This window comes from Conger conger, chromosome 15 (genome assembly GCF_963514075.1).
Source record: "Conger conger chromosome 15, fConCon1.1, whole genome shotgun sequence".
NCBI lineage: Eukaryota > Metazoa > Chordata > Actinopteri > Anguilliformes > Congridae > Conger > Conger conger.
In genome coordinates this window covers 26197950-26306582 of record NC_083774.1, presented here as the reverse complement: position 1 = coordinate 26306582, position 108633 = coordinate 26197950, and the positions used below count along the sequence as shown (strand labels likewise).

Genomic DNA, 108633 nt, shown 5'->3' with positions numbered 1-108633 from the left:
TCATGCAGGGGCGACATTGGCTAAGGTGGTAAGGTCAGTCGTCTGGTTGCTGGTTCGATTCCACCCTGGGTGAGTCAGAGTGTCCCTGAGCAAGACACCTAACCCCCAAATGCTCCTGACAAGCTGGTTGGTGCCTTGCATGGTGCCTTGCATTGCCGTTGTTGTGTGTGATTGTGTGTATGAATGGGAGAATGAGAAGCATCAATTGTACAGCGCTTTGGATAAAGGTGCTATATAAATTCCAACCATTTACATTTGATGACAACATTGAGTCCCAGATGGAAGGACATCACAAGGTTCACAATGTGATCTTTTGAGGTGCTCTTCATCCTCTGCCTGTTTCAGTTGATGTGTGTTTTCTCAGGTCTCAGAATTCAGTTTCCTTTTGAGCAAGTGAACAGCATGTTCAATTTGGTTTAGTTTTAGTGACCGACTAGGCCACATGAAAGACTTCCATTTTTTCTGCCTGATAAGCTCCTTGGTTAAGTGTAGCTCATACAGGCATAAGCAAGAGCTGTAATTTCTGAAAAAACCTAGCTACAAATGATTCACTCTGGGGTAGAGGTGGCCTGTCCAACATTGAGCCCTTTTTGTCATTTCTGCAAAAGAAAACTGTAGAATAACAATATTTTCTATGGGGGTGGGAGGAGGTTGGTGATGAATACTTTCTGCAGCAATGCAGCATGTGTATTTATGCATGTGTGCGTGTCTGTGTGTGTGTATATATGTATATATAGATATACACACACATACACACACACACAGTCTCCCATCAGGTGGGTAGTGCTGCACCCTATCATACTATTCTTGATACATTTGCTTTGTGGGAGGTCATATGTTCAGATTGTTTTATTTATTTTTGTCATCTTCAAACTGTATGCTGTAATCACCCCAGGGAACCATGACAGTGATTAAAGCTGGTTGCTGAAGGGTTTACTTTTTAGGTACCTTTTTTCATACTGATCCATCTGAGCATGATGGGTGCCGTTGATTATAAAATCATTTTAGTTTGAACTCTGTCACATATACAGACAGCACTTTTCGTTTCATTGTCCATTACCTGGTTCCATGCACCTTTAGTAAGAACTTAACTTTACAATCTTGACTGAGCGCAACACTTTCTTTGTGGGCTTTTGAACATTTTCTCTTAAAAAGTCTTACAATTCAGCAAACCACCACTAATGGCAGCGATGCTAGCTAGATGTGTACAGTGCTGTAACAAAAAGTGCCCACACAAATGTGCTTTACCTGCAAATCGTGAGCCGAGAATGATAACTGACATTTTTGAAAAAAACCCCCAAAAAAACAAGTTAGTGTCAGAAATATGTTGCTTATACTGAATAATGCATGTGTGAAGTCTTATGCAAAAATGCTATTTCAAAGTATGAAAAAATGCAAAATTTAAAAGTCAAATCTGTTTGGAGGCCATTCACTTTGGAATCTTTGAAGCTCAATATCTCAGTTTGCATAAAGGGTGATGTGATAAGTACATAACACCCACATTTGATATCTCTGCAAGGACAAGAAAGCCATGTAGCGTGGGTCCAGCAATGCCACCTGTGGGACATCAAATGGAACTCATTCTTGTCTGTAACAACCAACAGTGAAATGTGTCAATGTCAATTTCTTAAAATACATTTTAAAACATCCATGTATAAAAAAAGGCATTCAAATTAACAGTAGATTAGCAGTACAATGTAATTTACCCTGAAATAACATGATAGGACCTCCAATGGGACACATACAGGTAGTGACTTTTTGTTTCTGATGTCTTTGTGCAGAATAAACATTTAACGATGTAAATATACAGCATTTATTGTTTATTCCCCCCCCCTTTCCTCAAACATAGAAAAACAAAAACAAACATTTATAAAAATGGTGATAATGAACAATACCCCAATGTAAATCAGAGGGACATTAAAGTAATCATCCAGATTAACCTAAAGATTGATTTCACAGCTTTTACAAAGATAACATTTCTTAAAAAGTATTCAAAAGAACTTTAAAGTTCCTCTTAAAGTCAGTGTAATCTGCTATTAGCCGAATGTACTTTTAAAGAGAAGCCACATAAATGGAAGTGCTCATTAAATCACAAAGGGGAGGAGTCTGTATTTCTGCCTGACAAATCAGCAAGGGAGACATCCACAGGTTTGCTAAAAAATAAAGTCTCACTTTTACTTTCAACACTTTCAAGTGTTCATTTAATCCAAATGGGCATCTGTATCAAAATAAAAAGGTGAATATCTTCTTGCCAGACAGGCCTATGGGAAATTTCCAAGGGAAGCTGATGCCTGCCTTTTAAAACTCTGAGTGACCCATATTCCCAATTCCTTCTTCTGACGCCTTCGGCAGGACTGAGAAGAAGGAATTGGGAATATAGGTCTAAACTTCCTTAGAAGAAGTTTAGTTAGCTTTGCTGCTAACGTGCTAACTCACCAACAGACCTCACCATCAGTATCAGCACATTCTTGGGACAGTGCCCTGATCAGCTGAATGAAAGCAGTTGTAAAAACACAATGCAATTAAATGTAACCAGTCCTCCCAAGTCATTTTGCTTTACTTGAGTAAAAAAAAAAAAAACAGATTGTTGCCGGTTCTAGCTGAGCCTGCAGTGTTTTGGCACATTTCAGACAGTACAATGGCGACAAACAATTCTAATTCTACTGAGGTCTGGCAACCAGAACCTAATAGAATTTCCCCAAAACAAGAAGATGCAACTGAAAGACCGCAAGAAAACATTGTTCTGTATTCCCGAGGCATTCATAGCAACACACGTTTTGAGGTGTCAAAATACACACAGTGATCACTTTATTAGGTATGCTATCGGGGGCTTAGGGCAGATATGTTCTATTCACTCTGTAAAGCGTCTTTGTGACAGTTTTCTGTGAAAAGCACTGTACAAAATAAATTGAATTGAATAAACCTGTACAGCAGCTTGTTAATGCAAATGTTTAAATCAGTCAATCATGTGGCAGCAACTAAATTCATAAAAGCATACAGACGTGGTCAAGAGATTCAGCTGTTTTTCAGACCAAATGTCAGAATGGGGAAGAAATGTGTCCTAAGTGACTTTGACCGTGGAATGATTGTTGGTGCCAGACAGGGTGGTTTGAGTATTTCAGAATCTCCTGGGATTTTCACACACAGTCTCTAGGGTTTGCAGAGAATGGTGTGAAAAACCAAAAACATCCGGTGAGCAGCAGGTATGCCGGCAAATATGCCTTGTTAATGAGAGAGGTCAGAGGAGAAAAGTCAGACTGGTCGAAGGTGACAGTAACACAAATAACCACACATTACACTGTGGTATGCAGAAGAGCATCTCGGAACACACAATGCGTCAAACCTCCAAGTAGATAGGCGACAGCAGCATAAGACTTAATAAGTGTAATACAAAAAGTCTAATAAATACCTAATAAAGTGCTCACTGAGTGTATATCGATAGGGTTGATTCAGTGTGAAAACATGGCAAGAGGAAAAAGAAAAAAAAACTTTTCTAGAGTTGCAGGAGAACTGTAAAACGGTTCTGAGCTTACTGTGCACTACAAACAAGTCCAGCAACATGCAATGTGAAGGTCGAGTGCCATGGCCGACAAAACCCGTACATTTGATGCTCACCGCTTCTCAAAATTAAATTTTACGCTACTCTATTTTTTTTATGATCTAACCTAAATATTTCATTAATTCTGTACATCAGCTTGAGGGAGTTCAGGTGGGAAGAGACCAAGGATATAACATCTTTTGTACATTTTATTATATGTTTTGTATATGCTTGCTTTCATCTGAAACACTAACTCCCAGTTTACCCCACTCACAAAAGATCACCATCACGCACAGCTCACACAAAAAAAAGGGGCAAAAACCTGGTAGAGCAAAAAGTATTTCCGTCCGTGTCTGCAGCAATGCCACAAGAGACAGACATAAAACAGAAGGCAACGTCCTGTGCCAAACACTCTTTTCTAAAGCTTTTTTTGCTCCCCGATGCTCAGATTCTGAGAAAACAGCATTCAGAAATATTTCAAAAGAGCACCATTTAACTTTCCAGCATGTTGTGTGGACTCCAATAAACACAGCCAGTAATTCACGACATGATCACTCATCTCAGGGGATTTCAAACTTGGTCCTGGGGACCACCGTTAAGGCTTGTTTGTATTACAGCCAGTCTCTTGATCAATGAAATTTGCTGAAAACGCACGTTTGAATTCATACACAATTATTTTTTAACGTAAAGCTTCTACTAACACAATGCAGGTGTGTCCTGTTGTTCTGTTGTTAAACTTTATTTTTTGTCCCAAAAAAATGGTTTAGCTTTAGTGGCCACTTTCATCAGTTGGCCCCACCGAGGTTGTAATGGCAGCTAGGAAGAAAACCAGCGTACACAGTGGGTGGGTTTGAAAACCCCTGATTTGGATCATCAGTTATAATAGAAAAAGACTTTGTGCTCAAGGGTAAACTCTCATTCCAAATAAACCTTGCAACCTTTCATTTTTTAAATCCTACTTAAAATTTGGAATATACACAGTCAATGCAAGCGGACCTCAGGTCATCCAATCAAAACCAGAGGTGGACCAGAGTGCGAGTAAACCATGTGGTGGGGAATACCTCGCTCTCCTCATGGACGATACTATAGGCAGTTATGAAATGCCTTTTGTAGTGGGACTCCCAGCCACATCTGGAACCGGCACGGTCCAAAATTGATCCGAGGGGGCCACCGCTATCCAAAAAAAAGTGCTCCGCCTAAAATTTATATTAGGGGCCCTCAATGGCTTTCTCAAAAACTAAAAAATAAAAGAAAAAGAGATTGCGACTGGGACAGAATGAGGTACAACACCAACTCTGCTGTGGTTTGCACAAGGGGTAGGCTTCTCACCTGAAAGCAAAGACCCGTTGAGAAAATAAACCATAGAAGAAGAAAAAACAAAAACAAAACAAACAAACCAAGCTGCTAGATTTTAAAACCCCACCCGCTCCCGTGTCCCATTGAGCTGGGAAGCCCGGCGATAGAAAAGTCTGTTAGATGTGGCGCGGACAGCGGCCACTTGGGGCGGGGATGTTCAGGCCGTGGTGCTCGCCCTCGTCGTAGTCGTCCGTGTCCGAAGAGTTCTCATTAAACGGTGTGCCGGTGACATCATTCGCTGAGCCCTGCTGGGGAACGGAACAACGGAGGTCATGTGACTGGGGCCAGATTGAAGGGAGGGTCATGTGACCAGGGTTGGACTGAGGGGGAGGCCATGGCTTCCTCTGAAATCGCATAGTATGTACTACACACTATATATGTATACTATCATTCAGCGTACACAAGGCGGTTTTGGTATACGAGTAAAAATACATACTACACGACACGTGACTTACATATTACATACGACTTCATGTAAGAAAAACAAAAAAAAACATTTCAAATGTAAATACTGATTTGAACTACTTTCTGCTAAGCATAATGAAAGGTATTACATATCAATTGTTCAACTGTTTTGGCGCTTTGGTTTGAACAGCGGCCGCTTGGGTCGTGACCTGTTGCAGTGCATTATGGGATACCCAGTGTCCACATCCTATGATATTGTAGTAGTATGACATCCGAGTAGTTTTAGTAAACTATTTTAGACAAATTGAACAACTATGGTTTTGGAAATATGAATACTATCTTTAGATACTAAACAGTAAGCTAGTATAAGATTTTAGACCCGTGTAACTGGGACCAGCCTTAGGGGAGGGTCATGTGACTTTGGCTGTTCTGAGGGGAAGGTCATGTGACTGGGGCCACTCGCCAGCTGTTTTTAAACCTCCAACAACCTGATAGATCTGGCATTTCTGCCACAAAGGCACACCCATGAGACAGTCCCCATTTTACGATCCCTAGTGTCATAGGGACCGTGCTGCACATATCACACTGTGACCAGGGCCCATCAAAGCCTATAATAATACGACAACAATAATAATATGACCATCTGTATCAGTATTATGTCATCTTTTACATTACATTACATTATTGGCATTTTGGCAGACGCTCTTATCCAGAGCGACGTACAGTTGATTAGACTAAGCAGGAGACAATCCTCCCCTGGAGCAATGCAGGGTTAAGGGCCTTGCTCAAGGGCCCAACGGCTGTGCGGATCTTATTGTTGCTACACCGGGATTAGAACCACCAACCTTGCGTGTCCCAGTCATTTACCTTAACCACTACGCTACAGGCCGCCCTTATCTTGCAGAATAAACCGGCAATGTGTTCATACAGTCACCTAAGTCTAAGTGATTTTAAATGCTCTGGAGGCATCTCAAACAGGAGAATCGAACTGCTCATGGTGACCCCCGGGGTACTCACAGCCCGCACGGCCGACACGCGGAAGGGGGGGCAGACCATATGGAATCGGGGAATGGAGACGTTGAAGACCTCCTCCTTCTTCAGGCGATGGAAGGAGTAGTGGCCCTCCATCTGCTCAGAGGTGGTGGAGAAGGTGGTGCAGCTGGCGTACTCATGCACCTTCCCGGGTGACATCACCGGGAACTCCCCTAGCGACAGAAACCACAGGGACGGCTCAGTCTGCATTTCACTTAGATAAGAAGTTGCGGGTTCAAATATCAGGCAGGAACAGGTGAACTACAGGCAGGTGAACTACCGGCAGGTCATCATTTTATAAATGAGCTTATTCAACTCTAGGGAAAAGGAATCCCAGAAAGACTAATTCAAGGGAAAGTAGTCAGAGTACACTTAAAGACAAAAGGCAAAGAATTTACATTTTGATGTTACCCGACGTGATGTAGAAACCGCAAATGAAAAGACCAAGTCTGTTCTCAGCCTTTTGTCTTTAAGCATGCTCCTTACGACTTACTCTCGTTTCGAAACCACAGCCTAATGGTTTTTGGACAGAATTATTCTAGCATTGGCATTTCAAGGCCCAACTGACAGTCCTGGAGCCAAATGAGCACTGGCCCAATTTGTTTCCCCTACCACCTTCCCTCAACAGGCTTTGCCTTTTGCCCGGCCGTCATTGTAAATAAGAATTTGTTCTTAATGACTTACCTCATTAAATAAAATAAAAAAATAATTTAAAAATAAATTGTGAAAATGATGTTGTCATTTTCTCTTGCTCACTGTAAGTGCACCCATTGTAAAAATGGTATGTTACACACCCATCAGTAACTAATGAGATAACCAACGGCACATTTATGAATGTATTATGCTGCTGATTGGGTAGCCATGGGTGGTTAGCTTTAGCATGGCGTTATTTGTTAGCCATGGTTAGCTAGCGTGGTTATAGGGCGTATGAGTTGCCATAGTCGGCTAGCTTTGTCGTGAGCCTGCTGATTTGCTTTGTTATCAGGAGGCTGATGAGTTTGACTTGTTATGGGATCTAGATCAAAGAGGATGCGGGTCGTCCCTCACCTACAACGCCAGGGCCCCGTACTTCCTCCACGTTTCCGTTGGCGTTGGTGATCTTCCAGTATCTGCTGTCCAGCTGGCAGGCATTCTCTGGCAGAGCGTCCTTTGACATCTCAATCCTGCGGAGATCACAAGCCAGGGATGAACGCAAATGATAAAATTAGTTGTTTTTCAATCCTGGATGCTGATTGGCTGAGTACCGAAGAGATTTGATGCAGGTTTAAATATGTGAAGGCTGGTCACAACAAATATTGAAATTGAATTATTTAACAGTTTACTGCTCTTTCAATTTCTCAATATTTAGAACTTCATTACTTTTAAAAGCATCTTTGCTTTACATATTTTGTAGTGCCTAAGGCTTTTGCACAGTGCTGTATATGCACTCTTAATAAAAAATTAAGAACAAAACTTGCCAATAATAAACACATGTAATTCATGTGTTGTGTTCAAATGTTCAAACATATGGGACAACTATATATTCCTATTACAGTACATTTCCTTTCAATGTTTTTTTGTATGTAGCAATCTATTTGTTTCTGAAAAACATAGGTGTCAATAATGTTGGCACCCCTAACAATTATTGTAAATAAAATCAAACAAAGTGAAATTGTCAATAAAATAGTACTTAATTTAGTTCATCTCAGTATGAAGGGACTATAGTATGCCATTTCATCACTTCCTGTTTCATTAGAATATAAAATGAAGTCCCTTTATCATCCATAAGCATGGGAAAAGCCAAATATCTGTCAATTCAGAAGAGACAGAGAAGTCCAAACAGAAATGGATCGGGGACAACAAAATCGATATTTTGCAATGGCCATCTCATTCGCCTCATCAAAAACCTGTGGGCTGAACTGAAGAGGGCAGTCGATAAGTCCAAACCAAAGAATATGAAGGATCTTGCAAGGACCTGCATTGAGGAAAGATCCAAAATCCTCCAAACCTTAACCTTGTCAAGCATTGCAGGAAAAGACTCCATGAGTTGGATGCACCAAATACTAAACCAGGGGATCTAATTATTATGAGACCTTGATTTTGGTGGTATTTTCACCATTCTCCTCATTTTAGGGGACCAAAAGTAAGTAATGAACAGGCTTGGTGGGCGGTACCTGATCCGATATGTAAAGAAGAAATGCGGAGGATGGACAGAGCTCAGCTCAGGGAGGAAGGAGGTAGACACAGACACTTTGATGTCCCCAGTGGTGGCTACGCATTCCTTGTCATGGACATACCTTGAGGAGTGAAATTGAGAGTGAGAACATGACAAAGTGACAACCTGAGATGTTTTGAGCACCTGACACTTTATTCTTGTTTTGCACTGGACTTTCCTCTTAAGACTTTCAACATCTTACATCTACGGATACATGAAATGGTCTATGGGGTGGGGTTATGCGTTTTGTGATTGTTTGTCATTCTGGCATGAGCACGACAAGACATTCAACAACAGTAAGTTGTATGGCAATAAAGTATTGAATCTTGAATCTTGATAAGGGTGACATTTGCACAATTGTGTGGGCAAGCTATACACCAAATATTTTAAAACTTTAACAAAAACAACAACAATAACAACAACAACAAGAAATGCTAAAACCATCCAACCATGTATTTGTCCCCGCAATTCAACATATTATCATACAGAAAATTCACGCTGTACTCGCATATATTTAGCAGAGCTAATGAGCTAAGAGCTCAAAGGCCTAAGCACTCATGTCCTGTGCTGGCAGAAGTCATACCTGAAGATCTGGTCCCGGATTATGGGATACTCGCCCGTCACCACATTGTAGACATATGAGGTAAACCACTCCGTAAAGCTAGAGCCTGGAAGAAAGATTTGGCACAAACACAAGGGGATTCAAATGCACAACAGCAAGACAACCAATTGGTTCTGATGCAGAATCGGTGAAACAGACAGCATCGCCAAAACCAGCTGTCCTTATAACGACTGTAAAGAAATACGTCTAATAATACGGAAAGGTGTTTTTTTTTGCTATTTTTCTGAAATCTCACAGCATTCAAGATCTGAACTGTAGCTTCTATCTTTGGAATCCATTCTTTACAATGGCGCAGAAGAATGGAGATAAACTGACGTGACTGCATTGTTAGGAGTGCGATTCAATTTCCTTTTTTCCAGGCTAACATATTATATACTGGGCTCCAAAATGATTGGCACCCTTGACAAAAAGTGCTCTAAACTCCATCCATCCATCATCACCCGCTTATCCGGAGTCGGGTCGCGGTGGCAGTAGGCAAAGCCGGGTATTCCAGGCGTCCCTCTCCCCAACAACTCATTCCAGCTCCTCCTGGGGGATCCCGAGGCGTTCCCAGGCCATGAGAGATGAATGATCTCTCCAGCGGGCTCTGGGTCTACCTTGGGGTCTCCGCCCAGTTGGACAAGCCCGGAAAACCTCCAAAGGGAGGCGCCCAGGAGGCATCCTGATCAGATGCCCAAACCACCTCAATTGGCTCCTTACGACGCGAAGGAGCAGCGGCTCTACTCCGAGCTCCCTCCGGATGTCCGAGCTCCTCACCCTATCTCTAAGGCTGAGCCCGGCCACCCTACGGAGGAAGCTCATTTCAGCAGCTTGTATACACGATCTCGTTCTTTCGGTCACTACCCAAAGCTTGTGACCATAGGTGAGGGTTGGGACGTAGATCGACCGGTAAATCGAGAGCTTCGCCTTCTGGCTCAGCTCCCTCTTCACCACGACGGTCCGGTGCAACGCCTGCATTACTGCTGACGCTGCACCGATCCGCCTGTCGATCTCACGCTCCCTTCTACCCTCACTCGTGAACAAGACCCCGAGATACTTGAACTCCTTCACTCTTTCACTTTGATTTTATTCACAATAATTGCTCGGGGTGCCAATAATATTGGTTTAATAGTGAAAAAAAAAATAGATTACTGAATACATGAGAGTAAATCTACTGAGATACAAATATATAGTTGTCCCATATGTTTGAACATAATGCATAAATGATCCATATTGTTTATTATATGCTACATTTTTATTAAGGGTGCCAATAATTCTGGAGTGCACAGCATATGACACATTAGAAATGAGACAATTTTATATGATTTTTTTTGCTTCTAAAGGCTTAACAAATTCTTACTGATAATGATAATTGTGTCCTATGACTGTGTATTGTAATTGTAATTTTGCCATATTCAGTAGCAGAAATTAATAATCAAACATACACACCAACCTGTAATGAACATGTCAATTGCGGAGGGGTCTTGTGCCATCTGATCCTATGATTTAAGAAAAGGAAATACAGAAGTTAACTTTAAGACAGTGCTGAAGAGGAGCTAGCGTAAGAATGAAAAACAAATCACCATGACTTTTCAGCTCCCACTGACACAGTTCTCCCTCTGGAAAATGGTAGAGAGAAACAGCTAGACATACAGAGCGCCTTGAATTCTATACTCTCATGAATCCCATAGTATACTGTAAGGCAGACCTTTTCTACAGAGCAGCTGCCTCATAGAATAATGTCCCTTTGCATGTTTGGGCTTCTCAAAAAACGTTTCTGCCAGCTCAAAACTCTTCTCTTTTTTTTTTTTGACAATCCTAAAGTTGCCTTTTGAGCTGAGCTGACATTACTGTCGCCCTATCACTCCATAAATACACTCTGGTTTACGGTGGACCTCAGACGGCATCTCAGGAAAACGACCGTGAGTTCATGGACCTCAGGTGGACATGGGCCTCTATTGATGGAAAACATCCGTGGGTGTATGGAAAACAGTCCTCTGATCTATAAAAAAAGGCCCTCGGTCTATGGAAAATGGCCTGGACCCATTTGAAGTGACGTTACATTCAGTAAAAAAGTTGATTCTGATAGATGTATCCTTTTGTTGAGTAGGTTACGTTAATGTTGAACGTTTTGCTAAAGCGGAATTTTTTTTTGGGTTGAGACATTTAAGCACCCTGTTTGTAAAAAGCTGTTAAATTGTTCTTTTTACTCAAATTTATTCAGATTGTTTTTAATTTAAATTTATTTTAAGGGAGTAACATGGTGGTTGAATGTGACAGTAGCCTACTCGACAAAAGGATAAATCTCTCAGGATTGTCCATGTTTACTTAATGTAACGTGACTTCAAATTGTTGGATACTTTTGGTTCCAAGTCATGCTCAAGCGAATGTCTCTTTACATTACATTAGATTATTGGCATTTTGGCAGACGCTCTTATGTAGAGCGACGTACAGTTGATTAGTCTAAGCAGGAGACAATCCTGCCCAGGAGCAATGCAGGGTTAAGCGCCTTGCTCAAGGGCCCAACGGCTGTGCGGATCTTATTGTGGCTACACCGGGATTAGAACCACCAACCGTGCGTCTCCCAGTCATTTACCTCTCTGAAATGTAAACAAACATGGTGGTGCCCACAAAGATAATGGTGGCTAGCTAACTAGCCACTGAATAGCAGCAGCTATACTACTGAACTCGCACACAACAGCCACCGCTACAATAACATTAAAGTGCCTAATGTTAGCTAGCTAGCTTCCCAACAGGGTTACTGTTGTCGTCGGCAGCTGGTGAAATTAGATTTTTAAAAATTTCAACAGTAGCATGCTACAGCGAACACAGTACATTGGAGATCGAAGGACGTGTTTTATAGACCGAGGGGACTCTTTCCATAGATCAAGGGATATTTCAACTGAGGGCTGTTTTCCATTCACCCATGGACATTTTCCATAGAGGTCCATGAACTAAAGATCGTGAGATGTTGTCTGAGGCCCACCACACTGGTTTGCTGTTGTGTACCGTGTTGGGGTGCTGTCCAGGATCACTCTCATAGTTGACTACTTTTAATACAATTATGACTCTCTTTTAGCCTAAAAGATGGCTATAAAGCACACTTTTGACTCTTAATTGAAAGACTTTTGTGTCCGGGTGAAAGGAGGTTGGGCAGGATGGGCAAAGCAGGGCAGGGGGAGGTTGGGCAGGGCAGTTCGGGGCAGGATGGCGCTTTCTCACGGGGCAGTGGTAGAAGATCTCGCTGCAGGCCCGCCCCTCCAGGCTCTCCAGGGCCATGTACTGGCTGAGGCCGGTGTGGAAGCAGAAGGTGAGGGGCAGGCACTGCTTCATGCCCTTCCGGTGCTGGAAGCCCCCTGCCGCTGTCTCGATGTCCAGCAGGTCTTCAGAGCGGTAGTGATTGGACAGGGCCATGCTGCCCATTAACCTGCAGGAAGAGAGGTGCCACACACTATAAGTGACTGGAGAGGGCCATGAAGAGGTAAATAAGGACAGAAAATCATAGTGATGCATCGAATGACTTAGTCGTTAATTACGGTTTAGGATTCAACTTGAATTCTGATTGTTTAAATATATCAATGTAAAGGTTTAACGTACTGCAGTGTAATTTTTTGTAATCGTTACTTGTCATTATTCCTTATTTTTTAACAATTTAAAATGTATGTTACTGGACTTTCCAAACAACCCATAATGAGGTGCTACAGTCTGTAGTCCTAAAACCCAGAAGAGAGTTCAAATTTTGATCCACGGCTTCCCTCGGCAGATTACCCATGCTTTTTTCCCATAAGGATTCCCCGGTAATTAGCATACTGAGGGAACCCATGGCCAAAGAAACTGTCGGGTTGGCCTACAAAAAGACATCACCAATGTAACACTCTATTGCTGAAGGCTGCATATATTTGAGGTTCTCCTGCACAGAGTAGGTATTCTCATACCCTGGCACCACCAGCTTCTGGCCGTTGTGTATCCGGAAAGAGCAGCGGTAGTCATTGGGCAGCCTGCAGCCAATCTGGGCTTCAATGGCATTCAGGTCATCCTCCTTTGCTCCTTCTGTTCCAAAAGAAAGATTAATATGTAAAAATAAATAAATAAATACAGAACAATGAAGAAAAATATACACTACTGCGCAAAAGACTTAGGCACATGTAAAAAAAATCCATAAAGCAAAGATGCATTCAAAAATAATGAAATTAACTGAAGGAAGATGAAAAGAGGAATCGTGCATGAACACAGCGATGAACTGTAATTGGATATACTCAGCCCCACGTTGGACACAAAACTGAAAAAAATACAAATAAGAATGACCAGCTTTGCAAAGCTCATGAGTCATGACATACAGAGATAATGGTTCAATTCTGTGGTCATTTTTGATGCAATAGTTTTGGTACAATTGATTTGTCCCTGTTGGTGAGCTTCCGAATACGGTTCCTCTTTGGCAACGTAGTTTGCCTGTGTTTGGCACATATTGTCATAATTTTCAACACTGTTCCCCTAGCAACATAAAATAATTTCAGTTTTTGTGAGCAGTGCACATGCAATTTGGCATCAGCACTGACTATTCGGCGCCTTTTGGTTAGTTACCTTATGTTGCCTTGGAAATTTGCACATCAAAGTGCAGACTGTTATCAGAGCTACTTCATAGCGTACACATACAGCAAATTGGCATTCAACTTTAGTAACTCTAGTAGGTCTACTCAGGGAGAAGTCCTACTTTACATGTCATTTCCGGTATTTTGCCTAACCCCTGTACCTACACACATTCTGATATCTGCGATCCATACTACACTGTTACATTCACAAGCCTTAACCCATAAACCTGAAGGCACCGAGGCAGCAGAACATGGTACTGACCTTTCAAAGAGGCAATCATCCTGGGACATTTTTGATCAAGGTATCTCTTCAGGTCATCCCAGGCCTTCTTCAGTGTACTGTAGTGATCGATGTAACGGCCCATGTCGGCGTAATATTCCAGAAACAGATCTTTCCATGTCTGTCCCCTCTCGGATTTATCTGACCTGATCAAAAAAGACACCTCATCACCATAGACGTCATTGTGAGGCTTCCTGATCTCAGGCAGGGTGTACAATAGGTAGAAAAAGCTATGACTTCACCTTACACATAGAAAACAAAATATATACCGTGAAGTCTGTAAGTATTAAGACAGCGGTAAAATGTCTGTTATTTTGGCTCTACACTCCAGCACATTCATTTAAATGAAATAATATCATGTTACAGTACAGACTGTCACATTTAATTTGAGAATATTTATGGTGAAAAAAATTTGATTTGATTTACGTCCAAATCGGGTGATCCATGTAGGAATTTTATACAGTCTCCCCATTTTAAGGGGCCAAAAGTAATTGGACAGTTGGCTTCTCAGCTGTTTCTGATTAGTCAGGGGTACTCAATCGCTTCCATAGTGCAGGGTGAGTTCGGCGAGAAGAACGAGGGGGCATAAATAGAAATTGATAAAGGATAAATACTCATGACCTCCCAGACCTATTTGTGCAATGTTGGGACGAACTAGGTTCAACTTCTGAAGAAAGGGCTTAATTCATCAGTTGATGAACGACAGTTATGACACACAATGTAGAACCTTGGGTACTGTCATATGCCTTAAGAAGAGAAAACACTGCCATAAGTTAACACCCTGGTATGATGACAAAACAAGCTTAACGTCAACTTGAACGTGAATAACGTTCTACTTAATTGGAAGTAATCATCCATGCATGGAAATATATATATATATTTATTTATTTATTTTAATGCTCTCTGTGGCACCATTTTCATATCCCTCTTAATAAAGGAATAGAGGAACTTAATAAAGAAAACACAAACAATCCAAATGTCATGTTCAATGCTATGGCATTTTTTGCAGCAAATACTGCAAAAAATGCATTATGTTATATTACATATAAAAGAATATAAACTCATGACAAGGTGTTTTTGCATGAAGTATCATTACTTGGAAAGCCGGCACATAGGCTAGCTAGAGATAGCATTGGCATAGCCATTCTCAAATTCAAACGTCATGGTGAATCAGTGTTATGACACCAATTTCCTCGTGACGTTTATCTGCGGGTTACATCAGTTATGTCGTAACAGAATAGCGTTTGATTTCTGAGGATGAAATTATACAAATAATTGATGCGTTTAAAGAAATAGCCTATTGTGTAACTTGCATGCATACATAATCATGACACAAGAAGAAAAAAATACTTCTAACACTAGCCCATTCTGCACAAATGTATCACACAAATAAAGTACGGGTATAATTACAAAAGAAATGACAAAATAACATTTCATTATTAGAAAGCTACGTACTCAGATAAAAGCCAGTATTTTTGGCAGAGTCCCTTCCAGAGTGGGTTGTGATTGCACAGCTCATGAAGTCGACGGCTCACGTAACTGCAGCTGAAAAAGTAGTCTTAGTTAGCAAAGCCATTTGCTAACTAACAACATAAACAATAGCTTGGTGGCAGGAGTATTCACAAACTACGACTACTGATCAATAATCAGACTGACACGTAACTAGCCTAGATAAAATGGAAATAAAATAACTTGCACAAGATGTTTAATGCAGCCTCATTAACAGACTCTCCACAGTACTGTCAGCAATTACGCATTAAAGTATAAAATTAAAGTAAACATGAAAAAAGCAATAAGACAAGGCAAACAACATAATGTGACATTAAAGCTAGCTAGTTAGCAACGCAGCAATGAATTGTGTCTAGCCGTAAGCTGTTATAACAGTGAAACCGCCGCTGTAACCCCTGACATTCTGTAACATAATCCGCTGATGATATAGCCAGCCGATGTCATACACTTCGTCCAATTTGTTAACTTTGTTTACAATTCAGTTCGCCAACTGGCAAAATAACTGCTGATCATATCGACCAACATTATCTTACAATTAGCTTGGCAGCTAACTATAAGCAGCTAATTCCACTGGGAGAAATAACACTGTGAACTGTTTATGTATAAATTGTTTACTGATACAGCCAAGTAAAATAAGAACACAAGTCGTTAAGTAATATGTCTCGAACAACTTGAAACACTCTAAACCGTGCCTCAGCAACAAACAACTTAACTACCAGGTAGGTAGCTAACATCACAACGAACGAAACAATGATGGAAGCTGGCAAGCTAATGCTACTTCTTTGGTGTTTTCTTCCTTTCTTTCGCTACCTTGCTAGATCAGTTGCGCAGCGTGAGAGTATGTGTCGACAGCAAAACTAGGTAAAGTTACCTGACAAAATCTCTGAAATCAAGGAAAGACAAAATCAACAGCAACGGATCCGAAGGTAATAACTCCAAGTTAAGCTCCATGGACGCCGCCATCTTGGAACCTGTCGATTAGAGTAGGATCCCTCCTCCTCCCGAGGTGACAAGCGGGCGGGGCCGCATGCTGCTTTGTTATCAAATAGCCCGCACATGGGGTAAAGCCACAGAACTGTAAAACAGATAGGGGACTAAGCAACCCGTGTAGCCTACTACAGAGATCAGGTGACCCACACTCCCCGTCACGTAAACTACAGTTTTGTTGACGAAAAGGGGGACCAGTAGGCAAAATATCTATTTAGCATTTTCTATGGATCATAAACGTATTCAGACACCATTGCTTTGATAGGTGCATTGCCTTCAGCCACACCTTACAATTTCCAGGACACACCACAAGAACCTACATTCAAAATACAATGTGAATTGTTAACATATAAACAAATGCAGTTATCCATTCATTTTTGCTCCTTCTCCAAGACACACTCAATTTGTTTGAGATATAAGTTGGCTCAAAATTCTGCAAAGCTGTTTTGCATCAGATATTGATTGTGGAAAAGCTAAGAAAATATAATATATAGCATTTCAGGTAAGGCTGACCATTTTTATGAATATTTAAGTAAATTATTTATTTTAGGTTTGGTGCTGTATGGATTTGCTTCAGGTACTACAGTGCACACACCAGCATGCCCTACCCTATCTAAACAGGGAGCACAATACATCTCTACTAAACAGGAGGAGTACCAGAAACCCCCTAGTATCTAGAAGCAGACTCAAACAACAGGTGGTAGCTGGGTGAGCACAATTTGTGCAGAAGCAAACAAGCAACCAGAGGCAGCGCAGGCAATGAGTACCAGAATCATCCCATTGCCAAATCCCAACACTGTGAGTACCCTCCTGTCTGAGCGGCCTGAAAGTTCAGGACAACCATACCGATATCCACCAACACAGACGGAACATGACTGTGATCCTGGATCAGATGCTAGTCATGCTAACATTATGTGACAGTGACAGAAACTGTAGACAGCAGAGCACCTGCTGCTTCCTGATAGATCAGGACGACCATACTGATAACCCCCAAATCCCCCAACATGGAGATGGAACACAACTATGATCCTAAATCAGACATTGGTAATGCTAATGCTATGTGACAGTGATAGAAACTATATGTACAGCAGAGCATCAGCTGTGGTAGAGCTCCCTGACCATATTTTCTCTGTGTATTCCATGCGTGCTGTTCATAAAATCAATAAAAGAACTGTCAGCCATTGCAAAAATAAGCTGTTAACTACCTGGGATAGTGTCTCTTTTGGTTCTGGTTGGTTTTGCTGCTTACAGTCTTTTTTCTACACTTTTACAATTGATACCTTTCTTGGCAGAAATGCTGATTGTCATTCTGACATATTATAATAGGTATTAAATGAGAGCTGTCATAAATCGTTAATGGCACATGTTTTATTGTTCCATTTTCATAACACTTTTTTACATTGCAAAACATGTCATCTGACACTCAAAAATATATATGACATACCGCTGATTTGTCAGTTCCTATGACAGTTTATGACTCATGACTCATCATGAAGCATTATGGAGTGCTGTCATGAAGGCATTATATGCACAGCATCAAATTAAGTGTTACTGAAACTTTTGGTAGCAGCATCAGCTTATTTAACCATAAGCTACAAGCCAATGCTCTAAAACCTTTATTTACTCATGCATTTATAACATGCATCCTGTTATGTTCAAATTTAGGGAACAGCAATAATGTTCCCGGGTCAAACTGACCCGGTGCATGTTTCACCATCTGAAAGTAGTATAAAAAGATATTTTTCTTCATAAACATTATCCATCCATCCATCCATTATCTGAACCCGCTTATCCTGAACAGGGTCGCAGGGGGGCTGGAGCCTATCCCAGCATACATTGGGCGAAAGGCAGGAATACACCCTGGACAGGTCGCCAGTCCATCGCAGGGCACACACACCATTCACTCACACCATTCACTCACACCATTCACTCACACACTCATACCTACGGGCAATTTAGACTCTCCAATCAGCCTAACCTGCATGTCTTTGGACTGTGGGAGGAAACCGGAGTACCCGGAGGAAACCCACGCAGACACGGGGAGAACATGCAAACTCCGCACAGAGAGGCCCCGGCCGACAGGGATTCGAACCCAGGACCTCCTTGCTGTGAGGCGGCAGTGCTACCCACTGCGCCATCCGTGCCGCCATAAACATTATCTTTAGGTCAATTAATATGAATTTAATTAATATTTAGTGGAATCAAGTTTTTCACCTCTTACAGATCCTGGTTTACTGATGAGAATCAATTCGTTTTCCATAAAAAAATTCTTTTCAAACTGTATTTCAAACTTTTTTCCTGTACACTGGCAAAAATATGTCATTCACCACATTTGCCTCAACACATTCTTATTTTACTTTTTTTTTTTTCCATCATTTTTGAAATAGTTTCTGTTATGGGGGCATGTTGATTAATTCAAACAACACATCTCTTCTGTTAGGTGTCAAACTGTCCCTTTAAATTCAAATATACATGTTGAAACTACATACTACATTGAATTTTTGACAATGTTTACAATGTTTACAACAGGAAACCTGAACATGAAGGAGAGATCAATTTGTTTGTGTGTGTGTTTGTGTGTGTGTGTGTGTGTGTGTGTGTGTCTATGAAGCACGTAAGTGGCAGTAGGTCACCACATGTTTTGGGCAAATACATTTTTTGCACTTGAAGCATGGTGCTCCTCCAATAGGCTTACCAGTGTATGCATATTCAATGCATAGCTTGAACAAGCTGCCCAGCTCTTTATGCCATATTTTGCTGGCATTGAAGGCATGTATTGCCTTCGACCTCTGAATGCCACCAGGCTTTCATCCACAATGACATTAGGACCTGGGTTGTAGAGTAGTGGCAGCCGCTCTACCCACTTGTCCCACACTGTCCTAATAGCTGCCAGTTTATCTCTCTCCCATCTGCCAGCTCTTTTCTCCCGATTATCAAACCTGATGACCCTTGAGAAAATATGTAAGATCTCCAAAGACATGGTGGCTCAGAATATGGCCCTGCCTGTCTCTGCATCCCACAGGCTGGCTGTCGATTCACCTTTGGACTTATAAACCCCAGCCAGGATGAGAAGCCCCAAATAAGCATGTAAGTGCTTATTGTCCAGTTCTCTCCACTCCTGCCCAAAAACATGCCTCCCTTCTGAATTAGTCATTTCTGGAACAACTTTCCGGATTGAATCAGGAATGACCAACTCAAAAGCAGATTTTATATCCGTGAAGTCACTGCCATCCTAGTGGGCCCTGGTGCTGCCTTTATTATGTTTGCAGCTGATGTTGTTCCCCGACGCCTGTTTGGGGGTGAGAACCATTCTATTTGACCATTTTTTTTCACCAAATTATGTGTGTGTGTGTGTGTGTTTGTCTGTCTCTCTGTCTGTCTGTGTGTCTGTCTGTATATGTATGCGCACTTCTGTGTGTGTGCGTGTGCAGGTGTGTGTGTGTTGGTGTGTGTGTGCATGTGTTTGTGTGTGTGGTTGGGTTGTCTCTGATATTGGAAAAGAAAAGAAATCAGTTTTGGTCTAAATTTGATAATTTTAGCCTTTGTATCCTCCATTATCACTGCCGGGTCAAATTGACCCGAACAGTATGTGTGTTATAACATAAACATGCAGGGGGGGTTGCAAACACGTAAAATTTGTAATTTTTCATTTACATGTTCATTACAGTAATTAAGCCCAGCAGAAAAGGTTTCATGCTCCAAACATTTTTTTTCTATTTTTCCTGGATTTTTCAACTTTGAAACGGGTCAATTTGACCCGCAACATAACAGGAGGGTTTTAAAATGCTTATAGACAAATAAATGCCTTACAGGCCTAAATAAGTAAGTGTCACAAGTTACTTAAAAGTTTAAAGTTACACCAAGCATCCCGGACATTATTCAAACCCCACCACCCACTCAAACCACCGCAACACCCCCAAAGGACCAAAAAAGAAAAAACTATTCAATCATTTTTCGAGACGTAGTGCATTATATTTCTCACTGTATTGCTGTTTTGATAGATTTTTCCTGGTCAGTTAAATTCCAGGCTGCTATAGTTAAAACATTTCTGGGAATTATGTGCATTCTTCTCCTGCTATGACAGAGGGTTTCAGTTGATGGACAGTAGACTGAACAGATGTCGCAACTTCCAAAATTCCCTCTGATGTTACCCTATTTTAGGAGGGCAAAGAACATCAACCTTCAATGCAAATATTGGGAAATAATATTTACACTTTGACAGTTCAGGGTAAAGTTCAGGTTAGGATTGCTATTTAATAGAACAGAAGTTTTTCCAATACCAAAAAATACAACTGGTAGACACATAGGTCTTCATAGCTTGTACATTCATGAAGATCCCTTTCTCATAGTTATCTTTAATAATTGTCCTGGAAAATATGCACATTTATGGAAGATTAAGGTAAGTTTTCTTTGCAGTAAGGTTAATCTTTTTCTTTTAGAATTTGGCATAGTTATATTGAATCAATGCTAAAACTTACATTCTAAATTCAGGAGAGACCGGAAACGTCTTGTGCTTTCCATATAAACATGATATGAGCTGCTACCTCATGCTGAAGTCCACAATTCAGGCTCACATGAACACAATATTGAGGGTTGAGACTTGGCTGTAGGTGGTCTTTCCAGCAAGACAATGACCCAAAGCATACTTTAAAATCCATTTCTGTGTGGACATTTTGCGCTGCAAGCTTCATGTACGTAAATCTGGCCCTGAGAGTATTTTTGTACAGGAATGACATAGAAGCATGGGAAAGGTTCCAAGAAGGGCAACTAGATTGATTCCATGTATAAAAGATCAAATTTGTGAGGAAAGACATAAGAAGATCCTTATTCTCTTCAAGCTCAGTTAAAGGAGACTCGTGATTTTATTGAGGCAGGAAATTCAGTAAAGGGATTAACAAAGTGAACTACAGGTGATTTGTCAGGGTGAGCTTGATTAGCAGAACTAGGGGGCATAAATGGAAATTAATAAAGGATAAATTCCACACAAGACATTAAGAAGTATTTTCTCAAGAGTGGTCACTATGGATTGGCTTCCCAGGACATGTAGTGGAGACAGAAATACTTATGGTTTTCAAAACCAGACTTGATACAGTGCTAGATACTATTTAACTAAGCAAACTGTATGTACACTTTGTGGTAGGAAATTCTTAGCATTATGTTATGTGATTAAACAAGTGAATGCGCATGTATGATAGTAAAGATGTCCATTCTTCTGTTCAAGGATGACAGGGGTGACAATAATTCTCCTAACTGGAATTCTAGCATTGGGACAATGTGTGGACCATGAACATGTTCTAGGTAACTGGCTATCAGGGAGGGGAAGTATTTCATATTCCTGTCCTGATTGGTACCATGAAGAGTTCAGACAAACACATTTTATGCTGAGGTTTTCACTTACTGATCAAAAATCTAAATCTTTGCATTGTTGTGTGCTTAACTTTTACTGTTAATGGATAAACTTTCTGAATTTTAATTCCTTTCACTTTCTGGTTAGCACTGAGGGCTTTAAAAAAGCGCATTCTTTTTAATTAATTGATAAACTGCTTTCTGCCCTAGACATCACTGTCATATTTGTGAGATATTACTGTATTTTCATTGGCTAGACTAGAGTAGTGTGAACCATAGAATTCTTCCCATCGAAACCTTGTGCATGGAGTGCACAGATTTTAGTCAGTCAGATTTTAGCAAATGTGTCGTGGCAGGTCAAATGCGATGATCAACACTGTCAGACACAGAAACATATGATTCAGGAAGCTGACATATTGCTCTTACATATTTCAGGGTTAAACAAAATACAGTAACAGGCAGCAATGTAGATGTATGTTTGGCTATATACAGTATTTTACACTTTTTGATTATTCCTTCAGAGAATGTGGCCTTGAGAGGAAAGGCAGTTCAATCTTCGACATATGGTACTGGTCATCCCCAGAGGGCTGTTGATGGAAACCGCAATGCTGCGTATCCAGATGGAACCTGCAGCCACACTCAAGGGGAAACTAACCCCTGGTGGAGAGTGGACCTGCTGGGTGTGTTCAGAGTGTCCTCAGTGATCATCACAAACAGAGGGGATTTCTTGTCTGAGAGCATCAATGAGAGAATCAAAGGAGCTGAGATTCACATTGGGAACTCACTGAAGGACAATGGCAATGACAACCCGATGTATGTCATTCAGATTATTCCCACTTTGCTTTGGTTTTTATGGTATTATGGTGTTACTTTTATGGCAAAAGTTGAGCAAGCAAAAAATTATTTTGAGAGCAGAATTGCTCGCACATGGATTTACTTACAAATTTACATAAGCATTTGCCATTGCTTGTCTCCCCCCTCAAACTCCGTTTCAGGTGTGCCATGATCTCAGCCATTCCAGCATGGGAACCCATACGTTTTAATTGCAGTGGGATGGTGGGTCGTTACATCAATGTTTTTCTCCAAGGATACAACCAATTCCTGACTCTCTGTGAAGTGGAAGTGTATGCGAGTCCCGTTCCTGTAGGTATGGACCAGGATATAATATGAGGGCATAATGTTGTTTATTTCATTTTTTTTATGTGCTCCAGCAATACTGTAAAGTTTACTTATTGTATTCCATTAACAAGGACTTGAAGCAACAGCAACAGAGAATGGGTGTTTGCCAGCTAATAAAAAAGTGTTTGTGCAACTGCAGAAATGGATCTCAGAGATAGAGCACTCAACTTTCCAGCTTGGGTTTTACATTGAAAGAAGGCAGAAAGCTTGTTTGCACTCAGCAGACATACAGTGGGCTCCAAAATTATTGGCACCCTCGTTAAATATGCACGAAAATCTCCAAAGCATCAATGACCCACTGCCATATTTGACAGTAGGTATAAGGTACTTGTCCTTGTATGCATTTTGTTATGCTGCCAAACATGTTGATGGTGTGTATGGCCAAAACATTCAATTTTGGTCTCATCTGACCATAGCACTCTCTTCCAGTCATAATTCCAATGAGGTTTGGCAAACTCCAGATGCTCGGTTTTGTATATTTTCTTAGACTTGCAACTAAATAAAAAACATTGAAACATGAGAGTAAATGTATATACACTCACTGAGCACTATATTAGGGGGACATTTGCACAGCTTGTTAATGCAAATATTTAATCAGCCAATTATGCATTAAATGCATAAAAGCATGGAGACATGGTCAAGAGGTTCAGCTATTTTTCAGGCCAAATGTCAGAATGTGGAAGAAAAGTAATCAAAGTGACTTGGAATGATTATTGGTGCCAGACAGGGCAGATTGAGTATCTCAGAAACTGCTGATCTCCTGGGATGTTTACACACAACAGTATCTAGAGTTTGCAGAAAATGGTGCGAAAAACAAAAAACATCCAGTGAGCAGCAGTCCTGTGGGCAAAAACATGCTGTTAATGAGAGAGGTCAGAGGAGAAGGGCAGACTGGTTAAAGCTGACAGGAAGGTGACAGTAATGCAAATAACCACACATTACAACAGTGGTATGCAGAAGTGCATCTCTGAACACACAACACGTCAAACCTCTAAGTGGATAGGCTACAAAAAAATAAGTCTCATAAATACCTAATAAAGTGCTTACTGAGTGTAGTTTTCCCGTATGTTTGAACATAAAATATATATCATTATCCATGTTGTTTATTATATGCAACCTTATTTCTAAATTTTTATTAAGGGTGCCAATAATTCTGGAGCTCACAGTACTTCCGGGCGCTTTCCCTATTTAGGTTGGGCTCTGGGGTGCCCGGGGGTGGGGGGCACCCCAGAGCCGTCTTAAGCAGGCTTCATGTCTTCTCTGCGTAATTATCCATAGATGCATCTCCCGGGCAGAGGATGGTATAATCTGTGTATATCTAGATGTGCAATAAGTTTGCACAATCAAAGCATTTACAGTGAATTTCTTTTTTAGAAGACATCAAACTAACTTCCACCTTGGGACCCAGTACAACTACTACCCCAACAGGTACAGTTTATGCATCTTCTTCTATCTGGTTTCATGAATTTTCTATCATGGAATATTTGGTATTGGTCATTTGTTCCTTTTGCTCCCACTTTTAAATGCCAACTGTATTTGTTTGCCATCAAAGGGCATTCAGCAGTGCCACTTCTTTTTAGTCCCCTGTCCACTAATCAGGTATAAATGCTGTTTAGTTTTTTTTTTGTTTTTGTTTGGCCAGGCCAGGCTTGAAGTGTGGTTGAGGAATGAAATTCAGCAGGTAGATCCACTGATGGCTTTCAGGGGGTTTGTGGAAGCACGACTGTGTGGAGTATGCCCATGCACAGCTGTGAATGCCCAGCTAGGCAATCACCTATATTGCCTTTGCCCAAAACCGCCACTGACAATTATTAAACACAATTTAAACACCAAGGAGTACAGTAATGCTGCTGTCATCTGTATTTCCCATATGAAATTGAATTGTATTGTTAAATACCTTCTGGAGGTAGACACCCCATTGGCACTAATGAGCACCAGGTGAAAATAATAAACAACCGGCCACAACCGGTACTACCTCCCAACCCTGACAATAAAGTGTCAGTTACTTATTTTAAGCAATGAGAGTGTGGGCTTTCATAATTCGTAATGTGGGTGGAATTATAATTAATAATCAGACACTGACATATGCTAATTATTATTAAAATATTTTTCTTTATATTCTTCATATTTATATTGTTCAGCTCTGTGTTCATAGTTGTATATTGTACATGTGTACACAAGGTAGTATACTATGATACTAGGCAGTATGTACTATACCCAATTTCAGTTGCCAAAATATGCATTTTCTATGCCTAATTCAGAAATGGAATCATTCCTCAAAAATGTTTATAGAAAAATAATTATTTAATCACCGGCAATGCTTAGTCATCCAAATTTTCCTGAGGTATTGTGGCCTGCACCTCAACTTTTCTTCTTCCTTAAGAAAACGTTGCTTTGGGGAAAAAGGCAAGCCAATCGTCAACCAGCTTCTCGGGCCAGGCCAACAGAGCCATTGATGGGAAACACAGTTCTTGGTTTCATATGGGATCTTGCAGTCAGACCCATACTGAAGCTGACCCCTGGTGGAGAGTGGACTTGCTGGAATCCCATAATGTCACCTCTATAACCATCACCAACAGAGATGACTGCTGTGCGGAGATGATCGATGGAGCTGAGCTCCGCATCGGCACCTCCCTAGAAAACAACGGCAACAACAATCCACTGTAAGGCAGCAGACCACAGCCACAGTACAGCTTTTTACTTGCTTTTTTTATGCAACTTAATGTTGCCACTCAATGTGTAATGGGCTTCGTATTCTTCAAAATTTCCTTAGTATTTGTGCATTTATTAAATGCCAATATTAATATGTTAATAATGTTATAAGTGCTCAACATCAATTACAGTAACCTGGACGTGCCCTTCTTGCAAATTCGCATGTCATGATCGGTGAGAAAACCTACTGTATTGTAGTGCAACGACATAGCAGATCACCGTGAGTGTAGATTTCTCACGTAAAATTCAGCAAAAAAAATCTTTTTAAAACATATACAATGAGTATATCACTTTACATTATGAAGAAAAGGCTTGCATCCTGCTAAAACAGAGAAAATCTCACTTTCTTTACTTGGTTAGATTGTGCCTCTTTATATGATCATTTTGGCTCCCTTTGCCTAAACTCTCAAGATTCCTCCCACAGATGCGCTGTGGTTTCCTCTTTCCCCGCATGGGACATCCTCACCTTTCAGTGTCATGAGATGGAGGGACGTTACGTCAACATCTTCCTCCCAGGCTGCCATAAATACCTGACGCTGTGTGAAGTGGAAGTCAATGCAGTACCTGTTCCTGGTTCGTATAGTAAATGAAACAATGATTTACTGTTAAATAAGAAGGAAAACAGGCATAACATTCTTTACTCATGTCTTGTGCCAAGAATCCTTTTCATATTCATATTATGAAGAGTAGGATTGAATGAGAATATTTAAATAATCATGTGCATGTGCTCAGTTCAATTCCTTGTCTGATATCATCAGTTTTATTCAATCATCTATGTTTTAAATTGAAGTAATAATGTTATATTGATAATAATATTGAAAGTGTTGCTTAAAGAAGCAAAGACACTGGATCCTATTTTAACAGTCATGGAGCAACTGTCAAATGCTGTAACTCAAGGTGCTAGCACATTTGGGCATGTCCAACTCCACAACACCAAGGTGTGACTCCATTGATTCACATCAGTCTTTTTTCTTTCTTTTTTTTGCAAAAAAGAACAATGTTAGTATGGGGGTTTTATTCTTCATGGAATGCATGGCTATATCAAATATAGTGTGATTTAAGAGTGTAAATACAATAATCCTTCAAATCATGAGAAGTATAAGTAAGAAATAAATTACAGCTTGTTGAAAGTCTGGGATTGCAGTTGTGATTGGAATGAAAACCACCATATACAGTGGTGTCCCAGGACTGAGTTTGAGAACTGCTAATGTGTTCAATTTGACTGCAGTGACAAAAATTAAGTGCACTTGCACACATTTAATAAATTCGAATATTTCTAATCTGTGAAAAAGAGATATTTCACTTCATGGCATTTTTAAAATATAATTTCAGTGTATGGTCTCAATGCCCAGGCAATGTTTTGATAAAGGTTCTGAGGAGCTTCACAAGGGACATTTAGGCAATATTTTAAGGTCTAAAGATCTCTTGAGGTCTTATCAAATGGTTGAAAGTAATCAAGGGTCCTAGGTATCCTGAATATTTTTTCCATTGACTTCAACAGGAACATTTGCCCACATATTAATTGTTTGATTGCAAACAAAGAAAATGAAATATTAAATCAGAAAAAGACAAGATGACCCCAAACCTTTGAATGGAAGTGTAACTAGTTTTTTTTAAATGAGCTTATTCCAATTCAACAAATCACACAAATTAAGAAGATTTTTTATTTTATTTTACAGTATACGCTACAGCTCGCAAAACCGGAGAGTTAATTAGATGTTCCAGATTTAGAACTATATTACTCACACAAGGATTTTACTCATATCATGTAGTAAAGAACTCTAAACAAGAACACTGGATTGAGGTGGAAAGTTTATCACAACAATTTATTTGGTAGTAGTCTAGTTTAAAAAAAGAAAGTGAAAATCACTAATAATTTTCTAATAAATACACCAATATGGAAAAAATTTTTATCTCAAAGTAGCCAATTCTGATCCCAAAAAAAGAATAAATAAATAACTGTATTTCTTTCCCTTTACAGTAATTAAATCAACTTCCCAACCTGAAATTACAACTGAAAATCCAGACTCTGGTAAGCACAAGATATGCCTGTGGTAATTATAAAACTAATACTAATACTGGTAGGGCCTTCCTCAAAACAGCTTCAATTCTTCATGGCGTGGATTCCACAAGATATAATAATTATTTGAGATTCTGTTCCATGTTGACATGATTGCATTATGCAATTTCTGCATATTAGTCAGCTGCATATTCATGCTATGAATTCTAGACTAGTGTGAGGAGACATGCACCCTCTACCTCCTTAGCATAGAGGAGTAAAGCTCAAAAAACAATCCTGCTATTCATTGTGTAGCAGTAATTCACTGGGACCTGTCAACAAACTGATGTCGTGGTAAGCAGAATACTCGTGGCCCTGCGAAGAAACTCCTACATGTCAGCGGAGGGGCACACCTCAAGTCAGCTGAGCACCATTGCTGTATGTAGTCTTGGCAAATCGCATAGATAACACAATTGCAAACGAAAAGAACAACTCGACCACTGCTATGGAAACCTTCAAAAAGCAGGAGGTTGAACTACCCTGCCATTATCTGCCGTGATACTGGCATTGACAGGGAGGACTTGTAAACAAAGGTGGCTGACCGTGACTGCTGGAGGAAAGTTGTGCTTAAACTGATGGACTGGGAAAGCCACTGAAAAACATTGTCATGTTCTTAAAACCAGTTCGTTTTTTGCTATGTGACATGGTGCATTATCATGCTGGAAGTAGCCATTAGAAGATGGGTACATTGTGGCCATGAAGGGATGCACATGGTCAGCAAAAATACTCAAATAGGCTGTGGCATTGAAGTGATGATTGATTGGTATTAACGGACCCAATGTATGCCAAGAAAACCAGTACACCTCCGCCACCAGCCTGGACTCTTGACACAAGGCAGGTTGAGTCCATGGATTCATGCTTTTGCCACCAAATTCTGACCCTACCATCTGTATGCCTCAGCATGAATCGAGATTAATCAGACTAGGCCACTAGGCTACCAGGTTTTCCAGTCTTCAGTTTTGGTGAGCCTGTGCCCACTGCAGCCTCAGCTTTCTGTTCTTGGCTGACAGTAGTGGAATCCAAAGTGGTCTTCTGCTGCTGTCTCAAGGTTCGACGTGTTGTGCATTCTGAGATGCTTTTCTGCTCACCACAATTGTACAGAGTGACATACTCTGTGTCTGTTTTTCTGTTTCGTGTTCTGTGCTCATGTTTATTGTCCATCCCAGCTTCCCGTACTCCCTGTCAAATTAATTAATTTTAAGTAATTCCACTTTGTTATGTGCCTCAGCCATACTTACCAGCGTTTTTCTGTCTGCTTTGCCTGTGCTTCGACTCGTTTTGTGTACCTCTACCACTGTCTTTTGGATTGACCTCTTGATGGTCTACTGAACTGCTGTTATCGGACCCAGCCTGGACTTTCTTTCGTTTCACTAAATTTGGATCACATATTGTACCTCTGCCTGTGTTGACTGTTCTGCCTGTTTATTTGACCACAAGCTTGCTTACCCATGCCATTCCTGTTTGCCAGTGTTGGATCCTTGCCTGTCTGACTTGCTTCCTATTTAATAAAGAGTCGCATTTGGATTATTTCCTGGTCGCTGTTGGTTCTTATGTTCTGAAGCCTGACACAGAGTGGTTATTTGTTCCATTCCATTCCATGCTCGGACAGGGTGCTGTTTGTGCCACACCCTGGCCAGCACCACAGTGGATATGTACTCATAGCCCAAACTTCAAAAAAACACCATGATGAAAATTGGAAAATCTATTGCAAAATGAAAAAGGAAACGGCCTAGATTTCTAGTTATTCTGCAAAAGAAAGGTTGTGAAAGGTGATTACATAGTCATAGTCACAAACTCTCTCTGGGCCAAAGTGAATATTTCAACATAATAATATCATGTTATGGATTCAACATCAATAATATACTAATAATTATATAGTAATAATATCATAATAATTATGTAAAAGCAACATAAATATAGGCTTTGTGCCATTGATGAAAGGTCACATTTCATTTGAACATTTCTGGAATTCACCTTCAAAAATATCCAAATATATTTTGTCAGCTCTGATCGAACACCACAAGAGTAAGAGATTCATAAATATATAAAATGTATATATTAGACAGCAGCATGGATGGTGCAGGGGGTAGTACTGCCGCCTCACAGCAAGGAGGTTCGAATCCCCGTCGACCGGGGGCTCTCTGCGTGGAGTTTGCATGTTCTCCCCGTGTCTGCGTGGGTTTCCTCCGGGTACTCCAGTTTCCTCCCACAGTCCAAAGACATGCAGGTTAGGCTGATTGGAGAGTCTAAATTGAGTCTAAAAGGTATGCGTGTGTGAGTGAATGATGTGTGTGCCCTGCGATGGACTGGCGACCTGCCCCCTATCAGAGGGGCTTGCATATTTTACAATTTGTGTAATTTCTTTGCAATTACTTTTTTCCCACACTATACATTCAATATAAAGGTAATATATAATCTAATGTCAAGCTAAATAAAATGTGTTCTGGTGAAATTATGTGGACCTCACTGCACCATATTCTTATATTTCTTTCTTTTCCCCCAGAGATGACTGAGGAAGATCCACTCACAGAACCCAGAGGTGGAAACAGGGGCATGAATTGTTCTGATAAAGATACAGCTCCGAGTAAGAAAGCTCAATTCAGCTCAAGACTAAGGCCTCAGCTCTTTGAATTATGAAAATAAGCAACTGGGATGGTTTGACAGAGGATGATGTGGTGGTTTATAAGTACAACTGTGGATCCCAGACTGAGTAATGTAATGTAATGTAATGTAATGAGTGAAAAACTCAGAACTAGCAAGATGGAAGTACATAATGTAATTCCAAAGCAAAATTGAAGGTATCGAAAAGATACAGTTGCCAGAATAATATCTATAAAATATTTGTTTTACTTTTTTTTCATCCTTTCTTGAAGAAAATGCTGCTGCTGGTGGGAGGGCCACCCAGTCAACGCAGTGGGACCGTTTTGGGGATGCAAACAATGCCATTGACAGGAAGCGCAAAGCAGTGTATTTAAAGGGATCCTGCAGCCACACAAAAGCTGAAACAAACCCCTGGTGGAGAGTGGATCTGCTGGAATCTCACAAGATCACATCTGTGGCCATTACTAATAGAGAGGACTGCTGTTCTGAGAGGATCAATGGAGCTGAGATCCACATCGGGAACTCCCTGAAAAACCATGGCAACAATAATCCAGTGTACGCCTCATCCACCACACATACAAACAAACTTTCAGAGACATATTCAAGATAGTTATACCTCCTTATCTTTCTACAGTAACTGAATACCTGAACCACATACCTCTATGTAATTTGCTATTATTTTTTAGGTGTGCTGTGATTCCCTACATCCCAGCAGGGCAAACCAGGACCTATCAGTGCGATGGGATGGAGGGACGCTATGTCAGCATTGTTCTCCCTGGGAAAGAGAAACAGCTGACTCTCTGTGAGGTGGAGTTGAACACCAATGTGACTTATACTGGTAATGACTCATAGAAAAAAAATATAAAGATACTTTCAATAAACCTTAACATGTGCAAGATCCATTGCACATGTCCTCTAAAATGAATCATCCTGATTAGGAGTAATAAGGAAGTATGCCATAGTTAATTAAGAAAGTAATTCTACAATATTATATGATGATGAATATGATTAATAATGAGAAAATAATTGTGAAATTGCTGTTACTTGATGCTTAGAACTTGAAATTTGTTCTCTGTCTGTCCTGAAGAGAATGTGGCTTTGAAGGGAAAGGCTTCTCAGTCATCACAGTATAGTTGTATATCTGAAGCCCAGAATGCTATTGACGGCAGTCGTGACTCAGCATATGTCTCTAAGTCCTGCACACACACTACAATCGAGGCTGATCCCTGGTGGAGCGTAGACCTGCTCAGTGTGTACAGAGTGTCGTCAGTGACTATCACTAACAGAGGAGACTGTTGTCCTGACAGGATCAATGGAGCTCAAATACGCATTGGGAACTCAAACAAAAACAAGGGAAACAACAACCCAGTGTAAGTAATCAAGGTGTTACCGATATTTCTGAAAATGCATAACCCATATTATGGAATTAAACTCACCCTTTAACTAATTCCAGGTGTGCCGTGGTGTCCACCATCCCAGCAGGAGAGTCCATCACCTTTCAGTGTCATGGGATGGTGGGACGCTATGTAAATGTCATCCAGCCAGGCTGCTTTAAAACCCTTACTCTGTGTGAGGTGGAAGTTTATGCAAGCCCTATTCCTGGTTGGTATGATTAATTGGCCTGAATGCAAACACACACACACAATCAATGCTGGTGCCACTGCTAGTCCGTCCTCAATTAGTGGGTTGGGGTGCCAGTCCCCATATACTGAGATACTGTATATCCATATACTGAGATACTGTATATCCATATACTGAGACACTGTATATCCATATACTGAGATACTGTATATCCATATACTGAGACACTGTATATCCATATACTGAGACACTGTATATCCATATACTGAGATACTGTATATCCATATACTGAGATACTGTATATCCATATACTGAGATACTGTATATCAATATACTGAGATACTGTATATCCATATACTGAGATATTGTATATCCATATACTGAGACACTGTATATCCATATACTGAGACACTGTATATCCATATACTGAGATACTGTATATCAATATACTGAGATACTGTATATCCATATACTGAGATATTGTATATCCATATAAAGAGATACTGTATATCCATATACTGAGACACTGTATATCCATATACTGAGACACTGTATATCCATATACTGAGATACTGTATATCCATATACTGAGACACTGTATATCCATATACTGAGACACTGTATATCCATATACTGAGATACTGTATATCCATATACTGAGACACTATATATCCATATACTGAGACACTGTATATCCATATACTGAGATACTGTATATCCATATACTGAGATGCTGTATATCCATATACTGAGACGCTGTATATCCATATACTGAGACGCTGTATATCCATATACTGAGACACTGTATATCCATATACTGAGACACTGTATATCCATATACTGAGACACTATATATCCATATACTGAGACACTGTATATCCATATCCTGAGATACTGTATATCCATATACTGAGATACTGTATATCCATATACTGAGACACTGTATATCCATGTACTGAGATACTGTATATCCATATACTGAGACACTGTATATCCATGTACTGAGATACTGTATATCCATATACTGAGATACTGTATATCCATATACTGAGATACTGTACATCCATATAAAGAGACATGGTCCGCTACTCTAAAAAGAGCCACTACCCAAATTATTTTGTAATTTTGTAAAACGTTGAGCTGGTTGAGCTTCAACCAGCCAAATCATAACAACTTTATTTATTGTGCAGTGTAATAACTACAATTATATGAAAAAGAAAGCATTTCCCTTTCCCTTTCTTCTTTACAATCCCAAACTGATTTTATTTTTCTTTCTCTGCACAGAGAACATAGTGATGGATCCAGTGACCAATGATGGAGATAACCTGAGGAAGTCACAATGTTCACTCAAAGTACCAGGTAAGGTTTCACAGTCACTACAAGTGTTTTTGTAGCACATACAGTGAGTTCCAACTGACTTAATATTGGATGGCAACATTAAATAAAAAAAAGATTTTTAATTTATTTGCCAGAAATTTTGTCTCTCCTGTTTCTACCATAGATAATGCGGCAACCAGAGGAAATGCAGCTCAGTCTTCAACTGGAAATGACGGTGGTGCAGAGAAGGCCATTGACGGAAACCGCAGCCCATTCTATCAAAATAAATCGTGTACTCACACTTTAGCTGAAAGAAACCCCTGGTGGAGAGTGGATCTCCTTAGAGAACACAGAGTCACCTCAGTCACTATCACAAACAGAGTGGACTGCTGTGCTTACAGGCTCGATGGAGCACAGATCCATGTAGGGAACTCTCGGAAAAACAATGGCAATGACAACCCAATGTAAGGCATCAATTCCTGTCTTTACTTTAGAAATTCTTTGCATTTGTCCAGGTAATTTTGCTTATTGAACATAAATGGCACTACTTTATATTTTCTGTTGGTCCTCTCTGTCTGATCTTTACAGCTGTGCTGTGATTTCCCACATAGAAGGAGATTCCATCACCTTCAAGTGCCATGAGATGCAGGGACGTTATGTAAATGTGTTCCTCCCTGGGAACGATAAGGTCTTGACTCTTTGTGAGGTAGAGGTAAATGGAAACGCAATTCCCAATGGTATGTACTCACACACTGTGGTCGAATTGTAAAACATGTTAATGAGGGGGGTGACCTACGTCAGGGGTAGAGTTGTAAAGTTACTGGAAAAATAAATTCTTTGAGGAATTTTGAGGGAATTTGGGGAATTTATACTTTTAACAATATTTTTCATTAATCATAAGTATGTCTTTTGTTTTTTATGTACTGGACATATTTGAAAAGCCACTGAAAATACTTGACACACATTGTTAGGTAGAAAACCATGAATTTTAAGAAATGTCAATGAACATGACATTAGTTTCAGACAATGTGAACACATTTTTGTCCACATGGGAAACTGTGACACAAACTGACTTAATATTGGATGGCAACATTAAATTGATAGAATTGAATATTTTTAATTGACTTTGCCAGCAATTTTGTCTCTCCTGTTTCTACCATAGATACTGCAGAAACCAGAGGAAAAGCAACTCAGTCTTCAACTAGATGGGACGGTGGTGCAGAGAAGGCCATTGACGGAAACCGCAGCCCATTCTATCAAAATAAATCGTGTACTCACACTTTAGCTGAAAGAAACCCCTGGTGGAGAGTGGATCTCCTTAGAGAACACAGAGTCACCTCAGTCACTATCACAAACAGAATGGACTGTTGTGCTTATAGGCTCGATGGAGCACAGATCCATGTAGGGAACTCTCGGGAAAACAATGGCAATGACAACCCAATGTAAGGCATCAATTCCTGTCTTTACTTTAGAAATTCTTTGCATTTGTCCAGGTAATTTTGCTTATTGAACATAAATGGCACTACTTTATATTTTCTGTTGGTCCTCTCTGTCTGATCTTTACAGCTGTGCTGTGATTTCCCACATAGAAGGAGAATCCGTCACCTTCAAGTGCCATGAGATGCAGGGACGTTATGTAAATGTGTTCCTCCCTGGGAACGATAAGTACTTGACTCTTTGTGAGGTAGAGGTAAATGGAAGTGCAATTCCCAATGGTATGTACTCACACACTGTGGTCGAATTGTAAAACATGTTAATGAGGGGGGTGACCTACGTCAGGGGTAGAGTTGTAAAGTTACTGGAAAAATTAAATTTTTGAGGAATTTTGAGGGAATTTGGGGAATTTATACTTTTAACAATATTTTTCATTAATCATAAGTATGTCTTTTGTTTTTTATGTACTGGACATATTTGAAGAGCCACTGAAAATACTTGACACACATTGTTAGGTGGAAAACCATGAGTTTTAAGAAAGGTCAATGAACATGACATTAGTTTCAGACAATGTGAACACATTTTTGTCCACACGGGAAACTGTGACACAAACTGACTTAATATTGGATGGCAACATTAAATTGATAGAACTGAATATTTTTAATTGACTTTGCCAGCAATTTTGTCTCTCCAGTTCATACCTTACATAATGCAGCAACCAGAGGAAAAGCAACTCAGTCTTCAACTGGATGGGACGGTGGTGCAGAGAAGGCTATTGACAGAAACCGCAGCCCATTTTATGATGATAAATCGTGTACTCACACTTTAGCTGAAAGAAACCCCTGGTGGAGAGTGGATCTCCTTAGAGAACACAGAGTCACCTCAGTCACTATCACAAACAGAGTGGACTGCTGTGCTTACAGGCTCGATGGAGCACAGATCCATATAGGGAACTCTGAGGAAAACAATGGCAATGACAACCCAGTGTAAGGCACCAATTCCTGTCTTTACTTTAGAAATTCTTTGCATTTGTCCAGGTAATTTTGCTTATTGAACATAAATGGCACTACTTTATATTTTCTGTTGGTCCTCTCTGTCTGATCTTTACAGCTGTGCTGTGATTTCCCACATAGAAGGAGAATCCGTCACCTTCAAGTGCCATGAGATGCAGGGACGTTATGTAAATGTGTTCCTCCCTGGGAATGATAAGTACTTGACTCTTTGTGAGGTAGAGGTAAATGGAAGTGCAATTCCCAATGGTATGTACTCACACACTGTGGTCGAATTGTAAAACATGTTAATGAGGGGGGTGACCTACGTCAGGGGTAGAGTTGTAAAGTTACTGGAAAAATTAAATTTTTGAGGAATTTTGAGGGAATTTGGGGAATTTATACTTTTAACAATATTTTTCATTAATCATAAGTATGTCTTTTGTTTTTTATGTACTGTACATATTTGAAGAGCCACTGAAAATACTTGACACACATTGTTAGGTAGAAAACCATGAGTTTCAAGAAATGTCAATGAACATGACATTAGTTTCAGACAATGTGAACACATTTTTGTCCACATGGGAAACTGTGACACAAACTGACTTAATATTGGATGGCAACATTAAATTGATAGAACTGAATATTTTTAATTGACTTTGCCAGCAATTTTGTCTCTCCTGTTTCTACCATAGATATTGCAGCAACCAGAGGAAAAGCAACTCAGTCTTCAACTGGATGGGACGGTGGTGCAGAGAAGGCCATTGACGGAAACCGCAGCCCATTCTATCAAAATAAATCGTGTACTCACACTTTAGCTGAAAGAAACCCCTGGTGGAGAGTGGATCTCCTTAGAGAACACAGAGTCACCTCAGTCACTATCACAAACAGAGTGGACTGCTGTGCTTACAGGCTCGATGGAGCACAGATCCATGTAGGGAACTCTCGGAAAAACAATGGCAATGACAACCCAATGTAAGGCATCAATTCCTGTCTTTACTTTAGAAATTCTTTGCATTTGTCCAGGTAATTTTGCTTATTGAACATAAATGGCACTACTTTATATTTTCTGTTGGTCCTCTCTGTCTGATCTTTACAGCTGTGCTGTGATTTCCCACATAGAAGGAGAATCCGTCACCTTCAAGTGCCATGAGATGCAGGGACGTTATGTAAATGTGTTCCTCCCTGGGAACGATAAGTACTTGACTCTTTGTGAGGTAGAGGTAAATGGAAGTGCAATTCCCAATGGTATGTACTCACACACTGTGGTCGAATTGTAAAACATGTTAATGAGGGGGGTGACCTACGTCAGGGGTAGAGTTGTAAAGTTACTGGGAAAATTAAATTTTTGAGGAATTTTGAGGGAATTTGGGGAATTTATACTTTTAACAATATTTTTCATTAATGATAAGTATGTCTTTTGTTTTTTATGTACTGGACATATTTGAAGAGCCACTGAAAATACTTGACACACATTGTTAGGTAGAAAACCATGAGTTTTAAGAAATGTCAATGAACATGACATTAGTTTCAGACAATGTGAACACATTTTTGTCCACACGGGAAACTGTGACACAAACTGACTTAATATTGGATGGCAACATTAAATTGATAGAACTGAATATTTTTAATTGACTTTGCCAGCAATTTTGTCTCTCCAGTTCATACCTTACATAATGCAGCAACCAGAGGAAAAGCAACTCAGTCTTCAACTGGATGGGACGGTGGTGCAGAGAAGGCCATTGACAGAAACCGCAGCCCATTTTATGATGATAAATCGTGTACTCACACTTTAGCTGAAAGAAACCCCTGGTGGAGAGTGGACCTCCTTAGAGAACACAGAGTCACCTCAGTCACTATCACAAACAGAGTGGACTGCTGTGCTTACAGGCTCGATGGAGCACAGATCCATATAGGGAACTCTGAGGAAAACAATGGCAATGACAACCCAGTGTAAGGCACCAATTCCTGTCTTTACTTTAGAAATTCTTTGCATTTGACAAGGTAATTTTGCTTATTGAACACCGAATCTTAGTGGCACTACTTTATATTTTCTGTTGGTCCTCTCTGTCTGTTCTTTACAGCTGTGCTGTGATTTCCCACATAGAAGGAGAATCCGTCACCTTCAAGTGCCATGAGATGCAGGGACGTTATGTAAATGTGTTCCTCCCTGGGAACGATAAGTACTTGACTCTTTGTGAGGTAGAGGTAAATGGAAGTGCAATTCCCAATGGTATGTACTCACACACTGTGGTCGAATTGTAAAACATGTTAATGAGGGGGGTGACCTACGTCAGGGGTAGAGTTGTAAAGTTACTGGAAAAATTTAATTTTTGAGGAATTTTGAGGGAATTTGGGGAATTTATACTTTTAACAATATTTTTCATTAATCATAAGTATGTCTTTTGTTTTTTATGTACTGGACATATTTGAAGAGCCACTGAAAATACTTGACACACATTGTTAGGTAGAAAACCATGAGTTTTAAGAAATGTCAATGAACATGACGTTAGTTTCAGACAATGTGAACACATTTTTGTCCACACGGGAAACTGTGACACAAACTGACTTAATATTGGATGGCAACATTAAATTGATAGAACTGAATATTTTTAATTGACTTTGCCAGCAATTTTGTCTCTCCAGTTCATACCTTACATAATGCAGCAACCAGAGGAAAAGCAACTCAGTCTTCAACTGGATGGGACGGTGGTGCAGAGAAGGCCATTGACGGAAACCGCAGCCCATTTTATGATGATAAATCGTGCACTCACACTTTAGCTGGAAGAAACCCCTGGTGGAGAGTGGATCTCCTTAGAGAACACAGAGTCACCTCAGTCACTATCACAAACAGAATGGACTGTTGTGCTTACAGGCTCGATGGAGCACAGATCCATGTAGGGAACTCTGAGGAAAACAATGGCAATGACAACCCAGTGTAAGGCATCAATTCCTGTCTTTACTTTAGAAATTCTTTGCATTTGACAAGGTAATTTTGCTCATTGAACACCGAATCTTAGTGGCATTACTTAATATTTTCTGTTGGTCCTCTCTGTCTGATCTTTACAGCTGTGCTGTGATTTCCCACATAGAAGGAGATTCCGTCACCTTCAAGTGCCATGAGATGCAGGGACGTTATGTAAATGTGTTCCTCCCTGGGAACGATAAGTACTTGACTCTTTGTGAGGTAGAGGTAAATGGAAGTGCAATTCCCAATGGTATGTACTCACACACTGTGGTCGAATTGTAAAACATGTTAATGAGGGGGGTGACCTACGTCAGGGGTAGAGTTGTAAAGTTACTGGAAAAATTAAATTTTTGAGGAATTTTGAGGGAATTTGGGGAATTTATACTTTTAACAATATTTTTCATTAATCATAAGTATGTCTTTTGTTTTTTATGTACTGGACATATTTGAAGAGCCACTGAAAATACTTGACACACATTGTTAGGTAGAAAACCATGAGTTTTAAGAAATGTCAATGAACATGACATTAGTTTCAGACAATGTGAACACATTTTTGTCCACACGGGAAACTGTGACACAAACTGACTTAATATTGGATGGCAACATTAAATTGATAGAACTGAATATTTTTAATTGACTTTGCCAGCAATTTTGTCTCTCCAGTTCATACCTTACATAATGCAGCAACCAGAGGAAAAGCAACTCAGTCTTCAACTGGATGGGACGGTGGTGCAGAGAAGGCCATTGACAGAAACCGCAGCCCATTTTATGATGATAAATCGTGTACTCACACTTTAGCTGAAAGAAACCCCTGGTGGAGAGTGGACCTCCTTAGAGAACACAGAGTCACCTCAGTCACTATCACAAACAGAGTGGACTGCTGTGCTTACAGGCTCGATGGAGCACAGATCCATATAGGGAACTCTGAGGAAAACAATGGCAATGACAACCCAGTGTAAGGCATCAATTCCTGTCTTTACTTTAGAAATTCTTTGCATTTGACAAGGTAATTTTGCTTATTGAACACCAAATCTTAGTGGCACTACTTTATATTTTCTGTTGGTCCTCTCTGTCTGTTCTTTACAGCTGTGCTGTGATTTCCCACATAGAAGGAGAATCCGTCACCTTCAAGTGCCATGAGATGCAGGGACGTTATGTAAATGTGTTCCTCCCTGGGAACGATAAGTACTTGACTCTTTGTGAGGTAGAGGTAAATGGAAGTGCAATTCCCAATGGTATGTACTCACACACTGTGGTCGAATTGTAAAACATGTTAATGAGGGGGGTGACCTACGTCAGGGGTAGAGTTGTAAAGTTACTGGAAAAATTAAATTTTTGAGGAATTTTGAGGGAATTTGGGGAATTTATACTTTTAACAATATTTTTCATTAATCATAAGTATGTCTTTTGTTTTTTATGTACTGTACATATTTGAAGAGCCACTGAAAATACTTGACACACATTGTTAGGTAGAAAACCATGAGTTTTAAGAAATGTCAATGAACATGACATTAGTTTCAGACAATGTGAACACATTTTTTTCCACACAGGAAACTGTGACACAAACTGACTTAATATTGGATGGCAACATTAAATTGATAGAATTGAATATTTTTAAGTGACTTTGCCAGCAATTTTGTCTCTCCAGTTCATACCTTACATAATGCAGCAACCAGAGGAAAAGCAACTCAGTCTTCAACTGGATGGGACGGTGGTGCAGAGAAGGCCATTGACGGAAACCGCAGCCCATTTTATGATGATAAATCGTGTACTCACACTTTAGCTGAAAGAAACCCCTGGTGGAGAGTGGACCTCCTTAGAGAACACAGAGTCACCTCAGTCACTATCACAAACAGAGTGGACTGCTGTGCTTACAGGCTCGATGGAGCACAGATCCATATAGGGAACTCTGAGGAAAACAATGGCAATGACAACCCAATGTAAGGCATCAATTCCTGTCTTTACTTTAGAAATTCTTTGCATTTGACAAGGTAATTTTGCTTATTGAACATAAATGGCACTACTTTATATTTTCTGTTGGTCCTCTCTGTCTGATCTTTACAGCTGTGCTGTGATTTCCCACATAGAAGGAGATTCCGTCACCTTCAAGTGCCATGAGATGCAGGGACGTTATGTAAATGTGTTCCTCCCTGGGAACGATAAGTACTTGACTCTTTGTGAGGTAGAGGTAAATGGAAGTGCAATTCCCAATGGTATGTACTCACACACTATGGTCGAATTGTAAATGGTAAATGGCAAATGGTTGGCATTTATATAGCGCCTTTATCCAAAGCGCTGTACAATTGATGCTTCTCATTCACCCATTCATACACACACTCACACACTGACAGCGATTGGCTGCCATGCAAGGCACCGACCAGCTCGTCAGGAGCATTTGGGGGTTAGGTGTCTTGCTCAGGGACACTTCGACACAGCCCAGGTGGGGGATCAAACCGGCAACCCTCCAACTGCCAGACGACTGCTCTTACTGCCTGAGCCATGTCGCCCCTGAATTGTAAAACATGTTAATGAGGGGGTAGAGTTGTAAACTTTCTGGAAAATATCTTTTCAGAATATTTTTCGGAAATTGTAAGTATGTCTTTGGTTTATTATATACTGGACCTATTTGAAGAGTCACTGAAGATTTAGGAGCTTGGTGTGGCCTAGTTCAGAAAGAGCATATCTTCAAAGGCCAAGCTGATGTCTTTAGTTAGGCTCACGAAAAAAACAACAAACACTAACTGCAAGTTCAAGTTACACCTGCAAACATCATGGTATAGGAGTGGTATGCCATGCAGTTATTGAGCTTCATTTGTTCACGAGTTTAGTTTTTTTGCCTTGCGTTTAATGTCAGAGGTATGATGTGAACTGTTTTTCCCAGTCGGAAGGTAGTGAATCAGTCATTTCGATATGACATGAACGCAACATTAGGCTTAATTGCTATGGCTAATCACTCTTTAAATTTAGTGCTTCATTAGAAGATTTGAAGCATGGCTGCAAAAACTTTGTTTGAGGCTTTACACGTCTTTCTGGCTCTCTGCAAGGACAGGGAAAACATAGCTATAGGCTATCCTCTGGTGGGATTCCAAGATTGCGACATGTCTCCTATAATTTGCTAATGCGTTCCTCCAGCCCAATATACACTGCATAGAAATACATTAAAGAAAAGCTGCTTGCGAACGAATAATATGTAGCCAACACATAATCTGTGGTTGGCGGAGCTAAAACTGCTGCCTTCCAGGCTTCACTGTGGGAAGGAAAGTGCCAAATGTCAAACCATTTTCTTTTTACCTGTTGCATAATGTGTGTTACTTGAGAAAGAGTTTACAACAGCTAGGCTACACACTCAGTGAGCACTTTATTAGGTAGACCTGTACACCAGCTTGTTAATGCAAATATTTAACCAGCCAATCATGTGGCAGCAACTAAGTGCATAAAAGCATGCAGACATGGTCAAGAGGTTCTGTTTGTCGGACCAAATGTCAGAATGGGGAAGAAATGTGATCTAAGTGACTTTGACCGTGGAATGATTGTTGGTGCCAGCAGTTTGAGTGGCTCAGAAACTGCTGATGTCCAGGGATTTTCATGCACAAGAGTCTAGATTTTGCAGAGAATAATGCGAAAAACCGAAAACATCCAATGAGCAGCAGTTCTGCAGGCAAAAACGGCATGTTAATGAGAGACGTCAGAGGAGATGTGCCAGACTGGTCAAAGCTGACAGGAAAGTGACAGTAACGCAAAAAACCAGACATTACAACAATGGTATGCAGAAGAGTATCTTTGAACACACAATGAGTCAAGCCTCTTAGTGGATAGGCTACAGCAGCAGAAGACCAATGAGTCAAAGAAATAAGTCTAATAAATACCTAATAAAGCCCTCAGTAAATGTATATTGCCAAGCTTTAGTCTTCTCCAGCTCTGACAATTCACTGCTTACAGGATGGAATAAAATATGTTTTTTGCTTGTAGCCTACTTTCATTAACTTCAATCTCTGCTTCAAAGAAGCTTTATTTTTTTGACTATCTCTTTAAATAACCGAAATTCCATATACTGTATGTTGTTTTAGGGGCATTGATTTATTCTAATCACACATTTTTTTTAACTTTGATGTATGATTACTTGGTATTTATCAACATACATAAGTGGATACGAAAAAAAGCTGTCTACGCATGTTTGATGCATTTGTTAGTTCGGTTCAGATCACACATACACTGGCACACGGATTTCCAAAAATACTGGTAAATGAGGGCCATTGTTAGGTAGAAAACCATGGGTTTTAAGTAATGTCAAAAAACATGACGTTAGTTTTAGACAATGTGAACTCAACTATTTGTATATTTTTTTTCAAATACAGTTAAAAAAACCCAAACAAAAATAGGGTTCTCCCCAAAGAATGTAGGGCTGGTGCAACACAATAGTCAAAACTTTAAATCTATAAAAAATGTTCAGGTCAGTGAGGAGCCTCCATTCCTTTAAATGAAAAAGCAGATTGCGCAAAGGGAGTGCTTGGTTTTGTAATTCTAAGCTCCCCTCTTGAGGTTGATCTTGTAGCCCTGCTCATATGCTCTGAGCAGAGTTGAACAAAGCTCTTCAGGGATGGAGGAGCAGCATTATGTATTGTTTTGAACACCAAACAGATACAACGTAATGTAATATAATGGCGAACAGGCCATTCAACCCAGTAATGCTCACCTTTATCTAGCACTAAAATGCTTAGTTTGCCTCAAAGCTAAATAGTATCTAGCACCGTATCATATTTAATAACCACTCATTGCGCACTTTATTAGAATCGTTTTTTAAATTATTAGTCTTCTGCTGCTGTAGCCCATCCACTTAGAGGTTTGAAATATAGTGTGGGATGCTCTTCTGCATACCACTGTTGTAATGTGTGGTTGCTCCTGACCCATATCTACATGACTGCATGCACTGCACTGCTGCCACACAATCGGCTGATAAGATAATCGCAGATCCTGGAATGCACAGTACTCACTGTATTCTGTCTTTGTATGGTTTACATACAGGCCATAATGTAACGTCTATTAATCCTGGAAATCTGGCATTGAGGGGGAATGCGTCTCAATCGTCTGTATTGGGAAATGGATTTGCTCTCAATGCCATTGATGGAAACCATGATGGTGTTTATTCTCACGGGTCCTGCATCCACACTAAAATGGAGGCTAATCCCTGGTGGAGAGTGGACCTGGGGAGGATGTGTAACATCACATCGGTGACTGTCACAAACAGACAGGACTGCTGTTCTGAGAGCATCAACGGAGCTGAGATCCGCATTGGAAACTCTCTGTACTACAAAAGGAACCCTATGTAAGGCACCTAGACACCTTCCGTTTCATTGATAAAGGATCCGTAGGCATTTATAAAATATTGTACAATTAATTTCCCCACTTTCAGGTATTGACATGCTCAATTTACCTTTTCAAAAACTTATTTTTTTTTTAAAAACATTTCATCCACCGGCTGAAGGCAGACATTTCCTTTTGTGCTTATTGTACAAAACTCTTGACATTGATAATAGCTGCCTGTTGAATACCTCGTTTCCTCATATAGGTGTGAAAGGATATCCTCTATACCAGCAGGAGCGACCGTCACCTTTCAGTGCGAAGTAATAGCAGGCCGCTACATCTATATTGTTCTTCCAGGAAGAGAGAAATACCTGACTCTGTGTGAAGTGGAGGTGCATGGCATTGCTGCAAATTCTCCTCAGTAACAACAGAGCCTTTCTCTTGTACAGAGGGTGGCGATGAGGAGATTAAAGCTACGTTTTACCATAAAATGCCAAGCCTATGGCAACACAAGAGATCCAAAAAGTGCAACTGAATACTGATGTTTGAAACGGTTAATGATGCCATTTTAATAAGATCAACAAAAAAAGGTCAATTTATTGCAATACAATGGCCTGCTGCATGTAGTGTCTCATAGCCAAGCAGGTCAGAAATAAAACCAATACAATGCTTCACCCAGTTATTCATAAAATTACCTTTGTACTTGTTTAAGCAGATTGGGTGGAATGGGGACTGGGTCAGTTGTTTGGTGCAGTGTGGTTTTAAGAGATTTTAATCGTCTGAAAAATACATCAACAGACACATGTTCCTGAAGAAAAAACATATATTATTTTTTATATTGCAGAGATATATTTGGACAGTGGTTCAATCTCTATTATTTTGGCTCTGTACTCCAGCACAAATTAAACAATGAAAATTCAGGTTAAAGTGTCTCACCTTTACTGTAATTTAAGTGTATTTGCATCCATATCAGGTAATCTGTGAAGGAATTAGGTCCATTGTTAGACATAGTTCCTTCATTTTAGGGGACCAAAAGTAATTGACAGTTGGCGTCTTAGCTTTCCTGATTAGTCAGGTGTATTCAATCGCTTCCTTAGTGCACGTAAAAGAAAGCTTTCAGTATCTGATTTTGATTGCCTTTGGAGTCTGTTATTGGAATTTGTCAACTTGATGACCAGAGTTGTGCCAATGAAAGTCAAGGAATCCATTATAGAAAAAAAAACTGTAAGAGACATAGGCCAAATATTAGGTTTACCCAAAAAAAAAAATTTTTTTTTAAATTAAAAAAAAGGTTCAGAACACTAGGAAGAAAGAGAGCGTTGGTTTGTGTTTGGGATTATCGCCTTGCTGTGGGATGAAGCACTGTCCAATGAGTTTGAAAGTGAATTTGAGCAGATAACATGCTTCTGTACACTTCTGAATTGATTCTGCTGCTGCTATCAACAATTACATTACCAATGAAGGCAGGTGAGCCAGCACCAGTGACAGCTATACATGCCCAAACGACCATGTTTCACAGATGAGGGGGGGGTGCTTTGGTTCTTGGGAAGTTCCTTTACCCTCTAGACTACTGTTGCCATCACTAAGACAAATTTGACTTTATCTGTCCACATGACCTTTTTCCAGAACTGTGCAGGCTCTTTTAAGTATACAGCAAACTGAAACCTGGTCATCCTGTTTCTGTACCAAATACTTACGGGCTGCACTGTATTAAGGTATGCCTTATTTTGAAATGCCCATTGTTGCTTGCAATAAAGGGAGTTAAATGACTTAAAAACAGGCCTAAACAAACCGGAAAGTATGTTTTTTCTTTGCCATTTCTAAAAAGGAAATGCATCCCTCAGAGGAAAAGTCGAGACTAATAATAATATTTTTATTAATTTATTATTATTTCCATCCTGGCAAAGCTTATTGTTATATGAAAAACTCACTTTGAAATTAGATGGATGCCTGAATTTCATTTGAAAAATATTTAAAGAAAAGATTATATTCTTTAAAATTCTAGCACAATTAAAACAGGATGATTTCAACATTCTAATTGAAACTGAGATTGAAATACAACAAAGGATGACAGGGAAATATGAGTTATAGACAACCAGGAGAAAATCATTGTTCAGGGGCCTGTTCCACAAAGCAGGACTATATTAGCTGGATACCTGCGCAAATCCAGGGACAGCTCTTTTTACTTGAGTCCACATTTCAGATTTGGACGGGGTCCGGGTTTTACTACAAGCAGTTATCCGGCTACTTCAGTAATTTTGCTTTGTGGAACAGGGATTATGAAAGAGCTTTGTCAGATTGGGGTCTTCAGGTATTTTTGGAGCGAAAAAAAAAAAGGACATTAACATTTTTTGTATCTCTTTAAAATATGAGCATATAGGCTACTATATGCTGAACATCCCAATGACTGAACAGGCTATGAGAGGCCATGGTATATATAGTCACGGTCACAGGTAAAGGGTGTTGATAGGCACAGGGGTGGGATTTCGGGGTCATGTACATTTGCGGACATTAATTCGGGGGTCACATCAGAAAGAAATTTGGGAACCCCTGGATTAAGGGCCCTATGGAAACGGCATGTCGGCCCCAGGCATAAAGCAGATGAAAGGCAGTTGGTTGCAGCAGCTCATGGCACTCCAGGTGAGACTCTTCACAGGCTCCAGTGATGTCATGGCACACTGGGTCGTCAGGGAGCTGTTCGGCTCACCTGATCCCCATTTACTGTACCCCATCGGCTCCCTGTTGAGCCATCGCCACTCCCCGGACAGCAGGCTCCTGCGCAGGCCCATCCAGGCCGTGCTCCTATGGGCATCTCCCAGCTCCTTGACCGCGTGCTCCAGGAAGCTCAAGCTATTGAAACTCGCCAGCTGGCTGTTGAGATTCCAGCAGCGCTCCTGCGCATCAGTCCAGCTCTTCTTCTCCAGGACCAGCTCCACCACACCCGCGTACGCCCTGCACTTTGAGCCATCTTAACACACAGACGCAGAGACATCGCTCGTATCGGCCCTTTAACAATCAATACTTATTTGCATGCTCGAAAAATAATGTTAGATTCTTAGTGAATTGAAAGAAGCTACTGCCCTGCCACTTTTTAAAGGTTAATGCTCATTAGGGTAGTTTTACCCTCGTTTGTATGACTTCAGAGATCAGTAAATCACGGTCCTCGGGGCTGAGGACTGCTGGTTTTCCACCCTCCCTTTGTGCCTGGGAGTCAGGTGTGAAGTCAGGGCCAATCAGTAGTAGCAATTACCAGGGATAAAAGAAAAGCAGGGCCAAATCTGGATTACATCTCTTTTCGGCGATACACCCCCCCCCCCCCCCCACCCTCCAGGGAATGACTACACTGCAACCCCTACCTTTGCTGCCTTTGCACTTGTGTTTCCAATAAGCTGTAAGATATATGCTAAATCGCAATAAAGGAACACCCTTCATGTTAATCCCAATACCCCACCCTGTTCCGCACAGGGCTTTACGTCATTTAAAAAAAAGAAATTCTACACAGCCCTTAGTCTATAGCAGCCATCATCAAATCTGGACCATGAACCCAAATTCCACCCTGGTTTTCTTTTCTCCCTGGTACTTTGCTGAACAGTTGCTATTGATGGGCCAGACTGTCTTCACACCTGAGACTGAAAAGGAGGGTGGGGAAAACCAGCAGTTCTCGAACGTCAAGGGCCGCAACTTGATGATGCCGGGTCTGTAATCATTCATACGCATGACTCCTGTACTCTTCCTGTTTGCCACAGTTTCAGTACCCTTTTGTTATTCTATTTCTGTCAGGCATTGTCACCTCTATCCTTTAGTTGACAGAGAGCACACTTGCTTGTCTTTATAATTATCTTTATACACAAATATCAGATTATATATATATATATATATTATATAGGAGAAATTCATTACTTTCTTAAGACTTAAGGTTCGCTTCAATATACTGCATTTTGTAAGCATGTGATATGCGGAGTCCATTTGAAAAAATAAACTATACCTCCAAACCAGTTTAACCAATTCAATAAAATAAAATACCACTGAATAAATACTTTACAATTGTAGTGCGGCCTGACGAGGATACACTAACCTGTGATAAACATTACCATCTTCCTAATACAGTATACATCACACAGTATAATGCCATGATAAAATGTCACCCATTGTGATAATAAAATGCACAGATACCATCATCAGTTGTAATCATTCCCACTGTGTGTGGCATAGTATCAACATTGTCGTCAGGGCGTTGGTTACATCTCGGGGTAGCAAACACAAAGATACAGCACACACTTCTTGTTAAGGCTGTGTTATCAAGCATTACCTGGTTCGACTTTCAGGCTCAGAGCAGGGCTTCCAAAATACATATGATCATATCTCCCAAAAACGTAGACGGCCATCTTGGACGTGCGGTGCCAGATAACACGGTGCATGTTCTGCTTTGCAAGACTGCATAGTCCCACGGAGTAGTCGGACCCGGCCACTTCGGCCCAGTCCACTGAAGGGAGCAGTGAATGCCCTAGCCGAACTCCGTCCTTCTCTGCCGTCTTCACTACTATCAGGAAATAAGTGTGGGAATAATTGATCGCGTGCACCAGGTAGCAGGTGGAGAAACTTTCCTCTGGTATCAATGTCATCGCGCCAAGTTGCAAGAGACTGACAGACACTGGCACAGAGGCCCGGATGTAGAGGGAGCCGTCCATCAGCACTGGAATCTCGTCACGTGGCAGAACGACGAACTCGGAGGGCAGGATGCTTTCTGGAGCGGCGCCGTCGGACGTCACTAGCAAAAGCGTCTGGTTCCGCCGGTTAGACACGGAGAGGTACGGTACAATGAAGACAGTCCCCCAGCTGGAAACGGGGGATAGCTGCTCGAATGCCAGGCCGCATTTGCACTCGACTTGCTGAATGCAGGGGTGCCCGAACAGCACAGCTACTGGGGTTTGTGCGGTCACCAGCGTGGTCGCGGGGTGCTTCGCACTTTGGAACTGAGCGTTTTCGTAAGGGCCGAGGGTGACCGTGAACAGCTCCTGAGACGACTGGGAAATGGTGACTGTGTTGTCAAGCTGGGTGTTGATGACGACAAACCGATATGAGCCGTCGGAAGGGCCTGCCGGTGAGGCCAGCCGGTACTCTTTTCCCAGATTCTGTACAGGGAGAACTCTGCTTGTGTCGGTGCTTGCGCTTGTGAGGCTGATGGACAAAACAGTCACCGGGAAGGTACTGGTCACACGAACGGTCTTGTAGGAAGTGTTAAACTTGATCAGCTGTAACTCTGATGGGAGATCGACCGAACGTGTATTTCCCGCATTCATGATTAGGGTTTGGTTCCAAGAGCGGTCCTGGACAGCGATGTTGACCTTTGTGTTTCTTGTCAAAGCAGAAATGAGGAGTTTGTGGAAAGTCTCCCGAATTCTGTAATGAGCTACGTTCTCCATGAAGGCTGTGATAAACTCAGTCCCAGCACTCATTGAGGAGCAAAATCCTGTTCAGGTCAAAGAACATACAATTTCAGTAATTGAGAGCTGGGCCAATGTCAAAATTACCAACCAACACAGCAGTGATTTCATGTAAATAAAAAAATAAATAAAAAACATGCAATTCTGTTGGATGAACAAAGAAAAGCAACATTCAAATACCTCCATGATACCATAGCATTTCATATTATATAAATGTGCCGTGCTATAATTATATCCACTCAGCGATCACTTTATTAGGTAGACCTGTACACCAGCTTGTTAATGCAAATAGTTAATCAGCCAATCATGTGATCAGACTATGAACATGGAATGATTGTTGATAGCAGACAGGGTGTTTTGAGTATCTCAGAAACTGCTGATCTCCTGGCATTTTCACACACAATAGTTTCAAGAGTTTGCAGAGAATGGTGCAAAAAAACAAAAAACATTTCAGCATTTCTTGGGCAGAAACACATTGTTAATGAGAGAGGTCAGAGAAGAAGGGCCAGACTGGTCGAAGCTGACAGGAAAGTGACAGTAAAGCAAATAACCTCACATTTCACCAGTGGTATGTAGAAGAGCATCTCTGAATGCACAACAAATCAAACTTTGAGGCAGATGGGCTCCAACAGTAGAATACCATGTTGGGTTCCACCATGTCTGTGAGCCAAGAACAGAAAGCTGAGGCTGCACAACGCGTCAAAACTCCAAGTGGATAGGCTACAGCAGCAGAAGACTTGATAAATCTAAAAAAAGTCAAATATAAACCTAATTTCTCACTGAGTGTATGATTATATGATGACATGAACCACATGATAATGGTATCTAAGGAATTCAATCAGGAGATTTAGGGCTGGGAAAATACAGTGATGTCATCTCTGGCATAGAAAAGGTCTGCATGAACCCGTGTCCAGTCAAGGGATGTGTAATCCAACAGAAGAAGGGTAGTCCTACACTACATGTCACACGACTTAACTGACTTTGTGAAGTGCTTTGCCTGTATGATTGATTTAATTACCAATAAGTATATAGCTGGAAATAATGCAACAGCCACATACCTTAAGGTTCAAAATTCAGTAACCCACAAGCAGGACTGGCATACATTACAAAAAAAAAAAAAAGAAAACTTTTTTGTGAGAGAGAGTGGCCTTCATGTTAAGACTGTTGACTTAAGGTACTGCTGGTGTCCATTTACCTAAGCCAAGTCATTTTAATTTATTTTAATTTAATTTATTCAATAGTGCTGTGAATTTGAAATACACCCATGCAAATAGCAGTATAGCAAATAGCATACAATTGGAGCAGGGTATGATGGAGAAGAAAGCAAGAGGAATTTCTAGATGTCTCACCGGTGGAAAGGGATGCCAGGATGAATACTGCCACCATCCAGCTCCTGGTAAGCCACATTTTACCACCAGTGACAGAGATGACCAGTCCCACAATCAATAGACAAATGAGCTGCAAGAAGGAACACAGATATAGATTGTACAACAATATCTTACTCTCAATTTTAGCGTCACATTACATTACATTATATTATATTCAAAACAGATTCAGTCCTTCTTGGGATGCCATCATACAAGTTCTGAACTATTTGCATATACTATCAGATCAGTGCATACGATCAGATCTGATTGTTAACTGTGCTTATGAGTTTTCCCACAAATATTTCGGCATTCATCATTTTTTAATCCAAATTTGTTCTTTGGTAAGCACAAAATCTGTATGTGAAACACTAAAAATCTCATACACATAAGAGGTTTCCATTTAGAATTCTTGATTATTTATGCAAGTCATTTGATTTCATACAATGAATATTAAATATAGAAAATACTTTTCATTTTCTTTTTATGTAGCACAAATCCATAAAAAAGTATAAAAGAAGCATATAAGCAGACTGGAACATTTCAATCACTGGGAACTTTCAAATCTGGCTTGCAATATAGATGTAAGGTGGCATAATGACAAATAGGCAGAAATATAAAACTGATTGCAGTGCAAACAAAATGGGACGTTCTAATTAGGAATGCATATTTTTTACATTGTGAGGAGTAAAGTGTTTTGTAACAAATTAACTTTTCACTCAATAAATATGCAGTAATAATTATGTACACATCCTTTTGAGTGCAAAGGAGAGGTTCTACAGGAACAGTTTAGCATTTTCAACATGCATGAGGTAATTTGACACGGGTTTCAAGACCTTATTTAGGGGGGCAGATTTCTACTGCAAATCCAGTAGTAAATCATTCCGTTTCACAATGATATAATTGCATGACCTTATATGCATACTAAACAAGCAAGCCAATGGTTGAGGTTGATTCTGCCATGTACAAAATTCAATTTAAAATGCAAGAGGTTGTGTATTTATGTGATGTAAAAAAAAAAAAAAAAAAAGTGTCTGTACACATACTTTTTAGACACTTTAAAGACACTTTAAATAATCAAAATCTTTAAATCATTCAAACCTATGACATTGAGTGCATGGAATAAATACATATCTCAAGCCTGCAAAAAAGCTAGCAAAATACACCAACATTTAAAGGTACAATTCACAAAGACATCTTACCTGATATCTTGAAGCTTGATAAACCACAGGATCTTTTTTCAGAAACTGAAGCAAGTCACTTCTCCTCAGCTCACACATTTGACATTCAAAAACATACTTAAATCAAGCTGCATTTTGCATAACATGAAAATTTCCCCCCACAGGGGAATGGAAATGCGTACAAACCTACAGAGTATATCAGAACACGGACTGTATGACACCCATCCCGGATTTGTGTCTGCCAAGGGCAAGATTTGAACCTTCACAGTTCAAGACAACATATTTGGTTATTTCCAAAATCTTTCAGTTTTATGGACTTCGCCATGATTACATGAGGAAACTTGAATTTCTATTCTGTAATTTCAGTAGCAGAGATTACATTTCAGCAAAAAATATCTAGCATCCTTTGGGAGATATTTTCATATCATAATATGTCAAGTAGTGCCTCCTGAGGTGGAAGGTTTCAAAATGTATACTATGTACAAAAATGTGTCTGCATGTTTTGGTAATTTCAAAGAGCCTTAATTCAGAAAAAAACATACTTTGACGGCTTCATACATCAGTGCCACTTGGTGTATGCTATCCAAACTTTACATTCTAGTAAATATCTAGGTTAAGAACAGCCACAATGGCCACAAATATCAAATAATTTATTGAATAATTATACAATGCCAAACTTGGGTCTGGCCAGAAAGTAACCAAAAACCGTGAGTTATTTGTACAAAATATTGATTGAGTTGATACAGGAACAGACTAGCATGTTTGATCAGTTCCTCAATTTACAGGAACATTTACACAATTATTGGCATACCTGATAAATCTGCACAAAAAGTAAACAAACAAAAAAAGTTATTGACCTGAGCTTGAAAATTAGAGTAATTTGAAAATTGTGTCAGAGTACATGTTGTCAGGTTTTTCCCTGCTTTAATGCCAAAGATAAAACACTCCAAAAATTGACACCAACTCACCAAGTTACATTTACATTTAAATCTGAGCAAAAGTGGTCACCCCCAAATGACTTTTCACAGAATAACCAACAAAATGTGATAAAGCTGTAAGTGAAAAACATATAGTTGCCAAAATTATTGGCATCCCTAACAATCATTGGAAAAAAATCAAGCAAAGTCAAATTGGCAATAAAATTGTACTTAATGTAGTTCATCTCAGTCAAAAGGCACTATATTGTGTCATTTTATCACTTCCTGCTTCACATGTATAAACATTAGGTAACAAGAATGCAAAATCTTTATGGGAATCAGCATGGGAAAAGCCAAAGAACTGTCAATTCAGAAGAGAAAGACGGTAATTGACCAGCACAAGTCTGGTAATGGGGACAAACAAATTCATAAGCAGTTATCACTTAGCACTAAGGGGAATAATAAAAAAAAGTTAAACGTATGGAATGGTTGCACAAGTGCATGTTGCCACTACGACGTGAGGAAGATGGCGAGGGAGGCCATAAAGAACCCAAGGATCACAGTTTAAGAATGGCACAGATCTGTTGCATTATAGAACTATAAAATTGCACCGTCATACCAACATGCTCTTTAGAGGGGTGGAACTATGAAAGCATTATTGAGCACAATAAACAAAACCAAGCATCAGGAGTCTTCTAAACCTCATTGGTATTACAACTGGAAGATAGTACTGTGGTCAGATGAAACCAATATTGAATGTTTTGGCCACACTCCATCGACATGTTGGGTGGAAAAATAGGAATGCATACAAGAATATAACTATCAAATATGTAGGTGGGTCATTGATGTTTTGGAGATGTTTTCTGCCAGTGGTCCAGGGGCACCATTTCAGATCAATGCACAAAGAAATTTTGGCAGAAAATCTGGTTGTCTCTGCGAGGGAGCTAATACTTGGTTGTAGGTAGATTGTCCAGCAGGCCAGGCCAGGCCAACTGCGAAACCTTTTTTGGGGGAAATAATTTATTTGAAGAATACGAGACTTAATCACGACACACTAACTTACACATGTTGGAAAAAAAGAAAAACCAGAGCGACGTACAACAAAGTGCATAGCCATAACCAGGGATAAGAGTGCTGAAAGACCCTAGGGCAGTGGTCCTTAACCTGGGTTCGATCGAACCCCAGGGGTTCCTTGAGACAGTCTCAGGGGTTCGACAGGGGTCATAAAATATATACCTATGTTTTGAAGAAATCATATTTAATTTTTCCAATTACGAAGCATTCGGTGAATGCACTGATGAAGCTTGCAGGGTTCAGCACCTCCAATAAGGTTAAGAACCACTGCCCTAGAGGGAAGTACAATTTCAACTGCTACCTGCACAACAAAGATAAGGACCAGGGCCTATTTGTTTAAATAAAAATAAAAATATATTTTTTTAACAAACCGCAACACACAAATGTATGAACATACCCATTAACTAGCCAAACACTGCTTACCTAGCCAAACTAAAACATCCTGATACACAGAAAGACAACAATTAAGGTTTACAGGGAGGTAGGGAGGGACAGGGAGAGGTGCTGCTTGAAGAGGTGCGTCTTCAGTTTGCGCTAGAAAGACGGAAAGAGATTCTACAGTTCTGACCTCAACGGGGAGTTCGCTCCACCACTGTGGAGCCAGAACAGACAGTAGTCGTGAGCGTGAGGTGGAAGTTCAGAGAGGGGGAGGTGCCAAGTGGCCTGTGGAAGCTGAACGAAGCAGGGTCTGGCAGGGGTGTAGGATCAGATGATTTTTTGGAGGTAAGCTGGGGAAGACCCCTTAACTGCTTGGAAGGCAAGCACCAATGTTTTGAATTTGATGCGAGCCATAACAGGCAGCCAGTGGAGGGAAGGAAACAGGGGGGTGACATGTGAGTACTTGGGAAGGTTGAAGACCAGACAAGCTGCTGCATCCTGGATAAGTTGGAGGGGTCTGATGGCGGACACTTGGAGGCCAGTCAAGAGGGAATTGCAGTAGTCCAGGTGGGACAAAACCATCGCTTGCACCAGGAGCTCTGCACGGCTGGGGTGTTGAGCGACATGGCTCAGGCAGTAAGAGCAGTTGTCTGGCAGTCGGAGGGTTGCCGGTTCGATCCCCCGCCCGGGCTGTGTCGAAGTGTCCCTGAGCAAGACACCTAACCCCTAAATGCTCCTGACGAGCTGGTCAGCGCCTTGCATGGCAGCCAATCGCCGTTGGTGTGTGAGTGTGTGTATGAATGGGTGAATTAATTAATTGTACAGCGCTTTGGATAAAGGCGCTATATAAATGCCAACCATTTACCATTTAGGAGCTGGGTCGAGTAGGGGATGAGAAAGGGGCGGATTCTCCGTATGTTGTATAGGAAGGACCTGCATGAACGGGTCACCGCCGCAATGTTCTCGGAGAGGGACAGTATGCAGTCCATCACCACGCCGAGTTTCCTTGCACAGGGTGATCGCGTAAGTCTGGTATCCCCGAGGGAAATGGAGAGATCCAGATGGGGAGAGGTACTAGCAGGGATGAATATAATTTCAGTCTTACCTGGGTTGAGCTTTAGATGGTGGTTGTCCATCCAGCTCTGGATGTCACTCAGGCAAGCAGAGATACGGGCTGAAACCTGTGTATCAGATGGTGGGAATGAGATGAAGAGTTGGGTATCGTCCACATAGCAGTGGTAGGATAGACCATGTGCAGTGATAACAGGGCCAAGGGAACGAGTGTAAAGAGAAAAATGCACTTCCAATAAAATAGTAATAAACTAAATATAAAAGTAACCATGTGCAATTGAAAAAATGGCCAAGATCGAAAATGATTATAGCTAATAAAACAATACACAAGAATGCATTTAATCTTTATCAAACAACATAAGACAATTTCAGCCACAAGATCATGGCTAAAACTAACAGTTTTAAGCACGACATTCTTTGCTTGCTAGCAAACATGGCAAACATCAGTTTTTAACATTAACTTTATGCATGGCATTCTTCGCTTGCTAGCAAACATGGCTAATTTCTAATGTTTAAAATAAATTTAGGCAAGTAAAGTGAGTGCTATTTTTAAGCACCACAACCAAAACAAATACACTTCAGTAACAGTAAAAAGTACAAGTACAATTTATTAAAATAAAGACCTTTTATTTACATTTCTTTAGTGAATGTAACAGAGTAAATGAAGCACGTAATGACCCACCTCTAGATCTACAAAATAAAATCTACCAAAATCCCTGATGCAGGGTCAAAACATGTGTCCAGATTTCTGCTCTGATAATAGAACGCCCCTTTACAATATACTTATAGTTTAGGCATTTGGATTTGGGATCAAGATACAATGTAAAACAGCAATATAACAAATACAACAATCTACTGTATGTAATATAATGGTACGAAAGTAAAACGCAATTTTAAAAAGTTATGTAAATTTATATATTTAATTTGCACTTGACCAAACAAAATTCTATTTCAGAAATAAACTAAAACAAAAATGCAATATTTAGTTTTAAAATGAGTTTAAATAAAACAAATAATATAAAAGTGAGCGTCACTACACTCTCCAGAACTCAAAGATCTAGTTATTTCTTAATTTGGCAATTCATGTGTAATCTTTAAAAAAATCTGACTCAAGTGTCAAAAATAAATCAAACAGTCCAGCAAATAACAAGTAACACCTGTCTGCAAGAACCAGTTAGGGCTTAATTGCTGGCAACACAGGCTTAATTTAATCAACGGTCCTGTGAGTAAACGCATGAATGGGAAAGGATGAGTTCACCACATACTGTAGTCAGCAATCTCATGACTCCCGAGACCAGCTCACCTACACCTGCTCCCAAACCGTGTGGCTCACAATCCTACATAACCCCTCCACGGTGGTCTTTATCCCGACCCCCTCCATGCCTGCCGCTGTCCCCTTTCCCCCTACCGGCAGCTCTCTTCCTCCTCCGCCCCAGGCCGGCCTCCTCCTCTCTGGCCGCCTGTGCCCACAGGGTGTCAAAGGACCCGGGTGCCTGGTACCCAGGCCGGGTGGAGTCAAGGGGGTCCTTGGAAAGCAGTACCCAAATGGCAGGCACGTTTCTGCTGACAGTGAGGCTATCCAGGCCTGCGTCGGGCTCCAGGGGCTCCCACACCTCCTGAACGGTGCGGTACAGCAGCTGGGTGTACTGATGTAGGCCACGCACGCGTCGCTTTAGGATCTCGGTACACGTGATAGCCTTTGCGACACTCTTACCAGCACCGGAGAACAAGATCTGCCGGCAGGCGTCGGCCTCCATGCGGCCCGCGGCGAAGCCCATCAAGTTGCGGATCTTGCTGCCGTCCTTCACCCTCACCTCGGGCGTGTCGCTGGCCAATCCGGGGAAGGGGCAGGGGCAGGGCTGCTCTGCTGTGCGCGCTTTCTGGTAATTCTCCATTATAACCGCGCGAGGGAACCAGTGGCACAGCCGCACCTGTAAAACCGCGAGAAAAAAGTCAGCGTCATGGCGAGCTCAGCAAAGAGAGAAAGGGAAGAGAGTCAGGGGAATTTTGGAGAAAGGGTTTGAGACACTGGGAAAATAGTATAATGCTAAAGAAAGAATGGCACTGGAAAGGGGAGAGGGATTATAATTATTTTTTATTCATTTTTTTCCAAAAAGAGAAACACTGTACATAGTAATACGGTAGGTGGCGGTAATGCACTAATTTTCAGCTTCAAACGTAAAAAAAACAAAAACAAAAGACATGGCAAGCTGTGCTAAGAGTTAGCATAACCCAGTGAATTAATGTGTAAACAACCTGCCAAATGCAACTTGGCTTGAGAATTTAGTCTAGCCAACTGACGAACGTAGACATTTAACTTGCCACTCCGCAAGCTACATAACGTCACGTTGACGGCTGTGAAGTCTACATCCAGCAAAGCAACATTCTAGTAAAAGACTACATTTACTAGTAAGTTAGCTATAGAGACAGTAGGGCTACTTTTCATCTCTAATTCAACTGAACAGTGGACGTACAGTGCAATTTACCATTCTCATCGATAACGTGATACAGGAACAATACCTATTTTGAAATTTTGATTAGTTTGAAAATGTCTTACCGATTTCAATTCGACCTGCTCACATGTGTTCGCTACCGTAAACTATTGAACCATCTTTTTCTTTGGTTTAAAGGCGTTTAACATCAATGTAAAGGTCCGTACCGCCACCTACTGCACCGGGGTGTCATCTTCTTGTTTTATGGCGGTTGGCAATACAATATTCATTTGCACAATGTATTACCATTGCTATAAAGACCACAGATCTTCTACGATATATATATATATATATATATATATATATATATATATATATATATATATATATATATATATATTTATATTTATAATCTCTCTGTTACGGCCCCCTCTCCATACTTTGTCCTGTTCTTTATTCCTCCCAATTCCCTTCTCTCCCCTTACTCTCTTCGTTGCTTCGGCATATGTTATTTTGTTCTTTGCTCTCGTCCATTCCACCTGACTCTTCATCTTCTTCTCTTCACTTTGTATTCCTCTTCCTTCCAACACCTTCCTACATACTGCAGCTACATGTCTGTATTCTTGACACCAATAACAGCTTAGTGGTACCCCCTGGTATGCCCTCACCCTATAACTTACATACTCTAACTGAACCCTTTCCGGAAGCTCGCCGACAAATTCTATCAGCAAGGATCCCTTGTAGTGTCAAATGCTCAGATTTTTTATGTTTTGTCTCTTTGTCTTTTAGTTTAGCACTCGACAATTACAATCTCCCCCTTGATATCCTCACTGCATTCACTTTCCCAATCTGTGATTTCACAAATTTCTCTTCTTTGTGGCCATCCCTAAAAACACAATTTGCTTCACACCCAGTTCCATCAACCTTCAATCCCATAACAACATATTCTCTGACCTTCAATTTTAACACCCTTTTTCTTTTTCTTTTTTCTGTTTACCCCCCTCCGCCTCGTACTCCATATTTTCAGTCCAGGACATGAGTCCGTTCATCTACAATTCAATCTCTGTTCCAAAACAATACGATTTAATCAAAATCAAATAATATGTCAAACAATTTTCAAAAACCGTGCGCCTTTCTCCTATCTACCAACTCCCCTCAGTTGCTGATCTTTAGAAGAAAAGAAAAAACAGACCGCGTGGCTCTTCTGGACCAGTATTGAGTATTCCTGCAATAAAAGGAGGCATCTACTGTATGTAAAGCAGGGGTATCCAATCCAAAATGGGCCAGTGTGTCTGCTGTTTCTTGTTTTAGCATAGCGCTAGGACAGTTAATTAGTTGAATCATGAATCCATATATTTTTTTCAATCAAATTAGATTATTGAGGTGTTGCAGATGGGATAATTGTTGGAGAAGGGACTTGAACAGAGGCTATTGTTACCTTTAGCTGGCAGAGTGAAACACAATGTAAGAAAAATGCATGAGGATAAAATAAAAGTTAAGTTTCCTGCCTTTCTCATCGTTTCTACTCCTTTTCTTAAAAATCCTCTCCTGCCCTTTCTTTGCTCCATTGTTTCTCCCATCTTTTCCTCATTTCATTTTTAGTCAAGCTCTTAATTTCTACCTTACTAAAATCCAAGTGTGCTGTGCATACTCTGTTTGCTTTTTAGTTTTAGTTTTTTATTTATTTATTTATATTTTTTATTTATATTTATCAGAGGCGGCACGGACGGTGCAGTGGTTAGCACTGCCGCCTCACAGCAAGGAGGTCCTGGGTTCGAATCCCCGTCGGCCAGGGCCTCTCTGTGTGGAGTTTGCATGTTCTCCCCGTGTTCGTGTGGGTTTCCTCCGGGTACTCCGGTTTCCTCCCACAGTCCAAAGACATGCAGGTTAGGCTGATTGGAGAGTCTAAATTGCCCATAGGTGTGAGTGAATGGTGTGTTAGCCCTGCGATGGACTAGCGACCTGTCCAGGGTGTATTGCTGCCCAATATATACTGGGATAGGCTACAGCCCCCCTGCGACCCTGTTCAGGATAAGCAGATTAAGATAATGGATGGATGGATGGATGGATATTTATCAGAAACCTTCAATACCATCCCTACCCACCTGTGCTGGAATCCATAAAACAACAAGGAACCCTATGATTGAATTCTGTACAATGTCTGTAATATGCCTATTGCATTAGTCTTGTCCACACTGAATAGTTGTGCCTGAGACTCTCTGGACTGGAGTCTAAATATGAAATTGCTCTGAGTAGCCATATTTCCTCTAATTCCTTGATTCCCACTGCAATTAAAGCCTGTGGCAATCAATGGCAATCGTCTCCCATGTATAAACAAACAGATTATCAATTAATCTTTTCATATATATTACTTTAAATTATGTAGCAGCAAATGACACTCCAATTGTATTATTGCTGGTTTTTCATGCTTGTGTATGCATATTTTAAAAAATCTATATTAATTTATATGTATGAGTTCACTAAATATGCACTAATATTCAAATCTCTATCTTTTTTAATATTCTTATGAAAAGTTCAAAATCAGCCATAAACTGAAGGTGTGGAGGAACTGCCAAGAAGGAACAGTAGGGCTGACATTCAGTTTTTTTCAATGACACCCCCACTCCAATGGTTTCTGTGATCACTTCCTTTTTATGATAACTTTATTCTCTCTTCCTCTACAGTGCACGAACACGTCACACAATGCTGAAACACCTGTTTCGCAATGTTTTCACTTTCAAAATGACAGGCTACTTACATATAAGGGAGCACAGTTCAAGACACAAACTATAACTGGTTACATTTAATTAAGAAATACTGTTGCTTTACGAATAACTTAAAACAGTTGGTCTGGGGAACATTGATCTAGACTTTTCAAATATTCTTGCCCGATGAGATTCCAAAGAAAGAGCAACCCAGTGCAACATAGTCTGCCCTCCATTTGTCAAGCCAGAGCAGCATTTCACCATAGCTATTGCAGTTTGAACAAAGTTACATTTATTGCAATATAATGTCATGATTTTGGGATCATATTTATATTTATGTCTTTGCTAGATATGCAACATTAAGCATAACCATTTTCTTCCACGATGAACAAATCCAACATGTATAACACATATTTCCATGTACCCTTTGAATCAGACTCATTATTACTAACTACAGTTGGCCAAATGGTAAATTATTCTTTAGCTAATGGCCTATCTAATACGTTTTATTTTTAGAATATTTCAGCCTTTCTAACCGCCTTGCTTTGCCTGTGAACAAGCAACGCCATATAAGGTCGGAGGAAATTATCCTTCCTCTTTCGTAAAATAGTTTCTCAACTACTGTTGCAAGTGTGAGATTGCTTGCAGTCATTTCTTTTTTTGAGGTGCGTTAAAAACCATTGCGCAGCACATGATGGTACTGGACAAAAGATTTCATGAGAGAAGCACAGACATCTCAGAGCTGTTCTCTGCTCTGCCACACTGGATTTTATTTGGCCCAATAACCACACATCTGAAGCATATGTGTTCTGGGAAACAATGGCATCCCCTGCTACAAACCTGGAGGCTGAACTGAGCTGTTCCGTGTGCCTGAGCACCTACCGGGACCCTGTGTTGCTTCCGTGTGGACACAACTTCTGCCGTGAGTGCTTGTGCATGGCATGGGAGAGCCAGGATACAGGAAAGAGGTACAGTTGCCCAGAGTGCCGGGCAGAATTCAAGGAGCTCCCTGTTCTGCAGAGAAACATCAAGCTTGCTAACATCGTCGAGCATTTCCAGGTCGTCAGAGAGTCGGTCTTGTATTCCCAAGAGTCCGCAGTAGCAATGTCTGGGCAGGGAGGTGACGGTGGACATCGTGAAGCCCTGGGAATTCAGCCTCTCGTAGCAGACTGTCCAGAGCATGGACGACCCTGGGAGTATTACTGCCCCCAGGATAAGGCGCTCCTTTGCCAGTCCTGCTGGGAGAGCCATCGGGACCATCGGTGCCAGTTGCTGAACAAAGCTGCGCCACAGATGAGGGCTGTGCTAATTGGAGAGGTCGAGCGGCTGGAACAGTCACAGAGGGCTTTGGAAGAAGCTGTTAGATGGTTGCAGGATGCACAGGAACATGTGGTCGCTGACCGGAGCATACTGAAGAAGCAAGTCTCCGGTCTGTTCCACATCATGCACGAAATGATCTCAGCAGATGAACAGGGCATAATGGATTTTATTGATGGCGAGAAGAACCTTCAGCATGCTAGACTGGACTCATACATAGGAGAGATGCGGAGTAAGAAGGATGCCTCAGAACTGCTCCTTGTAGAAGCACGGGGATTACAGCAGAATACCGTGCCAGTCTGGGAGTTTGTGACCTCCTACCAGAAAATTCTGGGGAAGCTTCTGAAAGCAGACACCCACATTCAGGGATGCACACTGAAGAAATGGGAGCTGGACAGAGCTTCGGTTAAACAAATCGAGAAAGAGGGCCAGACGTTAGCAAGAAGGTTGCGCAACATGATTAAAGACAAACTTGGCCAAAGGCAAGAGATTCTGCTGAAACTAACTTTGCCCACAAGGTCACAGGTTTGGAGAAATACGACCAAGATCCAAAAGAGCCACCCTCAGGTCAAATTACAGAGAGCCAAACTAACACTGGACCCCAATACGGCTCACACAAATCTGCGCCTGTCTGGAGACCTCTTGTCTGCAGAGTGGGTAGAGGAAAGACAGGCATTTCCCTCCCACCCAGAACGTTTTCGGCTGCACCCCCAGGTGCTTTGCTCCCAGGGTTTCTCAACAGGACACCATATCTGGGAGGTGGCTCTGTCAGGCAGTCGGAGGTGGGAGGTGGGGGCCACCTGCAAGGCTTCCAACCTGTCCTGGGTGGACACCTGCATCGCCTGGGCCCTACGCTGGGATGGACGGAGGCTGCAAGCCTTCGAAGGACACGTCCGACAGTCCAGCTTCACGCTGAGCTCTGTTTTGCATGCTCCAGGCAGGATGAGGGTGTGTTTGGACTGTGAAAGGGGAACTCTCTCCTTTTCTGCTTTGGAGGAAGGGGAAGAGGTCATTCAGACCACCAAAGAAGAGGTAAAGAAACAGAACCTGCTTCACACATTTCATATCAAAACTACTGGTCCCGTCTACCCTGGATTCTACTTGGAACAGTGCAGTGTCAGCATTCTGCAGAACAATTCCAGTACAAATGTGATATAAATCATACAACATACTGGATAAACATATTTACTATACTACTGTACTATTGGTATATTAGGATAGTATACATTTCTTTGTACTGGTTTTAAAGATGAAACTTTTTTTTAAACATTTTGCATGACTTTGTAGCAAGGCTCTGCCAGTGTAAAATAATGAAATAATACCACATTAACTTTTTTTAACAATTATTTTATTAAATTTGCATTTTACCAGTGAAAATGTATTGTTGAATGTTATGAGTGTCGTGTGTCATGCTTGGAAGAGCTGTTGGAGATGTGTAACAGGAAGCTAGCCATCCAGCTAGCATTGCTGTCCTCTCACCACCTCCCTCTGGTCTACTACTGCACCATGAGGAAGCCTAAAGAGACAATGATGTTTGGGAGGGAGCTCCGCACCCTGGTCGACCTGCTGTTTGGCCACCCTGCCCATTCACCAGCTGTAGGATCACCTGGACCAGGTCCACCAGCTGGCCTGGAAGCATTCAGCCAGCAGAGGACCTTGGCGGGAAAGCAATTATGACACACTCTGCACTGGCTATGTGTTCCAGCCAAGACACAAGGTCTGGGTCCACAATCCTCACCGCTGGAAAGTGACTGGGAGGACCCTGCACCATGCTGCGGCACACATCTGATGTGGTCTCTTTCTTCATAGTCAAAGTTGTTCCCAAAAGTTTTGTTAAGCATAAGGTATGGTAAATATCCCTTGACTGCTTTTTTTCTTCTTATTTCTCAGCTTCAAAATGGCTTCTTTGATTTTCATTGACACAACTCTGGTCCTCATGTTGACAAATGACAGACTTCAAAGGTAATTATAAGCCTGGATACTGAAAGCTCTCTTATATCTGCATTAAGGAAGAAATTGAACAAATCAGAAATATCTGAAGTCCTTCATCCCAAATGTAGTAGTATCCTGAATTGGGCTATACAAAGTGAAATCAAAATGTATAATATCTTTTAATAAAGGCTGAGAATCTGCACTTCAACCAAATGTAAATTGTTTGATTACAAACACAAAATATGTCTTTGTCCCAAATATTATGGAGCTCACTGTATGTTTTACTTAAGTGCTTTAACTCAATTGGTGCCTTTAGATCTGTTATAGAAGAATGGATATAGCACTTACAGCATGAGAAAAGCCAGAACCGATGGCATTGTGCATTTTGGATTTTAAGATAAAAATCCTTCCATGACTTTTCCTAAATATTTCCTAAAGACTTTTGAAATTCTAAAGCATTGACTCTGTAAAGAAATACAGCCTGTTTGTGCCATGTTCTTCACAAAAAATCCCAAATCAGCCAATAGGAAACAGGCACTAGGCGTGAATGTTTCACTCTCCTCCAACAACACGCTGTTCACCAATTGAATCACTGAGACTTTGATGTAATTTGAAATCAAGAGCAATCGAACCTACACTAAGAAAAAAATGGTTCCATAAGAAACCATTTCATTCAACTGAAGGGTTCTTTTGTCAGGCAAAATGATTATTTGTCTCAGAGCTTTCACACTTCTGACCTGTATGATAGAGGGTTCCATAAGGAACTGTAAAAGGGTAATCACTTTTTTTTCCCCCTTAGCCTATATAACAAAACAAAACTACTATATTTTAGGATAATTCTGTCCTGATTTTTTAAAATCGATTCAGTTGTGTCCTTTAAGCTATTTCAAAAATAGCTTTGCAATATTCGCTTTCATAATCTGTATGATATTAAGCTGCTGTGGGGGAATAAATGAATGCAGGAATGTAGGGCCGCTGGGCATCAGGCTTGGCAGTATAGGTATTGAAAAACACCAGCCTATCTCATATTAAACACAATTAGTGTCTGTTATAAAGAATGACTCTGGAATTTAAACATGATTAGTAAATGGTAAATGGACAGCATTTATATAGTGCTTTTTCTATCAACTAGGGCTACACAATGAATGCCTCTCATTCGTCCACTCACTCACACAGACACACACACAAACATCAAAAGGTTGCCTGGAAGACCAGCTCAAGGACACTTTGAGCCATTTTGTGGCGACCACTAGACCTTCTGATCTGATATCACCCCTATTGTCTATAGATATGCAATAAAAACATGACTGCAGAACTTACAAAGAATAACTCTGGCATGTAAACACAATTAGTGTCTGTAGATTTAATATGACTGATGCTGTAGCAAACGCAGCAGGCATTCTTTGGAAAACACAAAACAAAAGAAGAATCTTTTTCTTTGGTCGGATTACTCCCGGAGTCACGGCAACCTTCAGTATGACTGGCTGTTGTGGATCGCGCAGCACAAGACCATGCTGAAGATCATCTCAAAGATCTGGAGAAGAACAATGTAGAGAGGGGTGAGAGCTGGGTTCTCGTGCTCCAGACTTGAACGGACATAGTCCAAAATAGGCTGCTAACTACCGTGTCCTCAAAGTATTTGCTGACTACGAATCATACTGCCTACTTATATGAGTATGAGTCCCCAAATGCAGACAGTGAGTGAACTGGATAAGAGTTACACTACAGTTACTTAACGACTTTCTCATACAGTGTACTCAATTTACATATGCAATAGTAGGCAAGTAAGCTGTTTTGGACATGACCACAATGTTTCAGTGCCAAGTGCTTAAATCATATTACTGTTTAGCTGAAAAATAAAGACACCCTGTTTCAAAGGCCTAAATTGGCGGCTGACTGAAAGGAGACAGCAGACACCCAGCAGGTCCTCGGTTTCGGTTTCGGATTCCTGTGTTTGAGCTAGGGGCATGAGGGGTTTCCGCTTCCTCTCAAGTGTGGGGTACAGAATGCACACAGAGAATTTCACCCAAATTACTGAATGCTACAGGTACAGACTTACAAAAAATAAAATACAACCAACTGATACACACAACACACAGACACAAATAAATAATAAAAAAACACATCATTTTTATCAATCTATTACATTCACATTGCTGTTAATGTAGAGTATATTATCTACCGAACATTACGTTGGTTTGTTAAATTGATCTTGTGCTTATTTCTCATTAGGACCAATAAAGGCTGCAGTAGAAAAAATAAAAAATAAATGACTGAATGCTGGTAGAGAAGTAACAGAAAGGCAGTCCTCAAGCCTACTTGAGCCCATACACAATCAAACAGACACTGTATTCATCTCATATATTGAAAGTGTTTATTGCGATACCCACCATAATAACGGTGACCACAACGGCTGAGACCCCAATCAGGAACACCTTGTTAAAGAAAAGCTCTTGCAGTCTGGTATGGCAGTTCTGAGGGAAAATAAGGGGAAAAAACAGCTCAAGCTAGGTTTTGAAACAGCTGGCAGCTGGTTGACCAGTTCAGACTAGCTCCCAGCTTGACATGGTTTGGTTGGCCATGCTGGTTGACTAGTTCAAACCCGGCTAGACCAGCTAATTGATTTTACATCAAGACAGAGGAGAAAACACAACAATGCACACAAACCATATCCTTTTATATACTATATCAGGGACAGAAGAGTTTTGCATAGGGAAAAAAGGATGCAATTCTCAGATTTGATAATTGGAAAATTATCTTTATTGAAATAATGGCAGCAGCAGAGTCAGCATGACGGAACTGACATAACCAACCCTAGACTCTGAGTTCAGTGGAGTCACTGAACCCTCTCCATTGCCTTTTTTCCCATACATTTCCACAGAGATGGAAAATACACATTCAGAAAGTAAAAGTCCACCCCAGTTTTTTGTTGAACAACCCAGGGGAGGAGCCGGATCCATAGCAAAAATCAGTGAATCAATTAACTTCCTGACATTGTTTGGTGCTGTCAAAGCCTTAATCATGGCATTTCTGGCTCTAGGCCTGCCTACTAATTGCTATTAGTAGTAATATCATGAATTATTAATAAAATGTAGCATTATTGCATGCAGTGGGAGAATGTGCAACATCTGGTACACGATCTGTGACAAACACAATATCCCGACAATCAAGACGCTACTTCTTCACATTTCTGTCTCATGAGACATTTCCAATACGTCCTTTCTCTGTGCACACACCACAGCCGTCTGCTGGCAACTCCCGAGCTGTCTTAAATAATTTCTCAGAATTCTCAGAATTCTGACACACTTGAGCTCTTCAAGGGTTCTGAATTTCTGTATGTTTACACTAGGACTAGGAACAGTACTGCCCTCTCAGGTCCACTTTTACACTTGTTCTTGTGTTTGATTTGCACTTTGTTGTACGTCGCTCTGGATAAGAGCGTCTGCTAAATGCCATGTAATGTAATGTAATGAGCCAAAAGTTTTACTCTGAGTGACTTTGCATATGCAGGCCCTGATTCCTCCTCATTACAAACCCCATTGCAAGCCACTTAAATGCTTTAAACACTGTACACATATATCAATAATCACACTGTACTACAGTTTGTTTGTCTTCTTTGCCATTCCCATAAAAAATGTATACCCTTGAACAAGGCAGTTAAACTGAATTGCTTCAGGAGAAAATCAAGCTTTATAAATCGAATGTGCGTAAAAGCGTAAACTGTTTTACCACTCTACTCTGCACTCGAATAATCTGCATTCTGAGGCAGAATTCAATAATTAACCTGTTATAATCTGCAGGACTGTTAAGTCATATAGTCAGCCAAAGAAGACTTAACAAATTACAGTTTGTGTGAAACAAGACTAGCACTTAATTGCTCCATTAGAGAGGCCCGGGCCTCTGTGTGTGGAGTGTACATGTTCTCCCCGTGTCTGCGTGGTTTTCCTCTGGGTACTCCAGTTTCCTCCCACAGTCCAAAGACATGCAGGTTAGGGACTACAGATGAAAATGAGCTCCTTAGCTAACTCTGGCGCATTTAAATTGATGGGGAAACTGAAAATGTTGATTAATGTGCTCTGTCCCTATTAAATAAAGTAAATAATAAGAATGGAATTCACTGCCTACCCAAATTAGGCAAATAGAACACACACACAAAAAAAAAAACATTCTGAAATGTTCTGAAGAATTCTAAAAAGCAGAAGAGGCTTCTTGCTGCTCATAATAGAGCCATAGTAGAATGTCTGTTGATTGGACTGAATGTATTTTATAATGTTGAGTATGAACAGTATAGTGTTTTTGGAATGTGACCTATGGGGATGCCAGGAAGACTAGCAGTCATCAATATTTCAGCTAATTGGAGTCAAAATAAAACTAAAACTAAAATGGCAAGCCGTGTAATTTATCCTGAATAAGAGCATATGCTACTGTAATGACAAAAATGAAAATGTTGATATTGGCCCACCATGTGTGGAACTTACCGCTGGCTTGTCCAAGCCTGCAGAGGGCTTCTGGCACAAATCAGATACTTCTTTATGCACATCCAGGTAGTCACTCTTTCCACAACAGTCAAGCTGAGTGGGAGAAATGGAATTACAAATCAATCACTTCTCTCTGCCTCTGTGTGATATATCTCTGTGTGATATGTTGATATTAAAAAGCACTAAGGGCTTTAAAAAAAGCTAGACGTACAAGGAAAACAAACCCTGGCAAAGGCACTCATAACCACAATTTTCAATTGTATTCCGTTCAATAGATCTACGGATTTGGCGGCTGAGGAATACCAACAGTCACACTAACTAAAGAACAGCGTTTTCTGTCTTTTGAAATAAGAACAATATCACAGCACAATGCAGATGCACACTACTGCTGTAGTTATTGGTATTCGAATAGTGGACATTTTTCTCTGTTGAATATCCATCTTCTTTGCAGTGCCCTTGTTTTTTCTCTAATTGGTCCGTAAAATTCGTTCTCAAAGGGCAAGGTGTCAGCAGGGCATTTCATAAGTACATATGGTGAGGACTGCTTACCGTCTTGTGGAAGACCTTCAGAACAGAGGTTGCAGCCTGCTTGCTCTTTGGGTCACTGATAGCCTTGTCATACGCAGCATCATAAAAGGTAATCAGCTCCTTTGAGATCTGAAATGAAGAGAGGGTCAATGTTCAAGGCCTTTTGTCCCCACTGTTTTCAAATGCTTTCAACAGAACATGATGTAAATGGTAAATAGTTAAATTGTAGGCATATATGTAGCGGCAACAGTACAATTGATGCTTCTCATTCACCAATTCATACACACAGTCACCAACCAGCTCATCGGTAGCATTTGGGGGTTAGGTGTCTTGCTCAGGGACACTTTGACACACCCAGGGATCGAACCAGCAACCCCCCGACTGCCAGACTACTGCTCTTACCACCTGAGCCAATGTCGATGAAAACATCGAAGTGAATTAATCCTCTTACTTCAACCAATAACAGCATCTGTTTACAGTAGCCAGTTGGCTATTGGGTATGGTTACACATTGAATGCATGGTATCATGATGCCTGATATGACATACTGTGTATGATACAAGAACATAACTAGCCCAGGTACTAGTGTGACATGCTATTTAAACAGTTACACTCACATTCTTATTATGTGATTTGAAAAGTATTTGCTTTTTTGAAAAAGTGCAGGCAATGCTGCTGTGTAAAAAGATTGAGCTCCATTGGAGAGATGTAGGTATGACCCCAACCTTTAGCATGCTCTGTTTGCGAGAGGCAGCATAGCACAACCATTGAGCACCCTCTATTGGAAATAAATAATGTAACACAATTATCTTTTCTGTTTCCTCCTTTCAAGAGTCATTCACTCATAAGATAATATGACACATTGTGGGTGGTCATAGCTGGGAAAATCTAAAAACACAAATTATTTTAGAAATGTTTACCAGGAAATACGGCAAAGCTAAAATGTTCTAACATCGCCAAGTCTGAGAGATATGTGCTGATCGATTTGTCGCTTGGTATAGGTCCCTGTATGTTGTGAACAGGGGACACCAGCAGAAAACAGTATGCAGGCCTTTACTGTGTGTCTCTAATGCAGGTTTTATATTTGTCTCTCTCACCGTATCCCGATTTATAAATCCCCAAATTCCAGCTGCAACCTCACCGGCAAACAGAATCGTCAAACAGGCAAAGAACTGCTCGGAAAAGACAGAAAGGAATAAATACAACATTAATACTGTAAACCACAAACTGAAAATTAAGTTAATCATGACCAATATTGGATTATTTCTTAGTTGTAGGCATTGAAATTAACAATTACGACAACCGGAAACAGGGGACACTGTAACTTGCCCTGCCCCTGTCCCTAGGCAATTGGTCTATTGCTGGACTATAAGGCAATAAGGCTTGATCTTGCCAGATCAGCTACTACCATGCTACTGCCTTTCTAAATGTAGATATACTTAGACCAGACTAGAATACACACTCCAGAAAATGACCAGTTTCAGAAAATTGTATATATTTGGCACGACTGAATTCATGTAATTCTGTTAGCAGGCTGCAAGCGTACCCGTGTTAAACAGCCAAATGATTGGCAGACTCACCGTTCCCAGAAGGCACTGCGACTCCTGAATAGCGCCATAGCAACCCAAGAAGCCCACAAGCATCATCAGAGCACCTACAGCAATCAGTATGTATACACCTAAAAGACAGAGATGAGGTTGTGCATCATATGACAGCATACATTTTACAATGAAGAGAGAAGAGAGACTATTTTAGATGAGATATTTTAATGATTTCCCTACCAACAGTATATGAATCTCTTACAAGCTCATGCCAGAGAGAAGGTATTGCAGATTCACAACAGACAAATAGTAAAGGCTTAATCTTAGGAAACAGAAAACCACATGAATCGTGCTTTTTTTATGAATTAAGCAAAAACCCCATTAAAAGTGACCATTTAATTTATTTAGCTCTCTCCAGAAGATTCCATGCTCCAGGGTGAATTCTCATTCCTTAGCCTCTATATACAGTGTTGTGAAAAAGTATTTTCCTTTTTTTTCTTTCAATAAATGAAATAATGATTTTCAAAAATGTGTTTTGTGTTTACTCAGGTTCCCTTCAGTGTGATAAATATGCAATAATCAAGGAAATCAGGAAGGGGGGCAAATACTTTTTCACAGCACTGCACATACAGTCTATTCACCCACCATTTGCTCTCTATATTTTCAGCCAACCTCAGCTCTGAGGTCCCGAGGACTGACGCAGGGCCTGCTTCCTGATGTTCCCTAAGACTAAGGCCTTCCTGCCTATTTAAAGATCTCCACTGACAAGAGCGGCCATGCGAGGTGAAAAATTCCCCCTTGTCCAATTCCTGCCGCTACAATAACACCCTGAAGCGTACAGAGATCATGGCTGCAGAGCAGCCACAGAAATAGACCTGAGGAGTTTGAGGTGAGGCTAAGGCTGACAGGGGAAACGGCCAACACAATAGGGACAGCTGTGGGAAGACAGGACGAGCTCACAGAGTTCTGGAGCCGAAAGGAAGTGTGCCCCGAGAGCACGTAGCCACCCTTCCTTCGACAGGGCAGCGCAAGTATGCCGTGACAAACATCCCCCTCTCACCCACATCGCCGAAAACGTGGCTACACCCGCTTCACAGCACCAGCTACATTCAGACTCTATCCAGCTTCCAGGGAAACAGCAGGGTTTCATTTGAAAGTAATAGGTCTCTAAGTAACTTGCCCTGCCCCTGTCCCTAGGCAATTGGTCTATTGCTGGACTATAAGGCAATAAGGCTTGATCTTGCTAGATCAGCTACTACCATGCTACTGCCTTTCTTTTTTTATTTTTATTTTTTTCAGATTTTTCCCTTTTTTCTCCCAATTTGGTAGCCAATTGTACCTCGTCTGATTCAATTGGAGGTAGTCGTATTAGATGTACCGCCCGTACCCTGTCCCTCGGCGGCCCGAATGAGAGCGACACGCCTTCTTCAAGCCGTCTCGTCTCGTGCCCGTTGCCGTGATTCCGAGGCGCCCGAGGTGCTTATTGTGCGGCGATCTAATAACCCTGCCAAGTCCCTCCCTCTGGAGCAGCGAGCCAATTATTGCTGCCCCACGTGAGCCGGCCAAACTTGGCTTTTTGCTACTGCCTTTCTAAATGTAGATATACTTAGACCAGACTAGAATACACACTCCAGAAAATGACCAGTTTCAGATCATTGTATATATTTGGCACGACTGAATTCATGTAATTCTGTTAGCAGGCTGCAAATGTACCCGTGTTAAACAGCCAAATGATTGGCAGAGCTAGTACTTACTGACATAGAAGGTAGTTGGGGCGGGGTTTCCCTCAAACTGCAGCATCAATAAATTGCTGGTCTGTTCATCATGTCGAAGCCACAAGGCCACACCCAGGATCACACCCCCGGACAGCTGTTGGACAGCATTTGTGAGCATGAATTAAAACCCCAAAAACACACTGCATTTCAGGAAATTGACAGACACTCTTATCCAGAGCAGTGTGCAACTATTACGACCAGCCCCCTCGGCTTGTCGCAACACAAAATGGGAAAACAACATTTATAAAAATAGTTGCATTTATTAACAAAAGGACCAGAGCAAACAATATGGGCAGTATGGAACCCTGATGGTAGCTGTTCTCTCGAGTTCCTCCCTCAGGAGTCTTCATATAGGGTTCCCCACAGGTGCCACCAATCCTGCAATCAAAGTTAAAACCACCCAGCACACCAGACTCATTCTACTAGGGACAGACGAGAGTCCTGAGGATGTAACATAACAGATTGAATAACCATAACCAGGGACAACGAGTCAATCAATCAGTCACAAGCAGTCTACACTCCTGTCCGAGTACACTGGAGACGGTTCATCCAATTAATTCATTCACTGTTCAGCCTCAGTAACTGAGGGTGACAAATGACAAGGAAACACCACTGATTCAGTGTACTTATGGCCAGAGGGAAACCACCAATCAAGGAAAAATAGGACTTGCATTTTCATTTTGTTGTTTTTATTCTGTGTGATGCATTACAGCAGTATAAAACAAATTATGTTGATGTTTCAGCATATAAAAGAACATACAATCTGTAAGTATTTTGACAATGGTACAATTTCTGTTCTTTTGGCTCTGTACTCAAATTGAGACATCAGCCAAACAATATGCTTACTGAAATAAGCTGTTTTGAACATCATTAAGAAGCAAGAGAGAGCACTGGTGTATGTTTTTGATTGCTTCGATGTGGGATGAACGGTGCGTCAAATGTTTGGAGGCATTCGATTGAACTTGAACAGATACTTTGGTACACTTCAGGATTCATTCTGTTGCTGCTATCTGCAGTTACATCATCAATGAAGGCAAGTTAGCCAGCACCTGTGGCAGCCATACATGCCCAAACGATAGCACCCCCACCACCATGTTTCTCAGATGAGGAGGGTACTTTGGTTCTTGGGTAATTCCTTTTTCCCTTCACACTTTGCTCTTGTCTTCACTCTGATATGAGTCAATCTTAATCTCATCTGTCCACAATACATTTTTCCAGAACTCTGCAGGCAAGTATACTTCTTAGTAAACTGTAATCTGGCCATCCTGTTTTGCGGCGAACTAGTGGTTTGCCTCTTGCAGTGTAGCCTCTGTAGGTCTGTTTGTGAAGTCGCCTGTGGACAGTGGTCACCGATACCATTGTTTGGCCGATGTCTCTGACCTTTTTATTTTTTTTATTTGTCAGCCTCATAATTGCTTCCTTGAACTTATTTTAACTCTGGTCCTTATGTTGACAAATGTCAATAACATACTCCAAAGGCAATCAAAAGCCTAGAATCAAGACTAGATACTGAAAGCTCTCTTTCACTGCACTAAGGAAGCAATTGTGTACACCTGACTAATCAGAAGCAACTGTCAATTTTATTTTATTTTTTGGTGGGGGTGGGGGCAATATGGATACCCTCAAATTAAGGTGACAGTCTGCACTGATTGTGTGGGATGTGCTGGTAAGTGCAAACCTCTGTGTATATTGTACAGTACGTGTTTGTGTTTAGTCTATGTAACTTATTGTATGTGTATCTATAATTTTGGACCCCCTTGAAAACGGGATGATTCATCTCAAGAGGATATCCTTCAATACATTTCTTTGAAAAGGTTATCATTTATCCAAGGAGAGGGAATAGCAGAAGATTTCAGTCTAGATCTTTCAGAGGCGCTACGATATCTAAAAGAGAAGAACACTGATTATCAAAGCAGTATAATAATTCACGGGAGGGATCTGCCAGATAATTCCACAAATCTGAGAACAAAGAGCAAGAATTAAGAGGCACTATCATCATTACAAATATGGGATCGTCCAATGATTTCCAATGGCTTGGAGAGCAGCTCTAAAGGTAACACAGTTGTGATAAACCCACAGATGCCTCAAATTCTGAACATTACTGAACAGTACAAGTACTTCAAAACTTGAAAAAAACATATACGTACCCTTGGTTGCTATATACACTGTCGGCATTTAATTTGATTGCCAATGGGCTTTTATTGGATTAAAAGGTGCCTACTCTTCTTTCTACACTTGTGTGCCTAATGTCTTACTGTTGACAGGAATACTGTACGTGTTACAATTATTGGGGCATTAGAGCGAATACAGGGATTCACATGGAATGTAATAGTGAGGGGGACATTGCCCCCCCCTTCCAGCACCAGTGTCTGACACTATCTTTGTAATGCAGACCAGCGCTGTCCTATCAGTGAGGTCAATGGGAGGAAGCCAATAAAATAAACACAGGATGGAGCCCAGGCACAAACAGGATGCCCGCAGTCCCGCCATAAAGCTTGTAGTGAGGCAGGAACGTACAGACATGTGAGCTGTGCTGACACTAGGACAGCCTGCCTCTGCACACCACATGAATGGTTGAATCATTGCCAAAAAGTGGATTTGAGTTGTACTGTAGGTTATTCATAGTAGCTTATTTCCAAATTAAAATTTTGCTATTGTAATTCTTGCAATTATGTAATTCTTCTAATCACTCTGAACAGTGTATGGAGGGCGGTACTAAACTAAACAAATTATTTGAGTTTTAAAAGCAGATATTTTTCCAAGAAAGCCAACCTGTACAGAGAAAGCATACATTATATGCACCTACATGTACAATAGCAAATCAGTATGCGAGCTAAATTACAGACATTAGTAAAGCCAAGTTCACTGCATGTCTCATACAAATTAAACAAGAATTATACAAAGAAAGTATAACTTCATATATTCATTGTTATAAATGTTTACTTTCGGTTTCAAGATTAGCTCATCTTTAACATTCAAAACAAGGTTCTGCACATCTCCAACCCATTCCAGAAGAGACTACACACTTTCTGAATTAAATGTTCTGCACTTGTAAAAATCAAAGCCCAGAAAACAGTATGCCCTTTATTGCTTTCCTATATGTTCATACTTCACATTATGAACAATGGTAGAAACAAAAACTGTAATTTATTTTGGATACCAATATATAACTTTAATGTCCAATATATAAGTTTAAGTGCATTCTGAATCTGCACATCATGTCTAATATCAACAAGAATAGCATCACTGTCTTTATTGCCTATTATTGAGAACCAAAATATGCCTTGATCTTTACCATTTTTATTAATTCTCCTTACATCAGTATTGTAATGTACCATTTAAATTACAGATGCATCCATACAGTATACAATAATTTGATTGATACAAACCATTAATCCAGTAAACAGTTTGTATTTCTGGACACTGGTCTGAAAAGGCTTCTGACGCATAGGCCAAGGGGCTGAATCCCAAATTCATATTTAAAGATGCTAAGCATTAAAATAAAAAGACCTTAAAGATAAATAAATACGACGAGTCCAGCAAAGTGTCTTCACACATATTCTGTTCACATTTTGAAGTTGGATCAGACATACTCCAGGACAGGATAACACAGGGCCAATTATTAAACATTAATCACTGAACGGAATTGGGGATAGTTCAGTTTTTGGAGACATACAGCCACCGCAGTATTTTGTGCAGTATTATTTTAATGTCCGTAATTTGGTCATTTGAGAGGAAGAGGCATATTCAAATGAACAAATATATCTGAATAATGGCAACCAAACAACTAAATATTACCTGATGCCTAAGTTTGTACATGCTAAGTATGACAATTTAACAAAAAAAGTTTAAATAAGATATTGGAATAAACAAATAAATGTAACTCACCCAAAAAATGAAATTGCAGAAAAAAAGAAGATATTTTATACATTTAGGGAAGCCCTCAACTCCCATGACTTCAACTCCTTTAGTGATTTTAAAAAGGTGAGACGACAACACAATTATCTAAAAAGAGGATTTGCAGGAAATTCAAACAACACCAACTACGGGCGACTGCACGTCTGGTCACGATAACAGGCAACACCAAACTGTTTCCCCCCTCAAGTGTGATATCCAGGGTTCGGTCTACTCAGTGTTAAGCGGCTGTAACTCAAACGCAAGTGTCTTGTTTGTCTTGTCTTGTTGTACTAGTTTGAGACCGACAGTTATTTTCTGGTCCAGTGCCCACGTTGTTCAATAGCAAATTAACTCAAGCTCATCCGGGCAGGTCAGTCTTAAGATAAGGTGTGGTCAGGCACACTGTTGGCGCATTGCTATTTCGATGCAACCAATCTCTGCGATTCTTAAACTGTGATTCTTGGGTTCTTTACAGCCTCCTTCAACCCCACCCTCCCCTATCTGTGGGGACAATGTGCACCTCCTCTTCCTGGCAACTTTTCAACCATTAAATATGTTTTACATGTTCCTATTATTGCCCTTACAGTACTAAGTCGTATGTGTAAACGTTTATATATTTGTACCCATTACCAGACTTGGTGGAGAACTTCCATCTGCCTCTTCTGAATTTACAGTTACCAGGGATTTGTATGCTTGTTACATCAGTTTTATACTCTAGTGAAACAGGAAGTGATGGAGTTATACAATATAGATGCTTTTGACCAAGATTAACTAAAGTATGTAATATTTTTTGATTTTATTTACAATAATTATTAGGTGTGCCAATAATTTTGACACCGACCTGTATGCTTTTCAGAAAAATTAGAGGACTATATAAAAAACATTTAAACATGAGACTAAATGTATTGAAATAAAATTATAGTCTTCCCATAATATATAGATTATTATCTGAGTTGTTTATTATATGCAGCCTTTTTTCTTCATTTTTATAATGGGTGCCAATAATTCTACAGCCCACTGTATATACTGGTGAATGCGCCTCAGAAAGGCTTAGTGGTGTTGGTGTGGTCTTGGTGGGAATGCAGGGGCCGATCTAATAAAACCCGATGCCCCTGTGCAGTGATGGGGACACTGTGTTGTAGGAGACGGCATGTTTCGAATGAGATGCTAAACTGAGGTCCAGACTCACATTAAAGATCCCACAATACTTATTGTAAAGATAAATCAGTAAATAGATCCTGGACAAATACCCAACTTGGCTCTCTCAATCAGTCACCATATCATCCCCCCAGTTTATTTGGCTAAAATTCCCTCTCCCTCTCCACCTCAGCTAATGTGTGGTGAGCATTCTGGGGCAAAATTGGATCACAATGCAATACTATTGTGATTCTGTTTTTGCAATAAAGTATTGCAATTGTGATTCAATACTATGATACATGACTATTTGACTGCAGTAAACACATATGGAGAAATATGCCAAAAACCCATTACACCCCACGATAAAAAAGCCATGGATCAATTACTTCACTTTGAACTTTTACTTGTGCAAATGAACACAATAAACACATAGCAGCCTGTAAGTAAGAACATTCAGGAACATTGGATCCCTTGAGCAGCTTAAATTTATTTCAATAAATAAACAATCATAATCACTATAATTATAATGATGTATAATATAATTACATTTGGGGAAAAAATGGAAATAAACAATGAAAATGATCAGACTCATCCAACTGCAGTAATGCAATGTTAGTTCCAGATGAGCAGCGACTACAGACCATCTGCAGTTTCAGACAGTACATGCATAATATGCAACAACATCAAATATCCTAGTTACATCAACACTGATCTAGCTAAGCAGTTTGATGTAAATATGAGCCATATATGTCATCACATAGGCGCTCAACTGAATCAAGACAGATTTGCTACAGCTTTACTAAAACAGCATAGATGCAGTTATGAAGCAAACGGAATTAAAAGCTATCCTGATAACATAATGTGAGACAATTTTGACACAGGATCAAGTTCAGTTTTAATACTAAGTTATATGGGTGACAGCAAACTCAGCATAAGGTTGGCTTGCTACATGACTAGAATGATTGTTTGCTAGGTAGTATCTAAGTTTTGGGTTATTTGCTGGAATTGTGAAGTAATGTTTCCTTTGTGTTGTAAACTAATTTATGAGCTTATTATGGGATGGCAGATTGTTGTTTTCCAGATAGCAGTCGGACCTGATGTGTTAATCAGCAAAACATCTAAAGAAAATAAGTGAATCCATTTGTTTTAACATTTTACTAACTTTTTAGTGATTACAATATAAATGGGATGATCTACAATGAGGTGAGTTATATGATTTAAAGTATATGAGTTATATGATTTAAAGCACTCTGCAGTGGGTAATTCTTGTGCATTAAAATCATTACATTAATCCATTATAAAATGTGTATATGTTCAGATACATTGATACTGGGTGGCAGTGTCATAACTGTATTGCAGATAAACGTATTGCAATACTATCCTGTAACGATTTCTTCCCCATCCATACTGCCATGCATCACTCTGGTGGGTGCTACACATTGTTGATGGCTGTGGAGAGTTGGCCCCTCATCACTGTAAATCTCTGAGTGTGAGAAAAGCACTATAGAAATGCAAGCCATTATTACTATTACTGTATTAATGTCTGCCACTAGAACGCCTGGGTTTTGCAGCTCTCTATCACTAGGACACATAGGTTTTCCGGTTGTCTACTGTGAGAACATCTGGGTTTTGTAGTTCTCTGCAACTTGGGCACCTGCGTACTGTAGTTCGGCCACTTGGGCACCTGGGTATTGTAGGGAACTGTGCCATGAGTCAGGAATTCAGACGCCTTGTTTATTCAGCCGACGAAGTGCATCTGCCACAGTGTCCAGCTCGTATTTGAGTTCCTCCACCACGCCGATGACACTGGAAGTGTCCTTCAGGATGTCCACGCTCCGGGTGTAAGGGTTGTATCGCACTGTGAAGGGCCGCTTGATGCTCTTAGCAAACTCCCTTATCGTTGGGACAAATGAACAGGACAAATTAACATTTAGGGTTTCAAGAAAAATAACAGCACACATGATTTAGGGTTTTAAAAATAGACTAGGTTTTTAAAATACTTCAAGGAAAAGGCCATTGGACATTCATATGGTGGAAACTTCTGAATGTATTTGGCAAAGGAAGAGGTATAGAAGTACATTGCTTATGGGAGACCTCTGGCATTCAGATCATTCTTACTTAATTTACTCATCAGACAATGAATAAATATTCATTCAGTGAATACAATTATTTTATTATTTTATTTACTGCGAAAGTAAGGGGCTTATCAATGCGTACTTTATTCTGCCATGACTCAGGCATGCGACAGTATCCTGTGAAAGTCTGTATGGCGGCACCCTACCTCATCTTGACTTTGGCCTCCTCAAAGCTGTCTGACACAAAGTAGACATCCTGGAAGGTGGTGATGATGCATTCCTGTTTGCATGCCATTCTGGGGTCAAAGGGTATGACCGTGGCATTCCCAGACAGGGCGTGCTACAAGGAGATGAAAAAGGGGATAGCTGCTTTAAGGAAGACCAAAGGGAAATGAGCGCTTATTTTACCTACAGTTGCATATGCTGTTCGAACAGACGATCCCACAGAGTAACACAGACTAGCTCTAAGTTCCAGTTTATTTTAGACCCATTTCAACTTTTTAAATCATATTTATTTTTGTGGTTTTACAGTTAACTTGAATTTGAGTAAGATATTTTGATGGTGGTGGATGGTGGCTATGTTTTATCTCACTTAATCTAATTAATCCTTACCTTCAGCTCACTGATGGATGATAGCAAGCCAGCTCCATAAGCTTTCAATCTCCCATCCTGTTTGCACAGCCCAAACTCCACTGTGAAGAAGTAGCACTGCAACACAAGGTATGAAGTGTTCTCAGCTTCACATGATACTCAATCAATCACTTAAATCGACAATTGATTAGCCACATTAGCTCAGGACGCAAGAGCGGTTGTCTGCCATCTGGAGGATTGCCCTGGTTGTGTCGAAGTGTCCCTGAGCAAGACCCCCAATTGCTCTGAACAAGCTGATTGGTACCTCGCATGTCAGCCTTTCACCCTTGGCACATGAGTGCGTGTGAGAATGAGAGGCGAATGAGAGGCGTTATTTGTAAAGCTCTATTCAAATGCAGTCCATTTACCATTTTTAAAATCAATGAAATGCAGACTGGCTCAATTGGGTGCCCTCTCTGTAATCAATCCAAAGTCAGGTACAGTGTAGTACAGAGGACTGAATGAGGGGTGTGGGCGTGTGGTGCTTACGGTAGCCAGCTTCTGAACAGCCTCGTCAGAGGCACCCAGTGAGGCCAGGCCCATCTCCTGGGAGAACTGGGCGAAGCTGGGCTCTGCCAGGAGAGGCACGTGGCCCAACAGCTCATGGCATGTGTCCCTGCAGTGAGATACACAGACACATATGTTACACACATCTCCCTGGAGTGAGATACACAGACACATATGTTACACACATCTCCCTGCAGTGAGATACACAGACACATATGTTACACACATCTCCCTGGAGTGAAATACACAGACACATATGTTACACACATCTCCCTGCAGTGAGATACACAGACACATATGTTACACACATCTTCCTGCAGTGAAATACACAGACACATATGTTACACACATCTGCCTGGAGTGAGATACACAGACACATATGTTACACACATCTCCCTGGAGTGAGATACACAGACACATATGTTACACACATCTCCCTGGAGTGAAATACACAGACACATATGTTACACACATCTCCCTGCAGTGAGATACACAGACACATATGTTACACACATCTCCCTGGAGTGAAATACACAGACACATATGTTACACACATCTCCCTGCAGTGAGATACACAGACACATATGTTACACACATCTCCCTGCAGTGAAATACACAGACACATATGTTACACACATCTGCCTGGAGTGAGATACACAGACACATATGTTACACACATCTCCCTGGAGTGAGATACACAGACACATATGTTACACACATCACCCTGGAGAGAGATACACAGACACATATGTTACACACATCTCCCTGGAGTGAGATACACAGACACATATGTTACACACATCTCCCTGGAGTGAAATATACAGACACATATGTTACACACATCTCCCTGCAGTGAAATACACAGACACATATGTTACACACATCTCCCTGGAGTGAGATACACAGACACATATGTTACACACATCTCCCTGGAGAGAGATACACAGACACATATGTTACACACATCTCCCTGGAGTGAGATACACAGACACATATGTTACACACATCTCCCTGGAGTGAAATACACAGACACATATGTTACACACATCTCCCTGGAGTGAAATACACAGACACATATGTTACACACATCTCCCTGGAGTGAGATACACAGACACATATGTTACACACATCTCCCTGGAGTGAAATACACAGACACATATGTTACACACATCTCCCTGCAGTGAAATACACAGACACATATGTTACACACATCTGCCTGGAGTGAGATACACATACACATATGTTACACACATCTCCCTGGAGTGAGGTACACAGACACATATGTTACACACATCTCCCTGGAGAGAGATACACAGACACATATGTTACACACATCTCCCTGGAGTGAGATACACAGACACATATGTTACATTTGTGTCCCTGGAGTAAAGCACATGAATAGATGTGTAATGTAATGTGTGTAATGTTACACACATGCCCCTGGAGTGAAATAGATGAGATATGAACGTCAATTACAGACTCAAAAACCTACAATGAAGACTTAAAGCTCTCCTATACCAGCGCCAAGGAAGCAATTGAGTACAACTGACTAATCAGAAACAGCTGAGAAGCCAACTGTCTGATTACTTTTGGTCCCTGGAGTAAATCACATACTGTACATGTTACATTTGTGTCCAAGGAGTGAAACTGACATACTGTATGTATATGTTACATACGTATCCCTGGGGAAAAGCACATGAATATGTGTGTAATTTAATGTCATGTAATGTAATGTATGCATGTCTCTGGAGTTAAACACACATCCATCTGTGCCACACTTGTCTCCCGGAGCCAAACATACATACATATACTCTGACACGTGTACATAAACAATACACACATGGACTCAGGAGTCAAACCAGAATACTTTATATTTTGATGAAATATTTAATCTTTCCAACAAATATTAGGTGGCTAGTTAGCTTGATAGCTGCATTTCATTGCTAAATAACTCGGTTTGTGCCAAATGAGTTTAATAAGTGCACTCACGGTTCGGGAGTGTAGAGCGGATCGGAGCTGTGGCGTATGTACTGAGTACAGTGGAAGACCCGAAATGCCAGACCTGCCAGGAAGTCTCGGGGGGAGAGGTAGCCTGCCACAGGCCGGATTGTGAAGCCTGTATGTTCTGAATCCCACACACAAAGAAGTGCCACGTTAACTGACAGTACCAAAAGAAAGTTAAACCTGTAGTCTGAATCCCACACACAAGGAAGTGTCACATTAACTGACAGTACCAAAAGAAAGTTAAACCTGTAGTCTGAATCCCACACACAAGGAAGTGTCACATTACCTGACAGTACCAAAAGAAAGTTAAACCTGTAGTCTGAATCCCACACACAAGGAAGTGTCACATTAACTGACAGTACCAAAAGAAAGTTAAACCTGTAGTCTGAATCCCACACACAAGGAAGTGTCACATTAACTGACAGTACCAAAAAAAAAAGTGTTTGACCTATTTCTGTACATTTTTTACGAGCATTAAGTTGAGAAGTGCACATCCACAGGCAAATCCAAAAAAGTTCAATCCACAGGCACCAGAATGAGGCAAATTATACTGGGCCTGACCTTTTAAACATTTATATGTTTGATGTTCCAGACTTTCTTCTTCTCGACAATTTGTAATGCTCAATCTCAACATATTTGTCAGAGCTCATTGCCGCAATCTCTGCTATTGATTTGGAAGAGCAGATGCAAGCATCTCGTTCACAAGTTGGGCTCACACAGGGTTGAGTCACAGGAAGACATTCACAAGCAGCTCTACAGGTGGACTTGCAGGTGCCCAATCGTCCAGCGGGGGTCACTGCTGCGCAATGAGGTGCTGTCATAAGACTGTAACCCTCCCAGCTCTGGGCAACCCTAGAACCAACTGTGGGTGCCCCGGGATTGGGAGGATTTCAGAGGGCCAATGACACCACTTGCTCTTTTGTAGTTGGTGTTTGTAGCATCAGTGGCCCAATGGTTCAGTGACCCAGATCTTTGAGCAGAGGTTGTGAATTAGAAAACGTTACAGGAAAGAGCTGATGGACAGCTCCAGAAGCTTCTTTTCAGAGTAAAATTTGCAATGGGACAATGTAGGGGCCAGAGCAGACTAGTTTTGGCTCACACTTATTTCTTCCATAGGCTTCTGTGGTTTCTCTGAGTACATTTCCGTACAGGGTGGGAGTGGCAGGCCCTCCACCATCTTAAAGTTTTAACATATAGAAATTAAACAACGCAAATGCTCTCAATGGTTATTGCTAGAGAAATGTCAGTGGGAATATTAAAAAAATATGGTATTTGTTCACAAAAAAAAATCATAGATTGGCACTTTAATGGAATGAAAATGTGTCAGAAGGCCTGGCAATACCCATGATATGAGCTAGCAGCCAAGAGCTCTGTGAAAAGCAAACTACACACCAACAGATGACAGACATGCAGACAGAGAGAGGGGCTGCCAACAGAGCCCCCCCCCCCTCCCCATCCGCTCAGCAGGGTCACGCCCCCGTCTCACCCCAAAGGAAGTGGGAGACGTCCTCCAGCTGTGGGATGTTGTCCTCGCGACAGTCGCAGTGTTGAAACAACAGCGGCAGGTTTCTCACATACTCCCGGCAGGCGTAGGAGGGGTACAGCTGGCTCAGCTCCCTGAAAACCACACCCCATGTCTTCACTTCCTCCTCGGTGTACTGAATGCGAGGGATGGGGTCCCCACTGATGGGGAGAGAAGGACAGAGAGATGGTGTCAAAGATGGTTAACTGTACTACCTAGTTAATGTGTAAAATTACAAGTAAAAGTGGAACATTGGGCCTTGCAAGAACCACTCGTATGAACAGTTTTTTATTTAGACATTTTTCCAAGGCTGGAACAGTTAAAAGTTGTCCCGACCTGTCGTGCCAATCATGTAAGCAATGCGATCCATTCCCTTTCTGCATTGCTCATTTCTACCCTCAAATAGATATGTATGTCAAGAATACATGAGGCCCAAGGTCTGCAGGCTGTATTCAGACTGTAGTCAATCAAAGTACTTACTGGACATGCTTTTTAGCCAAATATGGTTCAATATGTGAATATGTTTACAAATATTGAAGTGTGGGGATTAGGAAAACAATGATCACTTGAGCTAAACTGAAAGCAAGTCTGTGTTTTGAGAAAAAAGATTTACAGCATGAACAAATAGTCAATGAATCTGCTGTCAATCTGGCATGGTAACATCCCAACCAAATGTCAAACCCACTTCATGAAGAACTATGGTGTAGAATGGCACAAATAAATCATTTTCACAAAATTGAATTGTTGGAATTGTTTTTATCAGAATATTTTCTGAGCCTTCTTGGAATAAAAAAAAAAAAAACTAAAGCTTGTTTAGTCAGTGAGGAAAATGTTGAGTGTTAATTCAACTCAGAAATCATGTACATCAAAGTAAAATGTACATTTTTCTCTTTGTTGAATCAACACAGTGGGTATACAGTAAATCTGTTAAGATATTATTCTCTTTATTTCTTAAATTTATTCAAGAATTTGTGGAATTTAGCACATCATGATTCTCCCGAATGCAGACTTACTGTTTGTAGCTCATGGCTATATCAGCAAAGTGCTTCCTCCTCTTGCGGTAGACATTGTCCTTGAAGCCCTGCAGAGAAATGACAGAGCCATCATGACTGCCTTTCATATAGAAGGATAAGCACTACACCGGTTCCCCTGTGGACATGCCAAGAGGTGGAAAATCCAGGTTCAGAAAATAAAAGTCCACCACAGATTTTTGTTCCAATCACCTGGATTTGCATCTTCAGCCAGGAGCAATTAGTGAGATCAGCAGGTTGGAGTTTACGGACAGAAGAAACACATGGCAGGACTTTTACTTTCAGACCCCCACCACTGTCAGAGCAGGAAGGATGTTCTTGAAAGCGAAGGGGTTTTACTCCATTCATTACGTGCTCAAAAATCGAAAAAGGCCTCGATTTTTAGGTCTGAACATATGGGCTTGGAATGAGCTGCTTGTTAAATTACTTGTTTTTCTGCCCCTTTTTGGCGACTAATAATATTTGGCTCTTTCAAAACTGATATGTATGACTGTTTTGTCATACTACCATGCCATACCACCCAATAATCTATCTCCTTAGATGTTGGTAAGACCTGAAAACAGGCCTGTGGAGAATTTTCAACAACGCATGTTACAAACTTGTACATACAATCGTACAAAATATGGATTTCTAATTGAATATTAGTTATTACTGCAAGAGATGAACACTTTGTGATGTTGATGGAAGCAAGTAGAGCAAGCTGTCATCATTTTCATGACAGTATGGTACAGGTTGGATTGTTTCTGACAGAAGCATGTTTAGTTTTATGAATACACTCACCGGATGGTCTGCATCCAGATCCGAGCCGTACATTAGCACATGGTTGGAACATTTATCCAGGTCCGAGATTTTTTTAGGGAACCAGGGAACATCTGAAACAAAAACAACACCTGAAATGGACGTCAACACTGAAACAACATCTCAAACGAACATCAGCACAGTCACTAGATCTGAAATAAATGTAGACATAGAAAACATATCTTAAACGAACATCAGAACAGCCACTAGATCTGAAACAAACATCAACACAGATAACACATCACAAACAAACATCAGCACAGCTACTAGATCTGGAACAAACATAGATACAGAAGCCACATCTCAAAGGAACATCAGCACAGCCACTAGATCTGAAACAAACGTAGACACAGAAACCACGTCTCAAACGAACATCAGTACAGCCACTAGATTTGAAATGCCAGCACAGCAACTACATCTGATTCCACATCCACTTATTACCAATACCCTTTTCTAGTAGTTTTGTCAGTTCTTTTCCAGCTTTTTTACAATCACTAACAAGCAATTTACTTTTCAAACAGTTAGCACAGCAGCACTCGATGTGAACCAAACTGTGAGCGACATTTTAATTGCTATGACAAAAAATACATTCAGTGGACACAGTTTTCAAAAATCCTGAATTAATTTCTCAGTCAGGCTCAACAACCAAAAAAAAGAATTGTACATTCCTACAGTCCAATTTGCAAATTTGTTTCCACACACTTTCAAAAGTGAGACACGATCAAGTACAAAACCTAACATACAGGCTAAAATTCAAGTGGATAGCAATTTGCTAAGTCAACAAAGTGCCGATTGAATTGGTTATTGAATAGAACGATCACATCTTACAGATGGTGACCTGACCAGGTGTTGAGGGGATTTCAATTTAATCTTTGGAATGATTTTCTTCAAGATGGACCCAGGAAGAAATACAGAAGTCGGTGAAAGAGGAAGACAAATGGCTGGAAGATGGAGGGGCAGAGGGAGTGGAGTACAAATTAGTGGTTCCATTCAACACAGAGGATGGATGCTGGATGCCTGGATATATCAGCTGGAGATTGCCAGGGATGGATCAGGCATGCACAGAGGTTCTTTCCCAAGTGTATAGCAGGAGTGGACACATGGTGTGATGTTGATGAGAACATATGGCCAAATGAAGTAGACTGGTTTGACAAAAACCAGCGTACATGTGACTTTCAGTATTTGTTTCAACTGTATACTACATCCATGTTATTGTATTTGAGTCTTGGAATTTTGGTTTCTCAATTTCATTTGTAATGGCTCTGTGTGCCAATAAAACCTTTACTGTTGCATGTCTATGACTGGTCCCTGCTGCATATACTGTGGTATATTCCATACAGTAAAGATTCTGCTTTGAAATGGAGTCTACACTCAGTCAGCACTTTATTAGGTATTGATTAAGACTAATTAAGTCTTTTGCTGCTGTAGCCTATCCGGTCAGAGGTTTGATGCATTGTGTGTTCAAAAATGCTCTTCTGCATACCACTGTTGTAATGTGTGGTTATTTGCGTTACTGTCACCTTCCTGTCAGCTTTTCCAGCCGCAGAACTGCCACTTACTGGCTGTTTTTTGTTTTCGCAACATTCTGAGTAAACTCTAAAGACTGCTGTGCATGAAAATCCCAGGAGATTAGCCGTTTCTGAGATATTCAAACCAGCCCAATCTGGCACCGACAAACATGCCACGGTCGTATATGCATGATTTTATGCATTGCACTGCTGCCACACGATTGGCTGATTCGATAATTGCATGAATAAGTAGGTGTATACTTGTTCCTAATAAAGTATCAGTGAGTGTATATAAATAAATAAAATAATAATAATATATATTTTTAAATTGCTACATTATGAAAGAAAGAACAAAGTAACATTTTAATAACAAAACAAAAGAAAAACGAGAGCAAAAATGACTTGCTACTTTGAAGAAAATAGTGCATCTACTGTAATGCCACTGCTTGTTAATGTTTTTTAGATCATTGTGTTATGATTGACAAAGTATTCTAGTTGAAAAAACTAGTGCTTTGTTGAAAGATTTCATTTAAACACGAATGCCATGAATGTGACCAGTTGTATTTACCTTCTGCAGGGAAGCAGTACTTGTTAGGCGAGTCCACATCCTTTATGTTCATCTGCTTTTGCAGCAACTGGATAATCTCATCTAACTGCTCGTTGTTGCTCTGGATGTCCAAAAGGATCTCAACCTGAGAGTTACGCCTCTTTGATTTTCTGGATGAGATCTGGAGTAAATTTACCTGCTTTTCCTGTCAAACAGATACAGGAGTTCATAGTCAAAATATAAACAATAAGCACAATATTTCATCACTGAGTTTAACACAGGCTCATTTAAAAAATGTACTCAGTAAAGCAATATTATGGATGTAGGGTCAAAAATAAATAACAAAAGTGCATAAAATATAACATTATTAAAAATGTGTAATTGAGGCCCAAATGTGTAATCAACAATTATGTACTAAAGTATAACCAAAACTGAGCCAATGAAGTTGATTAACTGAAGCCAGTTTGCAGCCACTATGGCACTTTGTAACAGCTCTACCTGGAAAAGCTTCAGCGTTCTCAGCAACCCCCCTGTTTCACTCCTGATGGATAATACAAGTGTTGCTTGCGCGCTTTCTGTGGATACATTCCTGTTGTCTTTGTTGTCTTCAACCTATGGATATTTGGAAAAATATCTGTATAAAGTGAAAGAGCACAGACAAATGTGTCGTTCGGGATAGTCTCTGATTTCAATTAATATATACTTTTAGTAAATGTATTACAATATATACTATTAATGTGCATTATATTAACGGAGATACGCAAAGTGAAACACGAATAAGAATACACCGGACAACAAACGCATAAAATGACTACTGAACATTGTTGGCACTTCTTTAAATTAACTGAAATGCAATGGATTCATATAAAAGCGAGCAGGACGGTCTAACAAACAGTTGCACGTTTATTGGATCATCCTGCCAGACCACGTGCAAGCGAAATAAATGAAACTAGAAATTTCAAATTATATTGTAATAAGACATCACAGAAGAATATTTCAGGCCGTACACAGAATAGAGCCACAAAAGAGACTTCATATGCGCACAGTTTTTTGGATGAGATTTATCATTAAAAAGCGCTTTTACGCAACATAATTCGTTGATTGCCACCAGACTTGAGAATACAACATTTTGCAACGTTTTTCGTCTTCGACTTATATTGTGTCTCGTTTGTATTCCAAACCCCTTTACAAATTCTGAACATAAAATGTTACTGTACAGTTTATTCAAACAGTATATATATATATATATATATATATATATATATATATATATATATATATATATATATATAAATATATTTAAAAAAAAATATATATATATACATATTTATATACATAAATATATAAAAAAAATAATAAAAAAATATATATACATACATATATATATATATATATATATATATATGTATGTATATATTTTTATTTTTTATTTTTTTTTACTTGCGAACACATAAACATGAGTAGACATAACACAGACGTAATATTGACTTATAATTATGAATGCGTTCCTACCTCATTGTTTTTCCGCATTTCTTCAAAACACAGGTACATAGAATCGAAAGATCTTCTTCTACACAGCCCATCAATATTTTTTGAATACATGGCAAAGTCTCTTATTATTTAAATAATGCTGTATGCCCAAATCAGCTGTTCTGGTAATTTACCGGTCCATGTCCCAACGCTGAACGCACCACGGTATTTATGTACAGTATGAACAACAAGGGTGGTGCGTAAACGGGGGCGGTCTCATTCAACTCGAGTGCATGGAAAAACGAGGGTCATCGAATGTGTCATGGGGAAATTAAGGTATGATATAGTACATGATTTTAGTATTTAAAAAAAAAGAGTCAATAGCATTTCAAATCATTTCTTTTTTTTGCAGAAATGCTGTAATTGTAAACAGTAGCCTACTTAATTCTCACAGTAATGTGATCAGAAAACTGGAAAAACCCTTCCCTTGTTAAACAGTGGAAGACTTGTGTACTACTTTGTGTCCACCCAAGCATCTAAAGCGAATATAATAAATGTAGCCTATACAATAATACATTAATTAATTAGCTATCGTAGCCTATACCACTGCAGTATCTTAATTTACAGTCCACTAACATCATCTACAGTCAAGGGAATTATTGTTCTCTTTATTCAGCATTTGGCTGAATACACATAAAATTTTCGACATCTCACACACATTCAAATATTAGACAGCCCTAACCTATGAGTTTATATTTCACTAAAGCTATTTCCACAGCATTAGCTTCATGGAAAATACAACTCCCAGGGGTCTTGTGAATGACATTTGTGGCATTCACTGGCCAAGCACCCTTGGGTTGATGATGATTTTAAGGAGCTTTCCAAACTTTTTCAGCAGCTTTTAGAACATACACTCAGTCTGTTTTCTCTTCGCTCATGTTATTAAGAACAGAATGTAGTCTACATCACACAATATACCGACACTGTGTCTTCTGCTGAACTGCTTGTAACTAGAGGTGAGGTAAAAGGGCATACTCTGCGGCCGCAGAACAGAAAACGTCAGAGCCCAACCCTGGCTGTAGTATTACGTGGTCCGGTGTGCTTCTTAGATCTAGCACTGCATATAAGCTTGAAAAAAATGATCACTTCAGACATATCAGTGCATTAAAATGAGCCAATTGGGCCAAAAGTTTACAGATTTGCATCAAAAGGGATTAAAATAACCTTAAACGTTTAAATTTACACTGTTCTAAATTCGAATTTGTGTCATTTGAATGCATGGCAGCGCTACAACCGCTGTATACTAATGGCGGGTGTACAAGTGTAATTGAATATGTGGATGTCCAGGGTTCCAGCTCCGGATTTTAGATGCTACACAAATATAATATATAATATATAATATTTGGGAAAAAACTGCACAAGTATACATTTTAGCCCACTGCAGCAAGAGTCGGTATACAATTAAAGTAGGGATCAAATACTGGGGTATCTGGTACAGTCCACAATTTTGGTTTAAATCAGGAAAAATATAATTGTATACCTCAAGGTGAGCTTCTATCTGTGGGCTTAAAACCATATTACTGCACATACCTGAATGCCTGAACTCCCCCACATACTAAAAACCGGCAACTCTGCTGACTCACTAGGGCTATTAGTCAAACCATGAGTTAGTTACAAGCACAATCACAGGACGCCTCAGTTTTAATATGAGAGTTCTTTAATAACCATTCTTCACTTTACCCCTCAAGGCTTATTTTAACCCCCTTCACTCGGGCCTTCTCAAGGGCTGTTTTCACTCATGCTAGGCCATCATTGTCAATAACATCTTAGTTGACCTAAGGTAAACTAAAGCTAAAATACTCTTAAAATAGGGGTTATTCTTAGTACAGCTCGCTGTAAAAACCTTGATTTGGAGCGGCCCTCATCCCACAGGGGTATCTCACTTCCCAATCCCGAATTTAGGTTTGAGAGAGCTTGGGGGGTAAACTCACCATGTTCCAAACAGAACACGGGGAAGCGGCCGCTTCCACCAGAAGTTAACGTCCGTTCAATCGCAGTTTTTCTCCTGAAGAATGTGGTTTATGATTATCGTTGCTTATTGACCATCTCAGGCACAAAAAGACATTGATTGACATGAATCGCACCAATAATTATAGAGAAAACAACAAATAACTGCACAACGCCCCTGTGTTTGGAAGACCGTGTTAGCTCACCATGGTCTGAACACCGCCGTATAAGCCTGCCCGGTTCGTAGTCTCTCGTTAGCAACGGCATCCCCACCATAATGTCACAGTGGAGCATGATTACCATGCCACTGTATGCTGAAATGGATTGCGTATGTGACTTGTTTTTCTGAAAACGGAAGGAATCAAGACTTTACACACACACAAAAACCAAAGCTGGAAGTAACTATGGAAGTCATTTTTTAGTTATTCGTCATGAAGGTTGCACTGTTCAGAACATGGTGAGCTAACTCTGTGTTCAGAACACGGTGAGTTTACGTTACCTCTGGAACTCTGGTGTAGGAAGCACCGCTTTAGAGCATGGGCCTACCCTCCCTTTTCCTGCCCCAAGAGGGCGAGACTGGATCTGTGAACTCACTTGTAAACCACTCGCTACGTCAACACAGGGTTTAGAAACCCCTGGGGCTTTGAGGGGGTGAGAAGTCCCACCACGATGCAGCATGTACGGACGCAAGTACCTCTATCCCCACCTGTGGGGCAGCATTCCTTCAGTGGACCCCCTTTGTCATGAGAGATCAATGATCCGATCGGCTGATGAGATTTCTATTGTACAGTTAAAAGAATGATGTAGCCTCAAGCGTTTCATATAGAAAAAGGCAAGTTACTCACGAACGCTAAAAGCCTGCATACCTAATACCGATGACAGGCCCCCCTCTGGATTTGTTACCCAAATAACGTGTGTGTATTCTGTGGGTTCCAGGTGCATTTGTGACAGTGTGTGTGGGTGAATGTGTGACTATGCATGTCTGGTTGAGAGCGTGTGCCCATGTGTGCAATAATGTGCATAAGTGAAGGCGTACGTGAGCATGTGTGCAAAAGCGTGTTTGTCTGTGTGCGGTGTGTGCATGCATGTGTGAGAGTGTGCGAGTGTGCGAGAGCGTTTGCATGGGTGCAGGCAGGTGTGTTAGGCGGGTGTGTACCCATGTGAGCTTCCCTACTGGGAGAGTGCACATGTCCACACACATACACACACACACACAGCTGACCAATCCAAAGGCTGCCTGTCAGTAACTCATCGCCTGTGACTGACGGGCTTGTTACACCTGCATGGGGCTGTGAGCTGAACTTCCTCTTCCCTGAGCCTGGGAGATCCTGGAGGCAGCAACTCTGCACTCCTCTACAACCTGCCTTTCCCCACGTCTCACACACAGACACATACACGTCTCTCTCACACACACACACACACACACACACACTTTCTAACGCTCATTGTTCATCCACGGTGGGTATGTATACTGTAACTGCACATGTAGGGCATGTATACACTGCTAAATATTTGGTAGTATTGTAAAAACTGTACTGCAGTATTTAATTGTTGAGCTTTGTTTGAAATTCATATGTATGAGGACTGCTCAGAGTAAATACATGGGGATGAAGGCGTCTAAAATGAATAGTGTTTGTTGTTATGTTTGCTGTTATATTTCTGCACCTATATTTGGCATTCTGCTTGGTGAAAAGTATGAAACTACTTGGTCTTGAGCTTCCTTCATGGTCCTATTGGCTTTTGCGTATCCATGTTGTAAGAGGTTCTTACATTTTTTACATTACAATAACAGGAATATGCTTGCATTGTTGCACCATCCAGCAAGTGTGTGTGTGGGGGGGGGGGGGGGGGGGGAAGATAGATAATTCAGAATAGAATTTGATTACAGCCCCATTTTAGTTCTGAAATTCGTGCAAAACTCAGGCCCCTGCTTAAATTCAGTCCAGTTCTCTTTGATTACATCATTATGCTGTCCTTTGTTGTTCCAATTGTACTTGACGGATACCGTGCCTTTCCACAACAAACGCAGAGACAGGTCCAGGACACGACAACGTCAGTGTCATGCGGCACAGACTGTACCTGCTCTGCTGACGCTTTGATCGGTCAGTCTGTCTTCTGTTCATGTATCCAGACCTCCCTCGTGTCTCAGCTTATTAGACGAAGAATCAGGCCCTGTTGGACAAGGTTTTTATTAGTCCTCCCCGAGTGAAGAAAGGCTTCGTGTAATGTGTAGCTGGTTTGGTGTATTCGTTTTATTTGGCAAGCCATTGGGTTTGTTGTACACCAGCCCAGCAGGCCAACATTTTGACGACAGTTTAATCCAGCAAAATCAGCTGTCTTAACACATTAGCAAACTTGGCCTATTGGACAAATCTCCAAATAATGTATACCAGTATTTCATGAACAAATGCAAACACTAATAATAAAGTAGCAGTCCATGTTGAAAATGAATTGAAGGCATGTTTCCACTTACCCAGAGTACCATCTATCGATTCTCACCCAGATGCAACGGAACTGAAGGGACTTATTATGGCACTCAATGCACCAAATATTTACATGTGAAAAACTCAACAGTTATGTATTTACAAATATAATGCCACGGTTCCTAGCAAACATGCACAGAGCTTGATTTGTGCACAATTTCATCAAGAACAACATATTCTACAAAAAGGTGTATATCCAAGCAAAATCTTCTGTAGGTGAACTAGTATGAAACTAGAATGGTGGTTATGTGACATTGACTAAAAGTGAACATTTGTTGTCATTTAAATATAGCAACTTGGCTGCAGAAAATGCGGCTTTGCAATCATATGTAATGATTTAACTAAAAGGTTATTTCAAACAGTAATGGTAATTCTTAACATTATCAATGTCGAGGCTACAGTTTATTGATCAATTTACATTACATTATTGGCATTTGGCAGACGCTCTTATCCAGAGCGACGTACAGTTGATTAGACTAAGCAGGAGACAATCCTCCCCTGGAGCAATGCAGGGTTAAGGGCCTTGCTCAAGGGCCCAACGGCTGTGTGGATCGTATTGTGGCTACACCTGGATTAGAACCACCGACCTTGAATACTTCTCAGTGTTTCAAAAACTTTTGAATGGTAATGTATATACCATCACAAATTAATCAGAAAGACATGTGAAGCCATTTGTCCCAAAGAATATGGTGCCCTGAAATGGGGGGTACTATGTATAAAAAGTGCGAGGTAGAAATAAAAAAAAAAATTTTAATCCCACCACCTGACACGGATGTAAATATTAAAGGCACCAGTCTGCATTTAACCTCATATTCCTCATTTTAAAACAAATGTGCTGGAGGAGAGCCTAAAGAACAGAAATTGTACCACTATCCAAATACTAACGGACTATACTATATATACACACAAATTAATTCATTTTTTCAGCCTGTAATTTTCAATCACTATGGTAACAGGATATACTGTTTGAAAGCGTTTTAAACTGACGGTTCTATCTGAATAACCTATTTTAAAATGCCATTGCTTGAGCGACAACAGTTCCTTATTTTGTCACATCGGTGGTAAAACAAGTGTGAGAGGACCTCACCTTCTCTGCATTTTGGAAATCCACATACTACAAGAAAAAACGTGATGTCAAGTGTCCTTTTCATGACAAGTGTCCAGCGGAACAAATGCATAAAAGAACATTTTTACTATATTATACCTTATTCAAGCGATTATCTAATCAGCCAATTGTGTCACAGCAGGGAAATGCATACAATCATGTAGATACGGGTCAGGAGCTTCAGTCAATGTTCACATCAACGATCAGAAAGGGGAAAAGATGTGATCTAAGTGACTTGGAATGTTTGTCGGTGGCAGACCGAGTATCTCATAAACTGCCGATCTCCTGGGATTTTCATGCACACTATTATGAAGAGTATGCAAAGAATGGTGCAAAAAACAAAAACAAAAAAATCGAATGAGCAGCAGTTCTGCAGACAGAAACGCCTTGTTAATGAGAGACGTCAGAGGAGAATGGCCAAACTGGTCAAAGCTGACAGGAAGGTGACAGTAACGCAAATGACCACACATTACAACAGTGGTATGCAGAAGAGCATCTCTGAACACACAACACATCATAACTCTAAGTGGATAGGCTACATCAGTAGAAGTCTAAAAAAAATTGTAATAAATACCCAACAGAGTGCTCACTGAGTCTAGATATATAAAAGTACTTGTACATATAAATGCTATTATCTACATTTTGTATAGGCTCTCTCGTACATGATGACCCCAAGTAAAACCGTATTTGTCATTTAGTTGCGTTACCCCGACCCGTATGTTAGAAAATTCAGTATAACTTCAGCTCATCATAGAACCAACTATGGGCTTGTTACTGAAGACGACTAAAAAGGATTTTAGCTAATGACATTAGGTGTCTTCGTCAGTTGCGCTCCGGCAAAAACAGTTCTTGACATTTTACAACATTTTATTTATTTTTTGCGATGCCCACACTTAAATAGAGGAGTTCAAAGGAATCTGAATTTGAATAATAAATAGCATGTGAAATTATGGAATGTGTTTGACTTAATGATGGGGGTTGGGCATTTGACAAAAACATAAATGAATGGACCTCAATGAATATATTAGTATACAAGATGGTATTATTGTGATTATTGTATTATTTTGTATGACCTGTTGCTGTCTGAGAATAGCTGCAAGGAGAGGGAGTTTGCACCTCCTAAGACACATATGATTTAGTTAAGCGTCCTTTGGGAGTCTCCAAGAAAACTTCCAAGACATAGATTAGAAGAAACAATGCAGAACTTTTGGTGATATTGAAAGGGGATTTGTCCAGTGTTGCGACTTGCCTCCATTGAGTTTCTGTACCACAGCTATAATAATCTGTATCCAGTCAAAAACAGCAAATCTTTTCAGTGAGAAAAAAAAACTTCCACTTGAGCTTCTGTAACTTTGTTTCAGTAATATTTGGAGTAATTCTGACAGAAAAGCCTTTCAAAAAAAAGAATAGATTTTATTAAACATTTAATTACACAATAAACATGAAAAACAAGTATAAGTTCTAACAGAAAAGGGCTCACCAATACATTTTGTATGCACAGTCGCACACGTGTTTGTTCGGCAATCCTACAACAAACAACTTTGGCTAACTTTCATACAGGACGGTGGCCGGCCTGGAGACCGGCTGTTGGAGATATACGGAGAGTGATGTCAGCAAGGGCCAATCCGTTTTGGGATTTCATGTCAGCCCAGTGATTGCCGTTTATGATAAAACAAGCAAGGATTTACAGCTGCAGACTCCATGTGTCCTTTGTGAAAATGTTTGCTGACTGCACATGTCCTTGGCCTTGTGAAAAGGTTTAACTGCGGCCCAACTTAAGGAGGAAGCAGCACTGGTTTATACAGCCGTTTAGAAAAGTGATCCAGCAGACGCAATGGGTCTCCGAGACAAGTGCTGGACGGGTGGTGGACGGCTTTACCGATGCCTGCCTGTTCGGTTGTGAGGACAGGCCGGCTTCCAGTCTGAAATCCAGAAGGAAAAACAACCCCCATTTCTACCATATGTCGATTTTAAATGTTGATAGGAACCCATAGAGTGGTGATATCAAGGCCTGAAACAACAGCCTTTGACCAATTATGGATTAGTGAAATTTCTGGACACAGTTTGGAATGGGCTGATCATTGCATGGGTCATGGGTCATTTAGGAATATGGGGGCATTTGCAGGATTGGAGGGGGAGGTGCGTTTCCACCTAGGTATCTCCGCACCCTGCAGAGGTGGCCACTGAGATGCCCACGGAGATGCCAGGGGGCCCAGAAGATGTTTGTCGAAACAGATGTTGGCCCAGAGTGCCCTCCTGCTGGAAGGAAGTGAGCAGGGCTAACCTGGACCCCTCAGGAACTCAGTTCCGGAAACTTCTGTCTCACTACATCTGATAGGCCGGACTGAGCTTCTGAGAGCAGGTCCACCAAGTGTTGCACCTGCGACAGACAAACACAAGCCTGAGCCCAGAACTTATCTGTGACACTCACAATACACAAACACACTTTGCATCAATGTACAGTTCAACAAACACCCTCCACACACACAGATGAACAGGCACACACACACTCAAACCTAAGATCACCCAAGAGAGAAGGACACAGAGCTACACTGACATGCTGAGACACTCTTATTCTGTCTGATCTCACAGGCAGGCAAACTGTGCTTTGCAGTTAGGTTAGGAGCAAAAAGTGTGTTGTTGTGTGCGTGGGTCAGAGTATATTGTAGTGTATGTGTCGCAGGTATGGGCAGAGTGTATTTCTGAGCGTGTTATAGGTAGAGACAGGGTATGTTGCAGTGCAGTGGTCTCAACCTGCCATGGAGGGCCATGAGTATGCTGGTTTCAATTCGAGCCTCATTTCTTGATTATATTAATTAGTTCAATTATTTGCTTAATTCAGGTTTTATTTGAAGTGAATTTGTGTAATTTGTGAAATAACAACTGTTGCTTATATTCTGTTTGAATGCACATGGCTGAATGAGTAATTGGAATCAGTTCAGGCAGAATTCACTGGTTGGAATGAAGACCTTCATACACACAGCCCTCAGTGGCAACCAGCTTGAGACCACAGCTGTAGTGTGTTGCACGTTACAGAGGACAGACCTCAGATCTGTGATCAGGCAGCAAACTCCCAGCTGCAGCGAGGCAGGCTTGTTCACCGAGGTACCCCTTCATCAGCAACTCCAACATGGTATCCTAAAATACACACAAACACAAACACACTTTACCCTGATATGCAACAAACAGACAGACAGACAGACACACACACACACACACACCACTATATAGGCTGATATATAACACACACATTGATCTCCCCAGTCTTACCTTGGTCATGTTTGTGAGCATACTGGCCAGAAACTCCACAGCTGTCTCTCTCAAGGCCGACATCTGCATGTCCTCTTCCTCTTTCAGTCCGTTTCCCGAGCCATCCTCGTCCTGGCCTTCTCTCGCCCTCTGCTGGCACTCCCTAAGGAACTGCAGCACCCGCAGCAGGGTGCCAAGCAGAGGCAGATCTGCACAACACAGACCACACATCAGTGCATGTCCCACAACAACACACAACCAGACCTGAAACCACAACACAGACCACACATAAGTGCATATCCCACAACAACACACAACCAGACCTGAAACCACAACACAGACCACACATCAGTGCATATCCCACAACAACACACAACCAGACCTGAAACCACAACACAGACCACTATATATTCCATAACACACCATCAGACCTGAAACCACAACACAGACCACGGATCAGTGAATATCCCACAACAACACACAACCAGACCTGAAACCACAACACAGACCACTATATATTCCACAACACACCATCAGACCTGAAACCACAACACAGACCACGCATCAGTGAATATCCCACAACACACAATCAGACAGAAATGAAATGAAATGAAGTGCCTTTGACACTGAACGAAACACAGGACGTATGCATCAACTGCACAGCTCTGCCTGATACCCTAAATGCCAAATGCCAAAATCCTGCTAAAACTGTCCAGTAGCTACTAACTAGATACAATAAAAGGAGAGCAGGTACAATTAAGGGCTGCAATACAGAAATAAAGGACGTGAGCAATATGCATTGCTAGGTATCTTTACTCAAGTAAGCATTTTGCATATTTGGTTCGGCAGATGGTTTCTCATCGAAGGCGCACTGATTCTTGAGAAACAAGCAGTGTTTCCTGTCAATACAAAAGCCAATCAGGAGGCTTTAAGTGCTTTTCCAGAAAGCTTGGGAGGGAATGGCAAGAACAACACCTGAGACCAATTTGCATGCTCGGTTTGCATGTGTTGCGGGCCCATGACCACGTATAGGGCTCAGTGCTTTCCATAAACTGCTTACATAACGTGCAATTGTCCAGCACAGGGCAGTCATGAGAGAGGCCGACAAACGCAAGCTTCAGTTGCAAAGAATGAAGAGTGCTAGCACTCAGCACAGAATAAAATAAATAAATTGGCTTGCAAAAAAAAATGAAAAATGCTTATCCACAAAACACGAAATGTAGGGGTGGGGGGGGCGTTCAGACACCAACATCCTTAGTCATGTCTAAGGAAGGAGTGTTTCTCCGAAAAGGGTTCTTTTGGCTCAATAAAGCATAAAGATGTGCGGTTTTTGGTTCAAAACTATCCCTAGAGTGCGCTATATTTCAATATTAGATTACATCTCACATGCCAAAAAAAGCATTGTTTTGCTTTGGAGTTGATGGTATTCCTTCATTTCTAAACTTCTTTAAAGTCCCTTGTGCCATTCAGCCCAGCAATGCTTGCCTTTTCCAACCACAAAAGTGTACCAACTACTTAGTTTGTCTAAAGGCTAGGCCTCCACTACTATTCCATACAGAGCCCACTCTCCGTGTGAAAAAATTTCGTGTGGTAATTTCCATTTACATTACATGCTGCCTCATTCTGCTAACCGAGCTCACCCTGAAGAATCGCCTGTAGTTCACTTTGTTAATTCCTTTAATGAATTTAAAAGCCTCAATAAAATCACCCCCAAGTCTCCTTTTACTAAGCTTGAAGAGATTAAGCATCTCAAGTCTTTCCTCATAACTTTTGTACAAAGAAAATATATCTGGTGGCCCCTTGTCTCTGAGCACAGCGGGAGTAAGAGGTCGTACTGCGGCCCGTCTGGCTGTACTCCTGGTCCGAGCAGGCAGACAGGGTGGACAGCACTGCCAGGGCGGGGGCGAGCCTCCCCTTCTGCTCCTGCAGGATGACGGGGGGGTCGTCAGGCTGGCACAGGTCGTCACACACCACCTCGCACAACGCCGCCCAGATCTCCTCACCAGTACCAGCCAGCTCCACTAGGGGGCACAAACATTTACATTACATTACATTACATTACATTACAGACATTTGGCAGACACTCTTAGAGTGACACACAACAAAGTGCATACCCATAACCAGCGCCAACTGAAACATACTAGAGGGAAGTATAGTGCTCAGAATGTCCAAAAAATAAGAATTTGGGCCTTGTAGATTATTCAGATAAGATAGACAAACGAAAGTAAAATGAAGCTGTTTTAGGATTTGCTAAACTTTATAATAACTTTATTAAAAGTAGTTCTCTCACAGAAAACAGAAGTGTGGTTCGGTCCAGTGTATTGGTAAAAGTAGTTCTCTCACAGAAAACAGAAGTATCGTTCGGTCCAGTGTATTGGTAAAAGTAGTTCTCTCACAGAAAACAGAAGTGTGGTTCGGTCCAGTGTATTGGTAAAAGTAGTTCTCTCACAGAAAACAGAAGTGTCATTCGGTCCAGTGTATTGGTAAAAGTAGTTCTATCACAGAAAACAGAAGTATCGTTCGGTCCAGTGTATTGGTAAAAGTAGTTCTCTCACAGAAAACAGAAGTGTGGTTCGGTCCAGTGTATTGGTAAAAGTAGTTCTCTCACAGAAAACAGAAGTGTCATTCGGTCCAGTGTATTGGTAAAAGTAGTTCTATCACAGAAAACAGAAGTGTGGTTCGATCCATTGTATTGGTAAAAGTAGAGTTTTCTCACAGAAAACAGCAGTGTGGTTCGGTACTGTGTGCTGGGAAAAGTTCTCTCACCCAAAGCCTCCACTCCCTCATCCACAGTTGTGAGCAGCTGAAGTACATGCAGGTACACCTCCAGACCTTCAGAACTCTCCAGCCTGTTCAAAATGCAGTCATGTGTTACCCTCTCTCACACACAAACAAACAGATTAAATGCTATAAACTACTACAAGCCCATCTATCACTGTACTGTGCAATCCTTTATTACGCAGAGAACGGGGCTAACTGCATACCTGACTTGTTTAGCAGCCTCCAGCAGAGAGGGGGCGATGTGCAGCTGGCTGCCAGTATCTGCATCACTGGGCCGCGCAGAGACCCAGCACTCCATCAATCCTTCATCCAGGTCAAAGAGCTTGTGCACCAGCTCCCCGACCTTCACCAGTAGATCCACTGACCGCAAAGACAAACATATACACGGGTCAGACTGGGGGAGAGCAAGGGAAAGCGATGATAAAGCAGCATGGAGGCTGGGGTAAATCAGGTCGGTACCGTTAGTGGAGCTGCACATGATGAAGCACAGGCTGGGGCACACTGACGCTTGCTGCAATACCCGTTCCAACCAGATGGGGGCGACACCGGGCTGGGCCAGACAAGTCAGCAGCAGCCTAAGCACAGACACGTGCACACTAAAAATACTGACTGCATTCCCAACTTATCTTCCTGATATATCTGAGACAAAATTGAACATATTTACATCTAGGAGGACAAAAACATGAAAATATTTTCAAATTATCCATTTTACTTTATTCTAATTGAATGTCCCTTAAGTTAAGAGAAATATTGTATAGAGCTGAGGGAAGCCAAAATGTCATGTCCTCGTTTGAGGACGCAGGGTCAGTATGCATCCTAATAACTATAAATGTAATGCTCAATGCAGATGTAATGCTCAATTTTCCTTTTCTTTTTTCTGTTTGTTCTGATGAAATAGTTTTTACAAATGAAGACCCACCTGCTTGTCTCCAGGATTGTTGGAGGGTCTGAATCTCCCAGGAGAAGCAACAATACCACCCTGGGCAGAAAAAACCACAAACAACACGCAAGCATTTCAGAATCGATCTTTCCCAGGAAATGTAATTGCCAATTTCACTTTGTTTGATTTTATTTCCAATAATTATTAGGAGTGAAAACGGCAGTTTTCCAAAAAAAATTGGATTACTAAATAAAAAAAACATTGAAACATGAGATTAAACGTATTGAAATAAAAGTATGCAGTTTTCCAGTATGTTTGAGCATACAATAAAATATTGTGAACAAAAAATGAAATATAGATCATTATCCACAGTTTATTATATGCAGCCTTTTTTCTCCATTTTATTGCCCACAATTCTGGAGCCCACAGTATCGGGTTCAACACGCTGTAGCTGGGAGAGTAGTATGCTTTGAAAATATAAAGTGAAAGAGATCAACAAAAACAATTTCTATTTTTGCTTGAGTATCGACAGAAAACAGTCTATCGCTGTCCTCGGAGTGTCCATTATCAACAGAAACTGTGAAACGGCGAAATCAGATGAATAAATCCAATAGTAGGGCTGGGCGATATAGCCATCATGGTATAACAATTTGTTTGTAAGTGCAGTAACAACTATCTTTGGCATGCGGTGTTAGATTTCTTTCAGTCTTTTTTTATTTAATCATACCTGATGAGGTAGCTCCAATTTTCTGAGCAAAAGTGAAATGCTTCCAGGGGAAAAAACATATATTTTCAATGTTAATATGACAGCAACAGGGCTTTACTGTTTCCATGTGGTAGATAAAAACATGACATGGATAAATAGCAAAAACGTAAGTGATGTGTTTTTTCTAACCTAATAGGTAAGTTAACCAACATTTTACAGATACAAGTGATGTTCTTTCTCCCCGGAAGAATTTGACTGAAGTTTGCAGATGTGTTACCGTATCAAGTATGAAGACGAAAAGAATTAACGAAACCTACTGCCACCTGCCAGAGATAGTTCTATAGCGCTTAAACTATTTGATGTACCACAATAGCTATATCACGCAGCTCTATACAATGGACGGAAACTCCTCCACTCTGGCTTACCCCAGATCCTCATTCTGGCTGATAGACAGACATGTGTCAGGGAAGCAGGCCATGTTCCCCAAGATTCCCACCCAAATCTCCTGTGCAAAAAAGGGAGATGACAACAAGTGCAATTTTTTTTACCTCAATTACTGTAGCACAACAGTACTTTGTTTAATTTTCTCTGAAAAAATAGAACCATCAGATTCCATCATCAATGATACAAATTCACGATTTTGGGTTTCCACGCCACCACTACACCTAAACCTCTGCCGAGAGGCTTTTTATGGTTCCTCATATGATCCCATCACTCAGCTGATTTGCCATGACTCGGCAAACTGGGTGGACAGTGCCTGACTGCTGGCTCCAGTAATAGCTTTGCACCTCATCCCGTATGACAAATTACATTCTGGTATATCGTGGGGTAACTTGGCCTCTGCATTTGACCCATCCTAGTTATTAGGAGCAGTGGGCAGCCACAGTGCAGCGCCTGGGGAGCAATACGGGGTTAAGGGCCTTGCTCAAGGGGCCCAACGGCTGTGCGGATCATTTATTGTGGCTAGACCGGGATTCGAACCACCGACGTTGCGGCTCCCAGTCATGCACCTTAACCACTACGCTACAGGCCGCCCCCACATAGAATGGCACAGGGTCCGGCTCTGGTCTAAAAACCCGCAAGTAAATGTTAAGTCCCTATTGTCCTTCCTGTTTTGCTCTGGTGAAGACCACTCAGATGTTGGCACTCAGATATTAGGAATGGATAGGTAAAGGGGGGAGGGCGTGATTAAAAAAGAATTAACCAATTCAGTTGGTGTTAAAAGCAAAGCCAGGTTACTGACCGTAAGCCTTGGACTGCGTGATTTGGCGATTGCTCCCAGCAAGATATCGGAGGCCTTGAACTCCTGTAGTAGGCCAGCAACATCCTTGGCACAAGGCAAAAAAACAAGAAACGAAAACATGAATAGTTACTAAAGACAGACATACATACACACATAGTATTCAACTAGAATCAATATTTTCAGGAAGCAAAAAAACCCAATGATAAAACAATAAAGCAACACATTTCAGGTTCATCTTGGTTAAATTCTTTTTTGACATTTTTTTTTATATTTTCCACTGGATGAAATGAAAACATATGATTTTAAAATCAGACAGGCTAACATCTAATGTTCATTTGGATTGTAGACCACCTTTAATCTATTGCCATGTCGACAAACATGCAATGGAACGAAGCCCTGAATTTATCTGATCAGACAGCCATAGAGAGTCCACTGCTCGTCCTCGGATTGAGCAGAGGAGATGAATGAAGTGTACCTTGTCCATAGCCATGTCCCAGATTTTACACAGCTTCTCCTCATCCTCCTTAGACAGGTCAACCTGGGCTTCAGGATCTGCATCCTCCTGCTCAGTCACAGTCTGAAGAAAGAGGAGAACAGACACTGAAACACATGCCGTGCTGTCACAACCTGAAGAAACCGGAGAACATTCACTCATACATGGTGTATTGTCACAGTCTGAAGAAAGAGGAGAACAGACACTGAAACACACGCGTACTGTCAGTCTGTAGAACGCGGAGAACAGACACTGAAACACACGCGTACTGTCAGTCTGTAGAACGCGGAGAACAGACACTGAAACACATGCGTACTGTCAGTCTGTAGAACGCGGAGAACAGACACTGACACTTTGTTTCAAACATTGAAATGGACTACATATAAAATGTGCTGTAATGACTACATGGTGAAACCAAAATCAAATACCCTTTTATATCCAGGTCTCAGTCAAGCGAAACACAGAACGGTCTTCACATATTTCTAAGTCTGTAAAATCAGAAACTTCTGAAGGCCTGAAGCTCCCTACAGAATGTCATTTACAGTATTTATGCCGCAGGATTTCATTCTTATGGCTGTAGAACGCACACCTTTTCCTGTAGCATGCACAGCTTTCACAAGCATACCTGGATGAGACTGGTCAGGGTGCTGAAGAGCCAGTGTTTGCTGTACAGAGTCTCCCCGATGGAATCGCTCTCCACCTCAGGCTCTGACCCATGGCTGGGTGGTGGGGAGGGGTTTCGATCCATCCGGGGGGAATGCGGATAGCTGTCGGAATCGGGGGAACTGCCGCCTGTCTCACCAGCCTCAGCACTGGCCTCTGAAAAGCAGAAACAAAAAGAAACATAATCTTGCGAATAGCAAATAACAGACTAAAAAAAGCAATCGGAAGCCTACAATCAAGACAAGATACTGAAAGCACTCTTTGATAGGGTACAAGGTTTTATAAGCACACTAATATAACACAATTAAAAGAAGAATGTTTACCTGGCTAATATAGTGGTTGTTGTTTAACACTTCTATGGTTTTTACAGATATGGGAAAAAACGGCTGTAAATTACCATGCACAATGGTCATGGAATAATTGTCAAAAAAGCTACTATTGGACCAGTTTCATTTCATTGGATGATTTTAAATGTATAGTTCCTAGTATAACAAATGAGATGTTTTCTGTGATTAAACCACTGTTACCAATCTACCATTGATGTTGTATTTATTGTCTTTATGCGCACTAATTCTGAATCATATTGTATTGTGAATGTTTGTTCTCCTTTTAAACTTGTTTGGCAGCAACGATGGCCAGGTCTCTCTTGGAAAAAGAGATTTTTAATCTCAATGGGACTTCCCGGTTATAGCTCAATAAATATATATATTTTTTTACACTCCAGGAAACTACACTGAGACTTATATTTGCAACTTTTAGTACATTGTGTTCTCAATTACATAAATTGATAACAAAACACTGAATTAGTAGTAAGCCACTAGCCACTAGTACTCCCTCCTAGCCGGTCTCTCCCTCCTAGCCGGTCTCCCAGCGTGTGCCATCAAGCCCCTCCAGCTGGTCCAGAATGCTGCAGCCCGCCTGATCACCAGTCAGCCCAGGTCGGCTCATGTCACCCCGCTTCTCATTGGCCTCCAATGGCTTCCTATTGCCGCACGCATCCGTTTCATGGCCCTAGTGTTGGCATTTCAGGCTGCTAAGGGGACTGCCCCACCTTACATACAATCCCTGATCACTCCCTACTCCCCAGCTAGATCACTCCGGTCTGCCAGCTCTGGTCGCCTTATGGTCCCCTCTCTACGTGCACCTGGCGGTCGAGCTGCACGTTCACGCCTGTTTTCCGTTCTGGTTCCTCAGTGGTGGAATGACTTGCCTACCACTGTCAGAACAGCAGAATCCCTCCCCCTATTTCGATGCAGACTCAAAACCCACCTTTTCAAACCCTACCTTAGTCCTACCTCCTGATTTCCCCTGCCCCTCCTTTCTGATATCCCTATCCTTGTCTAAACCCCCCCCCCCCTCCCAAAAAAAAATGCACTTATGATGACAACTATGTTTAGAACAGCATTTCATGTGTATTTTGCTAGTTCTGGATGTGATGCTATGACTTATGGTAGAACCTATGCACTTGTAAATCGCTTTGGATTAAAAGCGTCTGCCAAATGACTAAAATGTAAAAAATGTAAATGTAAATGTAGTACTCGCTCGATGTTTAGGGTTAGTTGTGAATTTCATTATCTAAAAAGTGGGTCAGTTTAGTCTCAAAGTTGTCAGTCGGTCTCGTGGGTCGACAGTAGACAACTTAAACTTCATGTGTAACCTACAGTTTTTATTTTTTTTCTTAGAGGGTGCATCGTCTATTATTGGTTTAAACGCTCCGCGCTGGTGACATTACAAAAAGTTTACATTTCTCGATGTAATTGTACCGCCGCTTCCAGCACTGCGCATTTCGAAAGTGCTGCCGGCGATAGATTTGCTTTCCAGTCACATCTGTCCATAATGTAAAGTCAGGCATTCTTCACGGTAATAAGAACATTTACGAAAACGTCCCATCAATGTCAGTGGAATGCCATAAGATGCCATATTAATTATGGAAAGTGTGCCACCGCTGCCACAGAAGGAAAGGGTTCGGGAAACGCTGGTCTTGAACCATTTTATATGCTGTTGACTGTTGTTAGCAACCATTTTAAACTAGATAAATGCATTACCCATTCATGTCAAAATCGTTGAGCACGGTTTGAAGCTAGCACAGTAAAACTCATTGCTTTACAGTAACCTAACCAATACGTCAAGTAAGCTAGCCAATGTTTCGTTTGCGAATACCTTATAGCTAGCTAGCTACCTACATACAGTAAATTACATGATTAGCAATGGATAACCACGGGCAACTTTGCAAACTATGTAGCTAGCAACGTGTTCTTACCCATAGCTATCAACCGTTTAGATCAGAACTCAAACACGTCTTGAGGGTGTGCTCTCACTATTTAAACAAATGAAAGCAAGCAATAAGTGCTGCACTTGAACAGCCTCCATTAAATTGTGCACATGCGTGAAAGTGTACTTCCTCAACGTGACATCTCCGTGAAGTTAGAAGGCAAATGTTGCTGGCCACAATTGGAGACTTCTGGTTCGCATTTATCAAAATAAATGTTCGGTGAATAAAATTATTTATGAACTGTAATTTTGTCAAATTTAATTGTTAAATTAATACAGATGGATATGATTGTGATGTATTTGCAGAGAATATAAAATTGTGCACAAATTTCAATAAAAACTGTTTGCCACGTGTTGTTGCTGTCTGTCAGGTGTGGTATGTCCATGCATTGCCATAGACTGTCAATTCACAAGCAGCTCATTTGCATAGCTCATAACTCAAAAACGATAAATTGTTTCTATCTATAAAATGAAAGGTGGTATACATTTGTTAGCTGGACCCATATCTTTAATATTAAACAGTCCTTTCTGTGAAATCCTGTTCTGAGCAATTGTTGCTGTGTGTCAGGTGCAGGGTAGGCATTCATTGCTATAGACTGTCAATTCACAAGCTGCTCATTATAGACCTATATACCCAGGGATAAACCCAAACCATGCAACTTTACAATGAAATTAAAGTCAAATCAACTTTATTTGTGTTGCACATTTCACGCTATATTTGTCAGTACATGCTTTAGAGCAGTGCTTCTCAACCAGGAATTAATTAATTGATTTATTTAATTCAGGGCATTTTTGGTGGTATGATTGCTTCAGTTATTAAATTAGTTGTTTCAGTTTCTGGTTACAACAAAAACCTTCCGGCAAGACTAGAGTTGAGAAACACAGCTTTAGAGCAAGCCCCAGCCTTTTCCCCCACAAAAGCAAGCCTAGGGCAACAGTGGCAAGGAAAAACTTCCAAGGTGGAGAAGGAAGAAACCTTGGGAGGAACCAGACTTAAGTGGGGGGCCCCATCCTCCTCTGGCCGGCTTAGTGACCATGATGGTCAGATCAGATAATTAACAATTAATTCTGAACAATTTGTTTGTGTGATGGGTTTTGAATGTGTGTGAGATTGGCAGGGTGCAGATGAAGGAGGTGGCAGTATGTTGGGGGTGTCTCAGCGCTGCAGCATGATTGTGATGAAGACAAGGGAAAAAAAACAACAATATGGCAGTGGGAAGTAAGTAGGGACACAGATGGGACTTGGAAACAAACCAAGGCCTTAATTGTAAGGAGGATTTACTGTTGGGCTAATTCTAATGAGTATTCACCTAGGACAACATTTTGCATTTTACTTGGACTGCAATTTAACTGATTACTATCAAGTATTACACTTTTTGAAAACAGACAAAGTCCACAGCTGCTCCCATCTAACTGACCATCTAACTGGCCAAGCAATTTATGCTTGGCCTACATAATAGTAACTAGTCAAATAGCAAGCTAGTTGCTTGCTGACTTGTATAAGTTGTATCA

General features: G+C 40.8%; 8 protein-coding genes across 9 annotated transcripts; 2 read left to right on the top strand and 6 right to left on the bottom strand.

Annotated features, from left to right (window-relative positions):
• Window positions 1-1799: 1799 nt before the first annotated feature.
• fbxo3 (F-box protein 3) lies at window positions 1800-16500 on the bottom strand. 2 transcript variants are annotated; one of them, XM_061222684.1, is made up of 11 exons: window positions 16376-16500; window positions 15451-15540; window positions 13978-14141; window positions 13062-13176; window positions 12349-12553; window positions 10580-10625; window positions 9109-9193; window positions 8485-8607; window positions 7379-7494; window positions 6317-6504; window positions 1800-5142 (listed from the first exon to the last, which is right to left on the bottom strand). In XM_061222684.1, the coding sequence occupies exons 1-11, from the start codon at window positions 16465-16467 to the stop codon at window positions 5011-5013; spliced, it is 1356 nt and encodes a 451-aa protein (XP_061078668.1). In that variant the 5' UTR covers window positions 16468-16500; the 3' UTR covers window positions 1800-5010. The 2 variants fall into 2 exon arrangements, with proteins under 2 accessions (XP_061078668.1, XP_061078669.1); XM_061222685.1 differs by having other exon boundaries at window positions 1800-5139.
• A 4285-nt stretch (window positions 16501-20785) lies between these two features.
• Window positions 20786-44652, top strand: LOC133111337 (uncharacterized). Its single transcript, XM_061221570.1, has 32 exons — window positions 20786-20890; window positions 21713-21789; window positions 22359-22650; window positions 22833-22984; window positions 24391-24444; window positions 25400-25679; window positions 26153-26301; window positions 27710-27760; window positions 30291-30371; window positions 30661-30943; window positions 31075-31226; window positions 31476-31758; window positions 31842-31990; window positions 33254-33328; window positions 33471-33750; window positions 33875-34023; window positions 34449-34728; window positions 34853-35001; window positions 35415-35706; window positions 35831-35979; window positions 36405-36684; window positions 36809-36957; window positions 37371-37662; window positions 37794-37942; window positions 38356-38647; window positions 38779-38927; window positions 39341-39632; window positions 39764-39912; window positions 40326-40617; window positions 40742-40890; window positions 43700-44000; window positions 44244-44652. The coding sequence occupies exons 1-32, from the start codon at window positions 20868-20870 to the stop codon at window positions 44401-44403; spliced, it is 6054 nt and encodes a 2017-aa protein (XP_061077554.1). The 5' UTR covers window positions 20786-20867; the 3' UTR covers window positions 44404-44652.
• Window positions 44653-45988: 1336 nt separating this feature from the next.
• On the bottom strand, window positions 45989-51021 carry LOC133112019 (IgGFc-binding protein-like). Its single transcript, XM_061222686.1, has 3 exons — window positions 50772-51021; window positions 48288-49448; window positions 45989-46946 (listed from the first exon to the last, which is right to left on the bottom strand). The coding sequence occupies exons 1-3, from the start codon at window positions 50827-50829 to the stop codon at window positions 46543-46545; spliced, it is 1623 nt and encodes a 540-aa protein (XP_061078670.1). The 5' UTR covers window positions 50830-51021; the 3' UTR covers window positions 45989-46542.
• Window positions 51022-56013: 4992 nt separating this feature from the next.
• LOC133111879 (ribonuclease P protein subunit p25-like protein) lies at window positions 56014-58063 on the bottom strand. The gene is made up of 2 exons (XM_061222513.1): window positions 57965-58063; window positions 56014-57338 (listed from the first exon to the last, which is right to left on the bottom strand). Exon 2 carries the CDS (start codon window positions 57300-57302, stop codon window positions 56745-56747), a length of 558 nt encoding a protein of 185 aa, XP_061078497.1. The 5' UTR covers window positions 57303-57338; window positions 57965-58063; the 3' UTR covers window positions 56014-56744.
• A 3133-nt stretch (window positions 58064-61196) lies between these two features.
• On the top strand, window positions 61197-64000 carry LOC133112012 (E3 ubiquitin-protein ligase TRIM11-like). Its single transcript, XM_061222677.1, has one exon. The coding sequence runs from the start codon at window positions 61364-61366 to the stop codon at window positions 63017-63019; it is 1656 nt and encodes a 551-aa protein (XP_061078661.1). The 5' UTR covers window positions 61197-61363; the 3' UTR covers window positions 63020-64000.
• A 1141-nt stretch (window positions 64001-65141) lies between these two features.
• On the bottom strand, window positions 65142-76445 carry LOC133112013 (CD81 antigen-like). The gene is made up of 8 exons (XM_061222678.1): window positions 76003-76445; window positions 72094-72208; window positions 70379-70476; window positions 69896-69970; window positions 68821-68928; window positions 68272-68364; window positions 66184-66267; window positions 65142-65327 (listed from the first exon to the last, which is right to left on the bottom strand). The coding sequence occupies exons 1-8, from the start codon at window positions 76066-76068 to the stop codon at window positions 65265-65267; spliced, it is 702 nt and encodes a 233-aa protein (XP_061078662.1). The 5' UTR covers window positions 76069-76445; the 3' UTR covers window positions 65142-65264.
• A 2424-nt stretch (window positions 76446-78869) lies between these two features.
• Window positions 78870-87897, bottom strand: LOC133111483 (tryptophan 5-hydroxylase 1-like). Its single transcript, XM_061221883.1, has 11 exons — window positions 87842-87897; window positions 87767-87783; window positions 86163-86186; window positions 85698-85789; window positions 84900-84967; window positions 83851-84047; window positions 82350-82485; window positions 80343-80469; window positions 79836-79931; window positions 79430-79563; window positions 78870-79041 (listed from the first exon to the last, which is right to left on the bottom strand). The coding sequence occupies exons 4-11, from the start codon at window positions 85728-85730 to the stop codon at window positions 78870-78872; spliced, it is 963 nt and encodes a 320-aa protein (XP_061077867.1). The 5' UTR covers window positions 85731-85789; window positions 86163-86186; window positions 87767-87783; window positions 87842-87897.
• Window positions 87898-96227: 8330 nt separating this feature from the next.
• On the bottom strand, window positions 96228-107256 carry saal1 (serum amyloid A-like 1). The gene is made up of 13 exons (XM_061221923.1): window positions 107111-107256; window positions 104813-105006; window positions 104170-104271; window positions 103695-103778; window positions 102877-102956; window positions 101785-101844; window positions 101325-101440; window positions 101069-101225; window positions 100851-100933; window positions 99920-100105; window positions 98106-98293; window positions 97881-97973; window positions 96228-97215 (listed from the first exon to the last, which is right to left on the bottom strand). The coding sequence occupies exons 1-13, from the start codon at window positions 107112-107114 to the stop codon at window positions 97129-97131; spliced, it is 1434 nt and encodes a 477-aa protein (XP_061077907.1). The 5' UTR covers window positions 107115-107256; the 3' UTR covers window positions 96228-97128.
• Between the last annotated feature and the right edge of the window lie 1377 nt (window positions 107257-108633).

Excerpts from the sequence above, each read along its gene's own strand:
- LOC133111483 (XM_061221883.1), bottom strand. The coding sequence starts at position 85,730 with ATGTACGGCTCGGATCTGGATGCAGACCATCCG. Across the intron at positions 82,486-83,850 it reads CGTCTCCCACTTCCTTTGGG|AACATACAGGCTTCACAATC; the intron begins GTGAGACGGGGG and ends TGTGGGATTCAG. Across the intron at positions 80,470-82,349 it reads CCGCTCTACACTCCCGAACC|GGACACATGCCATGAGCTGT; the intron begins GTGAGTGCACTT and ends ATCTCACTGCAG.
- fbxo3 (XM_061222684.1), bottom strand. The coding sequence starts at position 16,467 with ATGGCGGCGTCCATGGAGCTTAACTTGGAGTTATTACCTTCGGATCCG. Across the intron at positions 13,177-13,977 it reads GATGATTGCCTCTTTGAAAG|AAGGAGCAAAGGAGGATGAC; the intron begins GTCAGTACCATG and ends CTTTTGGAACAG. Across the intron at positions 5,143-6,316 it reads GCGTGTCGGCCGTGCGGGCT|CAGGGCTCAGCGAATGATGT; the intron begins GTGAGTACCCCG and ends TCCGTTCCCCAG.
- LOC133111879 (XM_061222513.1), bottom strand. The coding sequence starts at position 57,302 with ATGGAGAATTACCAGAAAGCGCGCACAGCAGAGCAGCCCTGCCCCTGC.
- saal1 (XM_061221923.1), bottom strand. Across the intron at positions 102,957-103,694 it reads CACGCAGTCCAAGGCTTACG|GAGATTTGGGTGGGAATCTT; the intron begins GTCAGTAACCTG and ends TTTTTTGCACAG. Across the intron at positions 100,106-100,850 it reads TGAGGGAGTGGAGGCTTTGG|TGGAGCTGGCTGGTACTGGT; the intron begins GTGAGAGAACTT and ends TGTGCCCCCTAG.
- LOC133112019 (XM_061222686.1), bottom strand. The coding sequence starts at position 50,829 with ATGTGGCTTACCAGGAGCTGGATGGTGGCAGTATTCATCCTGGCATCC. Across the intron at positions 49,449-50,771 it reads CCTGGCATCCCTTTCCACCG|GATTTTGCTCCTCAATGAGT; the intron begins GTGAGACATCTA and ends TGACCTGAACAG. Across the intron at positions 46,947-48,287 it reads GAGCCTGAAAGTCGAACCAG|ATGGCTCAAAGTGCAGGGCG; the intron begins GTAATGCTTGAT and ends CTGTGTGTTAAG.
- LOC133112013 (XM_061222678.1), bottom strand. The coding sequence starts at position 76,068 with ATGGGAGTTGAGGGCTTCCCTAAATGTATAAAATATCTTCTTTTTTTC. Across the intron at positions 72,209-76,002 it reads TCTGCAATTTCATTTTTTGG|CTGTCCGGGGGTGTGATCCT; the intron begins GTGAGTTACATT and ends GCTGTCCAACAG. Across the intron at positions 66,268-68,271 it reads CAGGCTTGGACAAGCCAGCG|AACTGCCATACCAGACTGCA; the intron begins GTAAGTTCCACA and ends ATTTTCCCTCAG.
- LOC133111337 (XM_061221570.1), top strand. The coding sequence starts at position 20,868 with ATGCACATTTATGGAAGATTAAG. Across the intron at positions 30,944-31,074 it reads CATGGCAACAATAATCCAGT|GTGTGCTGTGATTCCCTACA; the intron begins GTACGCCTCATC and ends ATTATTTTTTAG. Across the intron at positions 44,001-44,243 it reads TACTACAAAAGGAACCCTAT|GTGTGAAAGGATATCCTCTA; the intron begins GTAAGGCACCTA and ends TTCCTCATATAG.
- LOC133112012 (XM_061222677.1), top strand. The coding sequence starts at position 61,364 with ATGGCATCCCCTGCTACAAACCTGGAGGCTGAACTGAGCTGTTCCGTG.